We start from the raw sequence: 144179 nt of genomic DNA on the forward strand, positions 1-144179 counted from the left end.
TTTAGGGGGGGGGGGGTAAATCAGCTTTAATATTGCAGATAGATTGTAACTTCCATCAATGTAATTGTCTTCATCACTTCCAATCCCCCATATGTTTTTTTTCTCTCACATACATATACAGTGGGGAGAACAAGTATTTGATACACTGCCGATTATGCAGGTTTTCCTACTTACAAAGCATGTAGAGGTCTGTAATTTTTATCATAGGTACACTTCAACTGTGAGAGACGGAATTTAAAACAAAAATCCAGAAAATCACATTGTATGATTTTTAAGTAATTAATTTGCATTTTGCCACTCCAAGGACCTTGAGATGCTTCTTACGGAGCGACTACTTAGTTGCCCTGGCTGTGTGTTTCGGGTCGTTGTAATGCTGGAAGACCCAGCCACGACCCATCTTCAATGCTCTTACTGAGGGAAGGAGGTTGTTGGCCAAGATCTCGCTATACATGGCGCCATCCATCCTCCCCTCAATACGGTGCAGTCGTCCTGTCCCCTTTGCAGAAAAGCATCCCCAAAGAATGATGTTTCCACCTCCATGCTTCACGGTTGGGATGGTGTTCTTGGGGTTGTACTCATCCTTCTTCTTCCTCCAAACACGGCGAGTGGAGTTTAGAACAAAAAGCTCTATTTTTGTCTCATCAGACCACATGACCTTCTCCCATTCCTCCTCTGGATCATCCAGATGGTCTTTGGCAAACTTCAGACGGGCCTGGACATGCGCTGGCTTGAGCAGGGGGACCTTGCGTGCGCTGCAGGATTTTAATCAATGACGGCGTAGTGTGTTACTAATGGTTTTCTTTGAGACTGTGGTCCCAGCTCTCTTCAGGTCATTGACCAGGTCCTGCCGTGTAGTTCTGGGCTGATCCCTCACCTTCCTCATGATCATTGATGCCCCACGAGGTGAAATCTTGCTTGGAGCCCCAGACCGAGGGTGATTGACCGTCATCTTGAACTTCTTCCATTTTCTAATAATTGCGCCAACAGTTGTTGCCTTCTCACCAAGCTGCTTGCCTATTGTCATGTAGCCCATCCCAGCCTTGTGCAGGTCTACAATTTTATCCCTGATGTCCTTACACAGCTCTCTGGTCTTGGCCATTGTGGAGAGGTTGGAGTCTATTTGATTGAGTGTGTGGACAGGTGTCTTTTATACCGGTAACGAGTTCAAACAGGTGCAGTTGATACAGGTAATGAGTGGAGAACAGGAGGGCTTCTTAAAGAAAAACAGTCTGTGAGAGCCGGAATTCTTACTGGTTGGTAGGTGATCAAATACTTATGTCATGCAATAAAATGCAAATTATTTACTTAAAAATCATACAATGTGATTTTCTGGATTTATGTTTTAGATTCCGTCTCTCACAGTTGAAGTGTACTTATGATAAAAATTACAGACCTCTACATGCTTTGTAAGTCGGAAAACCTGCAAAATAGGCAGTGTATCAAATACTTGTTCTCCCCACTGTACATATAGTGAGGGAAAAAGGTATTTGATCCCCTGCTGATTTTGTACGTTTGCCCACTGACAAAGAAATGATCAGTCTATAATTTTAATGGCAGGTTTATTTGAACAGTGAGAGATAGAATAACAACAACAAAATCCAGAAAAACGCATGTCAAAAATTTTATAAATTGATTTGCATTTTAATTAGGGAAATAAGTATTTTACCCCCTCTCAATCAGAAGGATTTCTGGCTCCGAGGTGTCTTTTATACAGGTAACGAGCTGAGATTAGGAGCACACTCTTAAAGGGAGTGCTCCTAATCTCAGCTTGTTACCTGTATAAAAGACACCTGTCCACAGAAGCAATCAATCAATCAGATTCCAAACACTCCACCATGGCCGAGACCAAAGAACTCTCCAAGGATGTCAGGGACAAGATTGTAGACCTACACAAGGCTGGAATGGGCTACAAGACCATCGCCAAGCAGCTTGGTGAGAAGGTGACAACAGTTGGTGCGATTATTCTTAAATGGAAGAAACACAAAAGAACTGTCAATCTCCCTCGGCCTGGTGCTCCATGCAAGATCTCACCTCGTGGAGTTGCAATGATCATGAGAACGGTGAGGAATCAGCCCAGAACTACACGGGAGGATCTTGTCAATGATCTCAAGGCAGCTGGGACCATATTCACCAAGAAAACAATTGATAACACACTACGCCGTGAAGGACTGAAATCCTGCAGCGCCTGCAAGGTCCCCCTGCTCAAGAAAGCGCATATACATGCCCGTCTGAAGTTTGCCAATGAACATCTGAATGATTCAGAGGAGAACTGGGTCAAAGTGTTGTGGTCATAAGAGACCAAAATGGAGCTCTTTGGCATCAACTCAACTCGCTGTGTTTGGAGGAGGAGGAATGCTTCCTATGACCCCAAGAACACCATCCCCACCGTCAAACATGGAGGTGGAAACATTATGCTTTGGGGGTGTTTTTCTGCTAAGGGGACAGGACAACTTCACCGCATCAAAATGACGATGGACTGGGCCATGTACCGTCAAATCTTGGGTGAGAACCTCCTTCCCTCAGCCAGGGCATTGAAAATGGGTCGTGGATGGGTATTCCAGCATGACAATGACCCAAAACACATGGCTAAGGCAACAAAGGAGTGGCTCAAGAAGAAGCACATTAAGGTCCTGGAGTGGCCTACCCAGTCTCCAGACCTTAATCCCATAGAAAATCTGTGGAGGGAGCTGAAGGTTCGAGTTGCCAAACGTCAGCCTCGAAACCTTAATGACTTGGAGAAGATCTGCAAAGAGGAGTGGGACAAAATCCCTCCTGAGATGTGTGCAAACCTGGTGGCCAACTACAAGAAATGTCTGACCTCTGTGATTGCCAACAAGGGTTTTGCCACCAAGTACTAAGTCATGTTTTGCAGAGGGGTCAAATACTTATTTCCCTCATTAAAATGTAAATCAATTGATAACATTTTTGACATGTGTTATTCTTGATTTTTTTTAAACTTTCCAACCCCACCACCCCTTCCCTAATTGTAGTAAACAACAACACTTAGGCCTCTACTTCCAGCTCATACATACTATATACATTTTATGGACACAGTCCATTTTACAATAATTCTATTTTGTTTGTTTTTACTTCTGAACTTCCTCTACCCTCAACCTCTCCGATCATTTTCATGATGTCCATCTGGTTTGCTTCTATACGCCGTATCTCTCCAACTGTGCTCCTTCACAAAAGCTCTCAACCTATAACCGATATACTTATTATGGACACAGCATGCCCTACATTAGTTATCTTGCTGATATTAGTTGTTGTTAGTTGTTATTAGTCCCATCCTTCAGCTCCATTCAACACCTCCCATCTATCTTTTAACACCATCCATATTGGATTTCTATTTGCCATATGTTTTTCAACTGTACTGTGATGTTTCACAAAGGTTCTGAACCCTTCTATTCTCATTGTTTCTACAGATTGTAAATTGAAAATAAACATTTTAATATTATTATATTATTGATCGATTGACTATGACTTTTCAGATCACCCAGTAGTGCTATCTGCAGGGTTAGCTCCAGGTAAATATTGCAATCCTTCAGCCATTCCTGGACGTGTGACCAAAAACAAGCCACAAATGGACAGTACAAAAACAAGTGATCTAATGATTCTGTCTCTTCGCAGCAAAATCTGCAGAGCTGGAAAGATTGTATCCCCTATATAAATAACATTCTATCGGTAGGAAGAATTTTGTATAAATACTTTAAATTGAACAATTCTAAGTTTTGAATCCGGCATCGTTTTGCGTATCAGTTCATAAACACTATGCCATGGAATCTGTGCGTCAAAAATCTCTTCCCAACTATTTTGAAATCTATATGAGACGGCTGTCAATCCTTTGGTCCTTAAATGAAACTGGTATACTTTTTTTTTTATCACAATTTTCTTTAACCAATGTTCTTTAATGCAGGGCCGACAGACAAGTTCCTTACCTTTTCCCCCTTCCACTTTCCTCTTCCATTTTTGCGGTAATGCTGCAATTATTTGGTTGTAATTTTTGGTAGAGCAGACATTTTTATATGTTTTTTGTTTGATGCATGTACGACATAACTCCACCAGTCCTACCTATGATATAATTTACAAGATTATACCTTTTAAGAACATTTTTTCAAAAGATACTGGCTTTTTATCAATTATATATTTGAGTTTAACCACAATATTTGTTGCATTATTTGTTCTGTCGTTTCTGGAGTATTAAATAGAAATTGCAACCAACTTTCTATGGCTTGTTTCAGAAATAGTGATATTTGGGAGATGATTTCCTTTTCAAATAACTGAAAGTGAGAGGTTGTAATCTGAGTAAAGGGAAAAAGGCAATTTTTTAACATGGGGTGAGACAATTTTACTAATTTGCTAGAGAACCAGTTAGGATTTAAGTATAACTTTTGTATGACTGAAGCTTTTAGTGATAGGTCTAATTCCTTAATATTTAATAATTTCTGTCCTCCGAATTCATATTCATTATATAAATAGTCCCATGTAGCTCAGTTGGTCGAGCATGGCGCTTGCAATGCCAGGGTTGTAGGTTTGATTCCCACAGGGAACCAGTATGAAAATGTACGCACTCACTAACTGTAAGTCGCTCTGGATAAGAGCGTCTGTTAAATTATTAAAATGTAAAAATAGGCCTGTTTAATTTTGTCTGGCTTGCCGTTCCAAATAAAATGGAATATTATTTTCTCATATAATAAAAAAAACTGTTCGCTAGGCATAGGCAAGACCATAAGCAAACAGGTAAACTGGGATAATACTAAAGAGTTAATCAGGGTGATTTTTCCACAAATAGACAGGTATTTACCTTTCCATGGTAGCAAGATCTTATCTATTTTTGCTAACTTTCTATTAAAATGTATTGGAGTGAGATCATTTATTTCATTTGGGTATGTATTCTGAGTATATCCACATCGCCATCAGACCATTTTATTGGTAAACTACATGGCAATGTAAAAATTGTATTTTTTAGTGATCCAATACGTAATATAGTTCATTTATCATAATTTGGTTGTAATCCAGAGAGGTTAGAAAATGTATCTAGATCCTCTATGAGGCTGTGGAGGGATTCAAGTTGTAGATTTAAAAGAAAACATGAATCATCAGCGTACCTTTGTTTTTAAGCCCTGGATTTCTAATCCCTTGATATTGTTGTTGGATCTGATTTTAATAGCTAACATTTCGATGGCCATAATAAATAGATATGCCGTTAGTGAACAACCTTGTTTTACTCCTCTTGACAGTTTAAAACTTTCTGAGAAATAGCCATTATTTACTATTTTACACCTAGGTTTACTATACATGATTTTAACCCATTTTATAAGAGATTCTCCAAAATTGAAATGTTTCAGGCATTTATATATAAACTCCAATCGTACTTTATCAGATGCCTTTTCAAAGTCTGCTATGAATACTAGGCCTTACCCAGATTTTTCAAAGCTTTCTATTGTTTCCAGTACTTGCCTTCTTTATATCCAATGTATCGTCCATGTAAAAAACCTGTCTGATTAGAATGAATAATGTGCGACAATACCTTTTTAATTCTATGCGCTATACATTTTGCTAGAATTTTTGCATCACAACACTAACATTTTTTTTATGGACTGGATCTTTATATTTCCCACTTGTATCCTGTTTCAGTAATAATGAAATCAGACCTTCTTCTTGAGTGTCTGATAATCTACCATTTACATAGGAGTGGTTAAAACATGCTAATAACGGTCCTTTGAGTATATCAAAAAAGGTTTGGTATACCTTGTCTGGTATGCCATCCAACCCTGGAGTTTTCCCGGACTTAAAGTCTTTAATTGCATCCAGAAGTTCCTCCTCTGTAATTTCACCTTCACATTAGTCTTTCTGTATGGCTGTTAATTTTACATTATCAATAGAAGAAAAAAAATCCCTTCAAATGGCTTCAGTTAGAGGAGATGGAGGCGACTGAAACGAAAACATATGCTTAAAGTACTTTGCTTCCTCCTTCAAAATATATTTTGGTGAATCATGGGTGACTCCATGATTTGTAACCAGTTTCAGTAACTTCTTTTTGGTAGCATTTCTATGTTGAAAATGAAAAAAGAATCTGGTGCATTTTTCCCCATATTCCATCCAGTTTGCTTTATTTTTATAATATATTACACTTGATCTTTCTTGAATAAGTTTCTCCATTCCTTTTTGTTTTTCCTCTAATTTATTCTGAGCCTCTATGTTACAGTTTTTATTGCTATCTATCTGTTCTGTTAGACCTTCTATTTATTTTGTTAGTATGGACTCTTTTGACCAAAATTGCTTTTGTTTTCAAGATGAGTACTGAATTGCATGGCCTCTAAAGGCACATTTGAAAGTGTCCCATACAATAAGGGGATTTGCTGTACCTATGTTATGTCAAAAAAATTCAGTTATAAATTCCTCTGTCCTAGTTACGAAACAAGTTATCATCCAATAGGCTTTGATTACATTTCCAATGTCCTCGCCCACGTGGAAATTCAGTAAGAGTAATGTATATGCCAATTATATGATGGTCCGACCACATTCTGTCCCCTGTCAACACTTTTTAAACTTTTGGTGCCAACGAGAATGACATAAGAAAGAAGTCAAGACAACTAGCTTGATTGAGTCTCCGCCATGTATATCTCACTAGATCAGGACATTTAAGTATCCATATATCTACTAATTCTAATGTATCCATGACATTCATGATTTCCTTAAGAGCATGAGGGTGATAGTTTGTAGTGTGATTTTCTTTACGGTCCATTGAGCTATTTAAAACAGTATTATAATCTCCCACCATAATAATAGAGTATTGTATTGCTTGCAGGGTTGATAATTGATTATATATATTGTCAAAGAAGTGTGGATCATCATTATTTGGTCTGTAAAGGTTAATGAGCCACATCTGTTTATGGTCCAATAACATATTTAAAATCATCCATCTACCTTGCGGATCTGTTTGGACAATTTGCACATTTGGATCGAAATTACTGTTAATTAATATCATCACCCCTTTTGAGTTTCTTTGCCCATGGGAGAAGTATATTCCCCCCCAGTCCTTTTTCCACACAACTTCATCTAGAATTGTAGAATGAGTTTCCTGTAAACAATAGATATCATATTCCTTCTCTTTGAACCATGTAAATATTGTTCTTCTTTTGTTATTATCTGCTAAGCCATTACAATTATAACTCAGTGGAAGGTTAGTTCCACTTCGCTAGTACGTGGTGGAACACACCTTCCACATCATTCATTATTCTCCAGAGAACGCATAGCCCCTCGTTGATTATCCCTTACATAATTATATCACTGAGAATATACTATACCGGTCTTGAAATCCACATCTCCAATTTCAAATGAGTGACACCTGTCTACCTCTGGCTATTGGACTAGCTATGAGCTATAGTTACAAACCCCACAGTTTATTGTTAAAAGCTGGTGGGAAAATTGTGACAATCCGATTATGTAATTGCCTAAATGACTACCTACCCGTAGCACTGACGTCTGTAGCCATGAAGTGCTTTGAAAGGCTGGTCATGGCTCACATCAACACTATTATCCCAGAAACCCTAGACCCACTCCAATTTGCATACCGCCCCAACAGATCCACAGATGATGCAATCTCTATTGCACTCCACACTGCCCTTTCCCACCTGGACAAGAGGAACACCTACGTGAGAATGCTATTAATTGACTACAGCTCAGCATTCAACACCATAGTGCCCTCAAAGCTCATCACTAAGCTAAGGATCCTGGGACTAAACACCTCCCTCTGCAACTGGATCCTGGACTTCCTGACGAGCCGCCCCCAGGTGGTAAGGGTAGGTAACAACACATCTGCCACACTGATCCACAACACAGGGGCCCCACAGGGGTGCGTGCTCAGTCCCCTCCTGTACTCCCTGTTCACCCATGACTGCATGGCCAGGCACGACTCCAACGCCATCATTAAGTTTGCCGACGACACAACAGTGGTAGGCCTGATCACCGACAACGATGAGACCTGGCCGTGTGGTGCCAGGATAACAACTTCTCCCTCAACGTGATCAAGACAAAGGAGATGATTGTGGACTACAGGAAAAAAAAAGAGGACTGAGCACGCCCCCATTCTCATCGACGGGGCTGTAGTGGAACAGGTTGAGAGCTTCAAGTTCCTTGGTGTCCACATCACCAACGAACTATCATGGTCCAAACACACCAAGACAGTCGTGAAGAGGGCACAACAAAGCCTATTCCCCCTCAGGAGACTGAAAAGATTTGGCATGGGTCCTCAGATCCTCAAAAAATTATACAGCTGCACCATCGAGAGCATCCTGACTGGTTGCATCACCGCCTGGTATGGCAACTGCTTGGCCTCCGACCGCAAGCCACTACAGAGGGTAGTGCGTACGGCCCAGTACATCACTGGGGCCAAGCTTCCTGCCATCCAGCATCTCTATACCAGGCGGTGTCAGAGGAAGGCCCTCAAAATTGTCAAAGACTCCAGTCACCCTAGTCATAGACTGTTCTCTCTGCTTCCGCACGGCAAGCGGTACCGGAGTGCCAAGTCTAGGTCCAAAAGACTTCTCAACAGCTTCTACCCCCAAGCCATAAGACTCCTGAACAGCTAATCATGGCTACCCGGACTATTTGCACTGCCCCCCACCCCCCACCCCATCTTTTTACGCTGCTGCTACTATGTTTATTATTTATGCATAGTCACTTTAACTCTACCCACATGTACATATTACTTCAACTACCTCAACTAGCCGGTGCCCCAGCACATTAACTCTGCACCGGTACCCCCCTGTATATATAGCCTCCCTACTGTTATTTTATTTGACTTCTGCTCTTTTTTTCTCAACACTTTTTTGCTGTTGTTTTATTTTACTTTTTTTATTAAAAATAAATGCACTGTTGGTTAAGGGCTGTAAGTAAGCATTTCACTGTAATGTCTGCACCTGTTGTATTCGGCGCATGTTGCCAATAAAATTTGATTTGATTTGATTTGAATATGCCTACATTTCAATGGATCATAGATCTATGCAATTTTTGGCCTAGTGGTTTGGTATGAATGTCAGGCTTATTTGTGCATATTTTAGCCACTGTGCCATCTAATAGAATAATAAAATAATATTCTTATTTCAAACACGGACCTTAAATGGGGTTTTAGACAAACACACATCTCGAAAGTTTGGCACTATAAGGTTCTATCTGCAAAAATATGATTCTGAGATAATTGGCTTTAATGTTCCGAACCCTCATTAGTTTGAATGGTGTCAGCAATTGTTATCTTGTATTCTTTTGAATTAAAGAACATGAACTTGGGTATTTAGAGTACTATATAGATAGAGAATATTGAACAAAACAAGGCTATGGCATTAACTCAATTTTGTCCCAAGCTCTCGATTTATCATAAGGTTTACTGTCTACAAGGGTTTGGAATGTCTCAACTGGCACTTTTAATAACATAGCATTACATTTCTTATTAGACAACATTAGAGATAGAGCAAGTCCTTTTGTTGAATAGAAGCCTACTGCATCTCACTTCCCAGGTCATCATTCTAAATAAGAATTTGTTCTTTTTTGACCTGCCTGGTAAAATAAAGGTTGAATAAATTCATATTTATTTTTTATGTAAAAGGGCAATCTGTGATTGCTACATCCATTTTTGGAGTTGAAAATTAATTATATATAGCCTACCCACTGATTCTTGAAGAATAAAACGTATAAATGCCTTGTGAGCATAGTAACTGATCAGAACCCAAAATATAAGCATGTTTGTAAACAATGCCATTGTAAACAAACACTGTGTTGCCGCAAAACATTTTTAAAACTATAATATTGATATCATGAATGGGTCAGTCCTTGCATCATTCTGTATATGAATTTGAGAGTTATACAATTTTTCCAGCCTCGTCCCTCAGCTGTTTACCAAACAGCAGCAGATTGATGTTTTGTTATTGTTTGAACAGCAGATTCCCCCTTTAAAGCTCCTTCATAGATTCACAACAGCCTTATATAACTTTAATTCCATCTGTGCTCTCATGGCCCCAGCACAGAGCAAGGTAAATGGTTTAGCCAGGGTTTGGCCACTAGATGGAATCAGATGCATACGCACATACACACACACGTTGTGTTCTTCTATCCTCGTGGGGACCTAAAATTAATTTTCATTCAAAATCCTATTTTCCCTAACCCTAAATCCAACCCTGACCCTAACCATTACCAAAATCTTTTGGGGATTTTAGATCCCCAGAAAGATAGAAGAACCAACCCAGACACACACACACACACATTTCCTCACAAGCCAAGACCCAAAGTCCAATAACAATCACTGGTGTGCAAACACAGCTAATGAAAACAAACCTACTAACAAACAGACAGCAACAAGTTGAAAACACTTAAACACAATGGCACAAGTATTTACCAAACACACTGCAGTAAATGAGTTAATTTGTCATTGAATATTGTGGGTTTGTCTCTATGTTTGTGTATCGATTGTAGTTTGCTGAACCTTGTCTGAGACCCGAACACTAGGCTTTAGCTCAGCAGGCTAACACAACCTTGTTGCATACAGGAAACCCGGTTGGAACCCAGTCGGTCACATTTGACTAAAGCTGAAGTAGAAGAGTGCAGAGCCAGAGCCTTATGTTGAGAATATAAGGCTATTTTGAGGGAGAAAATCAGAGATTCACTTCTAAATGAAAGGTCCACTGTTTAATAATAGTTGGCATAGAACTAATGGGGGTTTTATTCATGACATTCCTGATGATTTTTTTTTTTTGCTTTCAGAGGGAATAGAGAGAGCAATGAGTTGACCCATCTCAAACATTACACAACAAAACCACCAGTGTTTGTCATTGACTCAGTGTGTGTGTGTCAGCAGTGAAAGTGGATCCTCAGGTGTGATTGATGTTCCCCCTCCTCTTCTCCTCCTTCCCTTTCCCCCCCTCCCACAATACACAAACACCCCTCCTCTCCTCTGCGTTTGATGTGGAAACTCCATCCATATTTCCTGTTATCCTGAGAGATTTGGAGGCCTAATTCTTGTGTGTGTGTGTGTGTGTGTTGAGGGGGTGAGTCCTGGCCTGCTCCCAATGCTTCAGAGGGCTCCTAGCAGCCCTGAGAGCCTGAGATCCAGAGCCTGAGTGTGATCCATCCCAACATGGCTACAGATGAAAGGCAGAGACCCGGCATGTCATTGGAGAAATACTGCAGAATGCCTAGGGGATGACCCAAATATGAATGGACTTGGTTTGAGCTTGAATAGCAAAAATTTACTGTATGCTCTTTACGTACACTACCGGTCAAAAGTTTTTTACAATTTTCTACATTGTAGAATAATAGTGAAGACATCAAAACTATAAAAGAACACATATGGAATCATGTAGTAACCAAAAAAGTGTTAAACAAATCAAAATATATTTTATATTTTAAGATTCTTCAAATAGCCACCCTTTGCCTTGATGACAGCTTTGCACACTCTTGGCATTCTCTCTCTGAATATAAAACCATAAAATTGTTTAAATAAATAGATATCAAGTTTAACTGAAACACAAAAAGGTGATGTTTCATGATTCCCACCTGGGTCAGGCCCAAAGTAGGCCTACCATAATGGAAATGTACCCCTCAGGAGCGCAGGGGGAAGAAGATTTTTCTTATTTTTTCAATTATAAGAGCAAGTTTTTCTTGAAAAGTGAAATCACAAGAAATTACAGTAAAACTACATTAGCAACATTAAGATCAGTCTAACAAGTGCTTTATTTTAAATTGAATGTGAAACGAGAATCTGATGGTCACCTATTGCAAGCATGCAGATCCTTCTAAATATGTCAGTTATTTTTCTGTGGCTGAAACATGGGCTACTCATAGAATGAGGTATGGCTACGGGGAAAGACTTGGAATTTGACCTAACTCTCGTTATCCCACTGGCTATAGGGTGAATGCACCAATTTGTAAGTCGCTCTGGATAAGAGCGTCTGCTAAATGACGTAAATGTAAATGTAAATGTATAGGCCAAGAAGAGGGCTGGCATATTTCTGAAGATTAAAGATAAATGTGAAATGAATGTGGTTTTTATCAGCTCAATCATGGTTCATGGATTTTTTTAATATTTCTGTCATACTTGCGCCTTGGCCCAAACCCTTGGATCTCTAAATAGATGGTGCTTTCCATTCCCATTCATTTGGGTCTGAGATATACCGTTTTTTTTAAAACATTTTAGTCATTTAGCAGACGCTCTTATCCAGAGCGACTTACAGGTAGTGAGTGCATACATTTTCATACTGGCCCCCCGTTGGAAACGAACCCACAACCCTGGCGTTACAAGCGTCATGCTCTACCAACTGAGCTACACAGGGCCTTTTTCTAATGCAGTAGGCACCAATCCTGGTCATAAGGAGCTAAGCCTACAGTGTTGCATGGAATAGTGCATGCAAAGGACAATTGACACATCACATTGTATTGCACAAAGCATGGAGTTGTGGCAGCCACATTCAACATGATTTTGGCAGTTGGCAACTTGCCAATTTATTGTAACATGATAATAACATGTCACTCAGCTACTAAAGCATTGTTTTTTTGTTCTTAAATTCTTCAACAAAATAAGAACTTGTGGGCCTATATCTTTAGTAATCATTAAACTATAGAAGCATTGTGTGCTTTATTATTCTTTTCGCGATAGGCCTACCATTCTGCAGTGCAAAACGTTGGGTAAACAAAACAATATCATAAGAAAAGGGTATAGTAAAGGATGATGCATCACGGCCAGGTAATAACCATGTAGAGAAACATGATTATAACGTCATTGTGCATGGATTTCTGACGCTTGAGGGACAGGCAAACTAACCAGCGTACCAGATATGGCCCGCCTCCACCAATAGCAGATGGGCAGCATTACCGGAAATCCACCCTTAGCAGCCGTGGAAAAAGATATGTTTATGGTTTTCAGGGATACAGTATTTTCAACCTAACTTCCGTTTTTCCTCTGTAAAACGGAAGTAGGTACTCCGCTCAGGCATCTTTCTCTGGCTGCTATATAACGTTAACGGAGATCCGTCTTTCATGTTTACTCAATAGTGGTTTGGACTGAGCTCGCGGATCATTTCTAACGTCGTTGATTCTGCCACATAGCAATTTGCGAATAATCTGAGTGAGATTTGGAATAACAGCCGGTCAGGTAAGAGTTAAAGTTGTGTTTGCGAGTTACAAATTAAATTAGTGATAAGAAATGTTACAGAATGCCCTGCTGCAAACCGGTACTGTGTTAAAGGTTGTGTTTAAGCCTTTTCTACATGTTGACTCAGCAGAATAGAATCAAGAACAACACCTTCTCTAAAACGGATAATTTTTAGCCATAATGAAGAGCTATAACTCGAGCTCAACGTTATCATGTAACGGCTCAGAATGATTATATGATTTGATCTCGCATGGAGCCAGCGTTGGTACAATATTAATTCTAACCAATCTGTGTAGCCTACAATGCGCTGTTCTTTATTTCACCGGTAGTTACGCAGTTATAATGGGATAATACAAGTCATTTGCTTTGTCTAGTCTTGTTTTAGCCTTTTGACAGCATTTCATCATAGCTGTTATTGCTGATAACACCAAAGCAGGCATAGTCGGTTGCCCAAGGCAAACAGAGCAACCTAGTAATTTGTGGATGTCCAGAATCCATTTCGTATGATATGTTACAAATATGTTATAATATGTTACGAATTTGATTTGCAAACGTATGATATGTTATGAATTCCAATTTGTTGTGGCTAACGTTAGCTTGGTGACTAGGGGTTAGGGCAGAGCTGCCAACTCTCACGCATTGGCACACCTCTTACAGTATATCTGACGCATTGAAAAGTACTGCTATTATTTTCTAATTAGTCAGCGCATTAACTTTTCAACTGTGCTCCAAATCGATTCTATGGAACCCAGGACTCCCTGGAAAACAGTGGCAATTGTTACTGAGTGGACTATCCTGGCTAAATAAATGAGCGGAGCTTTGAAATAGGAGCATCTGCGTCTGCAATTGAACATCATGAGATGAACCTTTATCAATGTCCTGTCCTGCCACAGCACTGTGAACCGCGGCACATTGAAGCATATGATTGGTCTAGTTATGTAAGGTATCAAGGGGATTGGGTGCATGTTTTAAAGAAACGCCCCTCAAGATTAGAGTGGCGTTGAATGGAAAGAAAGAACGAAATCGATTTAATCCACACTTGCATTAGTCCCCTCGTTTGGTGATTTGCATTTAGGCTGTGACAATGAAAAGGCAGCAGACAGAGACCTACAGTATGTTTCAGCAACGACGTTTGGTAGGGTGACCTGATTTTGTCTAACAGATTGCTAACCAAAAAGGGGTGGGACAATAGGTATAACAATTATTTGGTTAGGGTGTGGGGGCAGATTAATGGCATTATGTCTTCAGGAGATTTTACTATTTATTATTGGAACAATTCTCATTCTTAACAATGGGCTAAAATATAGGGTAATTAGTGTGCTTGTCAGCAATAACTCTGATATGCCTACTTTTGTCTTAGAAAATTAATTACAGTGCATTCGGAAAGTATTCAGACCCCTTTACTTTTTCCACATTTTGTTACGTTACAGCCTTATTCTAAAATTGATTAAAAAACAACATTCAGAGACTTGTCCCGAAGCCACTCCTGCATTGTCTTGGCTGTGTGCCAAGGTCATTGTCCTGTTGGAAGGTGAACCTTCGCCCCAGTCTGAGGTCTTGAGTGCTCTGGAACAGGTTTTCATCAAGGATCTCTCTGTACTTTGCTCCGTTCATCTTTCCCTCAATCCTGACTATTGTCCCAGTCCCTGCCGCTGAAAAACATCCCCACAGCATGATGCTGCCACCACCATGCTTCACAGTAGGGATGGTGCCAGGTTTTCTCCAGACGTGACGTTTGGCATTCAGGCCAAAGAGTTCAATCTTGGTTTCATCAGACCACATAATCTTGTTTCTCATGGTCTGAGTCTTTAGGTGCCTTTTGGGAAACTCCAAGTGGGCTTTCATGTGCCTTTTACTGAGGAGTGGCTTCCGTCTGGCCACTCTACCATAAAGGCCTGATTGGTGGAGTGCTGCAGAGATGGTTGTCCTTCTGGAAAGTTCTCCCATCTCCACAGAGGAACTCTATCAGAGTGACCATCGGGTTCTTGGTCACCTCCCTGACCAAGGCCCTTCTCCCCCGATTGCTCAGTTTGGCCGGGAGGCCAGCTCTAGGAAGAGTCTTGGTGATTCCATACTTCTTCCATTTAAGAATGATGGAGGCCATTTGGGACCTTCAATGCTGCAGAATTTTTTTTGTACCCAACATTCAGAGACTTGTCCCGAAGCCACTCCTGCATTGTCTTGGCTGTGTGCTTAGGGTCATTGTCCTGTTGGAAGGTGAACCTTCGCCCCAGTCTGAGGTCTTGAGTGCTCTGGAACAGGTTTTCATCAAGGATCTCTCTGTACTTTGCTCCGTTCATCTTTCCCTCAATCCTGACTATTGTCCCAGTCCCTGCCGCTGAAAAACATCCCCACAGCATGATGCTGCCACCACCATGCTTCACAGTAGGGATGGTGCCAGGTTTTCTCCAGACGTGACGTTTGGCATTCAGGCCAAAGAGTTCAATCTTGGTTTCATCAGACCACAGAATCTTGTTTCTCATGGTCTGAGTCTTTAGGTGCCTTTTGGGAAACTCCAAGTGGGCTGTCATGTGCCTTTTACTGAGGAGTGGCTTCCGTCTGGCCACTCTACCATAAAGGCCTGATTGGTGGAGTGCTGCAGAGATGGTTGTCCTTCTGGAAAGTTCTCCCATCTCCACAGAGGAACTCTATCAGAGTGACCATCGGGTTCTTGGTCACCTCCCTGACCAAGGCCCTTCTCCCCCGATTGCTCAGTTTGGCCGGGAGGCCAGCTCTAGGAAGAGTCTTGGTGATTCCATACTTCTTCCATTTAAGAATGATGGAGGCCATTTGGGACCTTCAATGCTGCAGAATTTTTTTTGTACCCTTCCCCAGATCTGTGCCTCGACACAATTCTGTCTCGGAGCTCTACAGACAATTCCTTTGACCTCATGGCTTGGTTTTTGCTCTGACATGCACTGTCAACTGTGGGAACTTATATAGACAGGTGTGTGCCTTTCCAAATCATATCAAATCAATTGAATTTACTGCAGGTGGACTCCAATCAAGTTGTAGAAACATCTCAATGATGATCAATGGAAACAGGATGCACCTGATCTCAATTTCGAGTCTCATAGCAAAGGGTCTGAATACTTATGTAAATAAAGTATTTCTGTTTTTTATTTGTAATAAATTAGCAAAAAAAACTTTTCGCTTGGTCATTATGGGGAATTATGTGTAGATTGATTAGGAAAAAAATGTATTTCATCAATTTTAGAATTAAGGCTGTAACGTAACAAAATGTGGAAAAAGTCAAGGGGTCTGAATACTTTCTGAAGGCACTGTAAATGTGGCTATGTATCTTTGCAGCCAATTATGGACAGTGTTGAATAAGTCATACATACGGTCAAGCATTAGATATGAAATGCTCCAGGAATCAAATATAATTTTTGACATTTTAGTATTGTGCACATGCTAGGCAAAGATGGTAGGGGGACTGACCAGACATCATATTTTGTTTATTTAGATGATGGTAGGGATCTTCAGCTAGTAGGCATAAACCACCTGAATATTGATATTCATTAGATTTCTCTTGAAGATTGGGTGATTCTGATCAATTAATTGTTATAACAAGAACATTTTCAAACACATAGTACTTGGGAAACATAGATTAGGGGTGGCCAACCCTCCTGGAGAGCAAGCCAGATTTTTTTCCAGCCCTATTTTAAAGAGAGAGTTCACCCAAATTACAAAATACAAAATGTTTGTGTCCTTACCATAAAAGCAGTCTATGGACAAGGAGAGTATGATTTGGTTATCCACTGCCACCAACTATTAATATGAGTATTTCCTGTGCAGAGCCTTGGTGTAGCGGTAACACTCCCCGGCACTTATCACATACTTTTTACCCAAAAAATCCCCCAAAATCTCAAAGTAGGGTTAAGATTAGGGGTTAGGGGAGGGGTTAGCTAACATGCTAAGGAGTTGCTAAAAAGTAATAAGTAGCTGCAAAGTTGCTATTTAGCTAAAATGCTAAAGTGGTCCAAGATGTGATTCAAACGCACAACCTTTGGGCTGCTAGAAGTTTGCGTTATACGCCTACCCATCCTCCCTGACCAAGCTCCCCTCCTTTCGTTTTTGGCTTAAGTAACCATACCATACTGTACGTAACATATTGACTAATTTGAGTGTCCCAGACTTACATTTACTATGTTACGTCTTCGAGGCCAGGCTGAACAGAGTTAGGCTACTCATATCAGCATGTTGACTATCTAATGCTATAGCCGATAGAATGAAATTATCCCTCCCTTATACACAACTGTGCTGTCATCAACACAGGATGACTCAGGAGTATAAAAGATAAAATAGTTGTGAATAGTGCCATTCGTTTACAATATAAACATTTATGTTATTTTGGGGGGCGTGTTTGTAACATCCACCCATCCATCACCTCTTGTAGAATGTCCCGTGAGCAGAAGGCAGTGGATCGTGCCAGGAAAGCTTTCCTCACCGGGAGGTCGAAGCCCTTAGAACACCGGATCCGCCAGCTGAAGAACCTCCAGAGATTCCTCTTGGAGAGAGAGAAGGAGATAGCTGAGGCCATCAAGAAAGACCTGAACAAGGTAGAGAGACAAACAGACAGACAGACAGAGCGTGAGTGAGAGAGGAGTGTGTGTGTGTGTGTGTGTGTGTGTGTGTGTGTGTGTGTGTGTGTGTGTGTGTGTGTGTGTGTGTGTGTGTGTGTGTGTGTGTGTGTGCGTGCGAGTATGTGCAGAAATGTATGTGTGTGTTTATGACTGTGCAGTGTATGTTTGTACACGCACAAGTGTGTCTGTATGCATGTATCTATCCTCATCTTTCTCCATATCCATCTTCTATCCTCCATTCATCCAGAGTGAGGCAGGCACCCAGCTGTATGAGACACTGGGCCTGGAAGGGGAGATTATCCTGGCAGTGAAGAAGCTGGCGGAGTGGGTTGCTCCCCGGCCTGTTGAGAAGAACCTCCTGACCATCTCAGACACTGTCTACATCCAGCCTGAACCACTGGGAGTGGTGCTCATCATAGGAGCATGGAACTACCCCTGGGCCGTCACCATACAGCCGCTTATAGGGGCTATCGCTGCAGGTAGGGAGGAGTGGGGGGGTTGGGTAGTGTGTGTGTGTGTGTGTGTGTGTGTGTGTGTGTGTGTGTGTGTGTGTGTGTGTGTGTGTGTGTGTGTGTGTGTGAGACCTACCCCCAGACCATTCATCCATCTCTGCTTCTCTCAGGCCAGGTCCTTTTAATCAGTATTACACAGTATACCTCTCAGCTGCTTACCTATCCCTCCATCTTTCCCCCTTCCAAGATGGCCACCAGTGAATGTACTTCTGAATTATTCACGTTGTCAGTTTTAAAAGCCTCTTTCCAACGATCACTCTGTTGTTTTGTATACTAGCAGCACCACAGTAAACACCTGAGGGGTATACTACAAAGCAGGATCAATGAGCCAGCTAACTTTGATAAACAAGCAGAAATAACCACTAATGTTCTGGTTAATTAAGAAAGCTTAACTTAGATATGTGTCTTTGTACTCCCTGACGAAGGCCATGCTGCCGAAACAGGTCAGAGTTTAAAAAATCTTTGTTCCGTTGCACATGCCAAACAAAAAAAGGCATTTTAATTATATGAAGAGTGCATTGGTCCTCCATTCTTTTTGATGACCAATTTATCCCAATTTATGACCAATTTACAACTTATATCTACAAAGACCTAGCATGGTTTCCCTTCCTTCTTTTGTCTACATATGTTTTTGGTTGTTGAGTCAATTAGATGCCCATTTCAAGCTTATCTTTCTAAAAAATTAAAGTTATTTCAGAATTTAGGCATGTTAGCTGGATAATTTATTGATCCGTTCTACTGTGTAATCACAACCCCCTGTGGTATATAAAAAAGAAAAGAAAAAAGAATGTATGTATGTAAGTCGCTCTGGATAAGAGCGTCTGCTAAATGACTAAAATGTAATGTAAATGTGTATTAGTTTAACATCGTGGTCAGCATTTATCATAGTGTTGTGTTGCATTGAATATTGTGCATTAACATTGCTCAGATTCCATTGTATTTAACCAGGGGTCTTTAGTCTTACAAATTGGCAGACAGCGGTGGGTCTATGTAGCATCTATATCTTTGGAGTTTAAACCTCTTAAGGATCAACCCCTTTTTTTTTCAATTTTTGCCTAAAATGACATACCCAAATCTAACTGCCTGTAGCTCAGGACCTGAAGCAAGGATATGCAAATTATTGATACCATTTGAAAGGAAACACTTTGAAGTTTGTGGAAATATGAAATTAATGTAGGAGAATATAACACATTAGATCTGGTAAAAGATAATACAAACCAAAAAAACATGCGTTTTCTATTTATGTTTTTGTTCCATCATCTTTGAAATGCAAGAGAAAGGCCACAATATAATATTGCAGTTTAGGCGCAATTTAGATTTTTGCCACTAGATGGCAGCAGTGTGTGTGCAAGGTTTCAGCTTGATCCAGTGAAGCATTGCAATACTGGACTATTTTGTATCAAGTCTGCCGTAATGTGCCGAATTGGTCAATTGATATATTTTCAAGTACATAACTATAGAGAACATACACACTCCCAGGAATGTCATACATTATGGATCATTAGCTTATACACTAACTTTCACACATCTAGATGGCAGGGTGGGTGTGGAGCCAGTGACAGCAGGGGTTCAAACTGTAGAACCCAGTTCCTACATTTTATCAAACAAAACTATGCTACATTTTATCTCTGGGACCCTTAGGATGACAAATCAGATCAAGATTACTGAATGTAAGTACATTATTTACCTTCAGAGGTGAATGTATCAAACCAGTTGCTGTGATACGTTTTTTGTTGTTGTGCACTCTCCTCAAACAATAGCATGGTATTTTTTCACTGTAATAGCTACTGTAAATTGGACAGTGCAGTTAGATTAACAAGAATTTAAGCTTTCTGCCCATATAAGACATGTCTATGTCCTGGAAAGAGTGCTGTTACTTACAAGAGTCATGCTAATCACATTAGCGCACGTTAGCTCAACCGTCCCGTATACGGGACACCGATCCCATAGAGGTTAAGTGGTTTGGCCCACATCCAATGATCTATATTTCTCTGGTTAAGCCTTCATTGAGACATAACAGATGTAACAAGTTCTCGTTCTGATTGGATTGGTAGTGGAAACACTGTGAGGAAACCTCTTGCCTGGTTATCTTTCATCCTAGTTCCTCCTGGTTCTTGTAATGGATAATATATTTAACAGACATTCAGCATTCAGCCAAGTAAATAGCTGTTGGCATTGAGCTTGGACTGGTATTCATTAATGTGTGTGTTGGCCTGGACTTTATTCTCTAACCCTGCTATCAGTTACCAGAGGCAAGGTTATGGCCGTTCACTCGGTGAGAGGTCTGCCTTTACACACACACCAGTCATCACAGTGGATAGTGGCTGCAGATGGACATATAGTACTGTAATATCATATGTGATAAATATGTTTTGAAGAAGGGTCTATTTCAATTGTTAAATGCACTTAAGAGTGTCTGCTAACTCAGAGTTTCCCAAACTTGGTCCTGGACAGTAGTCCAGGTGTGACAAAACTAGGGACTGTAAGACCTGCCTTGTTGATAGTGCTGTTAAGAAGGTAGAGCAGCGCTTTATTATGGACATACTTCTCCCCATCTTAGCTACTGTTTGTCATGAGAATCTCTAATAGTTACTAAAGCTTTGAATAATTCCCAGAGGGTGTAAGGCTCTGGTTTAATAATGAATTAAACAAATTCTCCAGTCTGCAAGGGATCAGCCATTTTTATTTCAGAGAGCGCTCTGGCGCCAAAAACACACACAGCCCATTTTATATGCGTCCACACAAAGGACTTTGCTCCGCCCACCTTTTGGCGGCCTGTAACTTTCCACAGTATATAATATTTCAGCAGTTTCTAACATCTTCCCTGTTAGTGGTTCTATTTTCTTATAACTCTAACACAGTTTACACATTTATACACTATCGGGGTGGAACACTTTAGTCATTAAAATAAACATACAAATTAATCTATCAATCCACCCTTTCACTAAATGTTTACACCCTCAGGATAAATGTATTTACAAGCATGATTAACCTCAGAGATTAGTTCTATTATCTACTTCCAATCATAGGTCCTCTGTTTGAGATTTTCCCTATGACCTTCACACGTCAGAACCAATACAAGTTTTATCTAATTGCAGATTATCAGGGTCAAAGTCCTCATTATCCACCAAGCCTGGAGGATCGTTTTTCACACCCCACTGGTCAGAGTCCGGAGTCGGTCCATATCTCATCATCTGTTGAGACACTGCATTCTCCAACGCCTTACTCACCAACCCTCGGACACAGGAAATAAGACAACAACCACATAATATAAGCATACCCATGGTTTTCCATTTACCAAACATTTAATCAAACCACCCTATCAAAAATGTATTAACACCTGAGTTCTCAGCCCATTCTTCACTTAGAGCAGTCAATCCTGCAAGAGCTCTGCACCACCCTTTTCTGACAGCAACATATCTAGAGCCAACCTATTTTGCCAAGTCATGAGCGAGGTGGCAGATAATTGATCTGAGATTCCCCTCACTGCATCTCTAGTCTGGTTCACAAACCGTTGTTGGCTGTAATATATATAATTAATCCAATCCACATTTTTATTGATTGTTACCCACCCAAAAGAACGTTGTAGTAAATCCTTCCCCTACTTGATTCATAGCTTTGTATTCATCCGGTAACCCCCTTGGTATCCCAATTGTATCCATCCAAATAAGGCTATTCTCCTTCTGGTCAAAACTCCTACTACGTCTGTTTAACCCTTTCCTTGGTTTCCAGTCACTAATTCTAACTGGCTGAACCAGTACAACCGGGGCGCAGGTACCTACCCACCCTTTTGGCCTTGTCTGCCTTATACGGCCTTTACTGGTACACGCATACCACACATCAGTTACAGGGGCTGTAAGGTTCAGAATTCTCTCCTGTGCTTCCGAACCTAAGTCAGTCACATTACTATTACTACTATTTCCAATTGACCATTCATGATATCTTTGTTTCTCTTTACCCCCCATCGGGATGTCCAGTCCCGCCCGGTCTCATATCCCGTCCCCAAGTGTGTTTAAACACTTGAGTCCAGGAACAATCCGCCGTGGGGCCCGAACACAAATATGGTGGGGTATTGTTCCAGTCTGTTGCTTGTTGACATGTACCCCACCCGTTGGCTATGTCCCTAACCCTTATTTTGAATCCTACAGTCTGCCCTTCTCTGACTCCTATTTTGTAGGTCACTTGTCCTTGACGGTCGGTATGTCGGGTCGTTTCTCTTTTACTTCTTAACAATGGTAAGGTCATAGCATAATTGGTGCGGGGTGGTGGTGGATCTTGACATATCAGGACCATTGCCGAGACTATGATGCAGCTCAGGGTTACCCATATTCCCAAAAACCGCCAACCCTCTCCTGCCCTTAGTCTTTCTGCTTGGTACCACCCCATACTCACACCCTAAGAACACACTACAGTGATGATAGGGGCCTCATGTAGCTCAGTTGGAGGAGCATGGCGCTTGCAATGCCAGGATTGTGGGTTCGATTCCCACGGGGGCCAGTATGAAAAATGTATGCACTCACTAACTGTAAGTCGCTCTGGATAAGAGCGTCTGCTAAATGACTAAAATGTCAAATGTAAAACAGGTCGGGGTAGGAGATCTTTGTTATCAGAGGTGATCCCCGGACCCTATTGGTTCAGTTCTTCTCTCTAACGCTGCGTGTGTTCAGTGGTGCTTGTATGTGTTCTTACCTTATTGCAGTGGGTAACGTGGACCCAGGTTGCTCTTTCTGCTATTCTAATGGCAAAGGCGGTGACCAATATAACCTGATAGGGCCCTTCCCAACAGGGCTGCTTCCAGTCTTTCTTCTTTAGGGACTGGATCCACACCAGTCACCTGGTTGGATAGAGTGGGTCACCTTCTCCTTTAGTTCACCTGTGGGGCACAAAACCTTTGACATACGGGTGTGGTTAATAAACAACCTCCTCATGTGTTCTGCTAACGTGTCTTCTACTTCTATGTCTGCCTGTTCTAGTCTGCCTAACTCGGTCATTCTATATGGTCTCCCAAAAACGTTTTCAAAGGGGGATAACCCTTCTTTATCTGGAGTTATCCTAATCGTCATTAATACTATCGGTAGACATTGTACTATAGACTGTATCCAAATAAATAAATACATTATTTAAGTATCTAGTCCTCTCCTCCATCTAGTTATCTTTAATCCTACCATCTACCATTATCCCCCCTGTTGACACATGCCTCTGCCCATGTGTTAATATTGCCACATATCTAAACAATCAGTTAGGTAATATTGGTAAATTATCCTTAGTAATACAATCAATCAATCCCTTATCTTGTAAAAACACTCATGTTTAGTTTAAACTCTGTTCAACCCCGGCTCTCCCGGGCTTGACCTGAAGACTGATGGTTGGACATGACAGGTCCATACTTAAATCTTTCAAACATACACACACACAGTGAAATGACCCAATTCAGTTATTTGCCTAGCAACAAAGAATTCTAACTCTATGTTCGTGATTAACCCAGTTTTATCTCATAGTCCACTAAAAAAAAACTCCCTCATCAAAAGCTAAGACTGTTTGGGAAGTGAGCAACCTTTTTTTACCTCTATGAATTGTTCCTTGGCTGCCATTGTCTTCCCATAGATAAGATTACTTTATTTACCAGTATGCAGTGCATAATAGGGTACCCACGCTCTACAGTAGTTTATCATTCCCAAAAAGTTCATCATTTGTTTCTTGTTTAACGGTTTTGGTGCTCCAAGAATAGCAGTTTTCCTGGATGAGTTTAACGTTCGCCCCTCCTGAGTTATGGTATGTCCTAAGTAAATCACCTCGCTCTGCCAGAGTTGAAGTTTTCTTTTGCTAACTTTGTGTCCCTGTTCTGCCATAAAGGTTAACAATTGGAGTGTATCTTTCTTACATCCCTCTTGAGTGGGATTAGCCAATAGAATATAATCTACATAAATTAAAATTTGGCTTCCTTCCTGAGGTTCAAACTTTTCCAAATTCCTGGTTATAGCCTGGCTCTCCCTCCCCGCTCACTACCATGTTATCCAGTACCACATATGCCTTCATACCCCTCTCAGTCTGTGTTTCAGCTACGTTCAACTGAGTCATAGCATCTCTTCCTAGTAGATTAACTGGTCTTAGGCTTGATATCAGTACAGGTATGCATACTTCTCCCCCTGAATTTCCATGTTGTAAAGTCACAGGAGCTGATAACCGCTCTATAGATTGATGGCCTGAGGCAGAGCGTACTATGATTTTTTCCCCCATTAATCCTAATCCCTTCGGGCCTGTCGACTGCACAGATCGCTGTGCGACATGCCCGTGTACACAAGAATGTACTTTCCCCCCCCCCCCAAAACTGTTAAGGTGAGGTATGGTTTCTGTTCTTGCTGCAGAGCTAATTCAATTGTTGCCAATTCAAAAACCTCACACGTATCGTTCTGTATTTTGTCTTGGCATTTATTCCTTAACTCATCCTTTTTTGTCTATATCTGGACAGCTAGTCCCTATCCTAAATTCTCCTACCTAGATTTCTAGTATTACTATCATCCTGGTCTCATTACTGAATCAATGACATAGGTAATAGCTGTTTCGCATTAGATTGTGCCTTTTTCTGATAATGTTATTACTGCAGCCTATTGCATTAATTTTGTTTCAAATACCAACTTGTTGTTCAACAAATTTAGAACCTACATAAAGTTGGTGCTATCCCATCAGCATAATAGCTAAAGCTACTTGCAATCCACTGGTCCACGTAATGAAAACAAATTATCATTTTATAATTCACCAATTATTTGCATACACCACTGGTGTTACGCAACCTATAGAATAAAGTAATAGCAATTAGAATTTGTCAAATAAATGTTTTCAATTCAACTATTCAGACTTCTGCTTCAAATCTCTTACAGCTTGATCCAGTCAAGCAAGTACGACTCTCTTTTACCCGCGAACTAGAACCATCAATTATTTTCCTTTGTTCTCAATTCAAATCATTGTCACAGCTCTATCGCAATTTCCAGTCCGCTATTCCATTTCTGTAACTATCCTTTCTGATTAGGCTCTAATTAATAAAAACAAATACTTGCTATCGTTGACAAGCATACATTTAACTATATTCTCAGTAATTTTTTAACTATCAACTCATTCGGCAACACAAAAAAGAACTTTCTTCCTCCCCCCACTATTCCTGTTGCATAAGTGAGTCGTTCAATTTGAACCCTGCAAACTACTACATCCCAGTCTTACATCCCAAAATCAACACTGACTGTTTATTTTTTTACACAACACATAACCATAGTTGAACTATAATCAGAAAATCTAGATTTTAGTCTTATTCCTATCACATGATTTATGTACTGTCTCTCACCCCCCTTTACAGTAAACTGTAAAAAAAAATCCTACTGCAGTTTCAAAATATCAATCCCCCCAAAATCCATGAATAAAAATTACTGACCTTATCCTTGCAGCTGGGATATACATTTTGTGATCTCGTCACCGTTTCTGTCGTCTAACAGTTTTGCCACCGGCCTGTAAAGAACCCCCAATCTCAGTGGCCAGGTCTTAGTCTATACGGATGTATTATCCGCACATGCACGATTTTTGGTGTCCCCCGGAACGACGGATTTTGAGATCCGGCTCGAAGGACCAATTGTCATGAGAATTTCTATCTCTAATAGTTACTAAAGCTTTGAATAATTCCCAGAGGGTGTAAGGCTCTGGTTTAATAATGAATGAAACAAATTCTCCAGTCTGCAAGGGATCAGCCATTTTTATTTCAGAGAGCGCTCTGGCGCCAAAAACACACACAGCCCATTTTATATGCGTCCACACAAAGGACTTTGCTCCGCCCACCTTTTGGCGGCCTGTAAATTTCCACAGTATAGAATGTTCCAGCAGTTTCTAACATCTTCCCTGTTAGTGGTTCTATTTTCTTATAACTCTAACACAGTTTACACATTTATACACTATCGGGGTGGAACACTTTAGTAATTAAAATAAACATACAAATTCATCTATCACTGTTGTATCAATATGTTTTGACCATGACAGTTTACAATCTAGGGTTACTCCAAGCAGTTTAGTCATCTCAACTTGCTCAATTTCCACATTATTTATTACAAGATTTAGTTGAGGTTTAGGGTTTAGTGAATGATTTGTCCCAAATACAATGCTTTTTGTTTCAGAAATACTTAGGACTAACTTATTCCTTGCCACCCACTCTGAAACTAACTGCAACTCTTTGTTAAGTGTTGCAGTCATTTCAGTCGCTATAGTAGCTGACATGTATAGTGAGGAGTCATCCGCATACATAGACACTCTGGCTTTACTCAAAGCCAGTGGCATGTCATTAGTAAAGACTGAAAAAAGTAATGGGCCTAGCCAGCTGCCCTGGGGAATTCTTGATTCTACCTGGATTATGTTGGAGAGGCTTCCATTAAAGAACACCCTCTGTGTTCTGTTAGACAAGTAACTCTGTATCCACAATATAGCAGGTGGAGTAAAGCCATAACACAATGTCAAACGCCGCACTGAAGTCTAACAAAACAGCCCCCACAATCTTTTTATCATCAATTTCTCTCAGCCAATCATTAGTCATTTGTGTAAGTGCTGTGCTTATTGAATGTCCTTCTCTATAAGCATTCTGAAAGTTTGTTGTCAATTTGTTTACTGTAAAATAGCATTGTATCTGGTCAAACACAATTTTTTCCAATAGTTTACTAAGGGTTGGTAACAGGCTAATTGGTCGGCTATTTGAGCCAGTAAAGGGGGCTTTACTATTCTTAGGTAGCTGAATGACTTTTGCTTCCCTCCAAGCCTGGGGGCACACACTTTCTAGTAGGCTTAAATTGAAAATATGGCAAATAGGAGTGGCGATATCGTCCGCTATTATCCTCAGTAATTTTCCATCCAAGTTGTCAGACCCCGTTGGCTTGTCATTGTTGATAGACAACAATAATATTTTCACCTTTTCCACACTCACTTTACATAATTCAATATTACAATGCTTGTCTTTCATAATTTGGTCAGATATACTTGGATGTGTAGTGTCAGCAATTGTTGCTGGCATGTCATGCCTAAATTTGCTAATCTTGCCATTTGAAAAAATAATTTAGTAGTACTGGCAATATCAGTTGGTTTTGTGATGAATGAGCCATCTGATTCAATGAATGATGGAGCTGAGTTTCCCTCTTTTCCCAAAATGTCATTTAATGTGCTCCAAAGCATTTTACTATCATTCTTTATGTCATTTATCTTTGTTTCATAGTGCAGTTTCTTCTTCTTTTTATTCAGTTCAGTCACATGATTTCTCAATTTGCAATATCTTTGCCAATCGGTTGTGCAGCCAGACTTATTTGCCATTCCTTTTGCCTCATCCCTCTCAACCACACATTTTTTCAATTCCTCATCAATCCACGGGGATTTAACAGTTTTTACAGTCATTTTCTTAAATGGGTGCATGCTTATTAGTAACTGGAATAAGCAATTTCATAAATGTGTCAAGTGCAGTGTCTGTTTGCTCCTCATTACACACCACGGACCAACACATATTCTTTACATGAACAACATAGGAATCACTACAAAACTTATTGTATGACCTCTTATACACAATATATAACTTATTGTATGACCCTATTACTACACAGCTGATTGAAATAAGCAACTCATTGTCAGTAGTTCCGATGTGGATGTGGTGGAGGAGTCAGGCGCAGGACACAGAGGATACGTCCAAAAGACTTTAATAGTCCAAAGAGCAACAAACAAAACACGACCTCGAAAACAGACGGAGGCGAGGCACTTACGCAAACACGCGTAAACAATAATCCCAAACATAGACAGAGTGCAGACACGCAGCTCTGCACGACAGGCAGAAAATAACAACACACAATCAGACTAATGCAAAACAAGGAACTTATAAGACAAGTAATCAACACACAAATGGACACAGGTGTAAAAGACAGACAAAAGCAATCACACTACGAAACATAGAGCGGTGGCAGCTAGTACTCCGGGGACGGCGAACGCCGAAGCCTGCCCGAACCAGGAGGAGGAGCAGTCTCGGCAGAATCCGTGACAGTACCCCCCCCTTGACGCGCGGCTCCAGCCGTGCGCCGACCCCGGCCTCGGGGACGGCCAGGAGGACGCGGACCCGGGCGCGTGGGATGCCCACGGTGGAACTCAGTCAGGAGGGATGGATCGAGGATGTCCCTCCTGGGCACCCAGCACCGTTCCTCCGGACCGTACCCCTCCCACTCGGGATACTGGAGACCACTCATCCGGCACCTCGAGTCCAAGATGGTCCGGACCCTGTACGCCGGGGCCCCCTCGATGTCCAAAGGGGGCGGAGGGGTCTCTCCTATCTCATCTTCTTGGAGTGGGCCAGCTACCACCGGCCTGAGAAGAGACACATGGAACGAGGGGTTAATATTTTTGTACTCTATAGGCAGTTGTAACCTGTAACACACCTCGTTCAATCTTCTCAGGACTTTGAAGGGCCCCACAAACCGCCGACCCAGCTTCCGGCAGGGCAGGCGGAGGGGCAGGTTTCGAGTCGAGAGCCAGACTCGATCTCCCGGTGCGTACACCGGTCCCTCACTGCGGTGGCGATCGGCGCTCGCCTTTTGTTGACGGATGGCACGCTGCAGATGGACATGGGCAGCGTCCCACGTCTCCTCCGAGCGCCGAATCCACTCGTCCACCGCAGGGGCCTCGATCTGGCTCTTGTGCCATGGTGCCAGGACCGGCTGATAACCTAAAACACACTGGAAAGGTGTTAAATTGGTGGAGGAGTGGCGGAGAGAGTTCTGGGCCATCTCTGCCCAGGGGATGAACCTAGACCACTCCTCCGGCCGGTCCCGGCAATAGGACCTCAAAAACCTACCCACATCCTGGTTGACATGTTCCACCTGCCCATTGCTCTCTGGGTGGTACCCCGAGGTAAGGCTTACCGAGACCCCCAATCGTTCCATGAACGCCCCCCAAACTCTGGAGGTGAACTGGGGACCTCGGTCAGACACAATATCCTCGGGGACCCCATAGTGCCGGAACACATGGGTAAATAGGGCCTCAGCGGTTTGTAGGGCAGTAGGGAGACCCGGCATTGGAAGGAGACGACAGGCCTTGGAAAACCGATCCACAACGACCAAAATGGTGGTATTCCCCTGGGAGGGGGGTAGGTCGGTTACAAAATCCACCGATAGGTGGGACCATGGTCGTTGTGGAACGGGCAGGGGATGTAACTTACCCCTGGGCAAATGTCTAGGCGCCTTACACTGGGCACACACCGAGCAGGAGGAGACATAAACCCTCACATCCTTAGCTAACGTTGGCCACCAGTATTTCATGCTAAGACAGTGCACGGTCCGGCCAATACCTGGATGTCCAGAGGAGGGTGATGTATGAGCCCAATAAATAAGACGATCACAAACCTCGAGCGGAACGTACGTCCGCCCCACAGGACACTCGGGGGGAGTAGGGTCGGTACGCAGTGCCCGCACGATTTCCGCATCGACCTCCCATACCACCGGAGCCACCAAACAAGACTCCGGCAGTATGGAAGTAGGCTCGTTGGACCTCTCCTCTGTGTCATACCGCCGGGACAGGGCGTCTGCCTTACCATTCTGGGACCCTGGGATGTATGTGATCTTAAAAACAAACCGGGTTAGGAACATGTTCCACCTAGCCTGACGAGGGTTCAATCTCCTAGCTGCCCGGATGTACTCCAGGTTACGGTGATCAGTCAGAATGAGGAAAGGGTGTTGAGCCCCCTCAAGCCAATGCCTCCACACCTTTAGGGCCTGGACTACGGCTAACAGCTCCCTGTCCCCAACGTCATAGTTGTGCTCCGCCGAGCTGAGCTTCTTGGAGTAGAACACACAGGGGCGGAGTTTAGGTGGCGTGCCGGACCGTTGTGACAGGACTGCCCCAATACCGGTCTCGGACGCGTCTACCTCTACTTGGAATGGTAAAGAGGGATCCGGATGCGCCAGCACCGGGGCCGAGGTGAACAGGTTCTTCAGTTTGACAAATGCCCTGTCCGCCTCAGCCGACCACTGCAAACGAACCGGACCCCCCTTTAGCAGGGACGTAATGGGAGCTGCAACTTGTCCAAAACCCCGAATAAACCTCCGGTAGTAATTAGCAAAACCCAAGAACTGCTGCACCTCTTTTACAGTGGTTGGAGTTTGCCAATTACGCACGGCCGATACACGGTCTACCTCTATCTCCACACCAGACGCGGACAACCGATAACCCAAAAAGGAGACGGACTCCTGGAAGAACAGGCATTTCTCTGCCTTGACATACAAGTCATGCTCCAACAGTCTTCTCAACACTCGGCGCACCAGGGCTACATGCTCGGCTCGTGTAGAAGAGTACACTAGGATGTCGTCGATGTACACTACTACACCCTGCCCATGGATGTCCCGGAAAATCTCGTCAACAAAGGATTGGAAGACTGAAGGAGCATTCATTAACCCGTATGGCATGACGAGATACTCGTAATGACCCGAGGTGGTGCTAAATGCTGTTTTCCATTCATCCCCCTCCCTAATGCGCACCAGATTGTACGCGCTCCTGAGATCCAACTTTGTGAAGAACTGCGCTCCGCGTAACGATTCCGTCATAGTCGCAATCAGTGGAAGTGGGTAACTGTACTTAACTGTGATCTGATTGAGACTACGGTAATCAATACACGGGCGCAATCCCCCGTCCTTCTTCTTCACAAAGAAGAAACTTGAGGAAACCGGGGAAGTGGAGGACCGTATGTATCCCTGTGCCAAGGACTCGGCTATGTAAGTCTCCATAGCCGCTGTCTCCTCTTGAGACAGGGGATACACACGACTCCGTGGAAGAGCCGCTCCTGTTTGGAGATTTATCGCACAGTCCCCCTGTCTATGAGGAGGTAGCCGTGTTGCCCTCGATTTGCTGAACACAAGTCCTCATACTCAGGGGGAATGCGCAGTGCGGGCACTTGGTTCGGACTCTCTACCGAGGTCGCCCCTACGGAAACACCTAGACATCTCCCTACACACTGGGCAGACCACTCCATAAGAGCCCTCTGTTGCCACGCAATGGTAGGATCATGGGTGCTTAACCAGGGAAGCCCCAACACCACGGGGTACGCAGGAGAGTCAATCAGATAAAACTGAATGATCTCCTCATGACCCCCCTGCGTCGTCATCGTCAGTGGTGCTGTGACCTCCCTGATCAGGCCCGACCCCAACGGCCGGCTGTCTAAGGCGTGGACAGGAAATGGAGCTTCTACCGGCCGAAGGGGAATTCCTAACCTACAACAAAATGCCCGATCAATAAAGTTCCCAGCTGCGCCTGAATCTACTAGCGCCTTATGCTGGGAATGAGGTGCCACCTGTGGAAATCTCACAGGAATACTCATGTGACCAACAGAAAGCTCTGGGTAAGTGGGGCGCCTACTCACCTGAAATGACTCCCCAGTGCGTGACCTGTTGTCCCCTCTCCCAGGAGACCCTCCCCAGCACCTGGCCGCGGTGTGTCCTCCACGACCACAGTTGGTGCAGGGGATGGCCCCCCTCGGGTTCTCTCTCCTCCTCTCTCTAGCGCCAGCACCCCCGAGCTCCATGGGAATCGGCTCGGAGGTGCTGGAGGGTGGAATGGACGACCCCCACTCGGGACGTCCGCGGGTAGCCAGCAGGGTGTCTAGACGGATGGAAATGTCCACCAACTGGTCGAACGACAGGTTGGTGTCCCTGCAGGCCAGCTCACGACGAACGTCCTCTCGTAGGCTACACCGGTAGTGGTCGATGAGGGCCCTCTCATTCCACCCCGCATCCGCCGCTAGCGTCCGGAACTCCAGTGCGAACTCCTGTGCGCTCCTCTTCCCCTGTCGGAGGTGGAACAGACGCTCTCCCGCCGCTTTCCCCTCAGGTGGATGATCGAAGACAGCCCTGAAGCGGCAGGAGAACTCCGCGTAGGTGATGGTAGCGGCGTCTATTCCCCTCCATTCGGCGTTGGCCCACTCCAACGCCTTGCCGGATAGACAGGAGATGAGGGCGGAGACGCTCTCGTATCCCGAGGGCGCCGGGTGTATGGTGGCCAGGTAGAGTTCCACCTGCAGGAGGAATCCCTGACACCCGGCTGCAGAACCGTCATATGCCCTCGGGAGCGAGATCCGAATGCCACTGGGTTCCGGTGCTGAGAGAGGAGGACTGGCCGTTGGTGATGGGATGGTGTAAGAGTGCGTGGGCACCTCTCGAGTCACCAACCGGCGCAGAGTGTTGGACACCTCGTCCATGGCGGCCCCAAGTTGCCGGATCATGGTGTCTTGGTAGCTGATCCGGTCTTCCAGGGATTCGGGTGCCGCCGCTGTTCCTGCTGACTCCATAGTTTCGGTGTGTTGTTCTGTCAGTAGTTCCGATGTGGATGTGGTGGAGGAGTCAGGCGCAGGACACAGAGGATACGTCCAAAATACTTTAATAGTCCAAAGAGCAACAAACAAAACACGACCTCAAAAACAGACGGAGGCACTTACGCAAACACGCGTAAACAATAATCCCAAACATAGACAGAGTGCAGACACGCAGCTCTGCACGACAGGCAGAAAATAACAACACACAATCAGACTAATGCAAAACAAGGAACTTATAAGACAAGTAATCAACACACAAATGGACACAGGTGTAAAAGACAGACAAAAGCAATCACACTACGAAACATAGAGCGGTGGCAGCTAGTACTCCGGGGACGGCGAACGCCGAAGCCTGCCCGAACCAGGAGGAGGAGCAGTCTCGGCAGAATCCGTGACACTCATCATCAAGCTTTGATTATTTGAATCAGCTGTGTAGTGCTAGGGGGGTGAACCAAACATTTGATTAAACTGAATAAGAGATAAGTAAACATAGAAATAGAATAAGGATCTCTTTCTATGCCAGTAAATTGCAAAAATTATGTCTGGCCCGACTCATAAGGCATCACTCCAACTCCAACTTTATTTTTCTGCCCCAAGACTTACTACCCAGTGCTAACCTACAGTGAGGGGAAAAAAGTATTTGATCCCCTGCTGATTTTGTACGTTTGCCCACTGACAAAGACATGATCTGTATATAATTGTAATGGTAGGTTTATTTGAACAGTGAGAGAAAGAATAACAACAACAAAATCCAGAAAGACGCATGTCAAACATTTTATCAATTGATTTGCATTTTAATGAGGGAAATAAGTATTTGACCCCTCTGCAAAACATGACTTAGTACTTGGTGGCAAAACCCTTGTTGGCAATCACAGAGGTCAGACGTTTCTTGTAGTTGGCCACCAGGTTTGCACACATCTCAGGCGGGATTTTGTTCTACTCCTCTTTGTAGATCTTCTCCAAGTCATTAAGGTTTTGAGGCTGACGTTTGGCAACTCGAACCTTCAGCTCCCTCCACAGATTTTCTATGGGTTTAAGGTCTGGAGACTGGGTAGGCCACTCCAGGACCTTAATGTGCTTCTTCTTGAGCCACTCCTTTGTTGCCTTGGCTGTGTGTTTTGGGTCATTGTTATGCTGGAATACCCATCCACGACCCATTTTCAATGTCCTGGTTGAGGGAAGGAGGTTCTCACCCAAGATTTGACGGTACATGGCCCCGTCCATCATCCCTTTGATGCGGTGAAGTTGTCCTGTCCCCTTAGCAGAAAAACACCCCCAAAGCATAATGTTTCCACCTCCATGTTTGACGGTGGGGATGGTGTTCTTGGGGTCATAGGCAGCATTCCTCCTCCTCCAAACACGGCGAGTTGAGTTGATGCAAAAGAGCTCGATTTTGGTCTCATCTGACCACAACACTTTCACCCAGTTCTCCTCTGAATCATTCAGATGTTCATTGGCAAATTTCAGACGGCCCTGTATATGTGCTTTCTTGAGCAGGGAGACCTTGCGGGCGCTGCAGGATTTCAGTCCTTCACGGCGTAGTGTGTTACCAATTGTTTTCTTGGTGACTATGGTCCCAGCTGCCTTGAGATCATTGACAAGATCCTCCCGTGTAGTTCTGGGCTGATTCCTCACCGTTCTCATGATCATTGCAACTCCACGAGGTGAGATCTTGCATGGAGCCCCAGGCCGAGGGAGATTAACAGGTCTTTTGTGTTTCTTCCATTTGCGAATAATCGCACCAACTGTTGTCACCTTCTCACCAAGCTGCTTGGCGATGGTCTTGTAGCCCATTCCAGCCTTGTGTCCCTGACATCCTTGGAGAGCTCTTTGGTCTTGGCCATGGTGGAGAGTTTGGAATCTGATTGATTGATTGCTTCTGTGGACAGGTGTTTTTTATACAGGTAACAAACTGAGATTAGGAGCACTCCCTTTAAGAGTGTGCTCCTAATCTCAGCTCGTTACCTGTATAAAAGACACCTGGGAGCCAGAAATCTTTCTGATTGAGAGGGGGTCAAATACTTATTTCCCTCATTAAAATGCAAATCAATTTATAACATTTTTGACATGCGTTTTTCTGGATTTTGTTGTTGTTATTCTGTCTCACACTGTTCAAATAAACCTACCATTAAAATTATAGACTGATCATTTCTTTGTCAGTGGGCAAACGTACGAAATCAGCAGGGGATCAAATACTTTTTTCCCTCACTGTATAACTCCATTGTTTGTCTTAGCATCCTTAAGCTAATGCTGACAACAACTGTATTATTCTCTTTGCCAGGCAACGCTGCTGTGGTGAAGCCGTCTGAGGTGTGTGTCCACACCGCCAAGGTTATGGAGGACCTGCTGCCCGCTTACATAGACAAGGTAACACAGACGCACACACACACTAGGGGTGTGAACATTTAAACGAAATTGGGATCATTAACGTTAAGAAAAATCCCAAATGGACAAACAATGTAAAAAAAAAAATCCCCTCCACACAAAATGTCAATCATAGTGCAGCTGGCTCGCCTGCTCTTTCTCTTCGCTAATGACGCAAGTTTGTTTTCAGTCTTAGGTCTGTTGCGTGTAGAACGTCCTAGCCTATTCATTAATTATAGGCCCTGCTTTACTGAATTTGCAAGACATTGCAAGCCAAGAAATTGTGAAATACAGCATTCCATTGTGATATGTAGCTTTTGATTGCCGATAGATAGGCCTAGTGCACGGTTCTGACTCCGTCTGCCTGGTGGCCTACCGGCCTATACTGTGCCCCTCCCCTCTCTCTCCGTCCCTCGCTAGCTCGCTATGAAAGATGTAAGTGTTTGTGTTCTCGCGAGTACGGAAACTAATCAGTCACCTCCGTTCCAAAAATACTGAATCTTAGGAGTCGATTCCGAGCGGAAGATGTGTTTTCTTTCTACTAAATGTCTTGGTAAGGTATTTAACAAACTTTAAAGTACTTTTTTAGGAAAGAGTGGTCTGACTTTGCACGCAGGCAGCAGGCAGGCTGTGCGCAGGCAGCTCAAGATTATTTGATTGACAATTCTGGTCACCTAGTGATGGACGTTAGTCCCGCTTCAGAAATGGCATCCCTTTACAGACAAGTAAAATGCCTGTTCAATTGCACTTCGAAACCTTCTCGAGTGAAGGTTTAGTGTCGGCATTTAAAAAGCCGTAGTGTACCCTTACAGACAAACAATAATGCCGTAGCCGAGATGCTTTCAAGGGTATATGACTGTGGTAGATATTACTTCATTGCCCGGCCCTAGCAGTCACACCTTCGTAATAGGACCATTATTCAGCATTGTGAATTGACGTGGAATTTCATTATTTTTTTCTTATAGTTTTAACGGAAAACCAATAAAAGAATGGCTGTTTAAACTTTAAGCAAAATTGTCCATTTGTCACATCCATAGCACGCACACAGACACACACACACACAGACACACACACACAAACACACTTGCTATTCATACACACGTCACATCTCACTCTTTACTGCTCATAAGGTGGAACTGGTTGCTTTTTTGGAGGGGTGTACACCTGTTATAAACATACAGTACCTGTATCTTAGATACAGTATCTATCTATATAGATACCTGTGTATAACATGATGTATCTACCTGTATATAATAGTGTGTATCTACCTCCCTGTTGGGGTGGCAGGTAGCCTAGCGGGAAAGAGCGTTGGGCCAGTACCTGAAAGGTAGTTGGTTCGAATCCCCTAGGTGACAAATCTGTCGATGTGCCCTTGAGCAAGATACTTATCCCTAATTGCTCCTGTAAGTCGCTCTGGATAATAGCGACTGCTAAATGACGTAAAGGTATTTCTACGTAACCTGTATATAACAACATGCATAATGGGTTGTACCTGTAAATAACAATGTGTTTTTCCCTGCATCTCTAGGAGTTGTACCCGGTGGTGACAGGGGGTGTCTCAGAGACCCAGGAGTTGCTGCGTCAGCGGTTCGACCATGTGTTCTACACGGGGAACAGCATGGTGGGCAAACTGGTGATGGAGGCAGCAGCCAAACACCTCACCCCCGTTACCTTGGAGCTGGGGGGCAAGAGCCCCTGTTACATCGACAAGAACTGTGACATTCCCATCGCCTGCAGGTAAGAGAACACACACACAGATACAGAAACAAACAGATCTAACTCTCTTCTGTTTCTCGCCCTTGTCCTTTCCACTTCTCTGTCCTGTAGGCGTGTGACCTGGGGGAAGTATTCTAACTGTGGGCAGACATGTATCGCTCCAGACTACATCCTGTGTGAGCCCAGCATCCAGGACCGCGTGCTGGAGGAGATCAAGAAGTCCATCAAAGTACAAATCACTATGTTGGGAGTATAAAAAGGAGTATATATCTGCCTTCACTAACCAAGCTTTGAGTAGGATACATAAAGGTACTGACAGGCTTTTTCCTGACGTTTTTGTCCCACAAAACCAGTGCTCTCACAAGATTATCATCATTATAGACAGGTGGGTTGTTTAGCAACAAAACCGATGTGTGTGCAACTTTGGTGCAAAACAGACACCATTGGCTTAGAATCAAAGGAAATAAACAATATTTAGTCTCCAAATGTTTATTGAAAACATAAATACACTTGCACAGTAAGCACTTGTGATCTCTCAAATACATTGTTGCAGTTGTTGGTTAGCTAGCGAATTCTTGACATATTAGCATAGACGTGACATAAGTCAAAACACCTCAAAACAAGACATGGTATCAAGAATAAGATACATCTAACTGAAACAAGCCACCTACGATTTCCCACATTACAGCTTCTTGTCATAATTTTATTTCATAATTTTCATGACATTGTCTGGCAACCTGTCTATTATGTAATGTACTAAGATTGAAACGGTAAATATTGACCTTTAAAGTTGGTCATTTGTGTACATTTATTTTCCTCTCAGGCCTTCTACACAGAGGACCCCAAGACCTGCCCCGACTATGGACGCATCATCAACCAGCGCCACTTCAAACGCATCATGGCCATGACAGAGGACAGCACCATCGCTATAGGAGGGGAAAGTGACGAGTCAACGTGCTACATAGGTACTACTTATGACAGGCATAATGCTACATAGGTACTACTTATGACAGGCATAATGATACATACTTGTAGGTATCACTTTTCCAATCAAAACTGCCTCATCTCCTTCCAATATTTGTAGCTGACTAGAGACACTATTCAATCTCCATCTTTACAATTTGTTGTTTGTTTGTTTTGCCTTTTGTTTTCCTTTCAGATGCTTTCTGTAAGCGCTATACAAGTTGAATAAGTTATTATTATTAGTATGACAGTCATAGGTCTCCATAGGTACCACATACATTACAGGCCCATGGTTATTATATACACAAACAAATCCCACTACATTATTTAGTACCAAGCAGTTTGTTTTAGTGGTAAGCCCTTATTTGTAGATCTAGTTTATGTATATCTATGCTCCACACAGCTCCCACAGCACTCCTATGGGGTCAAAGTTGGTTTCCCATCTTGTTGATGTATATCTATTCCCACCACATACCCTACAGTTGGTTACCCTGACACATCTAGTTGTGTATGCTCCCCTCCTCAGCTCCTACAGTACTGCTATGGGCTTAAAGTTGGTTTCCCATCTAGTTGACCTCTATATTAAAGTAATGCTGGACTGTCGTTTCTCTTTGCTTATTTGAGCTGTTTTTGCCATAACATGGACTTGGTCTTTTACCAAATATGGCTATCTTCTGTATACCACCCCTACCTTGTCACAACACAACTGATTGGCTCAAACGCATTAAGAAGGAAAGAATGCATGTCAATTGAATGCATGTCAATTAACAAGGCACACCTGTTAATTGACATGCATTCCAGATTACTACCTCATGAAGCTGATTGAGAGAATGTCAAGAGTGTGCAAAGCTGTCATCAAGGCAAAGGGTGGCAACTTTGAAGAATCTAAAAAAACTTTTTTGGTTACTACATGATTCCATATGTGTTATTTCATAGTTTCGATGTCTTAACTATAATTCTACAATGTAGAAAATAGTACAAATAAAGAAAAACCCTTGAATGAGTAAGTGTGTCCAAACTTTTGACTGGTACTGTATATATTCTCCCCTACTCAGCCCCTACAGTGCTGCTATGGGGTTAACTGGTTTCCCTGACACATCTAGTTCATCCATATCTATGCTCGCCCCTCCTCAGCTCCGACAGTGCTGAAGGACGTGCAGGTGAACTCCAAGGTGATGCAGGAGGAGATTTTTGGTCCCCTGCTACCCATCCTGACGGTCAGTGGAGTGGACGAGGCAATCAACTTCATCAACAAGGGAGAGAAACCCCTCGCCCTCTATATCTTCTCACCTGATGACAAGGTAACTACTCATACATATAGAGAACACACAAGCACATGCTCAGCAACTGTTTCTTTTCAAAACAATAGTGGTGGGCAGTTTTTTAATTATCTCTCTCTATAGGTGATTAAAAAAATGATAGCAGAGACCTCTAGTGGAGGAGTGTTGGCTAATGACTGTCTTGTGCACTACTCTCTCAGTGCACTACCCTTCGGTGGAGTGGGTGAGTAGGGCTCACTATATAACACACAAACATAAAATTGCTATTTCACACAGTCAAATAAAATACAATTAATGCAAATAGTCTGGGTAGCCATGATTAGCTGTTCAGGAGTCTTATGGCTTGGGGGTAGAAGCTGTTAAGAAGCCTTTTGGACTTGGCGCTCCAGTACCGCTTGCCGAGCGGTAGCAGAGAGAACAGTCTATGACTAGGGTGGCTGGAGTCTTTGACAATTTTTAGAGCCTTCCTCCGACACCGCCTGGTATAGAGGTCCTGGATGGCAGGAAGCTTGGCCCCAGTGATGTACTGGGCCGTACGCACTACCCTCTGTAGTGCCTTGCGGTCGGAGGCCGAGCAGTTGCCATACCAAGCGGTGATGCAACCAGTCAGGATGCTCTCGATGGTGCAGCTGTAGAACATTTTGAGGATCTGAGGACCCATGCCAAATCTTTTCAGTCTCCAGAGGGGAAATAGGCTTTGTCGTGCCCTCTTCACGACTGTCTTGGTGTGTTTGGACCATGATATAGTTTGTTGGTGATGTGGACACCAAGGAACTTGAAGCTCTCAACCTGTTCCACTACAGCCCTGTCGATAAGAAAGGGGCCGTGCTCAGTCCTCTTTTTATTCCTGTAGTCCACAATCATCTCCTTTGTCTTGATCACGTTGAGGGAGAGGTTGTTATCCTGGCACCACACGGCCAGGTCTCTGACCTGCTCCCTATAGGCTGTCTCATCATTGTCTGTGATCAGGCCTACCACTGTTGTGTTGTCGGCAAACTTAATGATGGTGTTGGAGTCGTGCCTGGCCATGCAGTCATGGGTGAACAGGGAGTACAGGAGGGGACTGAGCACGCACCCCTGAGGGGCCTCTGTGTTGAGGATGTGTTGTTACCTACCCTTACCACCTGGGGGTGGACCGTCAGGAAGACCATGATCCAGTTGCAGAGGGAGGTGTTTAGTCCCAGGGTCCTTAGCTTAGTGATGAGCTTTGAGGGCACTCTGGTGTTGAACGCTGAGCTGTAGTGAATTAATAGCATTCTCAAGTAGGTGTTTCTCTTGTCCAGGTGGGAAAGGGCAGTGTGGAGTGCAGTAGAGAATGCCTCATCTGGGGATCTGTTGGGGCGGTATGCAAATTGGAGTGGGTCTAGGGTTTCTGGGATAATGGTGTTGATGTGAGCCATGACCAGCCTTTCAAAGCACTTCATGGCTACAGACGTCAGTGCTACGGGTCGGTAGTCATTTAGGCAGGTTACCTTAGTGTTCTTGGGCACAGGGACTATGGTGATCTGCTTGAAACAAGTTGGTATTACAGACTCAGTCAGGGACATGTTGAAAATGTCAGTGAAGACACTTTCCAGTTCTTCAGCGCATGCTCGGAGTACACGTCCTGGTAATCCGTCTGGCCCTGCGGCCTTGTGAATATTAACCTGCTTAAAAGTCTTACTCACATCGGCTACGGAGAGCGTGATCACATAGTCATCCGGAACAGCTGATGCTCTCATGCATGCTTCAGTGTTGCTTGCCTCGAAGCGAGCATAGAAGTGATTCAGCTCATCTGGTAGACTTGTGTCACTGGGAAGCTCACGGCTGTGCTTCCCTTTGTAGTCTGTAATAGTTTTCAAGCCCTGCCACATCCGACGAGCGTCAGAGCCGGTGTAGTACGATTCAATCTTAGTCCTGTATTGACTCTTTGCCTGTTTGATGGTTCGTCGGAGGGCATAGCAGGATTTCTTATAAGCGTCCGGGTTAGAGTCCCGCTCCTTGAAAGCGGCAGCTCTACTGTTTAGCTCAGTGCGGATGTTGCCTGTAATCCATGGCTTCTGGTTGGGGTATGCACGCACGGTCACTGTGGGGACGACGTCATCGATGCACTTATTGATGAAGCCAGTGACTAATGTGGTGTACTCCTCAATGCTATCGGAAGAATCCCGTAACATATTCCAGTCTGTGCTAGCAAAACAGTCCTGTAGTTTAGCATCTGCGTCATCTAACCACTTCCTTATTAACCAAGTCACTGGTGCTTCCTGCTTTAGTTTTTGCTTATAAACTGTAATCAGGAGGATAGAGTTATGGTCAGATTTGCCAAATGAGAAGGGATATGTGTGATTGACTGTTCTACATGTTTCCCCCTGTAGGTAACAGTGGTATGGGCAGCTACCACGGCAAGTTCAGCTTTGACAACCTGAGCCACCTGAGGGGCTGTCTTATCAAGCAGCTGAAGATGGAGGGGGTTAACGACGTGCGCTACCCGCCCCATACTGCCAAGAAGCTGTTCTGGGCACGCTTCTTCATCCTCAAAAATCCTGACCTGGGGTGGTTAGGCCGCATGGCGCTACTCGCTATCATCGCGGTGGTGGCTGCTGTGGTGCTACAGGTTAGAGGGACGGAGGAAAGGATGGGGGGGGGGGGGTGCTGGGATGGATAGGATGCTGAGGGAGGAAGGATGAAAAGAGGGAGGGATGGGAAAGGGAGAGAGAGAGAGAGAGATGATGGAATAGAGGGATTAAGAGGGAAAGGTAAAAAGAGATTAGAGTATGAGTGCCTAGATTTGGGAATTTTAGATTGAGTTTCACTGATTGGTGGATGTTTGTGTTTCTGTGTTTCTTCAGAGATATCTTCAGTGAGATCAAACAAGTACTTCAGGCCTGATGTTACTCTGGTGACCCGCTGGACCCTGGAACAGAGTTGGGCCTAAAAGCGCTAAATGAACTTTGACCCGGATAAGTTTCTGTCTACTTCTAGATAATAACCGTCCGTAACCATAGTAATGTCAGGCTCACCCTTTAACCCCTCCGTCACCATGACAGTGAGAGAGTGGCTCCAATAACCTTTATTAGAATTATTATGCAATTCTGCATGAAGCCGTTTTAGAAGGATTAGCTTGCTAACGCTAACTAACATTAGCTAGCAGCAACAGATTTTATGAATGTGATCTTTTAATCTGATTTATGGCACTTTAATCAGTGTAATATTATGTTAATTTCTTAGTTAAACCTGTCTGCACAGGTTGTCTGTTTTTGTTTTAAAGCCTTAAAACGTTGAAATGTTTGCTGCTTATTAACTTTTTGGATAATGTATCAAAAGAAACAATGCAGAACTCTTATGTCCAGTTATAACTTGTTATAACTTTTATATCACTGTGCCATGAAGCAGCATAACTGACCTATATGCAAGGTTTTCTAAGGATTGAATAAATCCCTTTTATATGAATGAATAATCATGAAGTATTGTGCGTTAATACTGTACTACTATTACGCATGCTTGTATGTTTCAGTCAGCCTCAGAGAAGCCAACTCAAGTTCTGTTATCATTTCAACTGTTAGAAAGAGATTGCAATGGAGATGTCTTTTATTTGAAGTAGAACTTTAACATTCCCTGTCAGTGAGTTACATTCACACTATGTGCCTGAAACAAAACCAGATAACCAATCAGGTACCTTTCGAGAATTCCACCTTGCATTTCACAAGAGTTTTTAAAATATTTGCCTGCAGAACTTCTATTCAATAGCTCAGGATGTAACAAAGTATGACAACTACTATGTCTGAGAAACAATGAAGGAGTAACAGCGTATCATTTCAATGTTTTTGTATTGCCATCAGAGTATTCCCATGGCATTAATCTATTGAGATTGTAATAAATCTGTTTTAATGTGTTTCACTTATTGATTGTGGTTGTGTTATTGATAGGGAATGAGAGGAATATCCAGTGGCGATTTTAGCATGTAAATCTTGGTGGGGCAAACTCAACATAATTTTTTTTAGATGCATGCCAGCAAAGCCACTATAAAACACAACACTAAACAATACATGAATTGCACTATAACGGTGACAAACGGTGCCCACAAACTGTTAGGGCCTACATAAAGCTGTCCCAACAGCAGAGCTTTCTTTTCAGCCCATGGAGTGGATCCTTACCACTGCTACACCTGGCTGCCAAAGGAGCCTTGTCTGGCTGTGAAACAGTTCATTCAGACTAATTTACTCCCTTTTTAAAAAACATAGCTGATCTGGCTGACTTGCTTAAACAAATGTGGTTTCTACTGACAATTGAGATGTACAAACTATGGCATAAGGGAACGACGAGCGCATAAGAGGCAATCTGTAATTTCAATTAAGACATTAATGAGCGAGCTAAGACGGACGTAGTCAATATAACTATTTGTTCAGCACTTTTTAAATGTATAGCGACAGAATTCAGAACTAGGGCAGTTCTTACAGTATTCTCCCTGTACACCAAGTCAGAACCGTAGGATAAATTAAAGGGGGCATATAAGCAGACAACGAAAGCTCTTACAATATTCGATGATGACATTTCCCTAAAACAGGCTATAGGCTACATGTGCACCACCAAGTCAGAACAGTATGCTAAGTTATGAGGGGGAAAGGGCCCAAATTATTAGGGTGAGGCACATGGGCTACTAACAGCTTACTACACAACATACACTTAGTATTACTTTCTTGGCTACAGTATACATGTCTCCCTGGCATATTACATAATTTATGAAGCAGCATACAAGACATTTTTGGACTCACCTTGTGCTGTGCTCACTTGAACAGGAAGGTGGCGCAGTGGTCCTTCTTGTGGGCAAATGTTGTCATCAAACTTTGTCATCAAAGTCTGGCATTCTCTGGATTTATGGTGCTTTCAAGACAACTGGGAAGGTCGAATCATGATGTCAGTGATCTTCGGGTCGGAGCTCTAGAAAGAGGCCCGACTTCCCGACTTCAAATTCCGAGTTGGATGACCGTTCCAAACGTATTTTCCCAGTCAGAGCTAATTTTTTTCCTGAGATCCCAGTTGTCTTGAACTCACTGAAGTCTGAGATTTCCCAGTTCCGAGTTTCCAGTTGTTTTGAACTCGGCAGAAGTCATGCTGGACTGACAGCATGGCCAATGTATTCAACATTTTCTGGCCCATGGTGTTGCATGTGAATGTTTATCCTTTTAAGCTTGGAAAAGACACCCTTAAACTCAGACTTGGACCACACATCCTCTCCACCGTATAGCAGGCTAGTGATTGCTAACTCTTGCAGTTAGCCACTGATTCCTTCCAAACCACACATTGTTGAATTTGCGATTTCCAACTTGTGTAATGTTTATGTCCAATGGCCGATGAGCACCGATATGTTTTATCTATAATTTCTCTTCATATGACAAGGCTTGAAATGGATTTCCAGTAGATTGCCGACTTGATTCATGATGATGACTGCTTGTCTAGCTTGCTAGCTAAGATTTTGAAAGTATGATGTTGACATGATCAGTCCAATCAAAGCTATGGTAGATATGTGATTTGACATTACCAACCCCTAAGCTCTGTATTTTCCGCTGGCTGACCCACCACCAAAGAAAGCACTGAGCTAGGCTGAAACACCTGCATTTTGGTGGTGCCTTACTCAAGAAAGCAAAAAATAGACCATGTTTGTATGCGGCTTTATTAACTCAATTATTTATTTATTTTTTTACATTGTTTGCAAACTGATATGTGACAAGTATTGTTATTATTATTCTATATATATTTTTCTAAACAGGTGGGGCTCAAAACAGGTGGGGCACTGGGAATATCAGATGTTCGGGTTTCTAAATAGACCCCAGATGTCAGTAGGACATTCCATTAGTGTGGAATGACCAATATGGCCAATAGGTGTCACCGTTGCTCTAACTACTTGACTACAACTTTGAAGAAACCTGCCAGTAGTTTTTCTCTCCACCTTCTCTGTCTCTCTACCTCCCTCTTTATCAGCCCCCCCCCCCCCCCCCCCCCCCCCCTCACTTCTTCACTCTCCCTCCCTCACTATCTCTCCCTTTCTTCATCTCTATCTATCACCCCGTCTCTCAGGTGGAGGGTCAGAGTGTGTTTTCATTAGTGTATGTCTCTATACGGCTCCTGGGAGTGTGAGAGAGTGGTAGTCATGGATTTCGCTCTTCACCTCTCCACTCTGCTCTCTGTTCTCACCCACTGCTCAGGTAAGACATTTGAGGTTGGTGTGGTTGTGTATTTCTATAAATGATCAGGACTTGAATAGCAAAAAGACTAAAGACTTCAGTTACACAGTATGGTGTTGAAGTTTGATACCTTGATTACTACTGTATGGTAATTGTACTGTATGTCAATATCCCACACATCTATACAAAATCTAACTGTAGCTGATACTGTCTAAATAAATATTTCTGATCCTCATAATCTGGGAAAGCTGTGGTCTGTTTGACGGTCTGTCTGTCTACCTGCCTGTCTCTCTGCCTGCATGCTTGTCTGCCAACCTGGTCTGCCTGCCTCTCTGTCTGTCTGCTTTCCTGTCCACTTATCCATCCATCCATCCATCCATCCATCCATCCATCTATCTATCTATCTATCTATCTATCTATCTATCTATCTATCTATCTATCTATCTATCTATCTATCTTTCTTATCTATCGATGATGGTGCCAAGAGTCTCAGGTGTGACCGGAGGAAATAACAGTTTTGGCCGTTCTTTCTAACAGGAGAGCTTTATTAAAGCCACAATACTCCCTCGGCCATTACTGCACTGCTTCCTCTAATTGTCCTCTTTGTGTGCATCCCAAATGGCACCCTATTCACTATAGGCCCATAGGGCTCTGGTCAAATGTAGTGCACTATTTAGGGAATAGAGTGCCATTTGGGACGCAGCCTTGGTCATTACGGTTATTAACTTCTAATGGTCCCGTGATTATTCCTAGTGTTTGTGTAACCTCTGATGTGTCCTCAGTTTGTGTTTCTGCCACCTATTCATGCAGAGCTCCATTGATTCTCATTAATGCTGAAATATCAATCATTACTTTGTCACTGGTTAAAGGTCCAATGCAGCCATTTTGATCTCAATATCAAATCATTTCTCCATCCCACCAAAACAGGCTTAAATTTCAGGCAGTCTTTTCAAACAGCTCTTACATTAAAAAGGGCACTATCATAATTTTCACAGTATTACTCATAGTGTGAAAGTATATATAAAACAGTTTTTGACTGCACCGGGCCTTTAACCTGATCCATCTCGGACATCCGGTTGTATTGTCCCTGAATAATATCATGAAGCTCCTATCCTATCAGTCACACTTTGTAAGGCACTTCTCACAGAATATTCAATCATATAGAGTTTACAGAAGTTCTGTGGTCAATTTAATTTTCTCCTGCAGCCACATCAACTCTATTGTTTGTTGACATGCCAGACATACATACATACTGCCGGAATGGCAGAGAAATATTTTGAATTAGTGCGGAGGTGAAATAGGGTCAGACTCAGTAATATGAGATCTCACCATCATCTCATTATGATCATGATCTCTGTGTGTGTGTGTGTGTGTGTGTGTGTGTCTGTGTGCAGGTCAGGCCGTAGGCTTGCTGACTATTCTGTGGGTATTAGAGCGTGGTAAAGTCAGATAAATGAATAATAGTCTCAGTTAATAACTAGAGAAAACAGGGAGTGTGTGTGTGCGCGCATGTGTGCCCTTTGGAGCTTTACTGAGTGCACTTCTCTTCCAGCTCAGTGGTGTTACAAGAGCCAGTACTCCTGTGACAACACATGCAGAGGTAAAATAACCCGTACACACACACACACACATCTTATCTTCTCTCCACATGGGAGTTCACCTCAAAACTCCTCACCTACCACTTTCTCAGCACTGATCTAAATTCAGCACCATACGATATACACTCACCGGTCAGTTTATTAGGTACACCACCCGTTCTCAAGAATGGATCACTCCTACAGACAGTGAGTCACGTCGCTGTGGCTTGCTATATAAAGCAGACAGGCATTGAGGCATTCAGTTACTGTTCGATTGAACGTTAGAATGGGCAAAACGAGTGACAGGCGCGCCGGATCCAGTATCTCAGAAACGGCTGTCCTCCTGGGCTTTTCATGTGCGACAGTGTCTAGGGTTTACCGAGAATGGTGCGACATGACAAAAAACCTACAGTAAGTGGCAGTCTTGTGGGCGAAAAACAGTTTGTTGATGAGAGGTCGAAAGAGAATGGCAAGAATCGTGCAAGCTAACAGTCGTGCCACAAACAGTCAAATAACGGCGCAGTACAACAGTGGTGTGCAGAGCGGCTTCTCGGAATGCAGAACTCGTCGGTCCTTGTCACGGATGGGCTATAGCAGCAGATGACCACACCAGGTTCCACTCCTATCAGATAAAAACAAGAAGAAGCGGCTCCAGTGGGCACGCGATCACCAACACTGGACAATTGAGGAGTGGGAAAACATTGCCTGGTCCGACCAATCCAGGTTCCTGTTGTGTCATGCTGATGACAGTCAGGATTTGGCGTAAGCAGCATGATTCCATGGACCCATCCTGCCTGGTGTCAACAGTACAGGCTGGTGGCGGTGGTGTAGGGAATGTTTTCCTGGCACACGTCCCTTGATACCAATTAAGGAACGAACGTTTACGACACCTTGTAGAATCCATGCCCCGAATAATTCAGGCTGTTCTGGAGGCAAAGGAAGTCCGACCTGGTACTAGATAAACCGAATAAACTGGCCGGTGAGGGTATATCACCATATTGTATCGTCACCATCATCACCTTACGATATACCCTCACCATCTCACACCACACTGAATACTTTCTGTTGCTGAACCAATACCCACTATATACAAAAGGAAACTAAACTGAGTTGTGTTGTATTGTTTCAGACCCTAGTCGGTGGCCAGGCCTGTTCCCTGACTGTGGCGGTCTGCGTCAGTCTCCCATAAACATTGTGACAAACCATGTCCAGGCCAACCACTCCCTGTCACCTTTGACCTTCTACGGTCATCACAACATTCTCAACATCACTGTTGAGAACATGGGGCATTCTGGTTAGAACTCTCAGAACCTCTCTTCTAAATCTAGAATGTTCTTTATACCATCATGACCTCTGATCCCAGTATTGAATGTTCTTGAACTCTAGACCTTTTTACAGTATCCTGGAATGGTCTCCAAACATTATATCCTCACTGCCAGAACACCCTAGAAAATACTCCAAGAATGTAACCTAGTTTATAATTAATGTCTGTCATTAAAAATGTTATTGCCAATAGTTGTAAAACTAAGAGGTTAGAGTATTGTGCTCCTCCAGTGACCCTGGATCAGCTCTTCCTGCTAAATATCATTCACAGAAATGACGACGGCACGGAATACAGAAATCTGACACTAGACTGGCTCTCTCTGTCCTCCTCCAGCCCACTTCTCCCTGCCTTCGTCGGTGCAGGTCAGTGGAGGGGGTCTGGCAGGTCGGTACCGGGCCATTCAGTTCCACCTGCACTGGGGTGTGGACGCTGGGCCTGGGTCCGAACACACTGTTGACGGAGAACACTATCCCATGGAGGTAAACCCTGAGGCGGGGAATAACCATGTGGTACTATTACAACATCTATTCTGTCTCCCTGTCGATTCTCTTCTCTATCTTTCCCTCTCTCTCTCTAGTTGCACATTGTTCACATCAAGGAGCCATACAGTAGTCTAGAGGAGGCTGAGCATGACAAATCTGGTATAGCGCTGCTCGCCTTCCTGTTCGAGGTACTGATCAGCCACTTAACTCATACAAATTCCAATTCAAATCCAGTGGCAAATTCAACACATTTCTCTAATATCAGTGTTGTGTTGTTCCAAGGAGTCCAATGATGATCACCATCACTACAACTCTCTTATAGAAGCCCTGGGAAGAGTTCAGAATAACGGTAAGAGTAACTCGACATACCATTTTCACACTATCCTACCAATCTGAACCAGCAAGGTTCCAGCAACTATGGTACTACCAGTACAGTTTAGTTCAGCTGGGCTAGGCTTAGAAGTGTGAAAATGGTATTAGAGCCATACAGTGTATTCTCCCCTCTCCTCTCTCCTCTCCCCTCACCCTTCCCTCTACAGGGAATCAAAGCACAGTCCCAGGGTTCCGACTCTGTGACATCATTCCCCCCTCACATGATCTGCATGACTACTATCGATACGTGGGCTCCATGACGACACCAGGCTGTGAGCAAGCGGTTGTTTGGACGCTGTTCCACAGGACCATCCCTGTCAGCAACAGACAGGTAGGGGGTAAAAGTGACTGGGGTTAGAGGTCACTGGGGTTAGGCTCAGGGTCAGAGTGGGGTCTTTCAGAGATGCTGACTACATGAGGTCAGCAGAAATCCTGACCCTTTCTCTCCTCCCACCATGATTCCTTCCCTTCTCATCTCCTCTCTAGCTGGTGTCAGTAGCTCAGCAGGCTCAGTTCTGGACGGGTCAGCCCATGACAGGGATCTTCCGGCCCGTCCAGCCTCTGAACGGCAGAACTGTGTACCGGTCGGCAACCAGCCCTGTCCAGCCTGGTCTCATCACTGTGTGGCTGTATGTTCTTCAGTCTGTACTGGGGAGGGCACTGGCGTAAAGTACTTAAGTAAAAATGCTTAGTTTGTAAAGATGTTGGAGTGTGCCCCTGGCTAGCCGTAAATAAATAAAAAATAAAATAAAATGTTGTCGTCTGGTTTGCTTAATATAAGGAATTTGAAATGATTTATACTTTTACTTTTGATACTTAAGTATAATTTATCAATTAAATGTACTTTTGATACTTAAGTATATTTAAAACCAAATATTTTTACTCAAGTAGTATTTTACTGGGTGACTTTCACTTTTACTTGAGTCATTTTCTATGAAGGTATCTTTACTTTTACTCAAGTATGACAATTGGGTACTTTTTCCACCACTGCTGCTGCACTGAGGAAGCTCGCAGACAAAGATAGGCCCAATTCCAAATTAACCTCTAGACACTTCTCAATTATCTGAAAGGATTGGACAGGGTGTACGCAATATGTTTATCTTCTGGGAAATATGTTTATCTTCTGGGCAATACTCTAAACTAGAGCAGACATGATATGGCAGCATTCGAGCCAGGTCGACTTTTTTGCAATAACGACTGACTGAATGACGACAGTGGAAGGTTAGCCATCTTCATGTCCACACGCTATATGTATCTTCCATGAACAACAGCTAGTGACAACATTTTGTAAATAAGCAACATTTAATCAATCATCAACACATTAAGACAAAAAGGTATGAACTGTCTGAAATGTATAGTTGTACTACTATTGAGGATAATATATCTAAATGTACTAAAGCTTTTACCTCCCATTTTTCTAAATAGATCTAAAGCAGTAACCATGGCATCAACAACTACATTGTCTACCGGTATTTTAAAGGCACTTTACATGGCCTGAGCAACAAGGCAGTCCTACAGAATGGACCCATTGTTTTCTAGAGTAGACACTGAATGTAGAGAACACTGGAGAGTGTTCTAGAAGGCAAACAATGGTTCTTTACCACTGGGGGGCAAATCCTAACTTCTACTTTAGTCAAATTTTAACTTAGTCATACATGCATAGATGTGATATCATTGGGAGACTATGTGAAAATTGGAAGTTAGGATACACCCCAGAGTTCCATTTGACCACTGTTGCTTATATAAGTTGTTGTTGGGGTCAATGGTTAAAGGTAAGCGGTGAGGAGGAGAGGTCACTGGACCTGTTTCTTCAGCCAGGTCCTCATGTGCTCCACCTGTGCTGCCACACTACTCTTGGCTGTGCCACCAGGGGCGCTGTACTGCTCCACACTGCTACTGTAGTCCCACACCGCAGACACATCACTGGAAAACAGGGGGCTGGAGCAAGGGGAGGGTGAAGTGGAAAGGATAAGGAGGTGGGGGGGACAAAAGAGTGATAATACGAAGAAGTGTGTGCATGCGTGCTTGCGCTCACCTGGCAGTCTGCAGGTCCTCCACAGTGAGTTGGTTCAGGGGAATGTTCTTGGATTCAGCCAGAAACACAGCTTTACCTGAGATACCATGAGCCTCTCTGAACGGCACCTGACATGAGAGAGAGCGCGAGAGAGAATATAAAATACCACAATTGTGACACACACACAGAGAGAGAGAGAGAGAGAGAGAGAGAGAGAGAGAGAGAGAGAGAGAGAGAGAGAGACAGAGAGAGACAGACAGACAGACAGACAGAGAGAGAGAGAGACAGACAGACAGACAGAGAGAGACAGACAGAGAGAGAGAGAGACAGACAGACAGACAGACAGACAGACAGACAGACAGACAGACAGACAGAGACAGACACAGACAGAGACAGACAGACAGACACAGACAGACAGACAGACACAGACAGACAGACAGACAGACAGACAGACAGACAGACAGACAGACAGACAGACAGACAGACAGACAGACAGACAGAGAGAGAGAGACAGAGAGAGAGACAGAGAGAGAGAGAGAGAGAGAGAGAGAGAGAGAGAGACAGACAGACAGAGAGAGACAGACAGAGACAGAGAGAGAGAGAGACAGAGAGAGAGAGAGACAGAGAGAGAGAGAGAGAGAGAGAGAGAGAGAGAGAGAGAGAGAGATAATATAAAATACCACAATTGTGACACAGAAACTCTGCTAAAGTTTGCTGGCTAAATAAACAGTTTAATTAACTTTAAACCTTACCATAATTGTGGTGAACACACACAAACGCACATATCCCTGGTTTGAGTGGTTAATTAGTACTCACCCCCTTCCTGACGAGGTAGTAGGCCAGGTCAGTAGCCAGCATGTCAGGACTGAGGGCAGCTTCCATCACACTGGGGTTGATCTGACACAGGAAACAGGAAATGGGTCAGAGGAATTGGCCGTGAAAGGACTTAGAGGGAAGGATGTTGCAGGTTGTAGGGCACTAAGGTGTAAGAGTTTAGGATGTAGTAAGTAGGGCACAAGGGTGTAAAGGTGCTCAGTGTTGGGCACTAGGGTGTAGGGTGTATGGGGTCAGGTGTGGCATCCATCTCACCTTTAGAGTGGACATGACACCTGTGGTGACCTGCAGCACAGCGTGTACCGTGTCATAGCAGTCAAACATGGCCTCCTTATCCTCCTAGAGAGTCAGAGAGCGATAGAGAGAATTATTACACACACACACACACACACACACACACGTGTGGCTGTACCTGCAGATCTTTGTTGTAGGTGCTTGGCAGGCCCTTCAGGGTCATCAGAAAGCCTGCACACTGTGACACACACAGGACAGGGCACAGGTTTACACACACTGATATCATACCATTAATATCATAAAGGATGCTTGCTTATTATAATATAACTAATGGTGTTATGTGTTTCAGTTGGGGTCTTACTCTGCCAAAGACACGGCCTGCTTTACTCCTGATCAACTCCAGACTGTCAGCATTCTTCTTCTGAGGCATCAGACTGCTGCCTGTGCTACACACACACACACAGAGAGAGAAAGATCGTTAGAATATAACACAAAGGAAAAAAAGGGAACACATTGTTTTGAGTTCATAGTCATCATACACACAAACTCTCTCTCACACACACACACACACACACACACCTGTATGCGTCGGAGAGTGTGAGGAAGGAGAACTCCTTGGTGCTGTAGAGCATCAGGTCCTCTGCCATCTTACTGAGGTGCGTCAGACACAGAGACGCCCAGAACAAGAACTCAGCTGAAAGAGGGAGGGTGGAGAGAGCCAGACACACACACAGAGAGAGAAAGCATGAGCAGGGCAATGCAGTGACAGTCAGTTAATGCCAATATTTCTCATCTTCACATCTACATGTCTTCTCAGAATAGTAATAAAGCCAGTGGGGTTACCATACCAACAAAGTCCCTCTGGCCTGTGGCGTCCATGCTGTTGATGCTGATGTCATCAAAGGCCAGCTCTACAGGGGAAGAGACAGAAGACACAATCAATCTCAAACACTGTCTTGGAACATGTGTATGATTCATGTATATTGTGCCTTATAAGCATTTGTTATAAGCATTCATTAGAGTTCATGGCTCCTTATGTATGTTTATAGGAGCTGATTTTCAATGCAGGTTGACTCTCACCTTGACGCAGCATTTCCCTGTCGATGTTGAATGGAGTTCCAGCTATTGCTCCACTGGGTAACAAAAGTAGACACGGTATAACTATAACTCACAGATGACAGATAACAGTGTGTGTGTGTGCGCGCGCGCTTGTGCGTGTGTGTGTACCTGCCCAGGGGGAGCACGTTGACTCGTCTATTGATCTCCTGAAGCTGTTCCACATCTCTGCTCAGGGCCACCGTGTGACTGGGGAACAATCATAGAAATACAAATGTGTTTAATAGACTGACAACATCACCGACCACCTCGATTCTGTCTTTTGTTGCTAAATTTTAAATGGTGTTTTTTTACATTGGATATAAGTAGACTCAGAGCTAGAACATGGTATATCATACACTGCAGCTGAGGAACAATGGGAAAGTAATTCTGCTTTGAAAGTTGATAAACTTGTAACTCCACTTTTGAGAAAATGGCCCTTGAATGTTTTGGTACGTACTGGAGAGCTTTTCTTTGTCTACACCCATTCAGCATCGTTCACACCCTCTTAAGCCTTAGCCCCACCTATATCTTTAACAATTCATATGTGAGGCCATGTGCAGAGTGAGTAAGGTAGTGAACAACCAAAGATTTCAAGATTAAAAGTGGCGAAAGTAGTAACCTACAATTAGGAAAAACTCCAGGTAAAAATACATTTGATCTAGTCCTTGGCTTATATCATAATCTGACTTTGGTGCAGGTCAAGTTGTTCTTCACATTACCGCCTCTGGTAAACAAACACTATATAAAATAAAATCAAAGTTTATTTGTCACATGCACAAGATACAGAAGGTGTAAAAGGTACAGTGAAATGGTTACTTGCATATTTGCAAGTAACAATATAAAAAATTGAAAGTGTCCAGATAAAAATATTTTATAACTATAAGATGATGCTTACCTCAGACTGTGAAGGAAATTAATTAATGACATACTATGCTGTTTAACTAGACATACTATGCTGTTTTTTTACTTAAATAATTGTTCATTGTGATATGCTGTTTTTTACTACTGATGCAAACTTGTCTTGTGTGACTTAGTCATAAATCTGAGCGTACAGATTAATGAGCCGCTCGGCAGGAATTGAACTATGTGGGAAGTGCAGGAAGGAACAGAGAATGGTGGCGATATCAGCTATCTTGATCAAACACAGACGAGCTAAATTTGTTTTTACAAGTCTGTGCAGAACAACTCTGTTGTTTCTGCACATCTGCTAACAGTCACATTCAGTACCAGTCAAAAGTTTGGACACACCTACTCATTCAAGGGTTTTTCTTTATTTTTACTATTTTCTACATTGTAGAATAATAGTGAAGACATCAAAACTATGAAATAACACATATGGAAGTAACCAAAAAAGTGTTAAACAAATCTAAATATATTTTACTTCAAATATCCACCCTTTGCCTTTATGACAGCTTTGCACACTCTTGGCATTCTCTCAACCAGCTTCACCTGGAATGCTTTTCCAACAGTCTTGAAGGAGTTCCCACATATGCTGAGCACTTGTTGGCTGCTTTTCCTTCACTCTGCCGTCCGACTCATCCCAAACCATCTCAATTGGGTTGAGGTCGGGGGATTGTGGAGGTCAGGTCATCTGATGCAGCACTCCATCGCTGCAGAATGCTGTGATAGCCATGCTGGTTAAGTGTGCCTTGAATTCTAAATAAATCACAGACAGTGTCACCAGCAAAGCAACCCCACATCATAACACCTCCTCCTCCATGCTTTACGGTGGGAACCACACATGCGGATTTCATCCGTTCACCCACACCGCGTCTCACAAAGTCACGGCGGTTGGAACCAAAAATCTCCAATTTGGACTCCAGACCAAAGGACACATTTCCACCGGTCTAATGTCCATTGCTCGTGTTTCTTGGCCCAAGCAGGTCTCTTCTTATTATTGGTGTCCTTTAGTAGTGGTTTCTTTGCAGCAATTCAACCATGAAGGCCTGATTCACACAGTCCCCTCTGAGCAGTTGATGTTGAGATGTGTCTGTGACTTGAACTCTGTGAAGCATTTATTTGGGCTGCAATTTCTGAGGCTGGTAACTCTAATGAACTTATCCTCTGCAGCAGATGTAACTCTGGGTCTTCCATTCCTGTGGCGGTCCTCATGAGAGCCAGTTTCATCATAGCGCTTGATGGTTTTTGCGACTGCACTTGAAGAAACGTTCAAAGTTGTTGAAATTTTCCACATTGACTGACCTTCATGTCTTAAAGTAATGATGGACTGTCGTTTCTCTTTGCTTATTTGAGCTATTCTTGCCATAATATGGACTTGGTCTTTTACCAAATAGGGCTATCTTCTGTATACCCCCCCTTACCTTGTCACAACACAACTGATTGCCTCAAACGCATTAAGAAGGAAAGAAATTCCACAAATTAACTTTTAAGAAGGCACACCTATTAATTGAAATGCATTCCAGGTGACTACCTCATGAAGCTGGTTGAGAGAATGCCAAGAGTGTGCAAAGCTGTCATCAAGACAAAGGGTGGCTATTTGAAGAATCTCAAATATAAAATATATTTTGATTTGTTTAACACTTTTTTGGTTACTCCATGATTCCATATGTGTTATTTCATAGTTTTGATGTCTTCACTATTATTCTACAATGTAAAAATAGTAAAAAATAAAGAAAAACCCTTGAATGAGTAGGTGTGTCCAAAATGTTGACTGGTAGTGTAGATAAGAGGGTGTAATTTCTATAAAAGGAGAAAGCCAACTATGTTCGTTGGGCTTTTCAACATCATTTTTGCAAATCTTATAATAAAGTTGTTGTTTGAAAGAATCTGCAGTCTCTCTTCCTATAGAATTTCTACCACAAGACTAAATTGATGGGTCATGTGAAAGAAATGCTATAACCACACCCCAGCTAAGTGGATGGGTCACTATTGTCTAGACATGTACACATGTTCATGAAATACAATAGATGGCCATAATCACCACCAGACACACTTGGTTTACTTGATGGGTCATGTAATCATCTGGCGAAGTGGACGCTTTTGTTTAGACATGTTTAGCTAGCTAGCTAAACAATTAACCATAATCCCAACCCATACTACTAGCAATACAAAGGGATTGTCATAGCAAGACACCATGCATGAAATGCGGTAGTATGAATCTGCAGGTAGCTAAAGCTAATCAACTAGGTTCAATGTTAGATAGCTAGCTTACATTAGGCTATAACTAGCAATGCAAATGGCTTTCTGAGATACAAATAATATTACTACACAGATCATACACGTAACATTAGCTAGCGAGCCAGCAAGCTAACGTTCGCTAGCTAGCTAACAGTACGCTTTAACTTGCAATGAAAACGACTTTCTGACAAAATTAGAAACGTATAATATCTGAAAATGTAGCTAGACTCTTACTCGTATACATGGACGAACACTTCACGGCAGACTGAAACCCGTTTAACTAAGTAAGACGTCCTGTGTCATTTCCGTTTTGTTTGTACAGCTTGTTTGGCCCGCGATGTGTCAAGTCACTCCGGTTCACACTCACGGTGTGCAGAAAGTAGTCCATCACAACTTTTTCCCACTGATCTATGTCGATAGCGCCTGCTAAATTCAGGGCAGCAATGTTGTTGAGAGCAGTAGCAACACTTACAGTTCTCCTGGGCTAACAAGAATGATGTACACATACAGCCCATGTTCTAGACAGAAGCATGCTACATAGCAGACCAATCCGAACTCATCTCACGGCATGTCCAGCCCATCCATTATCTCACCCAATCATGGCTAGTGGGAAGGTTCCTGTCTTTTTACATGGCTAAACCAACTAGGATCACCATTTAACAATTTTATTTGAATTTACAGATGGTATACAAGTTTGTTATTAAGGCACATGAAAGTTCACATGTTCCAGAAGGCATTTCTGCCACAAAAACTCATTTTGATTTTTTTTGTAAATGTACGTTCAAATGCCTTTCCTGTGAAGTAGTGACGTGCGACTAACGCCTAGCTTCCTGAAACGGGTTACATATGCTCTGTAGACTGAAACAACATTCACTTTATATTCCATCAATATTTGTTGCCTCAATCCTGTTTTTAACTTTGACTCAGTGTCAAGCAGTGGATCTAGACATCATTTAGGAACATTGCAAACATATGCAGTGGTGCTGAACAGAAGGAGAGGCTATTGTACCTCAGAATCCAGTGGCTCCATCTGATTGGCTGAGCTCTCTGCATGTGGGTGTACCCAGGAAACAGCACGTCAATCTCTCTGGGGATCAAAAGACAATAGGTAAACATGATATACTGTGTGTGTGCGTGCATGCATACATACAGGTAACTGCCAAAATAATGTCTTAATAGGGCGTTGGGCCACCACGAACCGGCAGAACAGCTTCAATGAGCCTTGGCATAGATTGTACAAGTGTCTGGAACTCTATTTGATGGATGTGACACCATTCTTCGACGAGAAATTCCATGATTTGGTGTTTTGTTGATGGTGGTGGAAAACGCTGTCTCAGGCGCCGCTCCATAATCTCCAATAAGTGTTCAATTGGGTTGAGATCTGGTGACTGAAACGACCATGGCATTTCGTGAAACATCAGCTTGAGCAGTTTTCGTCACTGAAGCTCCTGCCAAACAATCACCCCTCTTTCAAAATAACTAACATCTCTTCTTCTAGCCATGGTAGCCAAAATAATGGGCAACTGGGCTTGCCTAGCATTTTTATACATGACCCTAAGTGTTAATAGTGCGTTGGTTGACAGTGAAGTGTGTGACAAGTCAGTCAAGACAGCATCCATATTGCTCTAGCCGGCAGCCTTGTGGGGATTCAGTATCCAACCCAGCAAACTAGTTTAGTCCTCAGAGGGACAGGTTTACACCCTATCCTTTTTTTCATGGTCCTCCGAGATGGATTTAGCGACCAACAGTTTTTCATGGTCCTTCGAATCACCGGATTCTGACCTGGCTACAGTGAAGATGTTCTAGTACCCAAATGAATAACTGTTTCCGAACTCCTGGATGCAGATGAGTTATTTTGCATTCCTATGCCGAATGGGGCTGCTGTCACCACCAACACCACACACACAAAGCTGTCGCTTCCCAGAGGAAGATGAGCTGCGAGGCTTTACACCCCTCTCTCATCGTACAGTCGACCACCCATATTCCAGGCATCCTCAGTAGTCCTGGAGTGACCACACCCTCTCCAGTTGGGAGCTGCAGAGGGACTACGAGAAGCTGCTTTATGAGAGGGAAGAGTTCAAGAGGGCGTACTCTTGCCCTTCCCGGCCTGAGCCACCACTGCGGGAGCACCGATATTGCCGCTACTCTCCTGACCACCACCACTCTAGACCCTCCGGGCCAGAGCCATCGTCACCTCCACGGGAGCGCCACCACCACCGATACTCCCCGACTTGGCCCGGCTACTCCCCTGAGAGACACTACTCCAAGCCCTCCAGGCCTAAGCGTTCACCACCTCCATGGGACCGTTGGGACTTCCACTATATCCCGAGGTGGCCCAGCTGCTTTCCTGACCGACGTCCATCTAGGCCTCCCCCGGCTTGAGCCACTGGAGCCCCGAGTCCCCTTCTGCTCCCCAGAGATGCCTAGCTCCCCAGTAGATCGACACAACTCCAGAGTGCACAGTCCACCACACCAAGGTCTGCACCCCCCTCAGCCTGAGCCTCGACTAGCCATAGTTAAGGAGACTCCCGCTCCAGTCGTGGAGCCACAACTGCTGCCACAGGGCCTGTTCTGGCTGCCGTTGCTCGGGTGCCCGAGGTTCGACTGTCTGCTACCCTGGAACCTTCAGCCACAAAGACTCCAGCCGCTCTCCCTCGGGAGCCCTCCCTGCTCCTGGCCCAGAGCCCAAGCCAGCAGTGGATTATTCACACGCTCCTAGGATGAAGCCAAAGCCTGCAGCTCCTGCAGATGTCAAGTGCAGCCTGGACATGGGGGCCTCTCCAGCCACGGCCTGGTTGGATCAGACCCTTCCTGCCTTCGAAGTACAGCCTGCTGGCACGGCCCTGTCAGCCCATGCCTGGTCGGACCTGCCGGTCCCAGGCCTGGTGTCCCTGCTGGCCCCGCTTGCTAGCGCACCGATACCTCCTAGATGTCCAGTTCCCTGCCACCACGGTAGGGTCAGAGTTCCCTTCCTTCCTGGTAGGGTCCGAGATCCCTTCCTTCCCAGTATGGCCAGAGTTCCCCTCCTTCCTAGTAGGGTCAGGTTTAGAGTTCCCTGCCTCCCCTGTAGGGTTGACGTTTCCTTCCTCCCTGGTAGGTCCAGTCTATCCTGCCGTACCCGGCCCTCAGTCGCAGGCTCTAGTTGCAGGCTCACAGTGTTCTGGCTTAGGTCCGTGGACTGCTGCCTTAGTACAAGGGCCCCAGTCCTCTGCTGTTCTATTTTCACAGTCCCTTGCACTAGAAGCCTCTAAATTAGCTGCTCTGCCAGGCCCTAGGTATTCTACCCATTTAGGCCCCACGTTTGCTTCACCACCAGGTCTGCAGTCTCCTCCCCTGCACAGATCGCGGCCCCCTGCCTTATTGGGTACGCAACATCCTAGCCCACCAGGCATAGAGCCCCCTGCCCTGCTAGGTCCTAAGTTAGCTGCCACGTCTGCAGTCTTCTGCCCTGCTTGGATTGCAGCCCCCTACCTTATTGGGTATGCAGCGTCCTAGCCTGCAAGGCTTAGAGCCCCCTGCCCTGCCAGGGTCTAAGTTAGGTGCCCTGTCTGTAGGTCTGCAGTCTCCTGCCCTGCTCAGATCACAGTCATTCTGTCTTTCAGGTTCAGACTCATTCTCCCTGTAAGGTTGAGAGTCGTTCTCCCTCTCAGGTTCAGAGTCATTCTCCCTGTCAGGCCCAGTTATCAGCACCTCTCGTTTCGCTGTCTCCAGCCCTAGTCAGCCCGCTCTGCCAGGCTTTAGGTTCTGTGCCCTACTAGGTCCGCAACCTCAGTTGGTCTGCAGCCCCCAGCCTCAGTCAGCAAGCAGTCACCCTCCCTAGTGCTACACACCAACCCTCCTGCACTAATTCCAGACCATGGGTCTCCTGTCCCACCAGGCTCGGAATTAGCTGTTCCTCTAGGTCTGCAGTCCCTGCCCCTAGCCAGTTCGCAGACTCTGCTCAGCTTGGTTCTCAGTCTCTAGCCTTAGTAGTAAGCTTAAGTCTCCTGCCCTGTCAGGCCCCGAGTTCCCTGCCCTGCTAGGCCCTCAGCCCCCTGACCTGGGGGACCCACCGTTCCCTGACCCGGGGGGCCTGCTGTCTCCAGTTCTGGGAGGCCACCTGCCTCCTGCACTGAAAGACCCTCCGGCCCTCAGGAAACCGCCGGACATCGTCTCTGAGGCCCAGCTGGCCCCTTACGTCGAATCCCTGAAGAGCCTCGCCCAGGGGTCCCCACCTGCTCCACCATGGGAGCAATCGCCTCCAGCAGTGGTGAGAGATTCACCAACCCGAGCAGCAGCCAGTGAGCTGCCAAAGACAGTTGTGGCCGGCGTGCCACATACTTCCTTCAACTGTGGTCAGCCTCCGGCACCATACCAAGATCCCAAGGATTGTCCCCAGCCACACGGCACCAGCTGAGCTAGAGGACCCTCAGCCACCCCTGTGGCCTCCATTGGGTGGCCAAGGACTGTCTCCGCACCTCTGTGCACCTCCCAAGTGGCGGCCCCTAAGCCCTGCCTGTCCTGGCTGACAGGACAAGGCCCGCTAGGACTAAGCTCCCCCTTGAGACCTGTGGACCCCATTAGAGACTGTGCCCTTTAGGTTAGAGGCCTTTTTGTGGATGTTAATATTTTCATAAGAAATATTGGGGCAGCTGTAAAAAAGACTGACCTACTCCCCTCCTCTCTACCTAACTTTCCCTCACAGTCCCCTTAGTTCCCCCACAGTCCCGTTAGGGTGAGATCTCACCATCTCAGCTGTCCATCACAGCCCTTCGGCTTCAGTCAATCAGCTTGCCCAAATTCACATCTGGACTCTGACCCCTCCCACCCCAGGTCTGAGCGTTTTTAGTCATCGAAAGAAGAAGAGTCACATTTTGTATGGCGACTAAGTTGACTGTGTCTACTAGGAAGATTGTGCATGCATCTAAGAAAAACCACAAGTTGATTCCTAAATAACTTAAGAATGTGTGTTAGTGATGAAGATAAATAAAAGTCCTGGACTAAGAAGCATCCGTACTGTTCTTGCACGGGAAGCCTCTAGCAAGTCAGAATCTCAATAAATCAGCATTAAGTACATAGCGGGTGAGGGCTCAGAAGCCAACCGCTCAGACGAGCTCCAGCTTTTTCACTAAGCATGATGGGATGTTAAATCCACACCTGTGAATTAAGCACCAGCTTTCAATATACTTTGTATCCCTCATTTACTGAAGTGTTTCCTTTATTTTGTCAGTTACCTGTACATAAAACTTACACTGCTGCTCTCTCCACCATGGTTGTGATGAGTTGGAGAGCGTTTCCCTTAACAATGGAGATAGCATCCCTCAGCCACAACCTCATGTCTGTTACCACCTGATCAACCAATAAAACACAGAACCATATCAGAAACCCAATGCTCAACCAAAAGAAACACAAGAATGGCTTTACTCAGCATTACATCAGCGAGATTGAACAATCTCAAACTTCTCTTTCAAAAAACAAACAAAGAACGTGTGTTCAGCAGATCATCACACCTACCTGGTCGTTTCTGCTCCTACCAGTGTGTAACTTCCCAGCTGGTTCACCTATCAGCTCCTGATAAAACACAAACACAGAGATACATATATAATACAAATATATACAGTGCATTCAGAAAGTATTCAGACCCCTTCCCTTTTTCCACATTTTGTTACGTTACAGCCTTATTCTAAAATGTATAAAATATTTTTCTCCCACTCATCAATCTACACACAATACCCCATAATGACAGAGCGAAAACAGCTTTTTAGAAATGTTTGCAAATGTATTAAATATAAAAGACAGAAATACCTTATTTACATAAGTATTTAGACCCTTTGCTATGATACTCAAAATTGAGCTCAGGTGCATCCTGTTTCCATTGATCATCCTTGAGATGTTTCTACAACTTTGATTGGAGTACACCTGTGGTAAATTCAATTGATTGGACATGATTTGGAAAGGCACACACCTGTCTATATAAGGTCCCACAGTTGACAGTGCATGTCACAGCAAAAACCAAGCCAAGAGGTCAAAGGAATTGTCTGTAGAGCTCTGAGACAGGATTGTGTCGAGGCACAGATCTGGGGAAGGGTACCAAAAAATGTCTGCAGCATTGAAGGTCCCCATGAACACAGCGGCCTCCATCATTCTTAAATGGAAGAAGTTTGGAACCACCAAGACTCTTCCTAAAGGTGGCCGCCCGGCCAAACTGACCAATCGGGGGAGAAGGGCCTTGGTCAGGGAGGTGACCAAGAACCCGATGATCACTGACAGAGCTCCAGAGTTCCACTGTGGAGATGGGAGAACCTTCCAGAAGGACAACCATCTCTAAAGCACTCCACCAATCAGGCCTTTATGGTAGAGTGGCCAGACGGAAGCCACTCCTCAGTAAAAGGCAAATGACAGCCAGCTTGGAGTTTGCCAAAAGGCACCTAAAGGACTCTCAAACAAGATTCTCTGGTCTGATGAAACCAAGATTGAACTCTTTGGCCTGAATGCCAAGCATCACGTCTGGAGGAAACCAGGCACCATCCCTATGTTGAAGCATGGTGGTGGCAGCACCATGCTGTGGGGATATCTTTCATCGGCAGGGACTGGGAGACTAGTCAGGATTGAGGGAAAGATGAACGGAGCAAAGTACAGAGAGATCCTTGATGAAAACCTGCTCCAGAGCGCTCAGGACCTTAGACTGGGGCAAAGGTTCACCTTCCAACAGGACAATGACCATAAGCACACAGCCAAGACAACACAGGAGTGGCTTCGGTACAAGTCTCTGAATGTCCTTGAGTGGCCCAGCCAGAGGCCGGACTTGAACCCGATCGAATATCTCTGGAGACCTGAAAATAGCTGTGCAGCGATGCTCCCCATCCAACCTGACAGAGAGAAACTCCCCAAATAAAGGTGTGCCAAGCTTGTAGCGTCCTACCCAAGAAGACTTGAGGCTGTAATCGCTGCCAAAGGTGCTTCAACAAAGTACTGAGTTAAGGGTCTGAATACTTATGTAAATGTGATTTTTATTTTTAACAAATTTGCAAACATTCCTAATAACCTGTTTTTGCTTTGTCATTATGGGGTATTGTGTGCAGATTGATGAGGTGGAAAAATGATTTCATCCATTTTAGAATAAGGCTGTAATGTAATAAAATGTAGAAAAAGTCAAGGGGTCTGAATACTTCCCGAATGCACTGTATGCATGGTCATTCTGACAATCAAGGGTCCGTATTTGTCCCATTGTTACGATCTTCAGCCAGCACTCTGAATTGCTGATTCAAGGTTTGCCCCACCCACACTTCACCTTTAGTCTGCGCTCATTGGCTGTGTGGATGTCCTCATCTCCAGGCTTGACCTCAAAAACACCTTTGGACCATTCATCATGGATCTGAAACACACACACACACACACACACACACACACATCCGTAAGTGAAGTTTGGTTCACCTTTTGGCCCAGCGTGTGAGCTGGGTTTGAGTTACGCATGGACCCTTGGGGGTGCACAAAGATTGTGGGCAATATATATTTTAACTCATGGGGGTACCCATGTTACTATATTGAACACTTATGTGAGTGCCTAGCAAGTAGCAACCCAGGCACCCCTGTTGTTCGATTAAAATGAGAGTGAATGATATCAACAAAAGTGTTGTTTGGCATCTAAACCGACTCTACTATGCCATTGAAGATGGCACCGTACTGGATGGCTGCCGTTTTGCAAGCTCTGACCCAACTTCGCTATTTTGTGACTATTATTTTTATTTTATTTTCACGAAATGTATCAGCTATTATTTCTTACAACCGACAAGAACTCTTGAACATCAAATCGGCAGTTATTTACACCAATTCCAGCTTCTACTTCGACTCATCTGCACTGGGCTCTCGCTGTAATTCCAACCCAATTTTCGGCCTACCCAAGACGAAACGCCGGCGTTACAGAGGCAAGAGGGCAGGGATCCTGGTGAGATTAAGGTGATTCTACTGGCTAAATCACTTGATAATAAGATGGATGACCTCCGATCGCGGATTTGCTACCAACGGGAATCTTGGAACTGCAATATTCTTTGCTTTTCAGAAACATGGTTCTCGGACAAGACACCCCCCACGGCTATCCAACTCGATGGATTCTCCATTCACTGGGCGGACAGGAAAGTGGAGTTAGGGAAATTGAGGGTGTGCCAACTGGTGTGCTAATTCCAGCGCGGTGGAAGTTTCGACCCACTGTTCACCCGTCTTGGAATACCTGATGGTCAAATGTCGACCCTTCTACCTCCCGAGGGAGTTTTCAGCTGTTATCGTGACTGCTGTATGCATTCCACCTCAGGACAAAAAAAAGAAGAAGCTGGCACTTAAACTGTACAAGGCTATAAACAAGCAGGAAAACCTACACCCAGAGGCTGCCTTTCTGGTTGCCGGCGATTTTAATTCGGTGTCACTAAGACACGTGATGGCCAACTTCCAGCAACACGTCTCAAATGCCATTAGGGGCGATAAAGTCCTAGACCACTGCTATTCTAACCACAAGCAAGCATAGAACGCCCTCGTCCGCCATTCTGCAAATCAGATCACGTACTCTTGCTTTCTGTTTACAAGCAGAAGCTGAAACAGGAAGTACCCACGATTCACTCCGTTGAGAAAAAGGTCACCAGAATCAGAGGTTATGCTACAGGACTGCTTTGCTAGCGCTGATTGGAATATGTTTCGAGACTCCGCCGATAACGTCGACCAGCTAACCACCTCCGTTACCGGCTTCATTAGAAAATGCATCGGCGACGTTGTACCCACGATGAGGGTTTGATGCTTCCCCAATCAAAAGCCCTGGATTAACACAGAGGTTGGCGCTAAACTAAAGAACAGGGCTACCGCACACAGAGCTATCGCAGATAACCCTGAGGCTACAGCTAAGGACAGGAACAAGTATAAGAAGTCTCGCTATGACCTCCGCAGAGTCATCAAATGAGCAAAAAGACAATATAGGAATAAGGTGGAATCATACTACACAGGCTCCGATGCCCACCCCATGTGGCAGGGGCTACAGTCCATTACGGATTACAAAGGAAAACCCAACCATGACCTGCCCAACGATGCCGCTCTACCAGATGAACTCAATGCATTTTATGCACGCTTTGACAACAACAACATCGAGCCGGGTGTGAGGGCCGTCACCAACCCAGAGGATTGGGTGATCTCGCTCTCCGAGTCCGACGCGAGAAGGGTCTTTAATCAGGTCAACACCCGCAAGGCTGCGGGCCCCGACAGCATTCCAGGGCGCGTTCTTAGACATGCGCAGAAAAGCTGGCAGGCATATTCATGGTAATTTTCAACCTCTCCTTGTCCCAGTCTGTAATCCCCACATGTTTTAAGATGACCACAAATCATTCCTGTTCCTAATAACTCTAAGGCTTAATGCTACAATGACTACCGCCCTGTAGGCGGCCTGACTTCTGTAATCATGAAGTGCTTTGAAAGGCTGGTTATGGCACACATTAACTCCACCATCCCAGCCACCTTAGACTTACTCCAATTTGCATAACGCCCCAACAGATCCATAGATAACGCAATCTCAATTGCTCTCCACACTGCCCTCACCCACCTAGATAAGAGGAATACCTATGTGAGAATGCTGTTCATTGACTACAGCTCAGCGTTCAACAACATTGTCCCCTCCAAGCTCGTCACCAATCAATCAATCAATCAATTTTATTTTATATAGCCCTTCTTACATCAGCTAATATCTCGAAGTGCTGTACAGAAACCCAGCCTAAAACCCCAAACAGCTAGTAATGCAGGTGTAGAAGCACGGTGGCTAGGAAAAACTCCCTAGAAAGGCGAAAACCTAGGAAGAAACCTAGAGAGGAACCAGGCTATGAGGGGTGGCCAGTCCTCTTCTGGCTGTGCCGGGTGGAGATTATAACAGAACCATGCCAAGATGTTCAAAAATGTTCATAAGTGACAAGCATGGTCAAATAATAATCAGGAATAAATCTCAGTTGGCTTTTCATAGCCGATCATTAAGAGTTTGAAAACAGCAGGTCTGGGACAGGTAGGGGTTCCATAACCGCAGGCAGAACAGTTTAAACTGGAATAGCAGCAAGGCCAGGCGGACTGGGGACAGCAAGGAGTCACCACGGCCGGTAGTCCCGACGTATGGTCCTAGGGCTCAGGTCTCTCAGTTGGCTTTTCATAGCCGATCATTAAGAGTTGAAAACAGCAGGTCTGGGACAGGTAGGGGTTTCGTAGCCGCAGGCAGAACAGTTGAAACTGGAATAGCAGCAAGGCCAGGCGGACTGGGGACAGCAAGGTGTCATCATGCCCGGTAGTCCTGACGTATGGTCCTAGGGCTCAGGTTCTCAGAGAGAAAGAGAGAACGAGAGAATTAGAGAGAGCATACTTAAATTCACACAGGACACTGGATAAGACAGGAGAAGTACTCCAGGTATAACCAACTAACCCCAGCCCCCCGACACATAAACTACTGCAGCATAAATACTGGAGACAGGAGCGGTCCGGAGACACTGTGGCCCCATCCGAAGAAACCCCCGGACAGGGCCAAACAGGAAGGATATAACCCCACCCACTCCGCCAAAGCACAGCCCCCGCACCACTAGAGGGATATCCCCAACCACCAACTTACAATCCTGAGACAAGGCCGAGTATAGCCCACAGAGGTCTCCACCACAGCACAAACCAAGGGGGGGGCGCCAACCCAGACAGGAAGATCACGTCAGTAACTCAACCCACTCAAGTGACGCACCCCTCCCAGGGACGGCATGAAAGAGCACCAGCAAGCCAGTGACTCAGCCCCTGCAACAGGGTTAGAGGTTAGGACTCTGGATCTGTGTTTGAATACTCATACTAACCGCACTAACCTCACTAACAGTACTATTTGTGACTAAAATTGTAGTAAGCTTATTGGTCATAGTATGGATATAGTTAGTATGCCAAAAGTTCCCGGATCTCGTACTAAATTCGGCAAAATACGAAGTATACAAGCAGTGGACACTATTTCTGTGCTTTTAGGGCCCATAATGCAATTGTTCAGAAAATGATTTGAATTTGAAGAAAATGGTGGAAAATATGCAGCCGAAGTCCGACGAGAGCGGATACAAATTCATTGCTTTAACTAATTATGACAAATTTAAGAAAATGTCGAGCAATGTAATAAAGTAATGACTTTTCAAATAAGTTACGATACACGTTATGTTGGCTGACAATTTGTTAGTTACGCTATCCTTACAAACCGCATAGCATTACAGCAGTATGTACGGGTATGATAGCTAGTTACCTAACGTTAGTTGGCTACTAATATATCGAACTTGCCAGGCAGTATATTAACTATAATCTAACTAATTTCCCAATGTTTATTGACTTATTCACGTCATTCTTAGCTAAGTGGTATAGTCATTGTGCGTTCTCAATGGACATTGTTAATTCTGGCTATCTACTCCGATTTCAGAGCACTCTCGTCTGAGTGTGCCAGAGCGCAGAATAACTGATGAATTTACGAACGCTCAACACCCGTTGAATATATGGCTGGTGTCAGTAAACATCGGCAAAAAAAAGCATAATTAAATTGTTGCCAGCAGCACAATTACAGTCACCAACGCTCTGGATAAAATGAAAACAGCCTAAACAGCTCTGCTAGGGCGAGTAAAATGGTCATAGTGAGGTGTTCTCTCATTTCTGTGTGGAAATAGCTAGCAAGCTAGCCAACATTAGCCAGTTAGCTTGGGTGCTTGACTGCCGTTGTGAGGTCAGAACACTCATGTCAACCCTACTCCTCGGCCAGAGCGTCCAGTGACGCGCTCCAAGAGCAAAAAGGCTCTGAATTTACGAACAGACAATCTGACAACGCTCTGGATTTACGAAAGCCCAGAGCGCACTCTGAGCGCACTCTGAGCGCACTCTGAGCGCACTCTGCTCTGAGCGCACTCTGCTCTGAGCGCACTCTGCTCTGAGCGCACTCTGCTCTGAGCACACTCTGCTCTGAGCACACTCTGCTCTGAGCACACTCTGCTCTGAGCACACTCTGCTCTGAGCACACTCTGCTCTGAGCACACTCTGGCACTCTAGATTGAATTTACGAACACACCCGAAATTGTAAAATGTCTAGCTAGTCTTTTGTTATGCTAACAAGCTAGCAAGAGGTTACATAGCAACTGCATTAACTTCCGGTAGACAGGCGAAGCGCTAGTACGCTCAACTGAAAGGATACCATTTGTTTACAGTATACTAAAATGAACTAATAGTATGTAGTATATACTCATTAAGTATGTAGCATACAGTATGTTAGTCTGGGTATTCGAACACAGCTTGGGTCTGAACACCTCCCTCTGTAACTGGATCCTGGACTTCCTGACGGGCCGCCCCTAGGTGGTGAGTGTAGGCAACATCACCTCCGCCACGCTGACCCTTAACATAGGGGCCCCACAGGGGTGTGTGCTTAGTCCCCTCCTGTACTCCCTGTTCACCCACGACTACGTGGCCACGCATGACTCCAACACCATTATCAAGTTCGCTAACAACACAACGGTGGTAGGCCTGATCACCAGCGACAATGAGTCAGCCTACAGGGAGGAGGTCAGAGACCTGGCAGTGTGGTGACGGAGCAACAACCTCGACATCAGTAAGACCAAAAAGCTGATCGTGGACTACAGGAAAGGGGGGGGCGAGCACAACTCCATCCACATTGACCGGGCGGCAGTGGAGCAGGTAGACAGCTTTAAGTTCCTCGGTGTCCAAATCTCTAAATACTTAAAATGGTCCAAACACACATACACAGTCGTGAAGATTTCGAGACAGTGCCTCTTCCCCCTCAAGAGGTTCAAAAAGTTTGGCATGGGCCCTCAAATCCTCAAACGGTTTTACAGCTGTACCATTGAGAGCATATTGACTGGCTGCATCACTGGTTGGTCTGGCAATAGCACCGCCTTCGATCGCATGGTGCTACAGAGGGTTGTGTGGACAGCCCAGTACATCACTGGGGCCGAGCTCCCTGCCATCCAGGACCTCTATCACAGGCGGTGTGAAAAGAAGGCCCGGAAAAACGTGAAAGACTCCAACCACCCAAGCCATAGACAATTTTCTCTGCTGCCGCACAGCAAGAGGTACCGGTGCATCAAGTCTAACACCAACAGGCTCTTGAACAGCTTCTATCCCCAAGCAATACGACTGATAATTAGCTAACAAAATAGCTACACGGACTGAGTTAACCTTGTATCTTTATTGACCTTTCATTTGAATCTTTGCACTGTCTCTATGCACACTCACAGGGCCCTACAAACTCACACATACTGTCACTCCAACACACACACAAACACTCACTCCATCATTTTCTCACTCACCCATAATATGCACATACATTTATACTGACTCTACACACATGCACACTCAGATACAACCTGCTGCTATTCTGTTTATCTTATATCCTGTTGCCTAGTCCCCTTACCCCTATAGATATATATCACTCCAGTATCCCTGCACATGTAAACATGGTATTGGAATTTACTTTTTAATTATTTCCTGTATATAGTATGCTTACTTACTTACTTTATTGTGTATTTCCTATTTGTATTTCTTGTGTGTTTTTTTCTATTAATACATTGTTATTGATTATTACATTGTTTGGTGTTGAGTTTGCAAGAAAGGCATTTCACTGTACTTGTGCATGTGACATTAAAACGTGAAACTTGCCATGCATGTGTGAATGCAGAGAGTTATTCTGCACTATGGCAGATTTTCAGCGGTCAACCTATTAACCCCAAAAAAGCGACATGGTGGGCTATAACACATTCACGCCCATTTTTTGTTGAGTTCGATTCTGTGATCAAAATACAACAGTCCCCATAGCCACAAAAATAAGGCCATTCAAATGTAAAATGTGGGGTGTTAATGTGTTGATCAATTTTAAACTTTAGGGGATATTTGTTGATTTGATGTGGCCAGTACAATCTAGTAGTCTTCCACATGGTCTACCTTCTTCCCTTTGTGCTGTTGTCTGTGCCCAATAATGTTTGTACCATGTTTTGCCCTACTACCATGTTGTGCTGCTGCCATGTTGTGTTGCTGCCATGCTATCTTAGGTCTCTCTTTATGTAGTGTTGTGGTGTCTCTTGTCGTGATGTGTGTTTTGTCCTATATTTATATTTTTAAACCCAGCCCCCGTCCCCGCAGGAGGCCTTTTGCCTTTTGGTAGGCCATCATTGTAAATAAGAATTTGTTCTTAACTGACTTGCCTAGTTAAATAAAGGTTAAATAAAAAAATATAGAGGTGCGTGTGTGTTCACCTGGTCCATCCCATGTAGGATCTTGTCCATCTCCTCTGCAGTGACCAGCTTGGCCTTCTCCAGGGCTTTGGCATACGCTTTGCTGCCACGGATGTCTGCGTCCCACATCCGCTTGTCATAGGCGATGGACGCGTTGAATTTCTCCATGATCGGGTCGGTGTCACCCACGAACCGACCTCCCCACAGTTTACTCCCCTGATAGAGACAGACAGAAAAACAGACAGGCAGGCAGACAGAAAAAAACAGACAGGCACCGGCAGACAGACAAACAGAAAAAGACAGGACAGACAGACAAGACACACAGCATAGGCAGTGTCATTTTTTTAGTCAAAAAAATTGACACAAAGAAGCTAGCTAACAAGCAAACAACATTGACACCTGTCAGCGCTACTTTTCGTTGAAGAAGAACCACTAGATCCAACAAGCTAGCATTTATTTAACCTAGAGAAGACCCATGTTGTCCAAGCTTCTGGACAGCTGATTTGACTGCACAGCGCAATGAAAACAATCCCTGGACATACACAAAGCCACACGTGGACGAGTTTAGCTAAATCAACAGTTTTAATAAAGAGATACATCGAAAAGTTATCTTACATCTGCACTCGCCATTCTCTTCTCTCAAAGATGCCGTAGCTGGCTAACTGTTCACTACCTAGGATCAGCAAAACGCCGATGACAGTGCACAAATAGTGTGATAAGAGTAATCAACAAACAAGCACAGCTGGAGGCAGTCATAAATACTAGTATACTGCCAGCAGCACAAACAATTACGTCACTTTTGCATGGTAATGTTAAAACCTTCAAAATAAAACCCTGCATTTCAAATCAAATCAAATGTCATTGGTCACATTCACGTGTTTAGCAGATGTTTATTGCGAGTGTAGCGAAATGCTTGTGTTTCTAGCTCCGACAGTGCAGTAATATCTAACAAGTAATATCTAACAATTTCACAACATATACCCAATACACACAAATCTAAGTAAAGCAATGGAATTAAGAATATATAAATATATGGACGAGCAATGTCAGAGTGGCATTGACTAAGATACAGTAGAATATTATAGACTACAGTATATACATATGAGATGAGCAATGCAAGATATGTAAACATTATTAAAGTGACTAGTGTTCCATTTATTAAAGTGTCCAGTGATTTCTAATCTATGTATATACACTACCGGTCAAACGTTTTAAAACACCTACTCATTCAAGGGTTTTTCTTTATTTTTATTATTTTCAACATTGTAGAATAATAGTGAAGACATCAAAACTATGAAATAACACATATGGAATCATGGAGTAACCAAAAAAGTGTTAAACAAATCAAAATATATTTTATATTTGAGATTCTTCAAATAGCCACCCTTTGCCTTGATGACAGCTTTGCACACTCTTGGCATTCTCTCAACCAGCTTCATGAGGTAGTCACCTGGAATGCATTTCAATTAACAGGTGTGCCTAATTTGTGGAATTTCTTTCCTTCTTAATGCGTTTGAGCCAATCAGTTGTGTTGTGACAAGGTAAGGGGGGTATACAGAAGATAGCCCTATTTGGTAAAAGACCAAGTCCATATTATGGCAAGAACAGCTCAAATAAGCAAAGAGAAACGACAGTCCATCATTACTTTAAGACATGAAGGTCAGTCAATACGGAACATTTCAAGAACTTTGAAAGTTTCTTCAAGTGCAGTCGCAAAAACCATCAAGCACTATGATGAAACTGGCTCTCATGAGGACCACCACAGGAATGGAAGACCTAGAGTTACCTCTGCTGCAGAGGTTAAGTTCATTAGAGTTACCAGCCTCAGAAATTGCAGCCCAAATAAATGCTTCACAGAGTTCAAGTAACAGACACATCTCAACATCATCTGTTCAGAGGAGACTGTGTGAATCAGGCCTTCATGGTCGAATTGCTGCAAAAAAAACACTACTAAAGGACACCAATAATAAGAAGAGACCTGCTTGGGCCAAGAAACACAAGCAATGGACATTAGACCGATGGAAATGTGTCCTTTGGTCTGGAGTCCAAATTTGAGATTTTTGGTTCCAACCGGCATGTCTTTGTGAGGCGCATATGGGTGAACGGATGATCTCCGCATGTGTATTTCCCACCATAAAACATGGAGGAGGAGGTGTGATGTGAGGTGGATTTTTTAGTGATTCACGAACATATAGTTAGAAATCTCTGTTGCTAGGCAATAACTTAATTGGTTCATTTCACTGTGTGTGTGTGCGTGTGTGTGTGTGTGTGTGTGTGTGTGTGTGTGTGTGTGTGTGTGTGTGTGTGAAGTGGGGATCTGACCTAGGGTCAAATTGCTCGCTCTTACCTAATCCATGGCTGTCCTACCTTATCAGAGACTGAAACCAGACTGTTGCCTAATGCATCTTTTCTCAAACAAAGTGCGGCGCCAGAGTTTAACAGAGTTTAGACTAGTCATGAGTAATTACAGCATGATGGGAGGGAAGAAGAGGAGTGGGTTTGTGTACGTTTGAGAGGTTGAGTGTGGACCTGTCATGTCCAACAATCAATCTTCAGGTCAAGCCAGGGTGAGCCAGGGTTGAACAGAGTTTAAAAGTTTTTGCATGACAAGGGTGTGATGAATTGTAATAATATTGTTTCTAAAATGAAATGACAGTCAAATTAAGCCGCTATCATAGACGAAGGGAGTGGGCGGAGCGGTAGAGAGCGGGAATCTGAAGATAATGGAAGGAGAACCCAAGAGGGAGGGGCTTTGAGCTAGGAGGGATGTGAATGGGACTATATATACGGGGAGGAGAGAGAGAGAGGGGAGGCTACTCTACAGACCAGCCCGGCTTTGTTGAATTGTAATAAAGTAAATCTTGATTCTACAAAAACTCTGGAAGAACTTTGATTTTTAATAAAGTATAGTGATTATTTTCCACATCAGATGGTGTGGGGGTGCTTTGCTGGTGACACTGTCTGTGATTAATTTAGAATTCAAAGCACACTTAACCAGCATGACTACCACAGCATTCTGCAGGGATACGCCATCCCATCTGGTTTAGGCTTAGTGGGACTATCATTTGTTTTTCATCAGGACAATGACCCAACACACCTCCAGGCTGTGTAAGGGCTATTTTACCAAGAAGGAGAGTGATGGAGTGCTGCATCAGATGACCTGGCCTCCACAATCCCCCGACCTCAACCAAATTGAAATGGTTTGGGATCAGTCGGACCGCAGAGCTAGACAATCTGGACCCTTTCTTTCTAAAATCAGCCGCCGAAATTGTTGCAACCCATATTACTAGCCTGTTCAACCTCTCTTTCGTATAGTCTGAGATCCCCAGAGATTGGAAAGCTGCCGCGGTCATCCCCCTCTTCAAAGGGGGTGACACTCTAGATCCAAACTGTTACAGACCTATATCCATCCTGCCCTGCCTTTCGAAAGTATTTGAAAGCCAAGTTAACAAACAGATCACCGACCATTTCGAATCCCACCGTACCTTCTCCGCTATGCAATCTGGTTTCCGAGCTGGTCATGGGTGCACCTCAGCCACGCTCAAGGTCCTAAATGATATAATAACCGCGATCGATGCAGCTGTCTTCATCGACCTGGCCAAGGCTTTTGACTCTGTCGATCACCACATTCTTATTGGCAGACTAAATAGCCTTGGTTTCTCAAATGACTGCCTCGCCTGGTTCACCAACTTCTTCTCAGATAGAGTTCAATGTGTCAAATCGGAGGGCCTGTTGTCTGGACCTCTGGCAGTCTCTATGGGGGTGCCACAGGGCTCAATTCTCGGGCCGACTATATTCTCTGTGTATATCAATGATGTCGTTCTTGCTGCTGGTGACTCTCAGATCCACCTCTACGCAGACGACACCATTTTGTATACATCTGGCCCTTCATTGGACACTGTGTTAACAAACCTCCAAACGAGCTTCAATGCCATACAACACTCCTTTCGTGGCCTCCAACTGCTCTTAAACGCTAGTAAAACTAAAAATCGAGCGCTGCTTGCACCCACCCGCCCGACTAGAATCACTAATCTCGGCGGGTCTGACTTAGAATATGTGGACAACTACAAATACCTAGGTGTCTGGTTAGACTCTAAACTCTCCTTCCAGACTCACATTAAGCATCTCCAATCCAAAGTTAAATCTAGAATCGGCTTCCTATTTTGCAACAAAGCCTCCTTCACTCATGCTAATAAACATGCCCTCGTAAAACGGACTATCCTACCGATCCTTGACTTTGGCGATGTCATTTACAAAATAGCTTCCAACACTCTACTCAGCAAATTGGATGTAGTCTATCACAGTGCCAGCTGTTTGTCACCAAAGCCCCATATACTACCCACCATTGTGACCTGTACGCTCTTGTTGGCTGGCCCTCACTACATATTCATCGCCAAACCCACTGGCTCCAGGTCATCTATAAATCACTTCTAGGCAAATCCCCGTCTTATCTTAGATCATTGGTCACCATAGCAACAACCACCCGTGGTATGCATTCCAGCAGGTATATCTCATTGGTCATTCCCAAAGCCAACACCTCCTTTGGCCGCCATTCCTTCCAGTTCTCTGCTGCAAATGACTGGAACGAACTGCAAAAATCTCTGAAGCTGGAGACACTTATCTCCCTAACTAACTTTACGCATCAGTTGTCAGAGCAGCTTACCGATCACTGCACCTGTAATTAGCCCACCCAACTACCTCATCCCCATATTGTTATTTACATTGTTATTTATTTTGCAAATTTGCACCCCAGTATCTCTATTTGCACATCATCTTCTGCACATCTATCAGTCCAGTGTTAATAATAAATTGTTATTATTTTGCACTATGGCCTATTTATTGCCTTACCTCCATAACTTACTACATTTGCACACACTTTATATAGATTTTCTATTGTGTTATTGACTGTACGTTTTGTTTATTCCACATGTAACTGTGTTGTTGTTGTTTTTATCGCACTGCTTTGCTTTATCTGGGCCAGGTCGCAGTTGTAAATGAGAACTTGTTCTCAACTGGCTTACCTGGTTAAATAAAGGTTAAATAAAAAATAAAAGTACAAATAAAAGAGTGAAGGAAAAGCATTCCAGGAGAAGCTGGTTGAGAGAATGCCAAGAGTGTGTAAAGCTGTCATCAAGTCAAAGTGTGGCTATTTGAAGAATCTCAAATATAAAATATATTTTGATTTGTTTAACACCTTTTTGGTTACTACATGATTCCATATGTGTTATTTCATAGTGTTGATGTCTTCACTATTATTCTACAATGTAGAAAATAGTAAAAATAAAGAAAAACCTTTGAATGAGTAGGTATTCTAAAACTTTTGACCGGTAGTGAAGGAAGTAGCCTCTAATGTGCTAGTGAAGGCTATTTAACAGTCTGATGGTCTTGAGATAGAAGCTGTTTTTCAGTCTCTTGGTCCCAGCTTGATGCACCTGTACTGATTATGTACTTTTGGATGATAGCGGGCGAGGTCAAAACATTGCAATGTGGATAACTCATTCAAATTATATTGAATTTTAATCAATGGCCACCTTTATTGTGCAAGAAAATGAATTAAGAAATTTGTGAGAAAACAATAAAAAATATGGTTTTAAAAACATTTTTTCAGACCAATAATGAAGAAAAAAATACAAAGTTGTCAATGGTATGTTGAGAATATTGGGCTATAGAGAGAAAACGTTTCTACCTGTCTCAGCTAAAGTGGGGTGGAAAATACTCATTAGGGTCTTTACTAACCAAATATGTGTAGTTTTGGAGGGGGACTGTGTCGCACATACCCAGCAGCACTTCGTTTTCCACCCCCTCCATAGTGAAAAGCCAGCAGCAGGCCGTGCAACACAGTCCCCCTCACCATATTTGGTTAGTAGAGACCCTACTGAGTATTCCCACCCCACTTTAGTTGAGACGGGTAGAAAAGCTCTCTCTACAAGCTAATAAGTATCTCATAGACCGTGTATTGCATTGCAGTGAATGGAGTTGGTGGAGTATGGAGTCACCAGTACTCTGTATTAAACCTGTTGCCCAGCACAAGAAACCCTTTTAAGTTTTGCAGACTCTATTGAGTAATTCCAATAACATACACTGAGTGTACAAAACATTAAGAACATCTGCTCTTTACATGACATAGACTGACCAGGTGAATCCATGTGAACGCTATTATCCCTTATTGATGTCACTTGTTAAATCCACTTCAATCAGTGTAGATGAAGGGGAGGAGACAGGTTCAATTAAAGGCTGTTCTGAGGGCAAACTAGGAAGGTGCTCTTAATGTTTTGTGCACTCAGTGTATATTTGTATTTTATTAAAAGTGTATTGCTTTAAATATAGCCTGAACAATAGCTTTCAGCATACTAGTATTTGTGTAAAATGTGTAAACTTTCAATAATAATAATAAAAAGATGTCAAATTATTCATTAACTTTTTCAGAGGTGGGTGCAATGCTGTGAAAAACAGTTATGCTGCACTAGACTCCTAAAACAAATATATTCCCAAAGTTTAGCATGTCTTTGCAGGGAACTCTTATTCTGAAAAAGAAAATCCGCGATAATGCTTCCTGCATAATATCCTGCTGCTAGGAGAACGGTAATGTCAGGAGTTGTATAAATGTCTGCGGGCTAGGAACTCATCTTCTCAGCAATTTTTTCCCCAACCGGATTAATTTGGCAACGGACCAAGCAAGAGTTGCTGGCTAAATGGAAGTGTAAGCATTTTCTGACAATTTCTACAACGAATCGTAGCTACTCATTTCATCGACATAGATTTATGTTTTTGTTTAAATGGTTTAACTGTTGTGTATAAGTTTTTTTTCTTGTGAAATATCGAGCTAGCTTTTCCTGTAAAGACTCAGCAGTGCACGCAACACACATGATGATTAATATAAGAAAGATGATAGCTAGGCCTACATCGTAATGTCTGAATGCCTAGTGCCTGATCATGATGAGTATGGAATCATGTATTTTCTAGCTAAATAACTAGAGTAGGTACGATTAGCTAGCTAGGTCTTATAACATGGTTTTCTTTCTGGGTCGGTCGTTTTCCTACGATGACTACCAGTACGCAGGTTGACGTTTATTGTCATGAGTCTTGTCCTGGATGCAGAACTGAGCTATTTCCCCTTAAGCCTTAGATAGGCCAGCTGCAAAGTCAAAATTGACTTTTTAGGCTTAATTTAAGGTTAGGGTTAGGCATTAGGGTTACCAGTGTGGTTAAGTTTAGGTTTGAAATCAGATTGTATGACTTTGTGGCTGTGCCAGCTAGTGACCACTCTGCAGAACTGCATCCAGAACATGATTCATGATGAAAAACGCTAACCTGCTGGTTCAGGACTATTTGAAAAAGACATTTAGACTTTAGGAAATCTCACAAATCAACAAAGATTACCACTATAAATCTGTAGTTTTGGTGGTGGAGGCACAGGGGGTCTTCCACATTTCCACTAGTTGAGGGAGTCAAGTATGTAGTACAATCCCGTGGTATTACACTGTAAGATATTAGTCCTTTTCAATCAACTGTGTCATGTTTATCTTTCAGAAAGGATGCCAATGCTGCTATGCTCAGCAACTATGAGGTAATTTATATTATTTGTCTGTTTTTACATGTGTTTTAGCCATCATTTTGATCACTGTATTTACATGTATTTGCATCCCCTCTCTGTCTCTCTCCTAGGTCTACCAGCTCCTGACAGATCTGAAGGAACAGCGAAAGGACAGTGGGAAGAACAAACACAGCGCTGGACAACAGAACCTCAACACCATCATGTACGAGGTTAGTAACCCACACACCACAGAACCTCAACACCATCATGTACAAGGTTAGTAACCCACACACCACAGAACCTCAACACCATCATGTACGAGGTTAGTAACCCACACACCACAGAACCTCAACACCATCATGTACGAGGTTAGTAACCCACACACCACAGAACCTCAACACCATCATGTACGAGGTTAGTAACCCACACACCACAGAACCTCAACACCATCATGTACGAGGTTAGTAACCCACACACCACAGAACCTCAACATTTTTATGTATTAGGTTAGTGCCATGAAGGGTACACACTCACAAACACACTGTAGGCAGAGACCAGTAGAACTTCATGTACAGGGTTGCAGCACACACATGTTGTGTCTTAACCTCCTGTGTCTCTCTTTCCAGACGCTGAAGTACCTATCCACGACTCCATGCAGCAGGCAGAACCCAGAGACTGTCAAGAACTTCCTTACCACCATGGTGCCTCACAAACTCACCAAGTGAATGGCAAAACACACACACACACCACCCACTGTGTAATCTGATATCTGTCAAACACAAATGTAACTGTTACATGCTATTGAAACAGACGTCATACGGACACATATTACACACACACTGACAGTGATGTATTGTTTGTCCATAGGGCTGAGAAGCTGCAGCTACTGAACCACAGACCAGAGACTGCTGTAGAGATCCAACTGGTGAGACCACACTTAACCTTCACTCTTTATTCTCTCCTTCTGTTGTTGTGGGTGAGATTAACTCTAAGTGTGTGTGTGTAGATGGTAGAGGAGAGTGAGGAGCGGTTGTCAGAGGACCAGATTGAGGAGCTCATTCAGAAGGTCACAGACGTGCTCCCAGGCGACCCAGAACAAGAAGGCTCCGCCCCCAGCAATGAGGCAGAGATGGGAGAGGGCATTGACCAATAGCCACGAGCCCTGATGGAGCCTGTCTGTGACGGAGGGAGCCTGAGCTGAACAGGAGTTAAAACAGTGTACAGAAAAGACTGGAAATCCACTTTCATGCTCATTTGGGTGCTCTCGACTGGACATGGAAGTATGCAGAATGGAATACAGTCAGATATTACCATTGACCGTAACAAGCTACTTTGACTGTTCCCATTCTTCTGTGCATTACTAACCTACCCAACTGCTTGGTTCAACTTCAGCTCTTACTCCTTCTGTGTTTACAGGACTGTTTCTTAGTGTGTTCTGGAATCCACTTGCACTTACATACATTCTGTTCCAGTCGGCATTCTCCTGTGCTACATGCTTTCATATAGTTAGCAACGGGCTAACGTGAAGCTCCATTAGCCGTTACAGGTTAGGTACTGTTTGGCGTAAACCAGAACATTTCCGACCAACATTAACTTGGTGAAACTTCCTCAATTCCCGACTTGGAAGAAAATCAATGTCTTCCTAAACGTCAACGTCTAGTTGCAGGGGCTTTGTTTGAATTTAGAAAATGCTCCATGAAGTTACCAATGTAATTAGAACAGTCATATACGGTCTCATATACCTCAGCATTCAGGCCTCGAACCACCCAGTTTATAATTTAATTTAGAACATCTGTTATTAAATAAAATAAACGTTTTGCTCCATGAAGTAATCCAAAAATGTGTACGCCGCCATTTTGTCTATTTCAAATAATCTCTCATTGATTGAGACAGGCGAGTGTCATGAAATGCAGCACTTTGTGGTGGACACCCACCTGTCTCAATCAATGAGAGAAGATTTAAAATGGACAAGATGGTGACGTACATTGGATTACTTCATGGAGCAAAACGTTAATTTTATATTTAATAACAGCTGTTCTAAATTATAAACTGGGTGGTTCGAGGCCTGAATGCTGACAGGCTGAAAGCTGTGGTATATGAGACTGTATACCACGGGTATGACAACATGTATTTTTACTGTTCTAATTACGTTGGTAACCAGTTTTATAATGGCAATAAGGCACCTCTGCGTTGCGTCGTGCATAAGAACAGCCCTTAGCCATGGTATATTGGCCATATACCACACCCCGTCATGCCTTATTGCTTAAACAAACCCCTGCAACGACACATGGCCATTTAGAAGACATTGGTTGTCTTCCAAGTCGGGAATTGAAGCAGTATCAGCAGTCTTTTTAAGGTTGGTTGAAAATTCTCTGCTACACCAAATAGTACCTATCTAATAACGTCTATCAGCCAGCTGGAACAGAGTAATGGTCTGACTAGGCAATATTTTTAATAGCTAGCTTTCATAGTACAGTGAATGGAACTTAGCTAAGCAGAAGCTTGGTGTGTCCAGAGAGAACAGTCAGGGAACCGGGTTTTGACAGCACCCACCCTGTCCTCTACAGAGCACTGTTGCTTTCAGATGCCATAAAATGGGGTCAGTGTAAAGAACTGAATGTACACTTGTTTTGTATTTTGTTTTGACCTGGAAGTATATTTATCCAATGTATGGTTTTCTTTATCAATCCATTTGCCTAATAAAATCAAAGGCATACAGTATGCATTTGCCTTTGTGTGGATGAATGTCGGCGCGTTCGAGCGGATCACCTTTGTCAAGTTGCCTTTCAAACTGTGTTGCATTATGGGGATAAAAATGGTCTGACTTGCGCCTACATGTCGACTCCATGAACTTTACAAGAACCATGTGATCAAAAGTCATGAAGTTTAGACTGCAATCAATTTTTTTTTCACCCAATCAAGTCAGGACCCCCCAGTTACCCACATGGGCCCCCTACCTCTTCCCCCCCCCCCCCCCCCCCCCCCCCCCCCCAGGCCCCCGCCCCCCACAGGCCTGGGCCCAGTAGCTTCAGCCCCTGCATTAACCTGGCCCTGTCATCTGCAAATAAGTTTAGTTTATTCATATTTACCAATACTGATAACTGTTATGCTTGGGTCCTTTCTCATTCTTGTTTCAGTTAGCATATTTTATTTTACTGGTGTTCTAAGCAATCTAAAAGTCGATGAGCGCTCTCTCTCCCAATGTGATAACTTCATTTTTTCTAAATAATGAATTTAGTTTTCGCATTGCTGGCTTCATTAAACAAGTTTAATCTAATGGATTTTAGAGGTCCTTGGTCTAATTTATTTGTTCAAGGGCCTATAACCTACGAGGCCAACTTTACCATATTATCCAGGAGGCATACTTACACACCCTGTCTCACTACTATGCGTGAATGATGTTTCTGAACTTTAAAGCTGCAATATATAACTTTTGGGTGACCCCCGACCAAATTCACATGGAAATGTTAGTTATAGATCTGTCACTCATTGAAAGCAAGTCTAAGAAGCGGTAGATCTGTTCTATGTGTGCTATTTCTATGCTTCCCATTCTTTTAGGTTTTTCGTCTTACTTTTGGTTTTGTACACCTTCAAACAGCTGAAAATACAATATATTTGGTTATATATTTCACAGCAGTTTAGATGGTACAACGATTCTCTACACTATACTTGCTTGTTGTCATATAAACTGAAATTAGACTAACTTACAATTTTTGCAACCAGGAAATGGCTGAGTGATTTCTGCATAGTGCATCTTTAAACAATGCGAAATACTAAATCATTTGTTTTGCTTCTTTGTGTTCTGTGGCTGCATGAAATAGCAAACAAAAAGTGAAGTTGGCAATGACGTTTACTTCATCTTTTGTGGGGCCCTGATGAAAACATAACATCCATTACTGTAGTTAGGCTTAACCCTATCAGTCCTGAGACCCCAGCAAAAATCTGTATGTCTAGCCCTTTATATTTACACAATTAAGTGTTTTACCATTTTTATTTTCAGGACAACCAGAGCTACCAACTAGATAAAAGTAGAACACAAAACAAGTTGCATTCATGAGTTTTATTGTAAGAATATCAACAAAAAAATTAAAGTAAGCCAAAGCAAAAACCTGAAAGAAATTACAAACTCTTAAATCAATTGTTATTTACATTTTAGTCATTTAGCAGACGCTCTTATCCAGAGCGACTTACATGAGCAATTAGGGTTAAGTGCCTTGCTTAAGGGCACATCGACAGATTTTTCACCTAGTCGGCTCGGGGATTAGAACCAGCGACTTTTCGGTTACTGGCACAACGCTCTTACCCACTAAGCTACCTGCCGCCCCACTGTTATAATATTATGTTCTAAAAGCTGGGGGAACGGCCTCAGTCAGCGTCATGCAATGAATGAAAAACTTTGTAAAAAGTGGAATACATTTTTAAGAATGAGGCGGACGAATTGGGTGTCTACTCATCAATCTGCGGGGCACATTTTAATCCCTAAGAACTTCCACGGCTATCAACAATGGAAGGAGTGCTTCAGCAAGTAGTTGATTCTCAAAGTGGACATGCTGCACCTATGAACAACATGTCCACTTCCTTCACCTCTGTTTCAACAGGAGCAACATCTGTCCCTGACCTACACACAGCTGCAGTGATTTCTCTTGCCACATTTTTTACACTCAACATTGAATGCAGGACACCTCTTTGGTTTGTGTGTTTTTCCACATTTTTTTCCGCTCATTTACATATCCCCTTGACCTTCAACCTCGAGTGATACTGATTGGCTGTTAAACACAGGGTGTTATGGACTATCATTAAAGGTGTATAGCTCCATATATTACAGCTAGAGCCATGCTTTCTTTGGAGGGGTGGATTTTGCTCAATGGGAAAGTTAATTTTATATTTTAGGGTCAATGTTGTCACAGTTGCTTCTTGTTGAAGAGGCAGCTGCTAATGTTGGCTTGCTATAGCTAGCTATCCTCTTCCTCCGTTTCTGAATGAATTTGTGGCTATTTCTTTAGCTAGCAAAATAAGTGAGTTTTGTTTGTGTACTGCCATATGTCGATAACATAGCTAAGTTTGTCACTGGTAGGGGCTAGTAAATATCCTAAACCTAGCCAGCTAGAGAGCAAACTTAAACCGGGGAGATAGGGATGAGAGAATTCACTTTCTGTTTCATCTGCTGCTGGATTGCTAATGTTCACTCAAATATGTATTTCCACATGAAATTGATGAAATTCCATTTTTATTCAATAAACATTGTATTTGTGTCAATGTTATGAATGTTGTGGAAAAATCTTCACAGGCGTTTTCCACTTACAGTTTACCATGTACAGTAGGCTACAGCAGGCAATATATTCATCCAATATGTGAGTCATAGAAATTATGATCTTGCGATTGGGGCTTTCCGTCTAATTGGTCTGTATATGCAGGGAGCATAAATTGTACAATTGTAAAACTAATATTAGCATTTTTCAAGTTAGAACCCATGTACAGTACCAGTCAAAGGTTTGGACACACCTACTCATTCAAGGGTTTTTCTTTATTTTTACTATTTTCTGCATTGTAGAATAATAGTGACGATCCTGATCCTCAACACTGGGGCCCCACAAGGGTACATGCTCAGCCCCCTCCTGTACTCCCTGTTCACCCATGACTGCGTGGCCAAGCACACCTCCAACTCAATCATCAAGTTTGCAGACGACACAACAGTAGTAGGCTTGATTACCAACAATGACGAGACCGCCTACTGGGAGGAGGGCTCTGGGAGTGTGGTGCCAGTAAAATAACCTCTCACTCAACGTCAACAAATCAAAGGAGATGATCGTGGACTTCAGGAAACAGCAGAGGGTGCACCCACCTATCCACATCGACAGGACCGCAGTGGAGAAGGTGGAAAGCTTCAAGTTCCTTGGCGTACACATCACCGACAAACTGAAATGGTCCACCCACCACCCAGACAGTGTGGTGAAGAAGGCGCAACAGAGCCTCTTCAACCTCAGGAGGCTGAAGAAATTCGGCTTGGCACCTAAAACCCTCAAAAACTTTTACAGATGCACAATTGAGAGCATCCTGTCGGGCTGTATCACCGCCTGGTACAGCAACTGCACCGCCCGCAACCGCAGGGCTCTCCAGAGGGTGGTGCGGTCTGTCGAACGCATTACCAGGGGCAAACTACCCACCCTCCAAGACACATACAGCACCCGATGTCACAGGAAGGCCAAAAATATCATCAAGGACATCAACCACCCGAGCCACTGCCTGTTCACCCCGCTATCATCCAGAAGGCAAGGTCAGTACAGGTGCATCAAAGCTGGGACCGAGAGAATGAAAAACAGCTTCTATCTCAAGGCCATCAGACTGTTAAATAGCCATCACTAGCACATTAGAGGCTGCTGCTGCATATTGAAATCACTGGCCACTTTAAGAAATGGAACACTAGTCACTTTAATAATGTTTACATATCTATTCTATAATATTCTACTGTATCTTAGTCCATGCCGCTCTGTCATTGCTTGTCCATGTATGTATATATTATTAAATTCCATTCCTTACTAGTTTTGTGTGTATTGGGTATATGTTGTGAAATTGTTAGATATTACTTGTTAGATATTTATGCACTGTCGGAGCTAGAAGCACAAGCATTTCGCTACACCCGCTATAACATCTGCTAAACATGTGTATGTGACAAATAACATTTGATTTGAAGACATCAAAATTATGAAAGAACACATGGAATCATGTAGAAACCAAAAAAGTGTTAAACAAATCAAAATGTATTTTATATTTCAGATTCTTCAAAGTAGCCACCCTTTGCCTTGATGACAGCTTTGCACACTCTTTGCGGTGTGTTGGGTCATTGTCCTGTTGAAAAACAAATGATAGTACCACTAAGCGCAAACCAAATGGGATGGCGTATCGCTGCAGAATGCTGTGGTAGCCATGCTGGTTAAGTGTGTCTTGAATTCTAAATAAATCACTGACAGTGTCACCAGAAAAGCACCATCACACCTCCTCCTTCATGCTTCATGGTGTAACCACACATGCGGAGATCACCCGTTCACCTACTCTGCATCTCACAAAGACATGGCGGTTGGAACAAAAAATTTCACATTTGGACAAAGGACAGATTTCCACCGGTCGAATGTCATTTGCTCGTGTTTTTTGGCACAAGCAAGTCTCTTATTATTATTGGTGTCCTTTAGTAGTGGTTTCTTTGCAGAAATTAGACCATGAAGGCCTGATTCACGCAGTTTCCTCTGAACAGTTGATGTTGAGATGTGTCTATTACTTGAACTGCGAAGCACTTATTTGGGCTGCAATGTGAGGTGCAGTTAACTCGAATTAACTTATCCTCTGCAGCAGAGGTAACTCTGGGTCTTCCTTTCCTGTGGCGGTCCTCATGAGGGCCAGTTTCATCATAACGCTTGATGGTTTTTGTGACTGCACTTGAAGAAACTTTCAAAGTTGTTGAAATGTTCCGTATTGACTTACCTTCATGTCTTAAAGTAATGATGGACTATCGTTTCTCTTTGCTTATTTGAGCTGTTCTTTCCATAATATGGACTTGGTCTTTTACCAAATAGGGCTATCTTCTGTATACCACCCCTACCTTGTCACAACACAACTGATTGGCTCAAACGCATTAAGAAGGAAAGAAATTCCACAAGTTAACTTTTAAGAAGGCACACCTGTTAATTTAAATGCATTCCAGGTGACTATCTCATGAAGCTGGTTGAGAGAATGCCAAGAGTGTGCAAAGCTGTCATCAAGGCAAAGGGTGGCTACTTTGAAGAATCTCAAATATAAAATATATTTTGATTTGTTTAACACTTTTTTGGTTACTACATGATTCCATATGTGTTATTTCATATGTTTGATGTCTTCACTATTTTTCTACAATGTAGAAAATAGTAAAAATAAAGAAAAATCCTGAAATGAGTAGGTGTGTCCAAACTTGACTGGTACTTTATATTAATTAATTGTATATTAATTAGTTAATATACAGCACCAACTTCATAAATGTCTGTTAGGGTCCATTATATACTACCTGGACTTTAAGGCAACCTGCACTCTATGGTTTAGCGGTGTGTAGAATAGAATCTACGATCTGAATTTGATCAAGTGCTCGGCTCGTTCTATACACTGTGTGCACTCATATGCATGCTAAAATCGTGACGTATAGCATCACCCACCGGGCGAAATGGCGTGATAACAATGGCCGTGTTCGAAAGCATCAAAACGACTGACTGATCTACAAATCACCTTGCATCATAAATAACGATTCATTATTTTTAGATAAGACAGTCACAATTTACCCATGATACGTTGGGGTTTTGATCCTCTCGAACATGGCCACCACAGTTTCTAAACTCAGAGGTGCAAAATTGTGAGACTTCCGGGAATGCTAGCGACTAAACAGGCCAGGGTTTGGGGTTTGAGAAGTCAATGAGAGAAGTGAAAAATGATTCCTTGTTCATTATCTCTAAATCTAAAGGCACAACCTAGATTCGAGCGAATGTCTTAAGTAGTTGAACATGGTATTAATCCAACCCCGTGAAAGTGACAAACTGACATGTTTTTATTTTTGTTAAAAACAACTTCATATCGAAGGAGTGCCTTTGATTTGACAGCCTGCACATGCGCCGTTTGGAGTCAGACGACCTTTAGACCCGATGACGTATTTCTACGCATGAGCATAGCCAACGTCGCTGTGACATCGCCTACAAGAGTGATCGGGATTTCTATTGGAGAAGCAGTTTCAGCCTTTCTTCATATTGTACTGTAAAATTGTCTATGGTATCAAAGATATTTACAACTAACCCAAGATAGACCACAACCTATCGTTTCCAATGGGAACAAATTAGTCAAAGTGGACAGAACAAGCAAGAAGGGGGGCAGAGCCAAGCACGAGCTAGCGAGATCCTATTGGCGCGTTCTAGCATATTTGCATATTTCCGTTAGGCAACGCCTACTCTGAAGTGCACGTGTGCAATAACTAAATTCCCCCTTGCACTCCTTCTAAACAACACATTCTTTATTTATTATTATTATTATTATTATTTTTATTTATTTTTTACTTTGGTAAAGGATCAAATCTACAAAACCCAGTCGACTGTATTCGGAACAGATTGTAGTTTTGGGAACAGAAAACTGTATTGAGATCAAATGTTGTGGCGCAGTGGTCTAAGGCACTGCATCACAGTGCTAGCTGTGCCAATAGAGATCCTGGTTCGAATCCAGGCTCTTTCGTAGCCGGCCGCGACCGGGAGGCACATAATTGGCCCAGCATCGTCCAGGGTAGGGGAGGGAATGGCCGGCAGGGATGTAGCTCAGTTGGTAGAGCATGGCGTTTGCAATGCCAGGGTTGTGGGTTCAATTCCCACGGGGGGCCAGTATGAAAAATAAAATAATGTATGCACTCACTAACTGTAAGTCGCTCTGGATAAGAGTGTCTGCTAAATGACGTAAATGTAAAATGTTTCATTGATGAAGAAATTTGACCAAAATCAATCTCACACAATCGTCAGCCACTGGGCTTCCTCTCATTACCATATTTGGTAGTGAGTGGAAACGGCAACCGGATGCTTCACACTTATACATCCGGTGAAATATCTGGCTCATTGTTCTATCTGTGGTCCTGCCTTTACGGCCACTGTCCCGTACACCGTCAGCAGGAGTCAAACGATTGCATCCGATTTTTAGGGGGAATGGAAAGAGAGCGTGTGACGCGACTTTTGGACGTTAACATCCGTTAATAAGGGCACACTCCATCTTAACTCCTCCACATTTACTCGATTGGTTGAACAGCGCAAAAGAGAACCTTCCCGACAGTTATTTTCTCTCGTCAGGACCAGAAAGAAAGAAACACCACTCAGGCGTTTCTTTTACGCCTGCTGGTTTACTCTCCATAGGTTGTGTTGTACGACATTAGATACGGTTGAACTTCAGACTGGTGACAAGACAACGCCATAGTTAAATTGTGTAATTTAAACGAGTTTATGTCAAATTCCAGAAGAATGACTATCTTTACATGAAATAATAGAGACATGGATCGTTTATCTTGTTTGAGTGGCTTCTGTTGAAGTTGACAGTTTCCTCTATTTTGCAGTTGCACAATACAACGGATTTTTTTTCCAGAGAGACGGATTCTCGGCAGTTGGGTGAGTGATATTCACATTCGATTCCGTGAATTTTGTGTATACAAGACTACCACCAATTGCGCTTCCTCGGTATTCACTATTCACTGGAGCTAGCGATACTGTCCATTCACCAGGGATGTATTTATTACGCCGATTCTGTTGCAAAACCTTTCTTAAAGGGAAGCAAACTGAACGAAACGGGGAGGGTCCTACCTAAATTTGGCCCTCATTTTATTTGCAAAATTGTCTCCCGTTTAAGTTACAAAACGGAATGCAACTGTTTGACCTAATGATTACACACCTGGTCGCCCGAGGTGCTGTGTTTTTTTCAGTGTGGACCGCTGGCCTAGCTAGCTCACATAACCCTAACGTTAGCTGACTTTACATTTTTACATTTACTCTGTCGATTGTCTGTAGGCTTGGAATGCATAATCTAATGGAAAGTATATTTAAACAGAATTTCCCAACGTTGGTCTGTTGTAGTAGAGACATGCATTTCCTCAAATGTCAGTTCCTCTTAGCCTGAAGACCCGACATTGAATTGCATAGAATTTTACATCGGGCAGAAATGACCTTTGGATCAGGAAAGTTTTCGCTCACGACCTCTACAAGCCAGAATGCTGAATAAAATTATACTTTACTGGTTGTCCATGTGGTTGGTCCTTTTGGAGGTAGGAATGTGAGACAAAATATCCACAGAGTAGTATTACCAATCAGACCTTCAGTATGCTAGTCATATATATCGTTTGTATTTCCAGTTTTTATTTTCAATTGTAATGCAATTCACATGTGACAAACGCTTGCACAATATGGCAGTGCCTAACAGACCAGCAAACCCCTTCCAGCAGATTGCGAGGAAACGTGCTTTGGTGGACTACATTCGGCTATTGTTTACATATTGTGCATCACAAGCAATGCCTCAACCGATTGAAAATACATGCGACAGAACCTACCAGCGCCGCAAAAGTCGGGTAAATAACTCCTTCCTGTGGATACCCTATCTCCACCTCCTACTGCCAAAAGGACCAACAGCATGAACAACCAGTACATGGGGCAGGTAGCCTAGCAGTTTAGAGCGTTGGGCCAGTAATCGAAGGTCGCTGGATTGAATCGCCAATCCGGCAAATGGAGAAAAAAACTCTGCCGTTCTGCCCTTGAGCAAGGCAGTTAAGCCCCAACAACAATCTCTCTGATTCAGAGGGGTTGGGTTAAATGTGTAAGACACATTTCGGTTTAATGCATTCAAATAAAATGTCATTGGCCACGTGCTGAATACAACCGGTGTAGACTTTACAGTGAAATGCTTACTTACGGTTGTGCAACTGACTAAGTATCCCGATTCCTTTCCCTAAAGTAAGTGCAAATATAATTGTAGTCAACATTCTGCCTTGTCGAGACTATTGTGTATTTTTTACAGAGACTTCTTAAAGACTGATATTCATGGAGTTTTTGCAAGCTAATTCCTATCAACGCTAGTGTGTAAATACTAGTGTTTCTAAAAGCAGCTAACATCTCCCTACCCCCTCATCATGACCAGATGTTCACTGGAGATTCTGCCTGGTCTGTTCTGTCATTTAGGTTAACAATCTGGAGCTCAGTGTCTGATAGTAGAGAATCGTGGAATAATCCTACACACACATACACATTCTGAGCTATCACAGATGTGTCTCACACACTCACTGCAATCTGCACAGTAACAGACCTGGCAATCTCTAACACACACACACACACATTTAGGGCAGTTCTGGACAGTTTTTCCATAGTCTGCATTATCTCACATAGCCTTGCGAAACCCATCCCTGTGGTCACACACTGCTGAAGTCCTGCATTCATATAGGCCTTGCTATATTTGTGGTCGAGGGCTCCTGACTGGTTGTACAGATCTAGCCAATCCGTCCATAGAACTTCAGCGGAGATCAACGGAGACTTGACTGTTTAATTGTAATCCAACAATGGAAATAGTGGATTCGATTGGGTGCCCTTGTTAGCTTTAAGACACAGTTACAATGCACACTATAGAACAAAACAAATGGTAACTTTCGCCCTATTGCGCACCTGATGCTGGCTATTTAATTTGGAATTAAAGGGGAAGTGCAGCGCCTGGAGGAGATGGAATGAGACTGTTTTGAATTAATTTGGGGCCGTCACACTACTCATGCTGCAATAACGGCCTATATAATCTACATAAAAATAATATATAATTTACCGATTTTCTGTCCAGTGTTCAAAATCTAGATCCTCATCTGTCAGAACATTAACAAGTAGGCTAGCTAGTACTCCACTCCAGAAAGTGGGTGTTGCCTCCCTGCTTCAACCAGATGCCCAGTTTCCTCCACATCCACTCTGAACAGGCAGGAGAGGAGAGCCAATGAGAGACTGCTCTGTAGCCTACTCTTTCATTCTGGGACAGAGTCAATGACTGAGTCCCTAATGGCACCCTATTCCCTATATAGTGCACTGCATTTGACCAGAGGCCAGAGGGTCATTCCATTTGATTTCAATCACTTTCGACAACCCTGTTTGTAAGCTTTTAAATGATATCAAACTCAACCCTTTATCTTTTCCAGTGATGAAGACATGGATGTCTCATGGTAGGGTGGGGGATGCAAAATGGGTCAACTTTGAGCACCTCTATCTCCTAAATGTTTTGGCATTCAGGTCCAACCACTTCTGCCATGGGCAAATCTGTATAAATAGTTTTGTTCAAATCAAAGGGGTTCGTTCAAAAATTGATTGCAATAATATGGAACGACTCCAGAGCCATAGGGGCACTGATCAACAAGTAGTGCACTTTACAGGGAATAGGATGCCATTTGGGACAAGATCAAACATTTTTATAAAGCCCTTTTTACATCAGCAGATGTCACAAAGTTATACAGAAACCCAGCCTAAAACCCCAAACAGCAAGCAACGCAGATGTAGAAGCACGGTGGCTAAGAAAAACTCCCTATAGGGCCTCCCGAGTGGCGCAGCGGTCTAAGGCACTGCATCGCAGTGTTTCGGCGTCACTACAGCCTGGGGTTCGATCCCAGGCTGTGTTATTACCGGCCGTGACCGGGAGTCCCATAGGGCGGCGCACAATTGTCCCAGCGTCCTCCGGGTTAGTGGAGGGTTTGGCCGGGGGGGCTTTACTTGGCTCATTACGCTCTAGCGAGTCTTTGTGGTGGGCCGGATGCCTGCAGGCTGACTTCGGTCGTCAGTTGAACGGTGATTCCTCCAACACATTGGTGCAGCTGGCTTCCGGGTTAAGCGGGCGGGTGTTAAGAAGCGTGGCTAGGTGGGTCATGCATGACTCGACCTTCGCCTCTCCCGAGCCCGTTGGGGAGTTGCAGCGACGAGACAAGATCGTAATCACGAAATTGGTGAGAAAAAAGGGGGTAAAAAACAAAACAAATCCCTAGTAAGGCAGAAACCTGGTGAGGAACCATGCTCTGAGGGGTTGCCAGTCCTCTTCTGGCTGTGCCGGGTGGAGACCATAAGAGTACATGACCATTAAGGTCAGATTGTTCTTCAAGATGATCAAATGTTCATAGATGACCAGCAGGGTCAAATAATAATCACAGTAGTTGTAGAGGGTGCAACAGGTCAGCACATCAGGAGTAAATGTCAGTTGGCTTTTCATAGCCGAGCATTCAGAGGTTGAGTGGTAGAGAGAGAGCATACTTAAGTACACACAGGCCACCAGATAAGAGGAGAATTGCACCAGATTGGACAGACTGACCCTAGCCCCCCGGCACATAGACTATTGCAGCATAGATACTGGAGGCTGAGACGGGGGGTCGGGGGACACTGTGGCCCCGTCCGACGATACCCCCGGACAGGGCCAACCAGGCAGGATATAACCCCACCCGCTTTACCAAAGCACAGCCCCCACACCACCAGAGGGATATCAACAGACCACCAACTTACTACCCTGAGACAATGCTGAGTATAGCCCACGAAGATCACCTCCACCGCACGAGCCCGACGGGGCGCAAAACCGGACAGCAAGATCACGGCAGTGACTCAACCCACTCAAGTGACACACCCCTCCTAGGGACGGCATGGAAGAGCACTAGTAAGCCAGTGACTCAGCCCCGCAATAGGGTCAGAGGCAGAGCATCCCAGTGGCGAGAGGGCAGTCGGCCAGGCAGAGACAGCTAGGGCGGTTCGTCACTCCAGTGCCTTGCCGTTCACCTTCGCACCCCTGGGCCAGACTACACTCAATCATAGAACCTACTGAAGAGATTATTTTTCAGGAAAGACTTAAAGGTCGAGACCAAGTCTGCGTCTCTCACATGGATAGGCAGACCATTCCATGAAAATGGAGCTCTATAGGAGAAAGCAGTGCCTCCAGCTGTTTGCTTAGTAATTATAGGGACAATAAGGAGTCCTGCATCTTGTGACCGTAGCGTACGTGTAGGTATGTACGGCAGGACCAAATCGGAGAGATAGGTAGGAGCAAGTCCATGTAATGCTTTGTAGGTAAGCAGTAAAACCTTAATCAGCCCTAGCCTTAACAGGAAGCCAGTGTAGAGAAGCACTGGAGTAATATGATATACTTTTTTAGTTCTAGTCAAGATTCTAGCAGCCGTATTTAGCACTAACTGAAGTTTATTTAGTGCTTTAGCCGGCGAGTAGACCATTGCAGTAGTCTAATCTAGAAGTGACAAAAGCATGGATTAGCTTTTCTGCATCATTTTTGGACAAAACGTTTCTGATTTTTGCAATGTTACGAATATGGAAAAAAGCGTCCCTTGAAATATTCTTTATTTTCGTCAAAAGAGAGATCAGGGTCCAGAGTAACGCAGAGGTCCTTCAGTTTTATTTGAGACGAGTGTACAACCATCAAGATTAATTGTCAGATCAAACAGCAGATCTCTTTATTTCTTGGGACCTAGAACTAGCATCTCTGTTTGGTCCGAGTTTAAAAGTAAAACTTTTGCCACCATCCACTTCCTTATGTCTGAAAAGCAAGCTTCCATGGTAGTCAAATTTGGGGCTTCATCGTGTTTCATTGAAATGTACAGCTGTGTGTCGTCCGCATAGCAGTGAAAATTGACATTGTGTTTCCAATTGACATCACCAAGAGATAGGACCACTATTGTTTTAACTATATATATATATATATATATATATATATATATATATATATATATATATATATATATATATATATACAGTGAGCTCCATAATTCATTGGACAGTGACCATTGTTTTGTTATTTTGGTTCTGTACTCTAGCACTTTGAGTTTGAAAGGATACAATGACAATGAGCGTGAAGTGCAGACTGTCAGCTTTATTTTGAGGGTATTTTCATACATATCGGATGAACCGTTTAGAAATGACAGCACCTTTTGTACATGGTCCCCCCATTTTAAGGTACTACAAGTATTTGTTAAATTGGCTTCACAGATGTGTGTCGTTAGGCAGGTGTATTCATTTGTGTCGTTAGTGAATGCAGGAGAGCTGTTGATGAATAGTAATGATTCTAGACGTTGCTATTGCCTTTGGAGGTTGTTATTGGGGTGTGACAACATGAGGAAGACAGCAGTGTCGATGCAAATGAAGTGGGCCGTCATAAGGCTCAGAAATGAAAATCAATCATTCAGGAACATTGCAAAAACCCTGGCCATGCCCAAGTCAACAGTTTTGTTCATCATTAACAAGAAAAAAACAACCGGTGAACTCAATTATGTCAAAAGACCCGGTAGACAGAGGAAGACCACTGTAGTGGATGACCGGAGAATACTCTCTATGGTGAAGAAAAAAACCCTGATAACAGCCCAACAGATCAAAAACACTCTCCTGGATGCAGGTGTAGATGTGTCAAAGTCTACCATACGCAGAAGACTACACCAGCAGGACTACAGAGGGTACACTACAAGATGCAAACCACTGATAAGCCTGAAGAACAGAAAGGCAAGATTACAGTTTGCTAAAAAGCACCTAAAAGAACCCCAAGAGTTCTGGAAAAAAATATTGTGGACAGATGATACAAAGATTAACATGTACCAGAGTGATGGAAAGACAAAAGTGTGGAGAAAAAAAAGAAATGCCCATGATCCAAAGCATACCACCTCATCCATGAAACATGGTGGAGGGGGTGTTATGGCTTGGGCCTGTATGGCTGCCAGTGGAACAGGCTCACTTGTCTTCATCGATGATGTGACTGCAGACAGAAGTAGAACAATGAATTCTGAAGTCTACAGAAATATTTTATCTGCTCAGATAAAACCAAATGCCTCCAAACTCATTGGACGGCACTTAATCATGCAACAAGACAATGACCCTAAACATACTGCTAGAGCAACAAAGGGGTTTTTGATGGCCAAAAAGTGGAAAAACCTTGACTGGCCGAGTCAATCACCAGATCTGAATCCAATTGAACATGCATTTTACATGCTGAAGAGGAGACTTAAGGCAATAAGTCCCCGAAACGAGCAGGAACTGAAGATGGCTGCAGTACAGGCCTGGCAGAGCATCACCAGGGAAGATACCCAGCGTCTGGTGATGGCGATGCATCGCAGACTTCAAGCAGTCATTGCATGCAAAGGATATGTGACCAAATATTAACAATGATTACTTTATTCTACATTATGTTAAACTGTCCAATGATTTTTGATGCCCGAAAATGGGGGGGACCATGTACAAAAGCTTCTATAATTCGTAAACGGTTCATCCGATATGTATGAAAATACCCTCAAATTAAAGCTGACAGTCTGCACTTCACCCTCATTGTCATTGTATCCTTTCAAACTCAAAGTGCTAGAGTACAGAACCAAAATAACAAAAGAATGGTCACTGTCCAGTGAATTATGGAGCTCACTGTATATATATATATATATATATGTATGTATGTATGTGTGTCTAAAACAGAACCTTGAGGAACACCGAAACTTACCATTGATCTGTCAGAGGACAAACCATCCACAGAGACTGATGTCTTTCTGACAGATAAGATCTAAACCAGGCAAGAACTTGTCTGTGTAAACCAACTAGGGTTTCCAATCTCTCCAAAAGAATGTGGTGATTGATGGTGTCAAAGGCGGCACTAAGGTTTAGGAGTCGTGCGAGGACAGATGCAGAGCCTTTGTCTGACATCATTAAAAGGACATTTACCACCTTCACGAGTGCAGTCGCAGTACTATGATGGGGTCTAAAACCAGACTGGAGTGTTTCGTATACATTATTTGTCTTCAATAACCTGCTAAGTTGCAGAACTGTAATGCTGACACACAAACCGGGTTTCCGTCCAACCATTCACATGGATGAATTACCTGACGCATGAAAAAAGTCACCACTGGGCTGATGGAAACAGGAAATATCGATACAATTTTGTAAATGTCGACAGACAATTTGTTCATTCGACATGGTGGGATCTTTTTGTGTCTGTAAAGTTAATTACGAGAGAAATGGCGGTGGAAACGCCTTTTTATGCGCCAATATTTATATAATAACCATCATATCGAAGTAAACTTGGAGTCACGCAATGACCTGTTGTGTGGTCTTCCCACTACGACTCGGGAAAGCATGCAGTTTATAAGGCTACAGATAAAATAAGTTATGATGAACTTCACAGGGTGGTGAAAGTGCATGGTGATGAGCTTGATGCTCCTTTCCAATAAATATTAAGGGTCTTATTCTGGTGACATGATGGTCGATGCTTGGCTGCCGTTTGACAAATAAAGATTATATTGCTCTTATCCATAATAATCTCATGTAGACTATACCTGCACTGTATCTGCGTTCTCCCAGTCTCAAAAGTGATATTCAGATTTTTAAAAGTTCATATTCTCTTAACTCATAACCACATAATGTTATCATGTTTTTCTCCAAAGCATAAATTGGAGGAAAACCCCCACCTCAAACTTGTATCTCAAACAGACCATTCCAAAAAATGCTTTTATTTCCTCATAGAGGATGATGTCATCCTCCTGAGGAGGATGAGCTGGCCAATCAGCAGTCTACTTGCGTGAATATTTTTAATGACCGTTATGCGCCCACACAATTCTCTTGTTTGGGTACGCTCACACCATTCCAACTCAGAAAAGCTTATTTTTAACATACTTACAGTGCATTCAGAAAGATTTCTGACCCCTTCTCTTTTTCCACATTTTGTTATGTTACAGCTTTATTCTAAAATGGAATAAATAAAATATAAATGCTCATCAGTCTACACCCAATACCCCAAAATGACAAAGTGAAAACAGGTTTTTAGAAATGTTTGCAAATGTATTAAAAATAAACATACCTTATTTACATAAGTATTCAGACCCTTTGCTATGAGACTCGAAATTGAGCTCAGGTGCATCTAGTTTCCAATGATCATCCTTGAGATGTTTCTACAACTTGATTAAATTCCATTGTTTGGACATGATTTGGAAAGGCACGCACCTGTCAATATAAGGTCCCACAGTTGACAGTGCATGTCCGAGCAAAAACCAAGCCATGAGGTCGAAGGAATTGTCCGTAGAGCTCCGAGACAGGATTGTGTCGAGGCACAGATCTGGGGAAGGGTACCAAAAAATGTCTGCAGCATTGAAGGTACCCAATAACACAGTGGCCTCCATCATTCTTAAATGGAAGAAGTTTGAAACCACCAAGACTGAGCAATCGGGGGAGAAGGGCCTTGGTTAGGGAGGTGACCAAGAACCCAATGGCCTTACCGCAAAAGTGGAAGGGGGAGAAAGTAAGGAACTTGTCTGTCGGCCTTGCATTAAAGAACATAATTGGTTAAGGAAAACTGTGATAAATAAAAAAGTATATCAGTTTCACTTAAGGACCAAAGGATTGACAGCCGTCCCATATACAGTGGGGGAAAAAAGTATTTAGTCAGCCACCAATTGTGCAAGTTCTCCCACTTAAAAAGATGAGAGAGGCCTGTAATTTTCATCATAGGTACACGTCAACTATGATAGACAAATTGAGAATTTTTTTTCCAGAAAATCACATTGTAGGATTTTTAATGAATTTATTTGCAAATTATGGTGGAAAATATGTATTTGGTCACCTACAAACAAGCAAGATTTCTGGCTCTCAAAGACCTGTAACTTCTTCTTTAAGAGGCTCCTATGTCCTCCACTCGTTACCTGTATTAATGGCACCTGTTTGAACTTGTTATCAGTATAAAAGACACCTGTCCACAACCTCAAACAGTCACACTCCAAACTCCACTATGGCCAAGACCAAAGAGCTGTCAAAGGACACCAGAAACAAAATTGTAGACCTGCACCAGGCTGGGAAGACTGAATCTGCAGTAGGTAAGCAGCTTGGTTTGAAGAAATCAACTGTGGGAGCAATTATTAGGAAATGGAAGACACACAAGACCACTGATAAGCTCCCTCGATCTGGGGCTCCACGCAAGATCTCACCCCGTGGGGTCAAAATGATCACAAGAACGGTGAGGAAAAATCCCAGAACCACACGGGGGGACCTAGTGAATGACCTGCAGAGAGCTGGGACCAAAGTAACAAAGCCTACCATCAGTAACACACTACGCCGCCAGGGACTCAAATCCTGCAGTGCTAGACGTGTCCCCCTGCTTAAGCCAGTACATGTCCAGGCCCGTCTGAAGTTTGCTAGAGTGCATTTGGATGATCCAGAAGAGGATTGGGAGAATGTCATATGGTCAGATGAAACCAAAATAGAACTTTTTGGTAAAAACTCAACTCGTCGTGTTTGGAGGACAAAGAATGCTGAGTTGCATCCAAAGAACACCATACCTACTGTGAAGCATGGGGGTGGAAACATCATGCTTTGGGGCTGTTTTTCTGCAAAGGGACCAGGACGACTGATCCGTGTAAAGGAAAGAATGAATGGGGCCATGTATCGTGAGATTTTGAGTGAAAACCTCCTTCCATCAGCAAGGGCATTGAAGATGAAACGTGGCTGGGTCTTTCAGCATGACAATGATCCCAATCACACCGCCCGGGCAACGAAGGAGTGGCTTCGTAAGAAGCATTTCAAGGTCCTGGAGTGGCCTAGCCAGTCTCCAGATCTCAACCCCATAGAAAATCTTTGGAGGGAGTTGAAAGTCCGTGTTGCCCAGCGACAGCCCCAAAACATCACTGCTCTAGAGGAGATCTGCATGGAGCAATGGGCCAAAATACCAGCAACAGTGTGTGAAAACCTTGTGAAGACTTACAGAAAACGTTTGACCTGTGTCATTGCCAACAAAGGGTATATAACAAAGTATTGAGAAACTTTTGTTATTGACCAAATACTTATTTTCCACCATAATTTGCAAATAAATTCATTAAAAATCCTACAATGTGAATTTCTGGAGAAAAAAAATCTCAATTTGTCTGTCATAGTTGACGTGTACCTATGATGAAAATTACAGGCCTCTCTCATCTTTTTAAGTGGGAGAACTTGCACAATTGGTGGCTGACTAAATACATTTTTTCCCCACTGTATATTGCAAAATAGTTGGGAAGAGATCTTTGACGTACCGATCCCATGGCATAGTGTTTATGAACTGACACGCAAAACGACACCGGATTCAAAAATTAGAATCTTTCAATTTAAATTATTATATAAAATTCTTGCTACCAATAGAATGTTATTTATATGGGGGATACAATCTTCCCAGCTCTGCAGATTTTGCTGTGAAGAGACAGAATCATTAGATCATTTGTTTTGGTTCTGTCCATTTGTAGCTTGTTTTTGGACACAGGTCCAGGAATGGCTAAAGGATTGCAATATTTACCTGGAGCTAAACTTGCAGATAGCATTACTGGGTGATCTGAAAAGTCATAGTCAATCGATCAATAATATAATAATACTTTTAGCAAAAATGTTTATTTTTAATTCTTAATCTGTAGAAGCAATGAGAATAGAAAGGTTCAGAACTTTTGTAAAACATCACAGTACGGTTGAAATATATATGGCAAATAGAAATCCTATATGGATGGTGTTAAGAGATAGATGGGAGGTATTGAATAGAGTTTAAGGATGGGGCTAATAACAAATAATAACAAAGATAGCTAATAATGTAAGCATACTGTGTCCATCATAAGTATATAGGTTGTATGTTGGGAGCTTTTGGCAAAGAGCACAGTTAGAAAGACATGGCATATAGAAGCAAACCGGATGGACATCATGAAAATGATCGAAGAGGTTGAGAGTAGAAGAAGTTCAGGAGCAAAAAAATAAAATAATATATATATATATATATATATATATATATATATATATATATATATATATATATATATACATACAATAATTATATTATATATATAATATAATTATTGTAAAATTAACTGTGTCCATAAGGTGTAGATAGTAAGTATAGACCGGAAGTAGAGGCCTGGGCATTGTTGTTCACTAATTTACTCCAAGTAGGGAAAGGATGGTGGGGTTGAAAAGTAATAAAATAAACAATTCCATACATTTCTAGAATAAGGCTGTAACGTAACAAAATGTGGAAAACGTCAAGGGGTCTGAATACTTTCCGACTGCACTGTAATTTAAGAAATGTGGAATTAATTATAGGTCATATTTCATAGAAATCTTAACACTGGACGGTTACTTTAAAGTACTTAGCTAATAAAGAGACCACATGTACTGTACAAAGCATTTGCACCTAGGCCTAAGAACAAAAATTTATGAATTCGGCTACACAGTCTTTGTGTAAATGTTTTAGGTACATTTTGTTTTGGGTGCAAACTCTGCGTAAACAAACTGCAGAGTAAATATGACTGATTGTTGCAGCATGTGAGGATCGGCATTCGGCAGGCCTTTGATTCAGTTAAGTAGTGACTCATTAGATCCTAAACAAATTGCTTTGCATTGTAGTGTGGCTGAGCAAGCTGTCACTGTAGGAAAACATGGAACAGTAGCAGTTAGTGGCTTTGCATGATTGTGACAATGAGGGATAGAGGAAAGAAAGAAACTGAGGGAGATTGAGGTGAGAAGGGAGAGAATTTAATTGAGACAGCATTTACGAGAAGGCAGCGTAACCATGTAGTTTGTGGCTCTCCAAATGCAGGATTTGGTATATGAATGTTGCAGAAATCCAACTGGATGAGCTCTTCCGTTCTCTGTACTGTCTCTTGGGCAGCTAGTTCAGTCATTCATTGGGGAGTTCAATGACAGGACACATGCAGAAAGCTACAATTGTTCTGAGACCTTCATTCTTGAAGGCCCTCCTTAGTCAAATAATCCAAAATGTAATAGGTAATAATTATGTAATAACATAGCGTGTTTGTATGTGGTCACCAGAATAAATAATATAAATGAAAAACTAAAATCAGCCTTTCCTCAGGGTATTGTTGTTGATACAGTGTGTGTGTGTGTTGCAGGTCCAGTATGATGGATCAGAGAGATGTACAGGGCTGGTACCCAGCTGGAAAGGACCCCTCTCAGAGCCACCTGGGGGGGTCCTAGACCGCCAGCGACGAGTGGTCTCTCTACGTTATTTTCTAGCCAAAAGCCTCAGTCACTCTCCCTTGCCCCTCTCTCAACCCTCTAGGTTTCATCCCACAGCTTCTTTACCAAATCATACCCCAAGCTCGTACTCTTTAACTCCAGTCCACAGCCCATAGACCTCCAGTCTAACTGACAATGAGGGGACAGAAGGTGAGCATGTTATTGGGCTGTGCTCTCCTCTGCTCCGCCTCTCTCCTGTACCTGGGCCTGAGTGGCATCGACTGCCCTCGCCCCGACCACGCCCACCACCATACCTGGGCAGACGCCCACCAGGGCTCCACCAATCAGAGCCAAGCATCTTCCATTTACTATGGCGAGGACACACCCCTCATTTTCATTGGTGGGTTCCCTCGGAGCGGCACCACGCTGATGCGGGCCATGCTGGACGCCCACGATGCAGTGCGTTGCGGGGAGGAGACACGGGTGATCCCGCGTCTCCTTGCCATGCGTGCCACCTGGAGTCGCTCGGCCAGAGAGCGGGTCAGACTGGACGAGGCCGGGGTCACCGACCAGGTGTTGGACTCAGCAGTGCGGGCGTTCCTACTGGAGGTTAGCCATGGTGTTTATCTCTCCAGTTTTGTATTCTCACTTTACATAAAGTAATCCTGAAATATCGCAAGGATTGCCTAGGCTAGGAAGCTGCAGTGTAATTAAATTGTAACTGCACCATTTTCTATATAGCCTGGCGGCTGGATTCATTGCTTGCTTGATTGATTTCTTCCACCAGGTAATAATAGGTCACGGAGAGCCAGCAGCCAGGCTGTGTAACAAGGATCCATTTGCTCTGAAGTCTCTGTCCTACCTGGCCCGTATTTTCCCCCAGGCCAAGTTTGTCCTCATGCTACGGGATGGAAGGGCTACCGTCCACTCCATGATCTCACGCAAGGTAGATACTGCTGTGTGTGTGTGGGGGGGGGGGGGTTCCCTCTGCATGGTGTGGTCAGATGAGCTTCCATTTTTCCTTTCTCTTTCACTTCACACTCTTCTCTATATTTATCTCTATTTAGCACAGACTCCTTCTCCCTCCCTTCTCTCTTCTTGCAGGTGACCATCTCTGGTTTTGACCTGACTAGTTACAGGGACTGTCTAACTAAGTGGAGCCGTGCAGTGGAGGGCATGTACTCCCAGTGCCAGGGGGCGCCAGAGGGCAGCTGTCTGCCTGTGCGCTACGAGCAGCTGGTACTGCACCCAGAGGAAGAGATGAGGAAGCTGCTGAGTTTCCTGGGGTTGCCATGGGACCCGGCCGTGCTACACCACGAAGACCTCATCGGCAAGGCCGGCGGAGTGTCGCTGTCCAAGTGAGCGAGAGAGAGAGAGAGTGTGTCTTTAATGTACATGCATGACATGCACCCTCCTTAGAATCATTATTTCCCTTCCCCTTAAACCTTTGCTGTAGAAGATTATGGCTAACAGGTGTACTTAGCAGTAGTCTTTACACAGGATTCATACATTACACGGTCTCTGTCTGTCTTCACAGCTCACACCTCTCTCTCTCTTACACACTGCCTCAATAAATACACATAGACACATACTGAAATTCCCTGCTCAAACACACACATACAGTACCAGTCAAAAGTTTGGACACACCTACTCATTCCAGGGTTTTTCTTTATTTTTCACTATTTTCTACATTGTAGAATAATAGTGAAGACATCAAAACTATGAAATAACACATATGGAATCATGTAGTAACCAAAAAAGTGTTAAACAAATCAATATATATTTTATATTTGAGATTCTTCAAATAGCCAACCTTTACCTTGATGACAGCTTTGCAAACTCTTGGCATTTTCTCAACCAGCTTCATGAGGTAGTCACCTGGAATGCATTTCAATTAACAGGTGTGCCTTGTTAAAAGTTAATTTGTGGAATTTCTTTCCTTAATGCGTTTGAGCCAATCAGTTGTGTTGTGACAAGGTAGGGGTGGTATACAGACGATAGCCCTATTTGGTAAAAGACCAAGTCCATATTATGGCAAGAACAGCTCAAATAAGCAAAGAGAAACGACAGTCCATCATTACTTTAAGACATGAAGGTCAGTCAATCTGGAAAATGTCAAGAACTTTGAAAGTTTCTTCAAGTGCAGTTGCAAAAACCATCAAGCTCTATGATGAAACTGGCTCTCATGAGGACCGCCACAGGAAAGGATGACCCAGAGTTACCTCCGCTGCAGAGGATGTTAATTCGAGTTAACTGCACCTCAGATTGCAGCCCAAATAAATGCTTCACAGAGTTCAAGTAACAGACACCTCTCAACATCAACTGCTCAGAGGGGACTGTGTGAATCAGGCCTTCATGGTCGAGTTGCTGCAAAGAAACCACTACTAAAGGACACCAATAATAATGAGAGACTTGCTTGGGCCAAGAAACACGAGCAATGGACATTGGACTGGTGGAAATCTGTCCTTTGGTCTGATGAGTCCAAATTTGAGATTTTTGGTTCCAACCGCTGTTTATTTGTGAGACGCAGAGTAGGTGAACGGGTGATCTCCGCATGTGTGGTTCCCACCGTGAAGCATGGAGGAGGAGGTGTGATGGTGCTTTGCTGGTGACACTGTCAGTGATTTATTTAGAATTCAAGACACACTTAACCAGCATGGCTACCACAGCATTCTGTAGCGATACGCCATCCCATCTGGTTTGTGCTTAGTGGGACTATCATGTGTTTTTCAACAGGACAATGACCCAACACACCTCCAGGCTGTGTAAGGGCTATTTGAGCAAGGAGAGTGATGGAGTGCTGAATCAGATGACCTGGCCTCCACAATCACCCGACCTCAACCCAATTGAGATGGTTTGGGATAAGTTGGACCGCAGAGTGAAGGAAAATCAGCCAACAAGTGCTCAGCATATGTGGGAACTCCTTCAAGACTGTTAGAAAAGCATTCCTCATGAAGCTGGTTGAGAAAATGCCAAGCGTGTGCAAAGCTGTCATCAAGCTAAAGGGTGGCTACTTTGAAGAATCTCAAATACAGAAAAACACTTTTTTGGTTACTGCATGATTCCATATGTGTTATTTCATAGTTTTGATGTCTTCCCTATTATTCTACAATGTAGAAAATAGTTTAAAAAATAAAGAAAAACCCTGGAATGAGTAGGTTTCCAAACTTTTGACTGGTACTGTACCTCACCCGCTTGTCTCTCATCTTCTGATGATTGCATACCAGACGTTTGATGTGTTATGGAATAGTTCACAATAAAGAGATGCCTGAGGAATAGGTAGATATCCTCCATTTCCGTGTGATAGAATATGTGGACACTAACAATGCTCATTGTTCACCAGGTCAGCCATATCTACTACTACGAAGTGTACAGGGGTCAGTCACAGTCAGTCTGGTTTTTTCAGCTGTGCAGTACAGACCTGGGTTAAAATACTATTTAATGTTTTTTCAAATACTTGTGCCAGATGGACAGGGTTTTCTTTTCGACTATTCCACTCAATGAATTCCAGAAAGTTTTCTTTTATGAGTTCATATAGTATTTGAACCCAGGTCTGGGTATGTTTTAATGGAAGGTTTAGAAGAGAGATGATGAGACATACTGTGAAGCCAGCTGTGGTACAGTCAGTGAGCTGCTTTATACAATACTTTATAAAGTTGATCTGTCTTATGCAATCATTACATAATGGCACAACCATATGCTCCTCTCAAAGCTAGGAAAAAATTGATGCACACACTCACACAAACGTTGGAATTAGTCTAGACCACAATGTGTCCCTTGTAGGTTGGAGTGGAGAGGTCAGATGGATAATCCAGTCACACACAGACACTAATGTTCTATCTATCTGTCTGATCTCCCCCCTGTAGAGTGGAGCGGTCCTCAGACCAGGTCGTGAACCCTGTAAACACAGACGCCCTGTCAAAGTGGGTGGGTCACATCCCCTCTGATGTGCTGCGTGAGATGGACGACATCGCCCCCATGCTGGCCCGCCTCGGCTACGACCCCTTAGCCAACCCCCCAAACTACGGCCGGCCAGACCCCATCCTACCCCACAACAACTACACACTGGTGAGACCTGACTTGAGGCACCATATCAACATTTACATCCTTTCGTATTTTTATTCTTATGGACAGTAACATTGGAAAGGAGAGAGGGAGATGCGTACAGAGGGAAAGTCTGATAGGAAGGTGCACATGCATAGCCTCGTGATACTGGGAATACAGAACCCCAATGCTCAGTGATCATAAATAAGTAATATACTTCTGCACTACAGGATGAGGGAAGGACCACTCATAATGGCTGGAATGGCTTAAGTGGAATGGTATCAAACACATGGAAACCATGTCTTTGATACGTTTGATACCAATCCATTAATTCCGTTCCAGCCATTACTATGAGCCCGTCCTCCCCTATTAAGGTGCCACCTGTGTCCTGCACATATTTTCAAATCTGCATGTGCTCTTCCTCAAAGACTGATGATGATTTTCCTCTCCTCAGCTTCAGAGAACACCAGAAACCCCACATCCCAGTTAGGCGGAAGAGGAAAAGAAAGAATGGGAGGAACAGGAGAAGGAGGTAAACACAAGATATGAAGGCACTTCTTATTTGTACATTATAGAACCCTCTCCAGTTCCACATTCCATGCTCCTTTCCCATTGGCTCTCAGCCCACCATCAACCCCACTAAAGAGGATTCTAAACTGCATCTGTGTTTTTGCATAGGCCACGGTGACTGTTAGCCTGTTGTGTTATCTGAGTGGAATGAGGGCATCAGATATGGATCAGTTTATTGCTCCACAATTCCGTGGGACAGTGGACGCCACTGTGTGGGAACTCCGGTGCCTCTTCCCTGGACTCATTCTCAGGAAAATCCCGTCTGAAACTCGGCCTCCTCTCCCTCCACAGAGACCTCCATGTACCAATAGTGTTGCAGTGTAATGTGATTTTGTACCACAATTGTTGAACCTGATACAATTTCCATATATTTCTTATTAACGTCCTGTCACTCATCCCAAATCTGTGAACATGTTTTTGGAAAGATCTGCGACATGTTACTGAGAGTAAATATATATATATACACTGCTAAAAAAAATAAAGGGAACACTTAAACAACACATCCTAGATCTGAATGAATGAAATAATCTTATTAAATACTTTTTTCTTTACATAGTTGAATGTGCTGACAACAAAATCACACAAAAATTATCAATGGAAATCAAATTTATCAACCCATGGAGGTCTGGATTTGGAGTCACCCTCAAAATTAAAGTGGAAAACCACACTACAGGCTAATCCAACTTTGATGTAATGTCCTTAAAACAAGTCAAAATGAGGCTCAGTAGTGTGTGTGGCCTCCACGTGCCTGTATGACCTCCCTACAACGCCTGGGCATGCTCCTGATGAGGTGGCGGATGGTCTCCTGAGGGATCTCCTCCCAGACCTGGACTAAAGCATCCGCCAACTCCTGGACAGTCTGTGGTGCAACGTGGCGTTGGTGGATGGAGCGAGACATGATGTCCCAGATGTGCTCAATTGGATTCAGGTCTGGGGAACGGGCGGGCCAGTCCATAGCATCAATGCCTTCCTCTTGCAGGAACTGCTGACACACTCCAGCCACATGAGGTCTAGCATTGTCTTGCATTAGGAGGAACCCAGGGCCAACCGCACCAGCATATGGTCTCACAAGGGGTCTGAGGATCTAATCTCGGTACCTAATGGCAGTCAGGCTACCTCTGGCGAGCACATGGAGGGCTGTGCGGCCCCCCAAAGAAATGCCACCCCACACCTGACTGACCCACCGCCAAACCGGTCATGCTGGAGGATGTTGCAGGCAGCAGAACGTTCTCCACGGCGTCTCCAGACTCTGTCACGTCTGTCACGTGCTCAGTGTGAACCTGCTTTCATCTGTGAAGAGCACAGGGCGCCAGTGGCGAATTTGCCAATCTTGGTGTTCTCTGGCAAATGCCAAACGTCCTGCACGGTGTTGGGCTGTAAGCACAACCCCCACCTGTGTACGTCGGGCCCTCATACCAGTCTGTTTCTGACCGTTTGAGCAGACACATGCACATTTGTGGCCTGCTGGAGGTCATTTTGCAGGGCTCTGGCAGTGCTCCTCCTGCTCCTCCTTGCACAAAGGCGGAGGTAGCGGTCCTGCTGCTGGGTTGTTGCCCTCCTACGGCCTCCTCCACGTCTCCTGATGTACTGGCCTGTCTCCTGGTAGCGCCTCCATGCACTGACAGACACAGCAAACCTTCTTGCCACAGCTCGCATTGATGTGCCATCCTGGATGAGCTGCACTACCTGAGCCACTTATGTGGGTTGTAGACTCCGTCTCATGCTTCCACTAGAGTGAAAGCACGCCAGCATTCAAAAGTGACCAAAACATCAGCCAGGAAGCATAGGAACTGAGAAGTGGTCTGTGGTCACCACCTGCAGAACCACTTCTTTATTGGGGGTGTCTTGCTAGTTGCCTATAATTTCCACCTGTTGTCCATTCCATTTGCACAACAGCATGTGAAATGTATTGTCAATCAGTGTTGCTTCCTAAGTGGACAGTTTGATTTCACAGAAGTGTGATTGACTTGGAGTTACATTGTGTTGTTTAAGTGTTCCCTTAATTTTTTTGAGCAGTGTATATATATATATATATATATATATATATATATATATGGAGGCATAAATTTATATTTTTTAAGATGTAATGTTTATTTTCTTAATAAATTATTTTGTTGGTCAGTCATTCACCATTACAGAGTTTGTAGCTTGTTTTGTAAAAATAAATAAGGCAAATCACTGTATAGCAAGTGTTCGTCTGTAAGCATTTATTTCAGGTTTCTTTGCTAAGGACATACAGTACGCACCCAAATCATCCTAAGGTTAATCTTTAAGTGTTTTATGGTGATTTTCTTTCCCCGTACAGTGCTTTTACCAGCAGCATGTTGTAAATGTATATAAAAAGAAGAAGCACAATCGGAATCTGTTATCACCGATGAAACTCGATGCAGGGCACGACGATTAATGTACGCAAGTAACGCAACACAATAAAATCTAGTCAAGCATAAAACAATTGAATTTACACAATAAAAATTCTGTCAACTACTCACCTACTGTACATTTACATTTTAGTCATTTAGCAGACGCTCTTATCCAGAGCGACTTACAGTTAGTGAATACATATATTTTTATACTGGCCCCCCGTGGGAATCGAACCCACAACCCTGGCGTTGCAAACGCCATGCTCTATCAACTGAGCTACATCCCTGCCGGCCATTCCCTCCCCTACCCTGGACCAATTGTGCGCCGCCCATGAGTCTCCCGGTCGCGGCCGGCTGCGACAGAGCCTGGATTCGAACCAGGATCTCTAGTGGCACAGTTAGCACTGCGATGCAGTGCCTTAGACCACTGCGCCACTCAGGAGTACATCAACACTCTTCTACCCAAAATTGAGCCCTATCAGCCTTTTACTTATTATTTTTAAAGAATGGAAAGTTCAGTTTGGACTGCCTTGTCCTTGCGATTAAGAGTTGGCAGAGAGGGGGACCTTTCCAGCGGAGAGTCAGGTTCGTATGATGGGGATTCCAGGGGCTCACGAACAGGTGGCTGGGGCTCTACGTCCAGGGGAGAGATGGTCATGAAAAGGCTCCTCTCAAGGCTTTCTAAACTCAGCAAAAAAATTAAAATCCTCTCACTGTCAACTGCGGTTATTTTCAGCAAACTTAACATGTGCAAATATTTGTATGAACATAAGATTCAACAACTTATACATAAACTGAACAAGTTCCACAGACATGTGACTAACAGAAATGGAATAATGTGTCCCTGAACAAAGGGGGGGTCAAAATCAAAAGTAACAGTCAGTATCTGGTGTTGCCACCAGCTGCATTAAGATTTTACCGCACTCTTCCACCAAGGCACCTGCAAGTTCCCGGACATTTCTGGGGGGAATGGCCCTAGCCCTCACCTTCCGATCCAACAGGTCCCAGACGTGCTCAATGGGATTGAGATCCGGGCTCTTCGCTGGCCATGGCAGAACACTGACATTCCTGTCTTGCAGGAAATCACGCACAGAACGAGCAGTGTGGCATTGTCATGCTGGAGGGTCATGTCAGGATGAGCCTGCAGGAAGGGTACCACATGAGGGAGGAGGATGTCTTCCCTGTAACGCACAGCGTTGAGATTGCCTGCAATGACAACAAGCTCAGTCCGATGATGCTGTGACACACCGCCCCAGACCATGACAGACCCTCCACCTCCAAATCGATCCCGCTCCAGAGTACAGGCCTCGGTGTAACGCTCATTCCTTCGACGATAAAAGCGAATCCGACCATCACCCCTGGTGAGACAAAACCGCGACTCGTCAGTGAAGAGCACTTTTTGCCAGTCCTGTCTGGTCCAGCGACGGTGGGTTTGTGCCCATAGGCGACGTTGTTGCCGGTGATGTCTGGTGAGGACCTACCTTACAACAGGCCTACAAGCCCTCAGTCCAGCCTCTCTCAGCCTATTGTGGACAGTCTGAGCACTGATGGAGGGATTGTGCGTTCCTGGTGTAACTCTGGCAGTTGTTGATGCCATCCTGTACCTGTCCCGCAGGTGTGATGTTCGGATGTACTGATCCTGTGCAGGTGTTGTTACACGTTGTCTGCCACTGCGAGGACGATCAGCTGTCCGTCCTGTCTCCCTTTAGCGCTGTCTTAGGCGTCTCACAGTACGGACATTGCAATTTATTGCCCTGGCCACATCTGCAGTCCTCATGCCTCCTTGCAGCATGCCTAAGGCACATTCACGCAGATGAGCAGGGACCCTGGGCATCTTTCTTTTGGTGTTTTTCAGTCAGTAGAAAGGCCTCTTTAGTGTCCTAAGTTTTCATAACTGTGACCTTAATTGCCTACCGTCTGTAAGCTGTTAGTGTCTTAACGACCATTCCACAGGTGCATGTTCAATTCATTATTTATGGTTCATTGAACAAGCATGGGAAACAGTGTTTAAACACTTTACAATTAAGATATGTGAAGTTATTTGGATCTTTACGAATTATCTTTGAAAAAAGGGGACCCTGAAAAAGGGACATTTCTTTTTTTGATGAGTTTAGGTCCAGGAAGCAGAGCAGGCTCTACAGTTCTATACTGGCTGGGTCAGGGTGTGTTGTGACTTGGTTGGGGAGTGTGACAGCTTGGCCTCCTTTCGTTATGCCTGGGTTGGACTGTGTGGCAGATCGGTCCTTTGTCCAGGGCTTCTGTGGACTCAGAAGGGGACATTTCTTTATCAAAGGTCCCATCAGGTCATCAACTGTCGATTAGTGTCCGTTCTCCATCGCCTCCGTCCACCACAGGAGGAACTCCCTAGGCTCAGCAATGTCCATCCCTGACTTCAGAGTGGTCTGTCTCTCCTTTCCCTCTTTCAGGAACTCTTCTATCTCGGTTAGTTTCTTCTCAAAGTCCATGCCCATCTCCATCTCCCTGCCCTCTAAACTCCTCAAACTGGGAACTGATCTCGGCTTTGAGACGGATGTTTCTCTCCCGTGTGCTCGCCGTGATGCCTCGCTCGCTCTCCAAGGAGTTGGAATGATAATGCAAACAGATCTGGGACCACGCTAGGAGTGTCTCTTGAAATCATGAGAAAAAAAAGTATTTATACAGTAGTTGTTATACAATATAGCACTATAGGAATCGTTATATGACCTTGGTTGTGGTAGTTTACCGGCATTGTGCTGTAATCAGTCTATTATCACTGTAGTAGACACTCCATACTGTTCAAGGAAATTCATGCATTTAATATAACATTCTGAAAAGAAGTCTCCGCACCTTTGAGGAAAATGCAACAGTGCAACCTTAAAAACAGACTAAGTTTGTGGTTCATGTGCTAAGCTTCCGGCCCACAAAAACCTTTATTCGTCAGAGCATACAGCCAAATACAATGATATGCCGTGGTCTATTGTATTTACCAGTATGCTCTGACTAAGGTAGTTGATGTTCATCGAAAACTTGGTCGTTGTTGTTGACCAAAAGCTTAGCACGTTGATAGAACATTGATTTGCCTCTGTCAATTACGAGGAGTTCCATAAATGGAGAGATATAGATACATTATACCAAAGTATTTTATCAGTGCTGAACTCCACAACAGCAATATAGACTGTATGCGTCATCAATAGATAATGGGAGGGGAAAACCATTGACAGTGAACTCTGCTGTGGAGGTCACCTTCATTGTTGTAGGATAGGTGGGTCATTTCCTAGGCCCAAACCGAAGCAGTGACACCTTCATAGAATGAATGTTTGGCTAACTGTTGATATGTTGCATGGAGAAAATGTGTATTTCTCTCTCCCTCTTTAGTGTTAATCCCCCTCTATCCCACAAGCAACATTCACAGTATGCATCAAATGCAGTATGTACTAATCGTAACCACAGTATCTCTGGCACAGAGATCCTATTAAATTACTAGAGGGGATGAGTTCATAAACCCTCATAATTATAGAATGTGCTGATAATGGCAGCGATTTTGGTAAAGGAGAAATCCAAAGCAGTCTGATTGGAATGAATAGCATTAGGCATAGCTCTTGCTTTTACTTATGCAGGAAAATAAAAGTAAGGTATACAGTGAGGGAAAAAAGTATTTGATCCCCTGCTGATTTTGTACGTTTGCCCACTGACAAAGAAATGATCAGTCTATAATTTTAATGGTAGGTTTATTTGAACAGTGAGAGACAGAATAACAACAACAAAAATCCAGAAAAACGCATGTCAAAAATGTTATAAATTGATTTGCATTTTAATGAGGGAAATAAGTATTTGACCCCATCTCAATCAGAAAGATTTCTGGCTCCCAGGTGTCTTTTTATACAGGTAACGAGCTGAGATTAGGAGCACACTCTTAAAGGGAGTGCTCCTAATCTCAGTTTGTAACCTGTATAAAAGACACCTGTCCATAGAAGCAATCAATCAATCAGATTCCAAACTCTCCACCATGGCCAAGACCAAAGAGCTCTCCAAGGATGTCAGGGACAAGATTGTAGACCTACACAAGGCTGGAAGGGGCTACAAGACCATCGCCAAGCAGCTTGGTGAGAAGGTGACAACAGTTGGTGCGATTATTCGCAAATGGAAGAAACACAAAAGAACTGTCAATCTCCCTCGGCCTGGGGCTTCATGCAAGATCTCACCTCGTGGAGTTGCAATGATCATGAGAACGGTGAGGAATCAGCCCAGAACTACATGGGAGGATCTTGTCAATAATCTCAAGGCAGCTGGGACCATAGTCACCAAGAAAACAATTGGTAACACACTACGCCATGAAGGACTGAAATCCTGCAGCACCAGCAAGGTCCCCCTGCTCAAGAAAGCACATATACATGCCCGTCTGAAGTTTGCCAATGAACATCTGAATGATTCAGAGGAGAACTGGGTGAAAGTGTTGTGGTCAGATGAGACCAAAATGGAGCTCTTTGGCATCAACTCAACTCGCCGTGTTTGGAGGAGGAGGAATGCTGCCTATGACCCCAAGAACACCATCCCCACCGTCAAACATGGAGGTAGAAACATTATGCTTTGGGGATGTTTTTCTGCTAAGGGGACAGGACAACTTCACCGCATCAAAGGGACGATGGACGGGGCCATGTACCGTCAAATCTTGGGTGAGAACCTCCTTCCCTCAGCCAGGGCATTGAAAATGGGTCGTGGATGGGTATTCCAGCATGACAATGACCCAAAACACATGGCCAAGGCAACAAAGGAGTGGCTCAAGAAGAAGCACATTAAGGTCCTGGAGTGGCCTAGCCAGTCTCCAGACCTTAATCCCATAGAAAATATGTGGAGGGAGTTGAAGGTTCGAGTTGCCAAACGTCAGCCTCGAAACCTTAATGACTTGGAGAAGATCTGCTAAGAGGAGTGGGACAAAATCCCTCCTGAGATGTGTGCAAACCTGGTGGCCAACTACAAGAAACGTCTGACCTCTGTGATTGCCAACAAGGGTTTTGCCACCAAGTACTAAGTCATGTTTTGCAGAGGGGTCAAATACATATTTCCCTCATTAAAATGCAAATCAATTTATAAAAATTTTTGACCTGCGTTTTTCTGGATTTGTTTGTTGTTATTCTGTCTCTCACTGTTCAAATAAACCTACCATTAAATGTATAGACTGATAATTTCATTGTCAGTGGGCAAACGTACAAAATCAGCAGGGGATCAAATAATTTTTTCCCTCACTGTATATCAGACCCTACACCCAAACGAGGGCACTACGTTCATCCACCTCTGGCCTGCTAGCCCCCCTACCTCTACGGAAGCACAGTTCCCGCTCAGCCCAGTCAAAGCTATTCGCTGCTCTGGCACCCCAATGGTGGAACAAGCCCCCCCACGACGCCAGGACAGCGGAGTCACTGACCACCTTCCAGAGACACTTGAAACCCTACCTCTTTAAGGAATACCTGGAATAGTATAACAGTAATCCTTCTCCCCCCCCCCCCCCCCCCCCCCCCCCCGGCTATCCTAAGTTGAATGCACCAATTTGTAAGTCACTCTGGATAAGAGCATCTGCTAAATGACTTAAATGTAAATGTAAATATATATCAGAAATTGTGTAATAGAAATATTGTCAACACAATATTGTAACATAATTATAAATGCAGTTTGTACAGGTTTTATACCTATTTTCTGTATAAATAGCCTCTAAAATATATGTATATTCTAACTCCTTTCCGAGGCAACCAATCAGCAGCCATCAACACGATGTCACTGAAGCTCATGCAATCTTTATTTTTTATTTCTATGGTACTGAAGCTCATGCAATCTTTATGTTTTATTTCTGGGACAGCCAATAATATACACTGCAGTGTTTGTTGACTTATGGCTTCTCTCACACACCATTAATTCTATCTACATGAAACAGTCTGTTATATTATTCTTGTTTTTATTGTATAGTATTTTCTTATGCGTATGAGCTCCATATAAAATATAAATGTACAATTACAATTACATAGAACCAATACCCCATAGACAACACATTCATTCACATACCTTGGGCAGACAATAACATACACCACCGTGTTAGTTCACTTACGGCTTCTCTCACACTCCTACAACATAAAATAATAAAAACTCAACAAAACAGTTGAACCTTCTAGGTTTGGGCGGGGTGCACATGTTGAAAACAAGCTAGCTAACAGTGTAAAAGTACATTAGTAACAGGAGGAGAGCTAGCATAGCTAACAAGTTAGCATGAAAACTCGGTTTAAAAAAACAAAATACACTTCACATTATGACAAACTATGTCATTACATTGTACATTAGTTCATGCATATTCTGTGACTATTTGTACGTAATTATATCAAAAGAAAGTGCCTTTATCTGGGAAAGGAGTGGAGAAGGATTTCCTATCTACCATTAATTCCATCAGCACGAAACAGTCTGAGGGAAAATGGTGCGCAAAAATAATATAGCAGCTGGGGTGCAATACCGTCAACAAACCACACGATGTCAGTCAAGTATCCATGAATGAAACCTGTCAATAGGAATAATTGAAACTAAAATACATTCAAACGTGAACTCAATATCATGAATTCAATGCTTATTAAACTAATTTTGGCGAACTTCACAAATAAAACAGGATGATTCTTACTCTGTTACATATACAGACCATAAATGTCTCAATGTTTGTTTTTTTGGAAAGGGGTGAGTGATAAAATATGATACAATATCAGTACTTGTTGCATTTACAACTGCATTGTTTGGAACATGGAATGTTGGCAGTAATATATATATATATATATATATATATATATATATATATATTCATTATTGGAATCATTCCACTAAAACTGGCTGGCTGGCTGGCTGACTAGCTAGCAAATATATGTTGCAGACAGACCTACAATTATTTGATAGAATAATCATATTTGAGCAGTTTCTAGAATAAACGTTTTCCTTTATCAAAATATATGGATTTTTAGGCATGTTGCTAAGATCCCAATTTTCATTATAGAGTTCTAATATGTAATTCTATGATCTCTGGCAAAGTCTCCTCAGAGACGGAAAAGGAAGCAAGACATCTCGCTCGCTCCTTTTTTTCTGGTTCATATACAGTCAATGAACTAAGCAGACCAGACCCAGCTGCTATCGCATTGGTGCCTATGGGAGAGCCACCCCTTAAGCAGACCAGAACAGTGACCAATACATCCTCCGAGAGCAACTTCTCCCATCCATCCAAGAACAGTTTGGTGACGAGGTAAAAGTGATAACTAAGTGGCTCGGGGAACAAAACATCAATATTTTGGGTCCATGGCCAGGAAACTCCCCAAACCTTAATACCATTGAGAACTTGTGGTCAATCCTCAAGAGGCGGGTGGACAAACAAAAACCCACAAATTCTGACAAACTCCAAGCATTGATTATGCAAGAATGGGCTGCCATCAGTCAGGATGTGGCCCAGAAGATAATTGACAGCATGCCAGGGCGGATTGCAGAGGTCTTGAAAAAGAAGGGTCAACACTGCAAATATTGACTCTTTGCATAAACTTAATGTAATTGTCAATAAAAGCCTTTGACACTTATGGAATGCATGTAATTATACTTCAGTATACCATAGTAACATCTGACAAAAATATCTAAAAACACTGAAGCAGCAAACTTTGTGAAGACCAATACTTGTGTCATTCTCAAAACCTTTGACCACGACTGTACACTGAACACTGACATAACTTTACCCTACACTGACCTGACTGCAACTGGGTTGACAAGGGCCAGATGATGGAGTTGTTTCACCTTGTCCATATCCCATCTGGCATAAAGCATGTCCTTGACAATGCTAAAGAGGGCCTGCCTGTCCTTCATCTCAATGCCATGTCCTTTGCTCCATAACCACCTCCAGACTGCTTGGAGCAGGTGAAAAACACAGAGGAGGAGGGTTGCCTGCGGGAAGGCCAAATGCTCCTCTCTCTGCCTCGCAGTCGTCGGATAGAAGAAGACGAGGCCCTGCCTGACCTCTGACCTCTCCCAGCAAATGCATCCTCTGCCAATATCTCCTTCAGGAGCTGAAGGCCCTCAGAAATTGTGGCCTCATCTTCTGACTGGGCGAAGATGATCCCAAGAGGAAGACCACCTGCACATGTGTGCGTCAATAGTAAAAACACTGCAGTTTTCTCTGTCGTTGTTTCCGGATGAATCAATGAAACATAGCTCCCCACTGAGCTGATGGACCCGCTTCATAATGGGGGAGCATATGGCCACGAGGAGTTCCACCTGCAGATGTTGCTGTCTTAGCTCAGGTATTGCTGCGTTTTAGATTGTACTCCTCTATCTGCCTCTCTAGTGCTGACATCATGGAATGCCCACTCTTTCCTAAAGACTTTCTGATACAATCTGTGCCAAATACATGGTGAAAATGTCAAATAAACCTTGTCTCTAAAAATATATTCTACAGAAGCGTATTTTATTTTATTTTGGCTCTGTAGTCTCCCAAGATTTGCAGTCTTACACTGTATATGATATGAACACATCCTAGATCTGAATGAATGAAATAATATTTTCTTTACATAGTTGAATGTGCTGACAACAAAATCACACAAAAATTATCAATGGAAATCAAATTTATCAACCCATGGAGGTCTGGATTTGGAGTCACCCTCAAAATTAAAGTGGAAAACCACACTACAGGCTGATCCAACTTTGATGTAATGTCCTTAAAACAAGTCAAAATGAGGCTCAGTAGTGTGTGTGGCCTCCACGTGCCTATATGACCTCCCTACAACGCCTGGGCATGCTCCTGATGAGGTGGCGGATGGTCTCCTGAGGGATCTCCTCCCAGACCTGGACTAAAGCATCTGCCAACTCCTGGACAGTCTGTGGTGCAACGTGGCGTTGGTGGATGGAGCGAGACATGATGTCCCAGATGTGCTCAATTGGATTCAGGTCTGGGGAACGGGCGGGCCAGTCCATAGCATCAATGCCTTCCTCTTGCAGGAACTGCTGACACACTCCAGCCACATGAGGTCTAGCATTGTCTTGCATTAGGAGGAACCCAGGGCCAACCGCACCAGCATATGGTCTCACAAGGGGTCTGAGGATCTCATCTCGGTACATAATGGCAGTCAGGCTACCTCTGGCGAGCACATGGAGGGCTGTGCGGCCCCCCAAAGAAATGCCACCCCACACCATGACTGACCCACCGCCAAACCGGTCATGCTGGGGGATGTTGCAGGCAGCAGAACGTTCTCCACGGCGTCTCCAGACTCTGTCACGTCTGTCACGTGCTCAGTGTGAACCTGCTTTCATCTGTGAAGAGCACAGGGCGCCAGTGGCGAATTTGCCAATCTTGGTGTTCTCTGGCAAATGCCAAACGTCCTGCACGGTGTTGGGATGTAAGCACAACCCCCACCTGTGGACGTCGGGCCCTCATACCACCCTCATGGAGTCTGTTTCTGACCGTTTGAGCAGACACATGCACATTTGTGGCCTGCTGGAGGTCATTTTGCAGGGCTCTGGCAGTGCTCCACCTGCTCCTCCTTGCACAAAGGCGGAGGTAGCAGTCCTGCTGCTGGGTTGTTGCCCTCCTACGGCCTCCTCCACGTCTCCTGATGTACTGGCCTGTCTCCTGGTAGCGCCTCCATGCTCTGGACACTACGCTGACAGACACAGCAAACCTTCTTGCCACAGCTCGCATTGATGTGCCATCCTGGATGAGCTGCACTATCTGAGCCACTTGTTTGGGTTGTAGACTCCGTCTCATGCTACCACTAGAGTGAAAGCACCGCCAGCATTCAAAAGTGACCAAAACATCAGCCAGGAAGCATAGGAACTGAGAAGTGGTCTGTGGTCACCACCTGCAAAACCAGTCCTTTATTGGGGGTGTCTTGCTAATTGCCTATAATTTCCACCTGTTGTCTATTCCATTTGCACAACAGCATATGACATTTATTGTCAATCAGTGTTGCTTCCTAAGTGGACAGTTTGATTTCACAGAAGTGTGATTGACTTGGAGTTACATTGTGTTGTTTAAGTGTTCCCTTTATTTTTTTTAGCAGTGTATGAAAAACAATTCTCATTTAGAAGGCTAAAATCACATCGCTATCTTCACAAACATATTCTCATACTTAATCATATATTTTATACAACATTTAGATGCAAACCAGAAAACTGAAATGTGTACACTTTCAGAGATACAGTTATTTAGTAAAACCATCCTTAATGACATCACTAAACAATATGACATGATTATTCCTTAGATCCCCACCGACCATTCCAAACATTTGGATCTCAACAATGTTCCAATGTCCAATCTTTTGATGTTAGAGTTTTTAGGTCTGGCTATCTGTCAGCCATTTGCCAAGCTGATCTGGCACCTTTGATCCTCACGAAGGAGAGAGTCATGACAGAGGTCACTTGGTCGGGTCAACAGGAAGTATTATTAAAGAGATGCTTTACATTGAAATACAGATGGAGATGTAGTAGTACCAGAATTAATGATCCAAGGTCAGTTTTGCATTTCACCTCCTGATGATTATGATGACTGACAGTGTTAGAATAAAAAACCACAAGGCTTAATCATGCCATCTCTCTCTCCATCTGTCTCTCTCCATCAGGTATGTTTTGATGTGAGAGAGGATGCCAATCCCCAGTCCCGTCATCACCACCTCACCCGCTCTTGAGATAACCTTCGGGCCAACTGGGAGCCCAAGGCTGGTTAGGAGACACCGCTAGAGACACTATTATGTAATTGTGATGAACTGAGAGAATATTAGGGTAGCACTGTAATTCATTAATCATATCCTGTCTTCCCTGCTCCTCTGTTCTTACCTCTTTCCCTTTGTCTTTTACACCTCTCTCGCCACCTCCTCTTTCTTCCTCTGTTTTTATAATGCATGTATTGTGTATTTATAACACTTGGATAATTAACTTCTTTCGATAAAGCATTTCACCTTCTCTACTGGTTGAAATTAAGTCTCTCATTTGATGAAATACTACACCTATCCTGTGTCCTCAGATCAAAGCAGATGAAGGAAATTAGATATTGAGATGAACCGGTTTTAGAGTATTTACATGATGCATAGGAAGTGTAGTGTACTGTTTTTTAAAATTCTGTTTCTGTATATATGAATTACAAATCAGCCTTTAACTAGTTAAATCATGTTTCTAGTCTATTGCATAGTTACAATGTGTAACCATTGATGTCCCAGGAACAGGATTAGTGAACACTGTTGAAGTGTATAATTGTAATACATACAGTGCATTCGGAAAGTATTCAGAACCCTTGACTTTTTTAACATTTTGTTATGTTACAGCCATATTCTAAAATGGATTAAATTTATATTTTTCCTCATCAGTCTACACACGTTGTTGTTCACTAGTTTACTCCAAGTGGGGAAAGGGTGGCGGGGTTGGAAAGTAATAAAGGGGAATATATATATATTTTTAAAGGATATGTATGTGTATGCATGTATGTATGTGTGTGTGTATGTGTATATGTGTATGTGTATGTATATGTATATGTACAGTGGGGAGAACAAGTATTTGATACACTGCCGATTTTGCAGGTTTTCCTACTTACAAAGCATGTAGAGGTCTGTAATTTTTATCATAGGTACACTTCAACTGTGAGAGATGGAATCTAAAACAAAAATCCAGAAAATCACATTGTATGATTATTAAGTAATTAATTTGCATTTTATTGCATGACATAAGTATTTGATACATCAGAAAAGCATAACTTAATATTTGGTACAGAAACCTTTGTTTGCAATTACAGAGATCATACGTTTCCTGTAGGTCTTGACCAGATTTGCACACACTGCAGCAGGGATTTTGGCCCACTCCTCCATACAGACCTTCTCCAGATCCTTCAGGTTTCGGGGCTGTCGCTGGGCAATACGGACTTTCAGCTCCCTCCAAAGATGTTCTATTGGGTTCAGGTCTGGAGACTGGCTAGGCCACTCCAGGACCTTGAGATGCTTCTTACGGAGCCACTCCTTAGTTGCCCTGGCTGTGTGTTTCGGGTCGTTGTCATGCTGGAAGACCCAGCCACGACCCATCTTCAATGCTCTTACTGAGGGAAGGAGGTTGTTGGCCAAGATCTCGCGATACATGGCCCTATCCATCCTCCCCTCAATACGGTGCAGTCGTCCTGTCCCCTTTGCAGAAAAGCATCCCCAAAAAATGATGTTTCCACCTCCATGCTTCACGGTTGGGATGGTGTTCTTGGGGTTGTACTCATCCTTCTTCTTCCTCCAAACACGGCGAGTGGAGTTTAGACCAAAAAGCTATATTTTTGTCTCATCAGACCACATGACCTTCTTCCATTCCTCCTCTGGATCATTCAGATGGTCATTGGCAAACTTCAGACGGGCCTGGACATGCGCTGGCTTGAGCAGGGAGACCTTGCGTGTGCTGCAGGATTTTAATCCATGACGGCGTAGTGTGTTACTAATGGTTTTCTTTGAGACTGTGGTCCCAGCTCTCTTCAGGTCATTGACCAGGTCCTGCCGTGTAGTTCTGGGCTGATCCCTCACCTTCCTCATGATCATTGATGCCCCACGAGGTGAGATCTTGCATGGAGCCCCAGACCGAGGGTGATTGACCGTCATCTTGAACTTCTTCCATTTTCTAATAATTGCGCCAACAGTTGTTTACTTCTCACCAAGCTGCTTGCCTATTGTCCTGTAGCGCATCCCAGCCTTGTGCAGGTCTACACTTTTATCCCTGATGTCCTTACACAGCTCTCTGGTCTTGGCCATTGTGGAGAGGTTGGAGTCTGTTTGATTGAGTGTGTGGACAGGTGTCTTTTATACAGGTAACGAGTTCAAACAGGTGCAGTTAATACAGGTAATGAGTGGAGAACAGGAGGGCTTCTTAAAGAAAAACTAACAGGTCTGTGAGAGCCGGAATTCATACTGGTTGGTAGGTGATCAAATACTTATGTCATGCAATAAAATGCAAATTAATTACTTAAAAATCATACAATGTGATTTTCTGGATTTTTTTTCCGTCTCTCACAGTTGAAGTGTACCTATGATAAAAATTACAGACCTCTACATGTTTTGTAAGTAGGAAAACCTGCAAAATCGGCAGTGTATCAAATACTTGTTCTCCCCACTGTATGTATGTGTGTATGTATGTATGTATGTATATATGTATGTGTGTTTTTATGTATATATGTATGTGTATATATATATATATATATATATATATATATATATATATATATATATATATATATATATATAATGTAAAACATGGGGGATTGGTAGTGATGCAGACAATTACATTGATGGAAGTTACAATCTATCTGCAATATTAAGCTGATCTACCCACCCCCCACAAAAAAAAATAATAATAATAATAATAATGCTAATCACTAATAAGCATGCTAAATAGTAATGTATTCCGGATGACAATGCTAATGCTAACGCTAGCGGGAGTACGCGAGCTGGCTAGCTAGCAAGTTTACCACAAATGGTACATATTTAGAACAGACACTATTTAGCTCCAAACAATAAGACATCGGGATTTTGGTACTTACATTTAGCTGCATGCACAATAAAACATCAGAAATAAAATAAATTATTTCTAAGGAGGTAGAATAAGCAGGAGAGAAAAACCTCCCTGATCAGGTATTACGCTAAGTAAAAAGGCTGCTGATTGGCTAATAACATTATGATGATTGGCGTGACCTTATTTAAAAAAGAAAACCAAAAGAAAGTTGGGGTCTTGGAAAGGAGATGAGCTGGCCGTTTTTACAGCCGCCCCCAAATGTGTTGTACCTATTTGCTTCAACTGACAAGCCAGCTAAGGGTCAGTAGCTTCTTGAGGAAGGGCGGGCAGCTGGATGAGTCGAGCAACAGGTCTGACGTAGGTTCTGTCCTTGACTTCGATCTCTGCTGTCCTCACTTTCCCGTCTGCTCCAGGGATAACTGACTTGACAGTTCCAACTTGCCAGAGTGGCCTAGGAGACTGATCATCCATGATCATCACAACGGTCCCAACTACAAGGTCTTCCTTATCCTTGTGCCACTTATGGCATCCTTGAAGTTTAGGTAAGCAGTGCCAGAAATGGTTGGCTAGAACCTGGCTGTGTCTCCATCTTTTGCACCTAGCAGTTAAGACTCTGGGTAGACCACCTGGGGTAGTGACGAGTCTGGCCGCCCCATGAGAAGAGAGTTAGGAGTGATTGGATCCGGATCCGCAATGTCCGACTACCAAGCTGAAAACGGCGAATAGCTGCCCTCCATCTCAGAATCCAGAACCTTTGACGTAACTCAGCAAACACCCTTGCGTCTGTAGTTGAAGGAACAGTTGAAGACGACTCTGTTTTTCCCATTGTGATGGACCATATGATGGGGAATGTACCAACCTTGGTACTCTTCGACTGCTACTGAGTATACCTTCTTGACGTGACCGGACACCAACTTGTGAACTACTGCATTGTACACTGCTGCTTTCTCTGGATCCTTGGACAGACTCTTCTCTGTCCCTCGCAGATGAGCCAGTACTGCCTCCTTCGGAGCTCCCAAGGGAGGAAGGGTTTTCTTCCACAAAAGGGGAGTGGTGTACCTTTGAACCCTGTCCACTTTGACCCTGACTGTCTTCTCCTCCAGTAGATGCATGGCTTCTACACCAAGTCCTCAGGATTGCCTTGGAGGCCTAGCTGCTCTGCTGTTTCATGTAGAAGTATAGTGCGCTCCGACCCGTCGTCTATCAGGGCGTACGTGTCAAGTGACTTGTTGCCGCTCCGCAAGATGACTCGACTCATCTTCAGCAACACCTTGCTGCTGCCGAAAGGGTGATCAATGTAGAGGGTCTCTGCAGTGGAGCTCACCAGGCAAATTATCTCTGTTGGTGCCTTTGTGCTGGCGGTCTTCATAGCATTCGTGCTAGTGTTTTTTGTAGCAGTCGGTCTAGTGTTGACCTTGTGGAGAATCTCAAGATGCTTCTTCTTGCACTTCTTGCACTTAGCCTTGAGAGTACACTGAGCTGCTTGGTGTTCGCATCCACACTTCCACCATCTTTCATTTGTCTTGATCCAGGATTCCTTCTGGTCTTTCGAAAGAAGCTGGCTCTTAGGTAATGTGGTAACTTAGCTAAGCTAAGAGGCGGGAGACGTGTGAGCCACACCTCAGTTCTGTCTGTCCATTACTCCCTAGCTGATCCAACATGCCAACCAAGGCACGCACCCTCAGAGCGAATCTTCGGAATGACTTGGTGTCACCACTCTTGATGTTGGGACCATCAATTAACCCTGCGATGCGTTGGAGGGCAAGCTGGTGGGGCTGGCCATACAGTTCTGTGAGGGACTCCATGGTGTCACTGTATGGGTACCTACTGTTGCTCTAGGCATCTGCAATTAGCAAAGCCTCTTCCATAATAATGTTTCCACCTCCATGTTTGACGGTGGGGAAGGTGTTCTTGGGGTCATAGGCAGCATTCCTCCTCCTCCAAACACGGCTAGTTGAGTTGATGCCAAAGAGCTCGATTTTGGTCTCATCTGACCACAATGCTTTCACCCAGTTCTCCTCTGAATCATTCAGATGTTCATTGGCAAACTTCAGACGGGCCTGTATATGTGCTTTCTTGAGCAGGGGGACCTTGCGTGTGCTGCAGGATTTCAGTCCTTCACGGCGTAGTTTGTTACCAATTGTTTTCTTGGTGACTATGGTCCCAGCTGCCTTGAGATCATTGACAAGATCCTCCCATGTAGTTCTGGGCTGATTCCTCACCATTCTCATGATCATTGCAACTCCACGAGGTGAGAACTTGCATGGAGCCCCAGGCCAAGGGAGATTGACAGATCTTTTGTGTTTCTTCCATTTGCGAATAATCGCACCAACTGTTGTCACCTTCTCACCAAGCTGCTTGGCGATGGTCTTGTAGCCCATTAAAGCCTGTGTAGGTCTACAAACTTGTCCCTGACATCCTTGGAGAGCTCTTTGGTCTTGGCCATGGTGGAGAGTTTGGAATCTGATTGATTGATTGCTTCTGTGGACAGGTATCTTTTATACAGGTAACAAACTGAGATTTGGAGCACTCCCTTTAAGAGTGTGCGCCTAATCTCAGCTCGTTACCTGTATAAAAGACACCTGGGAGCCAGAAATCTTTCTGATTGAGAGGGGGTCAAATACTTATTTACCTCATTAAAATGCAAATCAATTTATAAAAAATTTTACATGCGTTTTTTCTGGATTTTTTTATTGTTATTCTGTCTCTCACTGTTCAAATAAACCTACCATTACAATTATAGACTGATCATTTCTTTGTCAGTGGGCAAACGTACAAAATCAGCAGGGGATCAAATACTTTTTTCCCTCACTGTACCTCATAGTCGACCAGACGATGTGGGGGGCGAGTCTGACGGTGGGGACGAACCACAACTTGTGAAGTATCTTCTCTGGTGACAGGCATCCTTGGACTCTGGCAGTTACTGCATCCGGCTCGTAAGGACCATAAAAAATATGGGTTGTTTATGAACCAATAAAAAGGGATAAAAACATAGGTGCTGGATTTTAGGCCGGTAGTAACCACCACAGGGTGTCCGTTCAGAACACCAGGAAGCAGTAGTTCCAGTTTAAAGGTTTAATGAAGATACACACACACACACACACACACACACACAACACCATTCTCTTTGATACTAATTGTGGTTCTGTAAAGAAAAGAGGAGAACTTAGGCTATACCACAGTATGGGAAAAATATGCCTATTTGCATGTCAACAAACTAAACAGGCTATGTGGACCCAAACACATACTAGATGCACAAAGAAACAATAGAGCAATTAAAATCAGATCCAACAATAATGTCAAGGGATTAGAAATCCAGGGCTTAAAACCAAAGGTGTCATTGTACGCTGATGATTCATGTTTTCTTTTAAATCCACAACTTGAATCCCTCCACAGCCTCATAGAGGACCTAGATACATTTTCTAACCTCTCTGGATTACAACCAAATTATGATAAATGTACTATATTACATAATAGATCACTAAAAAACAAAAAATGTACATGACCATGTATTTTACCAATAAAATGGTCTGATGGTGATGTGGATATACTCTTAATACATATTCCAAATGAAATAAATGATCTCACTCCAAAACATTTTAATTAATTTAAAGTTAGCAAAAATAGATAATATCTTGCTACCATGGAAAGGTAAATACCTGTCTATTTGTGGAAAAATCACACTGATTAACTCTTTAGTATTATCCCAGTTTACCTATTTGCTTATGGTCTTGCCTACGCCTAGCGAACAGTTTTTTAAATTATATGAGAAAAAAAGATTCCATATTATTTGGAACGGCAAGCCAGACAAAATTAAACGGGCCTATTTATATAATGAATATGAATTAGGAGGACAGAAATTATTAAATGTTAAAGCATTAGACCTATCACTAAAAGCTTCAGTCATACAAAACGTATACTTAAATCCGAACTGGTTCTCTAGCAAACTAGTAAGATTGTCTCACCCAATGTTCAAGAAGGGACTTTTTCCCTTTATTCAGATTACAACCCCTCACTTTCAGGTATTTGAAAAGGAAATCATCTCCCAAATATCACTATTTCTAAAACAAGCCATAGAAAGTTGGTTGCAATTTCAATTTAATCCTCCAGAAATGACAGAACAAATATTACAACAAATATTGTGGTTAAACTCAAATATACTAATTGATTAAAAAAACGTTCGTAAATGATATTATCGGTAGGAATGGTGGAGTTATGTCGCACATGCAGCTAACAAAAACATATGGAAATGTCTGCTCTACCCAAAATTACAACCAAATAATTGCAGCATTACCGCAAAAATGGAAGAGGAAAGTGGAAGGAGGAAAAAGTAAAGAACTTGTCTGTTGGCCTTGCGTTAAAGAACATAACTGGTTAAAGAAAATTGTGATAAATAAATACGTTTACCAGTTTCATTTAAGGACCAAAAGATTGACAGCCGTCCCATATAGATTGCAAAATAGTTGGGAAGAGATTTTTGACGTACCGATTCCATGGCAAAGTGTTTATGAACTGATATGCAAAACGACACCAGATTCAAAACTTTTTCAATTTAAATTATTATATAAAGTTCTTGCTACCAATAGAATGTTATTTGTATGGGGGATACAATCTTCCCAGCTCTGCAGATTTGGCTGTGAAGAGACAGAATCATTAGATCATTTGTTTTGGTACTGTCCATTTGTAGCTTGTTTCTGGACACAGGTCCAGGAATGGCTGAAGGATTGCAATATTTGCATGGAGCTGACCCTGCAGATTGCACTACTGGGTGATCTGAAAAGTCATAGTCAATCGATCAATAATATAATAATACTTTTAGCAAAGATGTTTATTTTCAATTCACAAACTGTAGAAACAATGAGAATAGAAAGGTTCAGAACTTTTGTAAAACATCACAGTACAGTTGAAAAATATATAGCAAATAGAAATCCAATATGGATGGTATTAAAAGATAGATGGGAGGTGTTGAATGGAGCTGAAGGATGGGACTAATAACAACAAGATAACTAGTGTAAGATATGCTGTGTCCATAATAAGTATATAGGTTATATATTGTGAGCTTTTGTGAAAGAGCACAGTTAGAAAGATATGGCATATAGAAGCATACCAGATGGACATCATGAAAATGATCGGAGGAAGTTCAGGAGTAAAAACAAACAAAATATAGTTAGTGACTGTGTCCATAAAATGTATATAGTATGTATAAGCATGAAGTAGAGGCCTAAGCATTGTTGTTCACTAGTTTACTCCAATTAGGGAGAGGATGGTGGGGTTGGAAAGTAATAAAGATAAATATATATATTTTTTAATGTATGTATGTACAGTGGGGGAAAAACGTATTTAGTCAGCCACCAATTGTGCAAGTTCTCCCACTTAAAAAGATGAGAGAGGCCTGTAATTTTCATCATAGGTACACGTCAACTATGACAGACAAATTGAGAATTTTTTTTCCAGAAAATCACATTTTTTAATGAATTTATTTGCAAATTATGGTGGAAAATAAGTATTTGGTCACCTACAAACAAGCAAGATTTGTGGCTCTCACAGACCTGTAACTTCTTCTTTAAGAGGCTCCTCTGTCCTCCACTCGTTACCTGTATTAACGGCACCTGTTTGAACTTGTTATCAGTATAAAAGACACCTGTCCACAACCTCAAACAGTCACACTCCAAACTCCACTATGGCCAAGACCAAAGAGCTGTCAAAGGACACCAGAAACAAAATTGTAGACCTGCACCAGGCTGGGAAGACTGAATCTGCAATAGGTAAGCAGCTTGGTTTGAAGAAATCAACTGTGGGAGCAATTATTAGGAAATGGAAGACATACAAGACCACTGATAATCTCCCTCGATCTGGGGCTCCACGCAAGATCTCAACCCGTGGGGTCAAAATGATCACAAGAACGGTGAGCAAAAATCCCAGAACCACACGGGGGGATCTAGTGAATGACCTGCAGAGAGCTGGGACCAAAGTAACAAAGCCTACCATCAGTAACACACTATGCCGCCAGGGACTCAAATCCTGCAGTGCCAGACGTGTCCCCCTGCTTAAGCCAGTACATGTCCAGGCCCGTCTGAAGTTTGCTAGAGTGCATTTGGATGATCCAGAAGAGGATTGGGAGAATGTCATATGGTCAGATGAAACCAAAATATAACTTTTTGGTAAAAACTCAACTCGTCGTGTTTGGAGGACAAAGAATGCTGAGTTGCATCCAAAGAACACCATACCTACTGTGAAGCATGGGGGTGGAAACATCATGCTTTGGGGCTGTTTTTCTGCAAAGGGACCAGGACGACTGATCCGTGTAAAGGAAAGAATGAATGGGGCCATGTATCGTGAGATTTTGAGTGAAAACCTCCTTCCATCAGCAAGGGCATTGAAGATGAAACGTGGCTGGGTCTTTCAGCATGACAATGATCCCAAACACACCGCCCGGGTAACGAAGGAGTGGCTTCGTAAGAAGCATTTCAAGGTCCTGGAGTGGCCTAGCCAGTCTCCAGATCTCAACCCCATAGAAAATCTTTGGAGGGAGTTGAAAGTCCGTGTTGCCCAGTGACAGCCCCAAAACATCACTGCTCTAGAGGAGATCTGCATGGAGGAATGGGCCAAAATACCAGCAACAGTGAAGACTTACAGAAAACGTTTGACCTGTGTCATTGCCAACAAAGGGTATATAACAAAGTATTGAGAAACTTTTGTTATTGACCAAATACTTATTTTCCACCATAATTTGCAAAGAAATTCATTAAAAATCCTACAATGTGATTTTCTGGAATTTTTTTCCTCATTTTGTCTGTCATAGTTGACGTGTACCTATGATGAAAATTACAGGCCTCTCTCATCTTTTTAAGTGGGAGAACTTGCACAATTGGTGGCTGACTAAATACTTTTTTCCCCCCACTTTATGTATGTATGTATATGTGTATGTACCTTGTGTCAATTGAAGCTTATCCTCAATACTGACAAAACTAAACTAATGGTGTTTTCTAATGCAAAAAATAGACCTCTGAACCTTTCACCTGTTACTACCTGTCAGGGCAAGGAGATTGAGGTTGTAACCTCATATAAATATCTTGGAATTCTAATTGATGACGGCCTCTCTTTTAAATTGCATATTCAACAACTTACAAAAAAATTGAAGCTGAAATTGGGATTTTATTTTAGGAATAAGGCCTGTTTTTCTTTTGAAGCCAGAAGGAGGCTAGTATCAGCTACATTTATGCCTTTACTAGACTATGGGGATATTTTATATATGAATGCTTCCGCTCAGTGTTTGAGATCAATTGACACTCTTTATCATGGTACTTTGAGATTTATTTTAAACTGCAAAACCCTTACGCACCACTGTACTTTGTATACCAAGGTTGGCTGGCCTTCTCTAGTCACTCGTAGGCTCAGTCACTGGTATACTTTTATTTACAAAGCCATTTTGGGTTTACTACCTTTTTATTTGGGCATTTTTATTGTTCAGAAATGTGGTGGGTACTCTCTTCGTTCACTGGACTTTATCCTGCTAACTGTTCCAAATGTCTGAACTGAATTTGGTAAAAGGTCTTTTATGTACTCTGCGCCATCGTCTTGGAACACCTTACAAAATAATTTTAAACTGGAAGAACTTGTCCCGATTGGTGTTTTTAAATCTCTGATGAAGGATTTTGAGGCTGATTCCCTGACCTGTCAATGTCTTTAATTTGCTGTTTTTGATATTGTTATACTCTTGTGAATTCATGAATGGTTTTTACTAGATTACTTGTAGTTTTTCATGTTGTCTGTCTGTAATTTTTTGTAATGACTTGGTGCTGCCTATCTTGGCCAGGACGCTCTTGAAAAAGAGATTTTAATCTCAATGAGCCCTTCCTGGTTAAATAAAGGTTAAATAAAATAAATAAATAAATATATATATATGCGAGGAAAAAAAAGAAACAAATATATGGGGGATTGGAAGTGATGCAGACAATTACATTGATGGAAGTTACAATCTATCTGCAATATTAAAGCTGATCTACCCCCTAAAAAAAAAAAAAAAAAAAAAAAACAATAGAGCAATGTAGAAAAATCTACACATTATAAAACATAATAAGCATGAGCGATCTACAACCGAAAATAGCCTAGCACCACAGCAGTGGCGGCTCCTGAAAAAATTCTCAGGAGGGGCAATTTTTCTGATGATTTAGGTGACCTACACACATTTAAAAAAAGATATGTCCAGCAACAACATGAAGACAGGGGCAGCATATAAGTCAATACCAGAAGCATTTATTGACTGATCTGGGGAGATGGATTCCAGTTTCTGTGACAGATTATAAATAATCTCTGATGCCTTTGTTATATTAGCTTTTGGTTGAATGTACTGTCGTAGTAAATATATAATGTTATAGCTTGGTCTGACTAAAATCTTGTGCATGACCCATTTTGTGTTGGGCGTTTGTTTTCAATCAATGCTGTTCCTATCCTATAACAATGGACAAAAGAGTCCTATCTTGTCAGCCTTGTCAGCAGGTGGCCAAGGACAACACCCACGCCATAGGTCTCTCAGTTCTTCCAACTCACGAGTTCTTGCTCTGAGGACACACACACACACACACACACACACATCATCACTGATAACACACACACACACACACATCATCACTGTTAAACACACACACACACACACACACAAAAATCCCCTCTCTTTAGGCTGAACATTTGAAGACAGAGAACCCGACTCAGAGCCAATGCAACAGTGGAGGGGACCTCGCCCAACTCATCAGGACCAATCAGAAGATCAGAACTACTAGATTCAACCTACATCATTTATTGTATAAAATGTCTGCACAATGTTTTCGGGGCTCTCTTCAGATAGCTCCCTAAGAGTTTGACGAACGGGTCCGTGCACGCGATTCCAGATATCTTTACCTCTGAATAAACTCCCTTTATTATACCATATCCACCCTGTCCAAAGTCTCTACTTGGTCTCAGTTCTCCAGTAAACTTGTGATTATCAACAGTACACAACGGTAACAAACAATTGGGGGAACTCACGGGGCAGATAGTAAGGTCGCAGTGACACAGAAAGCAGTTCAATGTCGGGGTACAGAGTCGCTCTCTTACCAGGATCGCGGTCCGCTCTGACCAGGGTGAAGCCGGCCGGCTCCACTTCTCTGTCCGGGACTCTGTCATCCAGCCAAGTCTCCCAGCTGTATTGGATTCCGCTGCCAGCAGCGTTTTCATTATTTAGTCCGTTCGTAGCGGGTATGTACACGATCAACAAGATCAGTCCAAAACCAACCACTGGAAATCCATGGTTGGCAGAATGTTTGTAAACTAAGTCTACAAATTAAAAACATAAAATAACGCCACACTGCAGGTCGCAACAGAGACGCTGCTAGCAGCCATTTTCTTAGTTACGTTCATGGTTACGTCACGTATGACGAAAGCGCGTAAGTGCAAGCCCACAGACACCCATAGAGAATGTATTGAAAGCTTTGAAATTTGAAAAAAATAGATTTTACATGACAGGCTATGAGAGACTTCTGGGCGATTTTCAACTTGACTGAAATCGCCCCAAAAACGGGCGGGGCCATTTGAAGCACGACTTTAGCCTGATTTGACATTTAGTGGCAGTCAGATCAGATTACAACACTGATAACTACTGTTGCCGTGATATAATTGATTAGAAAAAATCCCTTCCTTTTCCCGTTTGGCAGTGCGTCGCCCATATCGCCCTATTGAACAGGCCGTCCCTGCACCACAGACAAATGCTAACAAATGCTAATCCCCAATAAGCATGCTAAATAGTAATGCATTCCGGATGACAATGCTAATGATAACGCTAGCGGGAGTACGCGAGCTAGCTAGCTAGCTAGCTAGCAAGTTTAACATAAACTCAGCAAAAAACATAAACATCCCTTTTTCAGGACCCTGTCTTTCAAAGATAATTCGTAAAAATCCAAATAACTTCACAGATCTTCATTGTAAAGGGTTTAAACACTGTTTCCCATGCTTGAACCATAAACAATTAATGAACATGCACCTGTGGAACGGTCGTTAAGACAATAACAGCTTACAGACGGTAGGCAATTAAGGTCACAGTTATGAAAACTTACGACACTAAAAGAGGCCTTTCTACTGACTCTAAAAAACACCAAAAGAAAGATGCCCAGGGTCCCTGCTCATCTGCGTGAACGTGCCTTAGGCATGCTGCAAGGAGGCATGAGGACTGCAGAAGTGCAATAAATTGCAATGTCCGTACTGTGAGATGCCTAAGACAGCGTTACAGGGAGACAGGACGGACAGCTGATTGTCTACGCAGTGGCAGACCACGTGTAACAACACATTTACATTTTAGTCATTTAGCAGACGCTCCTATCCAGAGTGACTTACAGTTAGTGAGTGCATACATTATTTTTTAATACTGGCCCCCCGTGGGTACATCCGACACATCACACCTGCGGGACAGGTACAGGATGGCAACAACAACTGCCCAAGTTACACCAGGAATGCACAATCCCTCCATCAGTGCTCAGACTGTCCGCAATAAGCTGAGAGAGACTGAGCTTGTTGTCATTGCAGGCAATCTCAACGCTGTGTGTTACAGGGAAGACATCCTCCTCCCTCATGTGGTACCCTTCCTGCAGGCTCATCCTGACATGACCCTCCAGCATGACAATGCCACCAGCCATACTGCTCATTCTGTGCGTGATTTCCTGCAAGACAGGAATGTCAGTGTTCTGCCATGGCCAGCGAAGAGCCCGGATCTCAATCCCATTGAGCACGTCTGGGACCTGTTGGATCGGAGGGTGAGGGCTAGGGCCATTCCCCCCAGAAATCAAATCAAATCAAATCAAATTTTATTGGTCACATGCGCCGAATACAACAGGTGCAGACATTACAGTGAAATGCTTACTTACAGCCCTTAACCAACAGTGCATTTATTTTAAACAAAAAAGTAAGAATAAAACAACAACAAAAAAAGTGTTGAGAAAAAAAGAGCAGAAGTAAAATAAAGTGACAGTAGGGAGGCTATATATACAGTAAAATAAAGTGACAGTAGGGAGGCTATATATACAGGGGGGTACCGTTGCAGAGTCAATGTGCGGGGGCACCGGCTAGTTGAGGTAGTTGAGGTAATATGTACATGTGGGTAGAGTTAAAGTGACTATGCATAAATACTTACTTAACAGAGTAGCAGCAGCGTAAAAAGGATGGGGTGGGGGGGCAGTGCAAATAGTCCGGGTAGCCATGATTAGCTGTTCAGGAGTCTTATGGCTTGGGGGTAGAAGCTGTTGAGAAGTCTTTTGGACCTAGACTTGGCACTCCGGTACCGCTTGCCGTGCGGTAGCAGAGAGAACAGTCTATGACTAGGGTGGCTGGAGTCTTTGACAATTTTGAGGGCCTTCCTCTGACACCGCCTGGTATAGAGGTCCTGGATGGCAGGGAGCTTTGCCCCAGTGATGTACTGGGCCGTACGCACTACCCTCTGTAGTGCCTTGCGGTCAGAGGCCAAGCAGTTGCCATACCAGGCGGTGATGCAACTAGTCAGGATGCTCTCGATGGTGCAGCTGTAGAATTTTTTGAGGATCTGAGGACCCATGCCAAATCTTTTTAGTCTCCTGAGGGGGAATAGGCTTTGTCGTGCCCTCTTCACGACTGTATTGGTGTGTTTGGACCATGATAGTTCGTTGGTGATGTGGACACCAAGGAACTTGAAGCTCTCAACCTGTTCCACTACAGCCCCGTCGATGAGAATGGGGGCGTGCTCAGTCCTCTTTTTTTTCCTGTAGTCCACAATCATCTCCTTTGTCTTGGTCACATTGAGGGAGAGGTTGTTGTCCTGGCACCACACGGCCAGATCTCTGACCTCCTCCCTATAGGCTGTCTCATCGTTGTCGGTGATCAGGCCTACCACTGTTGTGTCGTCGGCAAACTTAATGATGGTGTTGGAGTCGTGCCTGGCCATGCAGTCATGGGTGAACAGAGAGTACAGGAGGGGACTGAGCACGCACCCCTGAGGGGCCCCCGTGTTGAGGATCAGTGTGGCAGATGTGTTGTTACCTACCCTTACCACCTGGGGGCGGCCCGTCAGGAAGTCCAGGATCCAGTTGCAGAGGGAGGTGTTTAGTCCCAGGATCCTTAGCTTAGTGATGAGCTTAGAGGGCACTATGGTGTTGAATGCTGAGCTGTAGTCAATGAATAGCATTCTCACGTAGGTGTTCCTCTTGTCCAGGTGGGAAAGGGCAGTGTGGAGTGCGATAGAGATTGCATCATCTGTGGATCTGTTGGGGCGGTATGCAAATTGGAGTGGGTCTAGGGTTTCTGGGATTATGCTGTTAATGTGAGCCATGACCAGTCTTTCAAAGCACTTCATGGCTACAGACGTCAGTGCTACGGGTCGGTAGTCATTTAGGCAGGTTATCTTAGAGTTCTTGGGCACGGGGACTATGGTGGTCTGCTTGAAACATGTTGGTATTACAGACTCAGTCAGGGACATGTTGAAAATGTCAGTGAAGACACTTGCCAGTTGGTCAGCACATGCTCGGAGTACACGTCCTGGTAATCCGTCTGGCCCTGCGGCCTTGTGAATGTTGACCTGCTTAAAAGTCTTACTCACATCGGCTACGGAGAGCGTGATCACATAGTCGTCCGGAACAGCTGGTGCTCTCATGCATGCTTCAGTGTTGCTTGCCTCGAAGCGAGCATAGAAGTGGTTTAGCTCGTCTGGTAGGCTTGTGTCACTGGGCAGCTCGCGGCTGTGCTTCCCTTTGTAGTCTGTAATAGTTTTCAAGCCCTGCCACATCCGACGAGCGTCAGAGCCAGTGTAGTATGATTCAATCTTAGACCTGTATTGACTCTTTGCCTGTTTGATGGTTCGTCGGAGGTCATAGCGGGATTTCTTATAAGCGTCCGGGTTAGAGTCCCGTTCCTTGAAAGCGGCAGCTCTACCCTTTAGCTCAGTGCGGATGTTTCCTGTAATCCATGGCTTCTGGTTGGGGTATGTACGTACTGTCACTGTGGGGACGACATCATCGATGCACTTATTGATGAAGCCAGTGACTGATGTGGTGTACTCCTCAATGCTGTCTGAAGAATCCCGGAACATGTTCCAGTCTGTGCTAGCAAAACAGTCCTGTAGCTTAGCATCTGCGTCATCTGACCACTTTTTTATTAACCGAATCACTGGTGCTTCCTGCTTCAGTTTTTGCTTATAAGCAGGAATCAGGAGGATAGAGTTATGGTCAGATTTGCCAAATGGAGGGCGAGGGAGAGCTTTGTATGCGTCTCTGTGTGTGGAGTAAAGGTGGTCTAGAGTTTTTTTTCCCTCTGGTTGCACATTTAACATGCTGGTAGAAATTAGGTAGAACGGATTTAAGTTTCCCTGCATTAAAGTCCCCGGCTACTAGGAGCGCTGCATCTGGATGAGCGTTTTCCTGTTGATTAATGGCCTTGTACAACTCATTCAGTGCAATCTTAATGCCAGCATTGGTTTGTGGTGGTAAATAGACAGCTATGAAAAATATAGATGAAAACTCTCTTGGTAAATAGTGTGGTCTACAGCTTATCATAAGATACTCTACCTCAGGCGAGCAAAACCTCGAGACTTCCTTAGTATTTGATTTTGTGCACCAGCTGTTGTTTACAAATATACACAGACCGCCGCCCCTTGTCTTACCGGAGTCTGCCGTTCTGTCCTGTCGATGTAGCGTATAGCCTGCTAGCTGAATGTTATCATTGTTGTCGTTCAGCCACGACTCCGTGAAACATAAGATATTACAGTTTTTAATGTCCCGTTGGTAGGATAACCGTAATCTTAAATCGTCAATTTTATTCTCAAAAGATTGAACGTTGGCTAATAGGATTGATGGGAGAGGCAGTTTACTCGCTCGCCGTCGGATCCTTACAAGGCACCCGGATCTGCGTCCACGATATCTCCGTCTCTTCCTCACGCGAATGACGGGGATCTGGGCCTTGTAGGGTGTCTGTAGGATATCCTTCGCGAACGCCTCGTTGAAGAAAAATTATTCGTCCAATGCGAGGTGAGTAATCGCTGTCCTGATATCCAGAAGCTCTCTTTGGTTATAAGAGACGATGGCAAAAACATTATGTACAAAATAAATTACAAATAACGCGGAAAAACACACATAATAGTACAATTGGTTAGAGGGCTGTAAAACGGCAGCCATCTTCTCCGGCGCTGTCCCATATAATGTCCGGGAACTTGCAGGTGCCTTGGTGGAAGAGTGGGGTAACATCTCACAGCAAGAACTAGCAAATCTGGTGCAGTCCATGAGGAGGAGATGCACTGCGGTACTTAATGCAGCTGGTGGCCACACCAGATACTGACTGTTACTTTTGATTTTGACCCCACCTTTGTTCAGGGACACATTCAATTTCTGTTAGTCACATGTCTGTGGAACTTGTTCAGTTTATGTCTCAGTTGTTGAATCTTGTTATGTTCATACAAATATTTACACATGTTAAGTTTGCTGAAAATTAACGGAGTTGACAGTGAGAGGACGTTTCTTTTGTTGCTGAGTTTATTTAGAACAGGACACTATTTAGCTCCAAACAACAAGACATCAGGATTTTGGCACTTACATTTAGTTGCACACACAATAAAACATTAGAAAGAAAAGCAATTATTTCTAAGGTAGAATAAGCAGGAGAGAAAAACCGGTTGGTCATCAGAATGGAAATTACAGACTGCCTGATTTGGTATTAAGCTAAGTCCCGGGGAAAAAGGCTGCTGATTCGCTAATAAAATTATGATGATTGGCGTGACCTTATTTCAAGAAACCCCAAAGAAAGTTGGGGTCTTGGAAAGGAAATGAGCTGGCCGTTTTTACACCTGGTATTGGATATGACTAAAAAAAGAATGTCTCACAGACATTCATACCTGAACCACACCTTTATTTGCCAAGGTAGAGTACATGATCAGTGAATATATTAAATATACAGACTACAATGTGGGGATCTCATGATTGGTAATAACTACATGTATATACGACTTAAATCCTTTGCACAATAAAGTTATATTATATTCTAGTCAATCCATAGGCTTCATCAATGCCATTCAGACTGTTTTGATGTCGATACAACAGGCTATGATAGCTGAGGTTCATAGATAGGTTCTGAACTAATATTTATACCAAACGTTTTAGGTTCCATACACAGATCGACCACATAGCTAGCTACACATCCATAGGCATACAGGTATTTTTATCCTCCACTGCACAATAAGCAAGAAAATAGTTAGTTAGCTATGTTACTTCATTTGCATTGCATGACTAATATCAGCAAGGCAAGCTTACAAAATTGTACATTCAATTTGCAGTAAATGCTTTATCTAGCTCGATTCTTTACATCCACTATTTCACAAGACGACAGCCTGGTTTGCTGGTTTTCTCAGGAGTACCTAAAACATGAAACAACACGAATTACAATTTCATACTCATGTCACAACACCAATAAAGCTAGCCAGCTAGCTGGCTAATGCTAGCTAGTCAGCTAGCTTGCTAAATAGCGATTTTGGTAAATTAACTTTATGACAAAAAAATATGCATAATCGATTTTTCTACATTAACTAACATATTACTCTCAACTATACATTTTTTGCATGATTCGTTATGACGTTATAATGACTTACATTTGCTTCCATTATAGTATTTTGCTAAAGAAAGTCTCCAGCGTTGGGTCGTAAATTGTCGTCATGGGAACCACTCGACATGATTGGCGGCAGGTAGCTTAGTGGTTAAGAGCGTAGTGCCAGTAACCGAAAGGTCGCTGGTTCTAATCCCCGAGCCGACTAGGTGAAAAGTCTGTCGATGTGCCCTTGATGAGCAAGGCACGTAACCCTAATTGCTCCTGTAAGTCGCTCTGGATAAGAGCGTCTGCTAAATGACTAAAATGTAAATGTTAAATGTCATCACCCAGCGGTCGTCGCTGGTGATTTGCATAAAGTTGGGAAATGCTTAATTTTTTCACTGCCTCCCACGCCACCTTCGCGCCGCCGAACGGTCCCCGCCCCCTCCGCTTCTCACCGCTTTCGCTCCATTGAAAATGAATGGGAAGCGGTGTTTCACCGCGCGGCACCGCGTGCTAGTGCACAAGGTGAAAGTGCGACTAATCCCTATTCCCCCTTCGCTCACTCCCGCCCTCCCTCTTCACCTCCCCCCTCCTTCCCACCCCCACGGGCTCATGTTGTGGAAATATATATCTATGCACAAAAAAAAGCATAATGGATAACTAATCTTGTGTTTTGAAAAATTATTTGTGGGAAAAAGCCACACATGGATAAAATCACCCTGCATACATCGATATTCGATACAGATATTCAAAATACAATTAATTAATTCAAACATAATTGCATTACATTAAATCGTAATAAGCTTTTGACCTTTTCGACTGCTCTCTTAAATGTATCTAATGTTGTTTCCTTGGCGCCGTTCACACGAACTATGGAGAGTTCTAGTGAAAGGACATCAAGGAAGTTATGTAGCCATTGAGTTACGTTGACAACCATACTCGTTTTTGGGGAACTGTGAGAGTCAGTGAAGAGTCATCGTTCAACAATAGTATATTTGGAAAATATAGGGAATGGCAGCACCAACTAAACTCGACACAGACCTGGCAACCTGTGACCAGAAGATCTTCTCATTGGGGCAGTACCACATTACATTTTACATATTTAGCAGACGCTCTTATCCAGAGCGACTTACAGTTAGTGAGTGCATACATGTTTCATACTGGCCCCCCGTGGGAATCGAACCCACAACCCTGGCGTTGCAAGCGCCATGCTCTACAGGAGGTTCCAATATTTATTTGAGAACACAACAGACATATTCCCATTGGTTTATGGAGGGTTTCTAGTAGTTTTTTATATAAACCTCTACTTGTGTTCTGACTACCTAACAACTCAGCAAGTGGATGGAGTGGGAGTGGTTGACTCCATGGGACTCCATAAGTGCACATAGCAGTTCTTAACTGTGAATATAAAAAGAAGGTGACCAACCAGGTACATTATACATGTTTTTTAGGTCATGAAAGGACAATAAACCTTCATCATTTACAGTGCATTCGGAAGGTATTCAGATCCCTTCCCTTTTTTCCACATTTACAGCCTTATTCTTCAATGGATTACATTATTTTTTTCCCTCATCAATCTACACACAATACCCCATAATGATGAAGCGAAAACAGTTTTTAGAAAAGTGAGCACATTTATTAAAAATAAAAAACAGAAATACCTTATTTACATAAGTATTCAGACCCAACATTTTGCTCAGGTGCATCCTGTTTCCATTGATCATCCTTGAGATGTTTCTACAACTTTATTGGAGTACACCTGTGGTAAATTCAATTGATTGGACATGATTTGGAAAGGCACACACCTGTCTATATAAGGTCCCACAGTTGACAGTGCATGTCAGAGCAAAAACCAAACCATGAGGTCGAAGGAATTGTCCGTAGAGCTCAGAGACAGGATTGTGTCGAGGCACAGATCTGAGAAAGGGTACCAAAAAATGTCTGCAGCATTGAAGATCCCCAAGAACACAGTGGCCACCATCGTTCTTAAATGGAAGAACTTTGGAATCACCAAGACTCTTCTTAGAGCTGGCCGCCTGGCCAAACCGAGCAATCGGGGGAGAAGGGCCTTGGTAAGGGAGGTAACAAAGAAACCGATGGTCACTCTGACAGAGCTCCAGAGTTCCTCTGTGGAGATGGGAGAACCTTCCAGAAGGACAACCATCTCTGCAGCCCTCCATCAATCAGGCCTTTATGGTAGAGTGGCCAGACGGAAGCCACTTCTCAGTAAAAGGCACATGATAGCCCGCTTGGAGTTTGCCAAAAGGCACCTGAAGGACTCTCAGACCATGAGAAACAAGATTCTCTGGTCTGATGAAACCAAGATTGAACTCTTTGGCCTGAATGCAAGTGTCACTTCTGGAGGAAACATGGCACCATCCCTACGGTGAAGCATGGTGGTGGCAGCATCATGCTGTGGGGATGTTTTTCAGCGGCAGGGACTGGGAAACTAGTCAGGATCAAGGGAAAGATGAACGGAGCAAAGTACAGAGAGTTCCTTGATGAAAACCTGCTCCAGAGTGCTCAGGACCTCAGACTGGGGCAAAGGTTCACCTTCCAACAGGATAATGACCCTAAGCACACAGCCAAGACAATGCAGGAGTGGCCAGTGCCTGGACTTGAAACCGATCGAATATTTCTGGAGAGACCTGAAAATAGCTGTGCAGCAACGCTCCCCATCCAACCTGACAGAGCTTGAGAGGATCTGCAGAGAAGAATGGGAGAAAATCCCCAAATACAGGCGTGCCAAGCTTGTAGCGTCATACCCAAGAAGACTCGAGGCTTTAATCGCTGCCAAAGGTGCTTCAACAAAGTATTGAGTAAAGGGTCTGAATACTAAATGTGATATTTCAGTTGTTATGTCTGAAAATGTATGAATTACTTGTTTAGACCATTCTTGAAAAATAATAGGTTTCCCTCCCAATTTTTTATCAGACACTTTGAACATCCCACGGAGCACCATTAAATCCATTATTAAAAAATGGAAAGAATATGGTACGACAACAAACCTGCCAAGAGAGGGCCGCCCACCAAAACTCATGGACCAGGCAAGGAGGGCATTAATCAGAGGCAACAAAGAGACCAAAGATAACCCTGAAGGAGCTGCAAAGCTCCACAGCGGAGATTGGAGTATCTGTCCATAGGACCACTTTAAGCCATACACTCCACAGAGCTGGGCTTTAAGGAAGAGAAAAAAATAAGAAAACACGTTTGGTGTTCGCCGAAAGGCATCTGGGAGACTCCCCAAACATATGGAAGAAGGTACTCTGGTCAGATGACTGAAATTGAGCTTTTTGGCCATCAAGGAAAACACTATGTCTGGCGCAAACCCAACACCTCTCATCACCCCGAGAACACCGTCCCCATAGTGAAGCATGGTGGTGGCAGCATCATGCTGTGGGGATGTTTTTCATCGGCAGGGACTGGGAAACTGGACAGAATTGAAGGAATGATGGATGGCGCTAAATACAGGGAAATTCTTGAGGGAAACCTGTTTCAGTCTTCCAGAGATTTGAGACTGGGATGGAGGTTCACCTTCCAGCAGGACAATGACCCTAAGCATACTGCTAAAGCAACACTCAAGTGGTTCAAGGGGAAACATTTAAATGTCTTGGAATGGCCTAGTCAAAGCTCAGACCCCAATCCAATTGAGAATCTGTGGTATGACTTAAAGATTGCTGTACACCAGCGGAACCCATCCAACTTGAAGGAGATGGAGCAGTTTTGCCTTGAAGAATGGGTAAAAATCCTAGTGGCTAGATGTGCCAAGCTTATAGAGACATACCCCAAGAGACTTGCAGCTGTAATTGCTGCAAAAGGTGGCTCTACAAAGTATTGACTTTGGGGGTGTGAATAGTTATGCACGCTCAAGTTTTCTGTTTTTTTGTCTTATTTCTTGTTTGTTTCACAATAAAAAATATTTTGCATCTTCTAAGTAGTAGACATGTTGTGTAAATCAAATGATACAAACCCCCCAAAAATCCATTTTAATTCCAGGTTGTAAGGCAACAAAATAGGAAAAATGCCAAGGGGGGTGAATACTTTTGCAAGCCACTGTACTCCACGGTCTCTGTTTCCTGGCAATAATCACACTTTCCTGTTGGATGCTTTCCTATCACATTTAAAGTCTTATTCAACCGGCTATGTCCTACCCTTAATCTTGTAAAAATAGCCTCCTCTTTTCAGTCCCTTCGTGCCGTCCTCCCCGCCCGACTTTCCTCTGTACTTGAAATAAATGCCTGCCCTTAGCATCTCTATTCCACTGCTCCTGCCATCTCTCCACAATCACTGTCCATTTCAGGCTTTTTGCCTCTGCCTTGCTCATTGAAACTACAACATCAACATCCCCACTACTAAGTGCTTGTTTAGCCAGTACATCAACTACCTCGTTCCCCTCCACCCCCAAATGGGCTGGGACCCAAGTAAATCTTATCTGTATACCAGTGGAGGCTGCTGAGGGGAGGACGGCTCATAATAATGGCTGAAACGGAGCGACTTCCATCAATTCCGTTCCAGCCATTACCACGAGCCCATCCTCCCCAATTAAGGTGCCACCAACCTCCTGTGGTGTATACCCATTTGTCTAATCCTGTCATGGGTTTGTAGTACCTCATGAAGCAGGTATTGTCTGCTACGTGAGCTAAAGGACTGGAGACTCATCAACACTGCACATTAATCACAGCAAATAACAACTCTGTCTGGCTTGACGTCCTCCACCCACTGCAAGGCCAACAGTATGGCCATCAGCTCTGCCGTATATACAGCCAGATGATCTGTAATACGTTTCCTGACAGCCAACACACATTCCTGCACTACAAATGCTGACCCAGTACGTCCTGTCCTTGGATCTTTTGAACCATCTGTGTAAATGGCCACAAAATCCAGATACACAGTATCCAGACATCTATTAAACAAATCAGATGGATCAACACCCTCCCAATCTTTCTGTAGTCTCTCCAACACTTCTAGATCAACTACTGGAGGCGGGAGTAGCCATGGTGGATTTACAGGAATAGCTACCGTTGGACTAAACACCCTTCCATAGAGTCCCATCTCCTTCGCCTGGGTGTTACCCACATCCGCTGTTGCCACATGCCCAAACCTCTGGCAGTTATAACATCTTAAAGGCTTCGGTACATAAGCTCTCACATAATAACTCATATATCCAATGGCAATTGGTTCATAATACAAGACATATTCACCGCAATTAGAATAAAATGTTGGTCTTTGTGCAACATTTACACAAAATAGCAATGAACAATAATATATACAGTGATATACAGCAATGTATGTTCAGTAATGTAAAAGAATGGACAGTACCTGTGAAATAAATCAAAATCAAACAAGAGTTCAAACCACTTCCATCACTGGAAATACATTTTCTGCTCCAATTTATTTATTTATGTGTATGTCTGTAAAGTCACTCCCCCTTCTCCACCATCCATCTCTACTTTTCAGTCTCATAAAAGGCAGACTGATGGAGCTCCCTCCAATGCCCTGTGCCAGGTATAGGGAAAACACTTTGGCTAGGCAGTAGCCAGTATGTGTGCGACGGATGTTGGGGCCTTGTTTCAGACGCTGGTGGCAGAACCTGTACAGACGGCCGTAGGGATGCTGCTCTGAGGATTTCCTCTTTCCTCTGTTCGTTCCTTCCTCACTGCCCCCTTTTGCCTCAAAGCCTCCAGCTCCCATTGAATGAAGGCGGTGGCAAAATCGTCAAATGGCATCCTTGAATTGGTGAGGCATTCTGCTGTGTAGGTGCAGGTAGCAGGGGACGTGACTGGGACACTGACCGTTTCACTCTCTGCTGTAACATAACGCCACAGCTGTGTGTCTCTAGAAGCGTCTCTGGGCTGGTGTTAAGAGCAGAGCAGAACCACCCGCTTTAGGATCTCTTCCTCCCCGTGGTGCTTGGCCAGTAGCCCATCAGCTCTAATGGGCTCTATCCATCAGCCTTGGTCCAAGATGAAGATGCAACCTAATCTCTCAAGGGCAGTGGTGGTGTGGCTGGAAGAGGTGTGCTTGGCAGATCTGAAAGAGAGGCACAATATTATTTGAATGACAAAGCCTTTACTATACACTAACCTAAATGATGTGTGTGTGTGTGTGTGTGTGTGTGTGTGTGTGTGTGTGTGTGTGTGTGTGTGTGTGTGTGTGTGTGTGTGTGAGAGACAGAATGAGTTAGTGCCTGCACACATACGTATGCGTGTGATATCATTTGAATGACCTGTATCCAGCAGGAACTCTTTAGACCGCTCCTCTTTTTTTTTTTTTTTCTTTTTCACCTTTATTTAACCAGGTAAGCCAGTTGAGAACAGGTTCTCATTTACAACTGCGACCTGGCCAAGATAAAGCAAAGTAGTGCAATAAAAACAACACAGAGTTACATATGGGGTAAAAAACATAAAGTCAGAAATACAACAGAAAATATATATACAGTGTGTGCAAATGTAGCAAGTTATGGAGGTAAGGCAATAAATAGGCTATAGTGCAGAATAATTACAATAGTATTAACACTGGAATGCTAGATGTGCAAGAGATTATGTGCAAATAGAGATACTGGGGTGCAAAAGAGCAAAATAAATAACAATATAGGGATGAGGTAGTTGGGTGGGCTAATTTCAGATGGGCTGTGTACAGGTGCAGTGATCGGTAAGGTGCTCTGACAACTGATGCTTAAAGTTATTGAGGGAGATAAGAGTCTCCAGTTGTGGCAGGAGCTGGTGCCAAAGGGGAGCGGAGCAGGACAGCCTGTAGAGAGGACCACTGTTAGAGCTGGGCCTGCGCTGCTGGGGCCGGATCGGTCTCAGCAGAGAGGAGAGCCAGAAGGTCATGCATGTTTACCTTAAATTAGAATAATCATAAAGCTAAACTATGTGAGTAAGTGAGTGAGCGAGAGGCAGAGACTGAACTGTGTGATCATGTCGCTGTGCTGTTTCTTTTTTGTTGCGTTCAGTCACTAAATGCACAATATGAGCTTTTCCTGACTGCTGAGTGTACTCACCCTGGCAATCGCTGGTGTGTGTTGATATGACACAGCAGTTTGTCAAGCTGACCGAGTCCTTGTAGCAGGACATTCAATGATTAGCTTTGGCATCAACTACTATCAACAGTGTACAGTAAATAATAATAATATGCCATTTAGCAGACGCTTTTATCCAAAGCGACTTACAGTCATGTCTGCAGGATCTTCTATCCACCTGACTCCGGACCGAAATTATTCCCCACAACGTCGATTTTTCTGTCAATCTATGCGTTGAGTGTGAATACAGGTGATATGTTTTATCTCCATCTCTTGATACAGTGCGGTTGTCGGGAGAGGTCGTGTTTTTCTCTAGCTGGAGGTAAGCAGGAGGTAAGCTTCTCATATGGTGTTGAGTAAAGCTTAACCATGTATTAGATCGTAGGTAGGTAGTTAGCTGTAGTTAGGTATTGTATTTATTATAGGTTAGTAATGTTGTTATTGTAGGTTTCCGTAGGTAATTGTAGGTTAGTATCGAAGCACGAGGCTAGCTAGCTAGCGGGTAGCTACTGGTAACGATTAGCAACGCTGGAGAGCTGGTTCCAATGTTAATGTAGTGCTAGCCAACGTTTAATTTTTTGCTTAACCATGTATTAGATCGTAGGTAGGTAGTTAGCCGTAGTTAGGTATTGTATTTATTATAGGTTAGTAATGTTGTTATTGTAGGTTTCCGTAGGTAATTGTAGGTTAGTATCGAAGCACGAGGCTAGCTAGCTAGCGGGTAGCTACTG

The 144179-nt window shown here is 43.5% G+C and overlaps 5 protein-coding genes across 9 annotated transcripts; 4 read left to right on the top strand and 1 right to left on the bottom strand.

Annotated features, from left to right (window-relative positions):
* The first annotated feature begins 12853 nt into the window (after positions 1 to 12853).
* On the top strand, positions 12854 to 42794 carry LOC311142552 (aldehyde dehydrogenase family 3 member A2-like). The gene is made up of 11 exons (XM_084178230.1): positions 12854 to 13144; positions 17544 to 17706; positions 17978 to 18209; positions 34877 to 34962; positions 36488 to 36696; positions 36787 to 36904; positions 37499 to 37640; positions 38773 to 38939; positions 39042 to 39141; positions 41273 to 41511; positions 41747 to 42794. Exons 2-11 carry the CDS (start codon positions 17545 to 17547, stop codon positions 41759 to 41761), a joined length of 1470 nt encoding a protein of 489 aa, XP_084034356.1. The 5' UTR covers positions 12854 to 13144; position 17544; the 3' UTR covers positions 41762 to 42794.
* Positions 42795 to 45045: 2251 nt separating this feature from the next.
* On the top strand, positions 45046 to 49503 carry ca4c (carbonic anhydrase IV c; the record flags this gene model as incomplete). The annotated part of the gene is made up of 7 exons (XM_084178962.1): positions 45046 to 45100; positions 47786 to 47950; positions 48314 to 48459; positions 48558 to 48650; positions 48745 to 48811; positions 49002 to 49165; positions 49321 to 49503. 7 exons carry the CDS (start codon positions 45046 to 45048, stop codon positions 49501 to 49503), a joined length of 873 nt encoding a protein of 290 aa, XP_084035088.1.
* Positions 49504 to 50120: 617 nt separating this feature from the next.
* On the bottom strand, positions 50121 to 71151 carry asl (argininosuccinate lyase). Its single transcript, XM_084177776.1, has 16 exons — positions 70996 to 71151; positions 70402 to 70596; positions 63423 to 63506; positions 61646 to 61702; positions 61383 to 61480; positions 57162 to 57239; positions 53144 to 53221; positions 52997 to 53049; positions 52765 to 52827; positions 52496 to 52610; positions 52278 to 52362; positions 52095 to 52154; positions 51938 to 52021; positions 51665 to 51745; positions 50870 to 50976; positions 50121 to 50772 (listed from the first exon to the last, which is right to left on the bottom strand). Exons 1-16 carry the CDS (start codon positions 71008 to 71010, stop codon positions 50628 to 50630), a joined length of 1398 nt encoding a protein of 465 aa, XP_084033902.1. The 5' UTR covers positions 71011 to 71151; the 3' UTR covers positions 50121 to 50627.
* A 5813-nt stretch (positions 71152 to 76964) lies between these two features.
* On the top strand, positions 76965 to 80635 carry crcp (calcitonin gene-related peptide-receptor component protein). 3 transcript variants are annotated; one of them, XM_084177600.1, is made up of 7 exons: positions 76965 to 77080; positions 77911 to 77947; positions 78046 to 78144; positions 78541 to 78635; positions 78782 to 78839; positions 78921 to 79668; positions 79978 to 80635. In XM_084177600.1, the coding sequence occupies exons 1-6, from the start codon at positions 77073 to 77075 to the stop codon at positions 79065 to 79067; spliced, it is 444 nt and encodes a 147-aa protein (XP_084033726.1). In that variant the 5' UTR covers positions 76965 to 77072; the 3' UTR covers positions 79068 to 79668; positions 79978 to 80635. The 3 variants fall into 3 exon arrangements, with proteins under 3 accessions (XP_084033726.1, XP_084033727.1, XP_084033728.1); XM_084177601.1 differs by having other exon boundaries at positions 78921 to 79645; XM_084177602.1 differs by having other exon boundaries at positions 77011 to 77080; positions 77915 to 77947.
* A 6929-nt stretch (positions 80636 to 87564) lies between these two features.
* On the top strand, positions 87565 to 107195 carry tpst1l (tyrosylprotein sulfotransferase 1, like). 3 transcript variants are annotated; one of them, XM_084178880.1, is made up of 7 exons: positions 87565 to 88059; positions 100326 to 101001; positions 101180 to 101338; positions 101497 to 101750; positions 104259 to 104460; positions 104891 to 104968; positions 105115 to 107195. In XM_084178880.1, exons 2-6 carry the CDS (start codon positions 100588 to 100590, stop codon positions 104924 to 104926), a joined length of 1065 nt encoding a protein of 354 aa, XP_084035006.1. In that variant the 5' UTR covers positions 87565 to 88059; positions 100326 to 100587; the 3' UTR covers positions 104927 to 104968; positions 105115 to 107195. The 3 variants fall into 3 exon arrangements, with proteins under 3 accessions (XP_084035006.1, XP_084035007.1, XP_084035005.1); XM_084178881.1 differs by having other exon boundaries at positions 87565 to 87880; positions 88008 to 88059; positions 104891 to 107195; XM_084178879.1 differs by having other exon boundaries at positions 104891 to 107195.
* The last annotated feature ends 36984 nt before the right edge of the window (positions 107196 to 144179 follow it).

This window comes from Coregonus lavaretus, assembly GCF_964263955.1.
Source record: "Coregonus lavaretus genome assembly, chromosome: 15".
Classification (NCBI taxonomy): Eukaryota; Metazoa; Chordata; class Actinopteri; order Salmoniformes; family Salmonidae; genus Coregonus; species Coregonus lavaretus.

Bases quoted from the DNA above. Each gene is read 5' to 3' on its own strand.
- asl (XM_084177776.1), bottom strand. The intron at 63,507-70,401 runs GTGAACACACAC...TGTGTGTTTCAG, and splicing joins TCCTACATGGGATGGACCAG to ATCCATGATGAATGGTCCAA. The intron at 53,050-53,143 runs GTACACACACAC...TTTGTTACCCAG, and splicing joins AACGTGCTCCCCCTGGGCAG to TGGAGCAATAGCTGGAACTC.
- tpst1l (XM_084178879.1), top strand. From the start codon at position 100,588: ATGAGGGGACAGAAGGTGAGCATGTTATTGGGCTGTGCTCTCCTCTGC. The intron at 101,339-101,496 runs GTAGATACTGCT...CTCTTCTTGCAG, and splicing joins ACTCCATGATCTCACGCAAG to GTGACCATCTCTGGTTTTGA. The intron at 101,751-104,258 runs GTGAGCGAGAGA...TCCCCCCTGTAG, and splicing joins GGCGGAGTGTCGCTGTCCAA to AGTGGAGCGGTCCTCAGACC.
- LOC311142552 (XM_084178230.1), top strand. From the start codon at position 17,545: ATGTCCCGTGAGCAGAAGGCAGTGGATCGTGCCAGGAAAGCTTTCCTC. The intron at 36,697-36,786 runs GTAAGAGAACAC...TCTGTCCTGTAG, and splicing joins GACATTCCCATCGCCTGCAG to GCGTGTGACCTGGGGGAAGT. The intron at 38,940-39,041 runs GTAACTACTCAT...CTCTCTCTATAG, and splicing joins TCTTCTCACCTGATGACAAG to GTGATTAAAAAAATGATAGC.
- crcp (XM_084177600.1), top strand. The intron at 78,145-78,540 runs GTTAGTAACCCA...CTCTCTTTCCAG, and splicing joins TCAACACCATCATGTACGAG to ACGCTGAAGTACCTATCCAC. The intron at 78,840-78,920 runs GTGAGACCACAC...GTGTGTGTGTAG, and splicing joins CTGCTGTAGAGATCCAACTG to ATGGTAGAGGAGAGTGAGGA.